Source organism: Glandiceps talaboti, chromosome 20, assembly GCF_964340395.1.
Source record: "Glandiceps talaboti chromosome 20, keGlaTala1.1, whole genome shotgun sequence".
NCBI classification, from domain to species: Eukaryota; Metazoa; Hemichordata; class Enteropneusta; family Spengelidae; genus Glandiceps; species Glandiceps talaboti.
The window spans coordinates 16,297,622-16,441,800 of NC_135568.1; the positions used below are offsets into that span (position 1 = coordinate 16,297,622).

General features: G+C 35.4%; 1 protein-coding gene across 3 annotated transcripts; it reads right to left on the reverse strand.

Annotated features, from left to right (window-relative positions):
* Positions 1-45,076: 45,076 nt before the first annotated feature.
* Positions 45,077-108,290, reverse strand: LOC144450798 (uncharacterized). Of its 3 annotated transcripts, none has more exons than XM_078141523.1 (53): positions 107,818-108,290; positions 91,033-91,179; positions 89,629-89,739; positions 88,592-88,846; positions 88,054-88,180; positions 86,950-87,169; positions 85,903-86,086; positions 85,150-85,349; positions 84,115-84,375; positions 82,375-82,583; positions 81,806-81,926; positions 80,891-81,076; positions 79,331-79,546; positions 77,938-78,212; positions 77,421-77,550; positions 76,711-76,929; positions 76,076-76,244; positions 75,128-75,408; positions 74,342-74,542; positions 73,455-73,590; positions 72,909-73,107; positions 72,097-72,312; positions 71,086-71,275; positions 70,327-70,529; positions 69,582-69,816; positions 68,623-68,829; positions 68,090-68,195; positions 67,323-67,439; positions 66,768-66,935; positions 66,139-66,287; positions 65,231-65,359; positions 64,660-64,798; positions 64,020-64,206; positions 63,005-63,216; positions 62,163-62,275; positions 61,530-61,649; positions 61,053-61,181; positions 60,429-60,656; positions 59,852-59,989; positions 59,206-59,383; positions 58,432-58,569; positions 57,544-57,687; positions 56,856-56,983; positions 56,216-56,363; positions 55,589-55,749; positions 54,341-54,584; positions 53,420-53,959; positions 52,552-52,761; positions 51,671-51,861; positions 50,582-50,687; positions 49,658-49,986; positions 48,450-48,651; positions 45,077-48,217 (listed from the first exon to the last, which is right to left on the reverse strand). In XM_078141523.1, exons 1-53 carry the CDS (start codon positions 108,152-108,154, stop codon positions 47,946-47,948), a joined length of 10,161 nt encoding a protein of 3,386 aa, XP_077997649.1. In that variant the 5' UTR covers positions 108,155-108,290; the 3' UTR covers positions 45,077-47,945. The 3 variants fall into 3 exon arrangements, with proteins under 3 accessions (XP_077997649.1, XP_077997650.1, XP_077997651.1); XM_078141524.1 differs by lacking the exon at positions 107,818-108,290 and adding an exon at positions 104,324-104,759; XM_078141525.1 differs by lacking the exons at positions 86,950-87,169; positions 88,054-88,180; positions 88,592-88,846; ... (1 more) ...; positions 91,033-91,179; positions 107,818-108,290 and adding an exon at positions 86,798-86,840.
* Positions 108,291-144,179: the final 35,889 nt, after the last annotated feature.

Below are 144,179 nucleotides of genomic sequence, written 5' to 3' on the forward strand. Positions count from 1 at the left end.
GAAATGAGAAATAGAGAAATTTAACATTGTAACATCAGATAGTAGGGAAGAAATGAGAAATAGAGAAATTTAACATTGTAACATCAGACAGTAGGGAAGAAATGAGAAATAGAGAAATTTAACATTGTAACATCAGACAGTAGGGAAGGAATGAGAAATAGAGAAATTTAACATTGTAACATCAGACAGTAGGGAAGAAATCAGAAATAGAGAAATTTAACATCGTAACATCAGACAGTAGGGAAGAAATCAGAAATAGAGAAATTTAATATCGTAACATCAGACAGTAGGGAAGAAATGAGAAATAGAGAAATTTAACATTGTAACATCAGACAGTAGGGAAGAAATGAGAAATAGAGAAATTTAACATTGTAACATCAGACAGTAGGGAAGAAATGAGAAATAGAGAAATTTAACATTGTAACATCAGACAATAGGGAAAAAATGAGAAATAGAGAAATTTAACATCGTAACATCAGACAGTAGGGAGGAAATGATAAATACAGAAATTTAACATCGTAACATCAAACAGTAGGGAGGAAATGAGAAATAGAGAAATTTAACATCGTAACATCAAACAGTAGGGAAGAAATGAGAAATAGAGAAATTTAACATCATAACATCAGACAGTAGGGAAGAAATGAAAAAAAGAGAAATTTAACATTGGAACATCAGATAGTAGGGAAGAAATGAGAAATAGAGAAATTTAACATCATAACATCAGACAGTAGGGAAGAAATGAGAAATATAGAAATTTAACATCATAACATCAGACAGTAGGGAAGAAATGAGAAATAGAGAAATTTAACATTGGAACATCAGATAGTAGGGAAGAAATAAGAAATAGAGAAATTTAACATCATAACATCAGACAGTAGGAAAGAAATGAGAAATAGAGAAATTTAACATTGGAACATCAGACAGTAGGGAAGAAATGAGAAATAGAGAAATTTAACATTGTAACATCAGACAGTAGAGAAGAAATGAGAAATAGAGAAATTTAACATTGTAACATCAGACAGTAGGGAAGAAATGAGAAATAGAGAAATTTAACATCGTAACATCAGACCGTAGGGAAAAAATGAGAAATAGAGAAATTTAACATCGTAACATCAGACAGTAGGGAGGAAATGATAAATAGAGAAATTTAACATCGTAACATCAAACAGTAGGGAAGAAATGAGAAATAGAGAAATTTAACATCATAACATCAGACTGTAGGGAAGAAATGAGAAATAGAGAAATTTAACATCATAACATCAGACAGTATGGAAGAAATGATCAATAGAGAAATTTAACATCGTAACATCAAACAGTAGGGAGGAAATGAGAAATAGAGAAATTTAATATCGTAACATCAAACAGTAGGGAAGAAATGAGAAATAGAGAAATTTAACATTGTAACATCAGACAGTAGGGAAGAAATGAGAAATAGAGAAATTTAACATCGTAACATCAAACAGTAGGGAGGAAATGAGAAATAGAGAAATTTAACATTGTAACATCAGACAGTAGGGAAGAAATGAGAAATAGAGAAATTTAACATCATAACATCAAACAGTTGGGAAGAAATGAGAAATAGAGAAATTTAACGTCATAACATCAGACAGTAGGGAAGAAATGAGAAACAGAGAAATTTAACATCATAACATCAGACAGTAGGGAAGAAATGAGAAATAGAGAAATTTAACATTGTAACATCAGACAGTAGGGAAGAAATGAGAAATAGAGAAATTTAACATCATAACATCAGATAGTAGGGAAGAAATGAGAAATAGAGAAATTTAACATTGTAACATCAGACAGTAGGGAAGAAATGAGAAATAGAGAAATTTAACATCATAACATCAGACAGTAGGGAAGAAATGAGAAATAGAGAAATTTAACATTGTAACATCAGATAGTAGGGAAGAAATGAGAAATAGAGAAATTTAACATCATAACATCAGACAGTAGGGAAGAAATGAGAAATAGAGAAATTTAACATCATAACAGCAGACAGTAGGGAAGAAATCAGAAATAGAGAAATTTAATATCGTAACATCAGACAGTAGAGAAGAAATGAGAAATAGAGAAATTTAACATCATAACAGCAGACAGTAGGGAAGAAATCAGAAATAGAGAAATTTAATATCGTAACATCAGACAGTAGAGAAGAAATGAGAAATAGAGAAATTTAACATCATAACATCAGACAGTAGAGAAGAAATGAGAAATGGAGAAATTTAACATTGTAACATCAGACAGTAGGGAAGAAATGAGAAATAGAGAAATTTAACATTGTAACATCAGATAGTAGGGAAGAAATGAGAAATAGAGAAATTTAACATTGTAACATCAGACAGTAGGGAAGAAATGAGAAATAGAGAAATTTAACATTGTAACATCAGACAGTAGGGAAGAAATCAGAAATAGAGAAATTTAACATTGTAACATCAGACAGTAGGGAAGAAATCAGAAATAGAGAAATTTAATATCGTAACATCAGACAGTAGGGAAGAAATGAGAAATAGAGAAATTTAACATTGTAACATCAGACAGTAGGGAAGAAATGAGAAATAGAGAAATTTAACATTGTAACATCAGACAGTAGGGAAGAAATGAGAAATAGAGAAATTTAACATTGTAACATCAGACAATAGGGAAAAAATGAGAAATAGAGAAATTTAACATTGTAACATCAGACAGTAGGGAAGAAATGAGAAATAGAGAAATTTAACATTGTAACATCAGACAGTAGGGAAGAAATGAGAAATAGAGAAATTTAACATTGTAACATCAGACAGTAGGGAAGAAATGAGAAATAGAGAAATTTAACATTGTAACATCAGACAGTAGGGAAGAAATGAGAAATAGAGAAATTTAACATCATAACATCAGACAGTAGGGAAGAAATGAGAAATAGAGAAATATAACATCATAACATTAGACAGTAGGGAAGAAATGAGAAATAGAGAAATTTAACATCATAACATCAGATAGTAGGGAAGAAATGAGAAATAGAGAAATTTAACATTGTAACATCAGATAGTAGGGAAGAAATGAGAAATAGAGAAATTTAACATTGTAACATCAGATAGTAGGGAAGAAATAAGAAGTAGAGAAATTTAACATCATAACATCAGACAGTAGGGAAGAAATGAGAAATAGAGAAATTTAACATCATAACATCAGACAGTAGGGAAGAAATGAGAAATAGAGAAATTTAACATTGTAACATCAGACAGTAGGGAAGAAATGAGAAATAGAGAAATTTAACATTGTAACATCAGACAGTAGGGAAGAAATGAGAAATAGAGAAATTTAACATTGTAACATCAGACAGTAGGGAAGAAATGAGAAATAGAGAAATTTAACATTGTAACATCAGACAGTAGGGAAGAAATGAGAAATAGAGAAATTTAACATCATAACATCAGAAAGTGGGGAGGAAATGAGAAATAGAGAAATTTAAAATTGGAACATCAGACAGTAGGGAAGAAATGAGAAATAGAGAAATTCAACATTGTAACATCAAACAGTAGGGAGGAAATGAGAAATAGAGAAATTTAACATCGTAACATCAAACAGTAGGGAAGAAATGAGAAATAGAGAAATTTAACATTGTAACATCAGACAGTAGGGAAGAAATGAGAAATAGAGAAATTTAACATCGTAACATCAAACAGTAGGGAGGAAATGAGAAATAGAGAAATTTTACATTGTAACATCAGACAGTAGGGAAGAAATGAGAAATAGAGAAATTTAACGTCATAACATCAGACAGTAGGGAAGAAATGAGAAATAGAGAAATTTAACATGGTAACATCAGACAGTAGGGAAGAAATGAGAAATAGAGAAATTTAACATGGTAACATCAGACAGTAGGGAAGAAATGAGAAATAGAGAAATTTAACATTGTAACATCAGACAGTAGGGAAGGAATGAGAAATAGAGAAATTTAACATTGTAACATCAGACAGTAGGGAAGAAATGAGAAATAGAGAAATTTAACATCGTAACATCAGACAGTAGGGAAGAAATGAGAAATAGAGAAATTTAACATTGTAACATCAGACAGTAGGGAAGAAATGAGAAATAGAGAAATTTAACATTGTAACCTCAGACAGTAGGGAAGAAATGAGAAATAGAGAAATTTAACATCATAACATCAGACAGTAGGGAAGAAATGAGAAATAGAGAAATTTAACATTGTAACATCAGATAGTAGGGAAGAAATGAGAAATAGAGAAATTTAACATCATAACATCAGACAGTAGGGAAGAAATGAGAAATAGAGAAATTTAACATCATAACATCAGACAGTAGAGAAGAAATGAGAAATAGAGAAATTTAACATTGTAACATTAGACAGTAGGAAGGAAATGATAAATAGAGAAATTTAACATTGTAACATCAGACAGTAGGGAAGAAATGAGAAATAGAGAAATTTAACATTGTAACATCAGACAGTAGGGAAGGAATGAGAAATATAGAAATTTAACATCATAACATCAGACAGTAGGGAAGAAATGAGAAATAGAGAAATTTAACATTGTAACATCAGACAGTAGGGAAGAAATTAGAAATAGAGAAATTTAACATCGTAACATCAGACAGTAGGGAAGAATGAGAAATAGAGAAATTTAACATAATAACATCAGACAGTAGGGAAGAAATGAGAAATAGAGAAATTTAACATCATAACATCAGACAGTAGGGAAGAAATGAGAAATAGAGAAATTTAACATCATAACATCAGATAGTAGGGAAGAAATGAGAAATAGAGAAATTTAACATCATAACATCAGACAGTAGGGAAGAAATGAGAAATAGAGAAATTTAACATCATAACATCAGACAGTAGGGAAGAAATGAGAAATAGAGAAATTTAACATCATAACATCAGACAGTAGGGAAGAAATGAGAAATAGAGAAATTTAACATTGTAACATCAGACAGTAGGGAAGAAATGAGAAATAGAGAAATTTAACATCGTAACATCAGACAGTAGGGAAGAAATGAGAAATAGAGAAATTTAACATTGTAACATTAGACAGTAGGGAAGAAATGAGAAATAGAGAAATTTAACATCATAACATCAGACAGTAGGGAAGAAATGAGAAATAGAGAAATTTAACATTGTAACATCAGACAGTAGGGAAGAAATGAGAAATAGAGAAATTTAACATTGTAACATCAGACAGTAGGGAAGAAATGAGAAATAGAGAAATTTAACATTGTAACATCAGACAGTAGGGAAGAAATGAGAAATAGAGAAATTTAACATTGTAACATTAGACAGTAGGGAAGAAATGAGAAATAGAGAAATTTAACATCATAACATCAGACAGTAGGGAAGAAATGAGAAATAGAGAAATTTAACATTGTAACATCAGACAGTAGGGAAGAAATGAGAAATAGAGAAATTTAACATTGTAACATCAGACAGTAGGGAAGAAATGAGAAATAGAGAAATTTAACATTGTAACATCAGACAGTAGGGAAGAAATGAGAAATAGAGAAATTTAACATCATAACATCAGAAAGTGGGGAGGAAATGAGAAATAGAGAAATTTAAAATTGGAACATCAGACAGTAGGGAAGAAATGAGAAATAGAGAAATTCAACATTGTAACATCAAACAGTAGGGAGGAAATGAGAAATAGAGAAATTTAACATCGTAATATCAAACAGTAGGGAAGAAATGAGAAATAGAGAAATTTAACATCGTAACATCAGACAGTAGGGAAGAAATGAGAAATAGAGAAATTTAACATTGTAACATTAGACAGTAGGGAAGAAATGAGAAATAGAGAAATTTAACATCATAACATCAGACAGTAGGGAAGAAATGAGAAATAGAGAAATTTAACATTGTAACATCAGACAGTAGGGAAGAAATGAGAAATAGAGAAATTTAACATTGTAACATCAGACAGTAGGGAAGAAATGAGAAATAGAGAAATTTAACATTGTAACATCAGACAGTAGGGAAGAAATGAGAAATAGAGAAATTTAACATTGTAACATTAGACAGTAGGGAAGAAATGAGAAATAGAGAAATTTAACATCATAACATCAGACAGTAGGGAAGAAATGAGAAATAGAGAAATTTAACATTGTAACATCAGACAGTAGGGAAGAAATGAGAAATAGAGAAATTTAACATTGTAACATCAGACAGTAGGGAAGAAATGAGAAATAGAGAAATTTAACATTGTAACATCAGACAGTAGGGAAGAAATGAGAAATAGAGAAATTTAACATCATAACATCAGACAGTAGGGAAGAAATGAGAAATAGAGAAATTTAACATTGTAACATCAGACAGTAGGGAAGAATGAGAAATAGAGAAATTTAACATCATAACATCAGACAGTAGGGAAGAAATGAGAAATAGAGAAATTTAACATCATAACATCAGACAGTAGGGAAGAAATGAGAAATAGAGAAATTTAACATCATAACATCAGACAGTAGGGAAGAAATGAGAAATAGAGAAATTTAACATCATAACATCAGACAGTAGGGAAGAAATGAGAAATAGAGAAATTTAACATTGTAACATCAGACAGTAGGGAAGAATGAGAAATAGAGAAATTTAACATTGTAACATCAGACAGTAGGGAAGAAATGAGAAATAGAGAAATTTAACATCATAACATCATATAGTAGGGAAGAAATGAGAAATAGAGAAATTTAACATTGTAACATCAGACAGTAGGGAAGAAATGAGAAATAGAGAAATTTAACATCATAACATCAGACAGTAGGGAAGAAATGAGAAATAGAGAAATTTAACATTGTAACATCAGACAGTAGGGAAGAATGAGAAATAGAGAAATTTAACATTGTAACATCAGATAGTAGGGAAGAAATGAGAAATAGAGAAATTTAACATCATAACATCAGATAGTAGGGAAGAAATGAGAAATAGAGAAATTTAACTTTGTAACATCAGGTAGTAGGGAAGAAATGAGAAATAGAGAAATTTAACATTGTAACATCAGACAGTAGGGAAGAAATAAGAAATAGAGAAATTTAACATCATAACATCAGAAAGTGGGGAGGAAATGAGAAATAGAGAAATTTAAAATTGGAACATCAGACAGTAGGGAAGAAATGAGAAATAGAGAAATTCAACATTGTAACATCAGACAGTAGGGAAGAAATGAGAAATAGAGAAATTTAACATTGTAACATCAGAAAGTAGGGAGGAAATGAGAAATAGAGAAATTTAACATTGTAACATCAGACAGTAGGGAAGAAATGAGAAATAGAGAAATTTAACATTGTAACATCAGACAGTAGAGAAGAAATGAGAAATAGAGAAATTTAACATCATAACATCAGACAGTAGGGAAGAAATGAGAAATAGAGAAATTTAACATCATAACATCAGAAAGTAGGGAGGAAATGAGAAATAGAGAAATTTAATATCATAACATCAGACAGTATGGAAGAAATGAGAAATAGAGAAATTTAACATCGTAACATCAGACAGTAGGGAAGAAATGAGAAATAGAGAAATTTAACATCGTAACATCAGACAGTAGGGAGGAAATGATAAATAGAGAAATTTAACATCGTAACATCAAACAGTAGGGAGGAAATGAGAAATAGAGAAATTTAACATCGTAACATCAAACAGTAGGGAAGAAATGAGAAATAGAGAAATTTAACATTGTAACATTAGACAGTAGGGAAGAAATGAGAAATAGAGAAATTTAACATCGTAACATCAAACAGTAGGGAGGAAATGAGAAATAGAGAAATTTTACATTGTAACATCAGACAGTAGGGAAGAAATGAGAAATAGAGAAATTTAACGTCATAACATCAGACAGTAGGGAAGAAATGAGAAATAGAGAAATTTAACATGGTAACATCAGACAGTAGGGAAGAAATGAGAAATAGAGAAATTTAACATGGTAACATCAGACAGTAGGGAAGAAATGAGAAATAGAGAAATTTAACATCATAACATCAGACAGTAGGGAAGAAATGAGAAATAGAGAAATTTAACATTGTAACATCAGATAGTAGGGAAGAAATGAGAAATAGAGAAATTTAACATTGTAACATCAGACAGTAGGGAAGAAATGAGAAATAGAGAAATTTAACATCATAACATCAGACAGTAGGGAAGAAATGAGAAATAGAGAAATTTAACATCGTAACATCAGATAGTAGGGAAGAAATGAGAAATAGAGAAATTTAACATCATAACATCAGACAGTAGGGAAGAAATGAGAAATAGAGAAATTTAACATCATAACATCAGACAGTAGGGAGGAAATGATAAATAGAGAAATTTAACATTGTAACATCAGACAGTAGGGAAGAAATGAGAAATAGAGAAATTTAACATTGTAACATCAGACAGTAGGGAAGGAATGAGAAATATAGAAATTTAACATCATAACATCAGACAGTAGGGAAGATATGAGAAATAGAGAAATTTAACATCGTAACATCAGACAGTAGGGAAGAAATTAGAAATAGAGAAATTTAACATCGTAACATCAGACAGTAGGGAAGAATGAGAAATAGAGAAATTTAACATCATAACATCAGACCGTAGGGAAGAAATGAGAAATAGAGAAATTTAACATCATAACATCAGACAGTAGGGAAGAAATGAGAAATAGAGAAATTTAACATCATAACATCAGACAGTAGGGAAGAAATGAGAAATAGAGAAATTTAACATCATAACATCAGACAGTAGGGAAGAAATGAGAAATAGAGAAATTTAACATCATAACATCAGACAGTAGGGAAGAAATGAGAAATAGAGAAATTTAACATTGTAACATCAGACAGAAGGGAAGAAATGAGAAATAGAGAAATTTAACATCGTAACATCAGACGGTAGGGAAGAAATGAGAAATAGAGAAATTTAACATTGTAACATTAGACAGTAGGGAAGAAATGAGAAATAGAGAAATTTAATATCATAACATCAGACAGTAGGGAAGAAATGAGAAATAGAGAAATTTAACATCGTAACATCAGACAGTAGGGAAGAAATGAGAAATAGAGAAATTTAACATTGTAACATCAGACAGTAGGGAAGAAATGAGAAATAGAGAAATTTAACATTGTAACATTAGACAGTAGGGAAGAAATGAGAAATGGAGAAATTTAACATTGTAACATCAGACAGTAGGGAAGAAATGAGAAATAGAGAAATTTAACATTGTAACATCAGATAGTAGGGAAGAAATGAGAAATAGAGAAATTTAACATTGTAACATCAGACAGTAGGGAAGAAATGAGAAATAGAGAAATTTAACATTGTAACATCAGACAGTAGGGAAGAAATGAAAAATAGAGAAATTTAATATCGTAACATCAGACAGTAGAGAAGAAATGAGAAATAGTGAAATTTAACATTGTAACATCAGACAGTAGGGAAGGAATGAGAAATAGAGAAATTTAACATTGTAACATCAGACAGTAGGGAAGAAATCAGAAATAGAGAAATTTAACATTGTAACATCAGACAGTAGGGAAGAAATCAGAAATAGAGAAATTTAATATCGTAACATCAGACAGTAGGGAAGAAATGAGAAATAGAGAAATTTAACATTGTAACATCAGACAGTAGGGAAGAAATGAGAAATAGAGAAATTTAACATTGTAACATCAGACAGTAGGGAAGAAATGAGAAATAGAGAAATTTAACATTGTAACATCAGACAATAGGGAAAAAATGAGAAATAGAGAAATTTAACATTGTAACATCAGACAGTAGGGAAGAAATGAGAAATAGAGAAATTTAACATTGTAACATCAGACAGTAGGGAAGAAATGAGAAATAGAGAAATTTAACATTGTAACATCAGACAGTAGGGAAGAAATGAGAAATAGAGAAATTTAACATTGTAACATCAGACAGTAGGGAAGAAATGAGAAATAGAGAAATTTAACATCATAACATCAGACAGTAGGGAAGAAATGAGAAATAGAGAAATATAACATCATAACATTAGACAGTAGGGAAGAAATGAGAAATAGAGAAATTTAACATCATAACATCAGATAGTAGGGAAGAAATGAGAAATAGAGAAATTTAACATTGTAACATCAGATAGTAGGGAAGAAATGAGAAATAGAGAAATTTAACATTGTAACATCAGATAGTAGGGAAGAAATAAGAAGTAGAGAAATTTAACATCATAACATCAGACAGTAGGGAAGAAATGAGAAATAGAGAAATTTAACATCATAACATCAGACAGTAGGGAAGAAATGAGAAATAGAGAAATTTAACATTGTAACATCAGACAGTAGGGAAGAAATGAGAAATAGAGAAATTTAACATTGTAACATCAGACAGTAGGGAAGAAATGAGAAATAGAGAAATTTAACATTGTAACATCAGACAGTAGGGAAGAAATGAGAAATAGAGAAATTTAACATTGTAACATCAGACAGTAGGGAAGAAATGAGAAATAGAGAAATTTAACATCATAACATCAGAAAGTGGGGAGGAAATGAGAAATAGAGAAATTTAAAATTGGAACATCAGACAGTAGGGAAGAAATGAGAAATAGAGAAATTCAACATTGTAACATCAAACAGTAGGGAGGAAATGAGAAATAGAGAAATTTAACATCGTAACATCAAACAGTAGGGAAGAAATGAAAAATAGAGAAATTTAACATTGTAACATCAGACAGTAGGGAAGAAATGAGAAATAGAGAAATTTAACATCGTAACATCAAACAGTAGGGAGGAAATGAGAAATAGAGAAATTTTACATTGTAACATCAGACAGTAGGGAAGAAATGAGAAATAGAGAAATTTAACGTCATAACATCAGACAGTAGGGAAGAAATGAGAAATAGAGAAATTTAACATGGTAACATCAGACAGTAGGGAAGAAATGAGAAATAGAGAAATTTAACATGGTAACATCAGACAGTAGGGAAGAAATGAGAAATAGAGAAATTTAACATTGTAACATCAGACAGTAGGGAAGGAATGAGAAATAGAGAAATTTAACATTGTAACATCAGACAGTAGGGAAGAAATGAGAAATAGAGAAATTTAACATCGTAACATCAGACAGTAGGGAAGAAATGAGAAATAGAGAAATTTAACATTGTAACATCAGACAGTAGGGAAGAAATGAGAAATAGAGAAATTTAACATTGTAACCTCAGACAGTAGGGAAGAAATGAGAAATAGAGAAATTTAACATCATAACATCAGACAGTAGGGAAGAAATGAGAAATAGAGAAATTTAACATTGTAACATCAGATAGTAGGGAAGAAATGAGAAATAGAGAAATTTAACATCATAACATCAGACAGTAGGGAAGAAATGAGAAATAGAGAAATTTAACATCATAACATCAGACAGTAGAGAAGAAATGAGAAATAGAGAAATTTAACATTGTAACATTAGACAGTAGGAAGGAAATGATAAATAGAGAAATTTAACATTGTAACATCAGACAGTAGGGAAGAAATGAGAAATAGAGAAATTTAACATTGTAACATCAGACAGTAGGGAAGGAATGAGAAATATAGAAATTTAACATCATAACATCAGACAGTAGGGAAGAAATGAGAAATAGAGAAATTTAACATTGTAACATCAGACAGTAGGGAAGAAATGAGAAATAGAGAAATTTAACATTGTAACATCAGACAGTAGGGAAGAAATGAGAAATAGAGAAATTTAACATTGTAACATCAGACAGTAGGGAAGAAATGAGAAATAGAGAAATTTAACATCATAACATCAGAAAGTGGGGAGGAAATGAGAAATAGAGAAATTTAAAATTGGAACATCAGACAGTAGGGAAGAAATGAGAAATAGAGAAATTCAACATTGTAACATCAAACAGTAGGGAGGAAATGAGAAATAGAGAAATTTAACATCGTAACATCAAACAGTAGGGAAGAAATGAGAAATAGAGAAATTTAACATCGTAACATCAGACAGTAGGGAAGAAATGAGAAATAGAGAAATTTAACATTGTAACATTAGACAGTAGGGAAGAAATGAGAAATAGAGAAATTTAACATCATAACATCAGACAGTAGGGAAGAAATGAGAAATAGAGAAATTTAACATTGTAACATCAGACAGTAGGGAAGAAATGAGAAATAGAGAAATTTAACATTGTAACATCAGACAGTAGGGAAGAAATGAGAAATAGAGAAATTTAACATTGTAACATCAGACAGTAGGGAAGAAATGAGAAATAGAGAAATTTAACATTGTAACATTAGACAGTAGGGAAGAAATGAGAAATAGAGAAATTTAACATCATAACATCAGACAGTAGGGAAGAAATGAGAAATAGAGAAATTTAACATTGTAACATCAGACAGTAGGGAAGAAATGAGAAATAGAGAAATTTAACATTGTAACATCAGACAGTAGGGAAGAAATGAGAAATAGAGAAATTTAACATTGTAACATCAGACAGTAGGGAAGAAATGAGAAATAGAGAAATTTAACATCATAACATCAGACAGTAGGGAAGAAATGAGAAATAGAGAAATTTAACATCATAACATCAGACAGTATGGAAGAAATGAGAAATAGAGAAATTTAACATCGTAACATCAGACAGTAGGGAAGAAATGAGAAATAGAGAAATTTAACATCGTAACATCAGACAGTAGGGAGGAAATGATAAATAGAGAAATTTAACATCGTAACATCAAACAGTAGGGAGGAAATGAGAAATAGAGAAATTTAACATCGTAACATCAAACAGTAGGGAAGAAATGAGAAATAGAGAAATTTAACATTGTAACATTAGACAGTAGGGAAGAAATGAGAAATAGAGAAATTTAACATCGTAACATCAAACAGTAGGGAGGAAATGAGAAATAGAGAAATTTTACATTGTAACATCAGACAGTAGGGAAGAAATGAGAAATAGAGAAATTTAACGTCATAACATCAGACAGTAGGGAAGAAATGAGAAATAGAGAAATTTAACATGGTAACATCAGACAGTAGGGAAGAAATGAGAAATAGAGAAATTTAACATGGTAACATCAGACAGTAGGGAAGAAATGAGAAATAGAGAAATTTAACATCATAACATTAGACAGTAGGGAAGAAATGAGAAATAGAGAAATTTAACATTGTAACATCAGATAGTAGGGAAGAAATGAGAAATAGAGAAATTTAACATTGTAACATCAGACAGTAGGGAAGAAATGAGAAATAGAGAAATTTAACATCATAACATCAGACAGTAGGGAAGAAATGAGAAATAGAGAAATTTAACATCGTAACATCAGATAGTAGGGAAGAAATGAGAAATAGAGAAATTTAACATCATAACATCAGACAGTAGGGAAGAAATGAGAAATAGAGAAATTTAACATCATAACATCAGACAGTAGGGAGGAAATGATAAATAGAGAAATTTAACATTGTAACATCAGACAGTAGGGAAGAAATGAGAAATAGAGAAATTTAACATTGTAACATCAGACAGTAGGGAAGGAATGAGAAATATAGAAATTTAACATCATAACATCAGACAGTAGGGAAGATATGAGAAATAGAGAAATTTAACATCGTAACATCAGACAGTAGGGAAGAAATTAGAAATAGAGAAATTTAACATCGTAACATCAGACAGTAGGGAAGAATGAGAAATAGAGAAATTTAACATCATAACATCAGACCGTAGGGAAGAAATGAGAAATAGAGAAATTTAACATCATAACATCAGACAGTAGGGAAGAAATGAGAAATAGAGAAATTTAACATCATAACATCAGACAGTAGGGAAGAAATGAGAAATAGAGAAATTTAACATCATAACATCAGACAGTAGGGAAGAAATGAGAAATAGAGAAATTTAACATCATAACATCAGACAGTAGGGAAGAAATGAGAAATAGAGAAATTTAACATCATAACATCAGACAGTAGGGAAGAAATGAGAAATAGAGAAATTTAACATTGTAACATCAGACAGAAGGGAAGAAATGAGAAATAGAGAAATTTAACATCGTAACATCAGACGGTAGGGAAGAAATGAGAAATAGAGAAATTTAACATTGTAACATTAGACAGTAGGGAAGAAATGAGAAATAGAGAAATTTAATATCATAACATCAGACAGTAGGGAAGAAATGAGAAATAGAGAAATTTAACATCGTAACATCAGACAGTAGGGAAGAAATGAGAAATAGAGAAATTTAACATTGTAACATCAGACAGTAGGGAAGAAATGAGAAATAGAGAAATTTAACATTGTAACATTAGACAGTAGGGAAGAAATGAGAAATAGAGAAATTTAACATCATAACATCAGACAGTAGGGAAGAAATGAGAAATAGAGAAATTTAACATTGTAACATCAGACAGTAGGGAAGAAATGAGAAATAGAGAAATTTAACATTGTAACATCAGACAGTAGGGAAGAAATGAGAAATAGAGAAATTTAACATTGTAACATCAGACAGTAGGGAAGAAATGAGAAATAGAGAAATTTAACATCATAACATTTGACAGTAGGGAAGAAATGAGAAATAGAGAAATTTAACATTGTAACATCAGACAGTAGGGAAGAATGAGAAATAGAGAAATTTAACATCATAACATCAGACAGTAGGGAGGAAATGAGAAATAGAGAAATTTAACATTGTAACATCAGACAGTAGGGAAGAAATGAGAAATAGAGAAATTTAACATCATAACATCAGACAGTAGGGAAGAAATGAGAAATAGAGAAATTTAACATCGTAACATCAGATAGTAGGGAAGAAATGAGAAATAGAGAAATTTAACATCATAACATCAGACAGTAGGGAAGAAATGAGAAATAGAGAAATTTAACATCATAACATCAGACAGTAGGGAGGAAATGATAAATAGAGAAATTTAACATTGTAACATCAGACAGTAGGGAAGAAATGAGAAATAGAGAAATTTAACATTGTAACATCAGACAGTAGGGAAGGAATGAGAAATATAGAAATTTAACATCATAACATCAGACAGTAGGGAAGATATGAGAAATAGAGAAATTTAACATCGTAACATCAGACAGTAGGGAAGAAATTAGAAATAGAGAAATTTAACATCGTAACATCAGACAGTAGGGAAGAATGAGAAATAGAGAAATTTAACATCATAACATCAGACCGTAGGGAAGAAATGAGAAATAGAGAAATTTAACATCATAACATCAGACAGTAGGGAAGAAATGAGAAATAGAGAAATTTAACATCATAACATCAGACAGTAGGGAAGAAATGAGAAATAGAGAAATTTAACATCATAACATCAGACAGTAGGGAAGAAATGAGAAATAGAGAAATTTAACATCATAACATCAGACAGTAGGGAAGAAATGAGAAATAGAGAAATTTAACATTGTAACATCAGACAGAAGGGAAGAAATGAGAAATAGAGAAATTTAACATCGTAACATCAGACGGTAGGGAAGAAATGAGAAATAGAGAAATTTAACATTGTAACATTAGACAGTAGGGAAGAAATGAGAAATAGAGAAATTTAATATCATAACATCAGACAGTAGGGAAGAAATGAGAAATAGAGAAATTTAACATCGTAACATCAGACAGTAGGGAAGAAATGAGAAATAGAGAAATTTAACATTGTAACATCAGACAGTAGGGAAGAAATGAGAAATAGAGAAATTTAACATTGTAACATTAGACAGTAGGGAAGAAATGAGAAATGGAGAAATTTAACATTGTAACATCAGACAGTAGGGAAGAAATGAGAAATAGAGAAATTTAACATTGTAACATCAGATAGTAGGGAAGAAATGAGAAATAGAGAAATTTAACATTGTAACATCAGACAGTAGGGAAGAAATGAGAAATAGAGAAATTTAACATTGTAACATCAGACAGTAGGGAAGAAATGAAAAATAGAGAAATTTAATATCGTAACATCAGACAGTAGAGAAGAAATGAGAAATAGTGAAATTTAACATTGTAACATCAGACAGTAGGGAAGGAATGAGAAATAGAGAAATTTAACATTGTAACATCAGACAGTAGGGAAGAAATCAGAAATAGAGAAATTTAACATTGTAACATCAGACAGTAGGGAAGAAATCAGAAATAGAGAAATTTAATATCGTAACATCAGACAGTAGGGAAGAAATGAGAAATAGAGAAATTTAACATTGTAACATCAGACAGTAGGGAAGAAATGAGAAATAGAGAAATTTAACATTGTAACATCAGACAGTAGGGAAGAAATGAGAAATAGAGAAATTTAACATTGTAACATCAGACAATAGGGAAAAAATGAGAAATAGAGAAATTTAACATTGTAACATCAGACAGTAGGGAAGAAATGAGAAATAGAGAAATTTAACATTGTAACATCAGACAGTAGGGAAGAAATGAGAAATAGAGAAATTTAACATTGTAACATCAGACAGTAGGGAAGAAATGAGAAATAGAGAAATTTAACATTGTAACATCAGACAGTAGGGAAGAAATGAGAAATAGAGAAATTTAACATCATAACATCAGACAGTAGGGAAGAAATGAGAAATAGAGAAATATAACATCATAACATTAGACAGTAGGGAAGAAATGAGAAATAGAGAAATTTAACATCATAACATCAGATAGTAGGGAAGAAATGAGAAATAGAGAAATTTAACATTGTAACATCAGATAGTAGGGAAGAAATGAGAAATAGAGAAATTTAACATTGTAACATCAGATAGTAGGGAAGAAATAAGAAGTAGAGAAATTTAACATCATAACATCAGACAGTAGGGAAGAAATGAGAAATAGAGAAATTTAACATCATAACATCAGACAGTAGGGAAGAAATGAGAAATAGAGAAATTTAACATTGTAACATCAGACAGTAGGGAAGAAATGAGAAATAGAGAAATTTAACATTGTAACATCAGACAGTAGGGAAGAAATGAGAAATAGAGAAATTTAACATTGTAACATCAGACAGTAGGGAAGAAATGAGAAATAGAGAAATTTAACATTGTAACATCAGACAGTAGGGAAGAAATGAGAAATAGAGAAATTTAACATCATAACATCAGAAAGTGGGGAGGAAATGAGAAATAGAGAAATTTAAAATTGGAACATCAGACAGTAGGGAAGAAATGAGAAATAGAGAAATTCAACATTGTAACATCAAACAGTAGGGAGGAAATGAGAAATAGAGAAATTTAACATCGTAACATCAAACAGTAGGGAAGAAATGAAAAATAGAGAAATTTAACATTGTAACATCAGACAGTAGGGAAGAAATGAGAAATAGAGAAATTTAACATCGTAACATCAAACAGTAGGGAGGAAATGAGAAATAGAGAAATTTTACATTGTAACATCAGACAGTAGGGAAGAAATGAGAAATAGAGAAATTTAACGTCATAACATCAGACAGTAGGGAAGAAATGAGAAATAGAGAAATTTAACATGGTAACATCAGACAGTAGGGAAGAAATGAGAAATAGAGAAATTTAACATGGTAACATCAGACAGTAGGGAAGAAATGAGAAATAGAGAAATTTAACATTGTAACATCAGACAGTAGGGAAGGAATGAGAAATAGAGAAATTTAACATTGTAACATCAGACAGTAGGGAAGAAATGAGAAATAGAGAAATTTAACATCGTAACATCAGACAGTAGGGAAGAAATGAGAAATAGAGAAATTTAACATTGTAACATCAGACAGTAGGGAAGAAATGAGAAATAGAGAAATTTAACATTGTAACCTCAGACAGTAGGGAAGAAATGAGAAATAGAGAAATTTAACATCATAACATCAGACAGTAGGGAAGAAATGAGAAATAGAGAAATTTAACATTGTAACATCAGATAGTAGGGAAGAAATGAGAAATAGAGAAATTTAACATCATAACATCAGACAGTAGGGAAGAAATGAGAAATAGAGAAATTTAACATCATAACATCAGACAGTAGAGAAGAAATGAGAAATAGAGAAATTTAACATTGTAACATTAGACAGTAGGAAGGAAATGATAAATAGAGAAATTTAACATTGTAACATCAGACAGTAGGGAAGAAATGAGAAATAGAGAAATTTAACATTGTAACATCAGACAGTAGGGAAGGAATGAGAAATATAGAAATTTAACATCATAACATCAGACAGTAGGGAAGAAATGAGAAATAGAGAAATTTAACATTGTAACATCAGACAGTAGGGAAGAAATGAGAAATAGAGAAATTTAACATTGTAACATCAGACAGTAGGGAAGAAATGAGAAATAGAGAAATTTAACATTGTAACATCAGACAGTAGGGAAGAAATGAGAAATAGAGAAATTTAACATCATAACATCAGAAAGTGGGGAGGAAATGAGAAATAGAGAAATTTAAAATTGGAACATCAGACAGTAGGGAAGAAATGAGAAATAGAGAAATTCAACATTGTAACATCAAACAGTAGGGAGGAAATGAGAAATAGAGAAATTTAACATCGTAACATCAAACAGTAGGGAAGAAATGAGAAATAGAGAAATTTAACATCGTAACATCAGACAGTAGGGAAGAAATGAGAAATAGAGAAATTTAACATTGTAACATTAGACAGTAGGGAAGAAATGAGAAATAGAGAAATTTAACATCATAACATCAGACAGTAGGGAAGAAATGAGAAATAGAGAAATTTAACATTGTAACATCAGACAGTAGGGAAGAAATGAGAAATAGAGAAATTTAACATTGTAACATCAGACAGTAGGGAAGAAATGAGAAATAGAGAAATTTAACATTGTAACATCAGACAGTAGGGAAGAAATGAGAAATAGAGAAATTTAACATTGTAACATTAGACAGTAGGGAAGAAATGAGAAATAGAGAAATTTAACATCATAACATCAGACAGTAGGGAAGAAATGAGAAATAGAGAAATTTAACATTGTAACATCAGACAGTAGGGAAGAAATGAGAAATAGAGAAATTTAACATTGTAACATCAGACAGTAGGGAAGAAATGAGAAATAGAGAAATTTAACATTGTAACATCAGACAGTAGGGAAGAAATGAGAAATAGAGAAATTTAACATCATAACATCAGACAGTAGGGAAGAAATGAGAAATAGAGAAATTTAACATCATAACATCAGACAGTATGGAAGAAATGAGAAATAGAGAAATTTAACATCGTAACATCAGACAGTAGGGAAGAAATGAGAAATAGAGAAATTTAACATCGTAACATCAGACAGTAGGGAGGAAATGATAAATAGAGAAATTTAACATCGTAACATCAAACAGTAGGGAGGAAATGAGAAATAGAGAAATTTAACATCGTAACATCAAACAGTAGGGAAGAAATGAGAAATAGAGAAATTTAACATTGTAACATTAGACAGTAGGGAAGAAATGAGAAATAGAGAAATTTAACATCGTAACATCAAACAGTAGGGAGGAAATGAGAAATAGAGAAATTTTACATTGTAACATCAGACAGTAGGGAAGAAATGAGAAATAGAGAAATTTAACGTCATAACATCAGACAGTAGGGAAGAAATGAGAAATAGAGAAATTTAACATGGTAACATCAGACAGTAGGGAAGAAATGAGAAATAGAGAAATTTAACATGGTAACATCAGACAGTAGGGAAGAAATGAGAAATAGAGAAATTTAACATCATAACATTAGACAGTAGGGAAGAAATGAGAAATAGAGAAATTTAACATTGTAACATCAGATAGTAGGGAAGAAATGAGAAATAGAGAAATTTAACATTGTAACATCAGACAGTAGGGAAGAAATGAGAAATAGAGAAATTTAACATCATAACATCAGACAGTAGGGAAGAAATGAGAAATAGAGAAATTTAACATCGTAACATCAGATAGTAGGGAAGAAATGAGAAATAGAGAAATTTAACATCATAACATCAGACAGTAGGGAAGAAATGAGAAATAGAGAAATTTAACATCATAACATCAGACAGTAGGGAGGAAATGATAAATAGAGAAATTTAACATTGTAACATCAGACAGTAGGGAAGAAATGAGAAATAGAGAAATTTAACATTGTAACATCAGACAGTAGGGAAGGAATGAGAAATATAGAAATTTAACATCATAACATCAGACAGTAGGGAAGATATGAGAAATAGAGAAATTTAACATCGTAACATCAGACAGTAGGGAAGAAATTAGAAATAGAGAAATTTAACATCGTAACATCAGACAGTAGGGAAGAATGAGAAATAGAGAAATTTAACATCATAACATCAGACCGTAGGGAAGAAATGAGAAATAGAGAAATTTAACATCATAACATCAGACAGTAGGGAAGAAATGAGAAATAGAGAAATTTAACATCATAACATCAGACAGTAGGGAAGAAATGAGAAATAGAGAAATTTAACATCATAACATCAGACAGTAGGGAAGAAATGAGAAATAGAGAAATTTAACATCATAACATCAGACAGTAGGGAAGAAATGAGAAATAGAGAAATTTAACATCATAACATCAGACAGTAGGGAAGAAATGAGAAATAGAGAAATTTAACATTGTAACATCAGACAGAAGGGAAGAAATGAGAAATAGAGAAATTTAACATCGTAACATCAGACGGTAGGGAAGAAATGAGAAATAGAGAAATTTAACATTGTAACATTAGACAGTAGGGAAGAAATGAGAAATAGAGAAATTTAATATCATAACATCAGACAGTAGGGAAGAAATGAGAAATAGAGAAATTTAACATCGTAACATCAGACAGTAGGGAAGAAATGAGAAATAGAGAAATTTAACATTGTAACATCAGACAGTAGGGAAGAAATGAGAAATAGAGAAATTTAACATTGTAACATTAGACAGTAGGGAAGAAATGAGAAATAGAGAAATTTAACATCATAACATCAGACAGTAGGGAAGAAATGAGAAATAGAGAAATTTAACATTGTAACATCAGACAGTAGGGAAGAAATGAGAAATAGAGAAATTTAACATTGTAACATCAGACAGTAGGGAAGAAATGAGAAATAGAGAAATTTAACATTGTAACATCAGACAGTAGGGAAGAAATGAGAAATAGAGAAATTTAACATCATAACATTTGACAGTAGGGAAGAAATGAGAAATAGAGAAATTTAACATTGTAACATCAGACAGTAGGGAAGAATGAGAAATAGAGAAATTTAACATCATAACATCAGACAGTAGGGAAGAAATGAGAAATAGAGAAATTTAACATCATAACATCAGACAGTAGGGAAGAAATGAGAAATAGAGAAATTTAACATTGTAACATCAGATAGTAGGGAAGAAATGAGAAATAGAGAAATTTAACATTGTAACATCAGACAGTAGGGAAGAATGAGAAATAGAGAAATTTAACATTGTAACATCAGACAGTAGGGAAGAAATGAGAAATAGAGAAATTTAACATCATAACATCAGATAGTAGGGAAGAAATGAGAAATAGAGAAATTTAACATCATAACATCAGACAGTAGGGAAGAAATGAGAAATAGAGAAATTTAACATGGTAACATCAGACAGTAGGGAAGAAATGAGAAATAGAGAAATTTAACATGGTAACATCAGACAGTAGGGAAGAAATGAGAAATAGAGAAATTTAACATCATAACATCAGACAGTAGGGAAGAAATGAGAAATAGAGAAATTTAACATTGTAACATCAGATAGTAGGGAAGAAATGAGAAATAGAGAAATTTAACATTGTAACATCAGACAGTAGGGAAGAAATGAGAAATAGAGAAATTTAACATCATAACATCAGAAAGTGGGGAGGAAATGAGAAATAGAGAAATTTAAAATTGGAACATCAGACAGTAGGGAAGAAATGAGAAATAGAGAAATTCAACATTGTAACATCAAACAGTAGGGAGGAAATGAGAAATAGAGAAATTTAACATCGTAACATCAAACAGTAGGGAAGAAATGAGAAATAGAGAAATTTAACATTGTAACATCAGACAGTAGGGAAGAAATGAGAAATAGAGAAATTTAACATCGTAACATCAAACAGTAGGGAGGAAATGAGAAATAGAGAAATTTTACATTGTAACATCAGACAGTAGGGAAGAAATGAGAAATAGAGAAATTTAACGTCATAACATCAGACAGTAGGGAAGAAATGAGAAATAGAGAAATTTAACATGGTAACATCAGACAGTAGGGAAGAAATGAGAAATAGAGAAATTTAACATGGTAACATCAGACAGTAGGGAAGAAATGAGAAATAGAGAAATTTAACATTGTAACATCAGACAGTAGGGAAGGAATGAGAAATAGAGAAATTTAACATTGTAACATCAGACAGTAGGGAAGAAATGAGAAATAGAGAAATTTAACATCGTAACATCAGACAGTAGGGAAGAAATGAGAAATAGAGAAATTTAACATTGTAACATCAGACAGTAGGGAAGAAATGAGAAATAGAGAAATTTAACATTGTAACCTCAGACAGTAGGGAAGAAATGAGAAATAGAGAAATTTAACATCATAACATCAGACAGTAGGGAAGAAATGAGAAATAGAGAAATTTAACATTGTAACATCAGATAGTAGGGAAGAAATGAGAAATAGAGAAATTTAACATCATAACATCAGACAGTAGGGAAGAAATGAGAAATAGAGAAATTTAACATCATAACATCAGACAGTAGAGAAGAAATGAGAAATAGAGAAATTTAACATCGTAACATCAAACAGTAGGGAAGAAATGAGAAATAGAGAAATTTAACATCATAACATCAGAAAGTGGGGAGGAAATGAGAAATAGAGAAATTTAAAATTGGAACATCAGACAGTAGGGAAGAAATGAGAAATAGAGAAATTCAACATTGTAACATCAAACAGTAGGGAGGAAATGAGAAATAGAGAAATTTAACATCGTAACATCAAACAGTAGGGAAGAAATGAGAAATAGAGAAATTTAACATTGTAACATCAGACAGTAGGGAAGAAATGAGAAATAGAGAAATTTAACATCGTAACATCAAACAGTAGGGAGGAAATGAGAAATAGAGAAATTTTACATTGTAACATCAGACAGTAGGGAAGAAATGAGAAATAGAGAAATTTAACGTCATAACATCAGACAGTAGGGAAGAAATGAGAAATAGAGAAATTTAACATGGTAACATCAGACAGTAGGGAAGAAATGAGAAATAGAGAAATTTAACATGGTAACATCAGACAGTAGGGAAGAAATGAGAAATAGAGAAATTTAACATTGTAACATCAGACAGTAGGGAAGGAATGAGAAATAGAGAAATTTAACATTGTAACATCAGACAGTAGGGAAGAAATGAGAAATAGAGAAATTTAACATCGTAACATCAGACAGTAGGGAAGAAATGAGAAATAGAGAAATTTAACATTGTAACATCAGACAGTAGGGAAGAAATGAGAAATAGAGAAATTTAACATTGTAACCTCAGACAGTAGGGAAGAAATGAGAAATAGAGAAATTTAACATCATAACATCAGACAGTAGGGAAGAAATGAGAAATAGAGAAATTTAACATTGTAAAAGCAGATAGTAGGGAAGAAATGAGAAATAGAGAAATTTAACATCATAACATCAGACAGTAGGGAAGAAATGAGAAATAGAGAAATTTAACATCATAACATCAGACAGTAGAGAAGAAATGAGAAATAGAGAAATTTAACATTGTAACATTAGACAGTAGGAAGGAAATGATAAATAGAGAAATTTAACATTGTAACATCAGACAGTAGGGAAGAAATGAGAAATAGAGAAATTTAACATTGTAACATCAGACAGTAGGGAAGAAATGAGAAATAGAGAAATTTAACATGGTAACATCAGACAGTAGGGAAGGAATGAGAAATATAGAAATTTAACATCATAACATCAGACAGTAGGGAAGAAATGAGAAATAGAGAAATTTAACATTGTAACATCAGACAGTAGGGAAGAAATTAGAAATAGAGAAATTTAACATCGTAACATCAGACAGTAGGGAAGAATGAGAAATAGAGAAATTTAACATAATAACATCAGACAGTAGGGAAGAAATGAGAAATAGAGAAATTTAACATCATAACATCAGACAGTAGGGAAGAAATGAGAAATAGAGAAATTTAACATCATAACATCAGATAGTAGGGAAGAAATGAGAAATAGAGAAATTTAACATCATAACATCAGACAGTAGGGAAGAAATGAGAAATAGAGAAATTTAACATCATAACATCAGACAGTAGGGAAGAAATGAGAAATAGAGAAATTTAACATTGTAACATCAGACAGTAGGGAAGAAATGAGAAATAGAGAAATTTAACATCGTAACATCAGACAGTAGGGAAGAAATGAGAAATAGAGAAATTTAACATTGTAACATTAGACAGTAGGGAAGAAATGAGAAATAGAGAAATTTAACATCATAACATCAGACAGTAGGGAAGAAATGAGAAATAGAGAAATTTAACATTGTAACATCAGACAGTAGGGAAGAAATGAGAAATAGAGAAATTTAACATTGTAACATCAGACAGTAGGGAAGAAATGAGAAATAGAGAAATTTAACATTGTAACATCAGACAGTAGGGAAGAAATGAGAAATAGAGAAATTTAACATTGTAACATTAGACAGTAGGGAAGAAATGAGAAATAGAGAAATTTAACATCATAACATCAGACAGTAGGGAAGAAATGAGAAATAGAGAAATTTAACATTGTAACATCAGACAGTAGGGAAGAAATGAGAAATAGAGAAATTTAACATTGTAACATCAGACAGTATGGAAGAAATGAGAAATAGAGAAATTTAACATTGTAACATCAGACAGTAGGGAAGAAATGAGAAATAGAGAAATTTAACATCATAACATCAGACAGTAGGGAAGAAATGAGAAATAGAGAAATTTAACATTGTAACATCAGACAGTAGGGAAGAATGAGAAATAGAGAAATTTAACATCATAACATCAGACAGTAGGGAAGAAATGAGAAATAGAGAAATTTAACATCATAACATCAGACAGTAGGGAAGAAATGAGAAATAGAGAAATTTAACATCATAACATCAGACAGTAGGGAAGAAATGAGAAATAGAGAAATTTAACATCATAACATCAGACAGTAGGGAAGAAATGAGAAATAGAGAAATTTAACATTGTAACATCAGACAGTAGGGAAGAATGAGAAATAGAGAAATTTAACATTGTAACATCAGACAGTAGGGAAGAAATGAGAAATAGAGAAATTTAACATCATAACATCAGATAGTAGGGAAGAAATGAGAAATAGAGAAATTTAACATTGTAACATCAGACAGTAGGGAAGAAATAAGAAATAGAGAAATTTAACATCATAACATCAGAAAGTGGGGAGGAAATGAGAAATAGAGAAATTTAAAATTGGAACATCAGACAGTAGGGAAGAAATGAGAAATAGAGAAATTCAACATTGTAACATCAGACAGTAGGGAAGAAATGAGAAATAGAGAAATTTAACATTGTAACATCAGAAAGTAGGGAGGAAATGAGAAATAGAGAAATTTAACATTGTAACATCAGACAGTAGGGAAGAAATGAGAAATAGAGAAATTTAACATTGTAACATCAGACAGTAGAGAAGAAATGAGAAATAGAGAAATTTAACATCATAACATCAGACAGTAGGGAAGAAATGAGAAATAGAGAAATTTAACATCATAACATCAGAAAGTAGGGAGGAAATGAGAAATAGAGAAATTTAATATCATAACATCAGACAGTATGGAAGAAATGAGAAATAGAGAAATTTAACATTGTAACATCAAACAGTAGGGAGGAAATGATAAATAGAGAAATTTAACATCGTAACATCAAACAGTAGGGAGGAAATGAGAAATAGAGAAATTTAACATCGTAACATCAAACAGTAGGGAAGAAATGAGAAATAGAGAAATTTAACATTGTAACATCAGACAGTAGGGAAGAAATGAGAAATAGAGAAATTTAACATCGTAACATCAAACAGTAGGGAGGAAATGAGAAATAGAGAAATTTTACATTGTAACATCAGACAGTAGGGAAGAAATGAGAAATAGAGAAATTTAACGTCATAACATCAGACAGTAGGGAAGAAATGAGAAATAGAGAAATTTAACATGGTAACATCAGACAGTAGGGAAGAAATGAGAAATAGAGAAATTTAACATGGTAACATCAGATAGTAGGGAAGAAATGAGAAATAGAGAAATTTAACATCATAACATCAGACAGTAGGGAAGAAATGAGAAATAGAGAAATTTAACATTGTAACATCAGATAGTAGGGAAGAAATGAGAAATAGAGAAATTTAACATTGTAACATCAGACAGTAGGGAAGAAATGAGAAATAGAGAAATTTAACATCATAACATCAGACAGTAGGGAAGAAATGAGAAATAGAGAAATTTAACATCGTAACATCAGATAGTAGGGAAGAAATGAGAAATAGAGAAATTTAACATCATAACATCAGACAGTAGGGAAGAAATGAGAAATAGAGAAATTTAACATCATAACATCAGACAGTAGGGAGGAAATGATAAATAGAGAAATTTAACATTGTAACATCAGACAGTAGGGAGGAAATGAGAAATAGAGAAATTTAACATTGTAACATCAGACAGTAGAGAAGAAATGAGAAATAGAGAAATTTAACATCATAACATCAGACAGTAGGGAAGGAATGAGAAATATAGAAATTTAACATCATAACATCAGACAGTAGGGAAGATATGAGAAATAGAGAAATTTAACATCGTAACATCAGACAGTAGGGAAGAAATTAGAAATAGAGAAATTTAACATCGTAACATCAGACAGTAGGGAAGAATGAGAAATAGAGAAATTTAACATCATAACATCAGACAGTAGGGAAGAAATGAGAAATAGAGAAATTTAACATCATAACATCAGACAGTAGGGAAGAAATGAGAAATAGAGAAATTTAACATCATAACATCAGACAGTAGGGAAGAAATGAGAAATAGAGAAATTTAACATCATAACATCAGACAGTAGGGAAGAAATGAGAAATAGAGAAATTTAACATCATAACATCAGACAGTAGGGAAGAAATGAGAAATAGAGAAATTTAACATTGTAACATCAGACAGTAGGGAAGAAATGAGAAATAGAGAAATTTAACATCGTAACATCAGACGGTAGGGAAGAAATGAGAAATAGAGAAATTTAACATTGTAACATTAGACAGTAGGGAAGAAATGAGAAATAGAGAAATTTAATATCATAACATCAGACAGTAGGGAAGAAATGAGAAATAGAGAAATTTAACATCGTAACATCAGACAGTAGGGAAGAAATGAGAAATAGAGAAATTTAACATTGTAACATCAGACAGTAGGGAAGAAATGAGAAATAGAGAAATTTAACATTGTAACATTAGACAGTAGGGAAGAAATGAGAAATAGAGAAATTTAACATCATAACATCAGACAGTAGGGAAGAAATGAGAAATAGAGAAATTTAACATTGTAACATCAGACAGTAGGGAAGAAATGAGAAATAGAGAAATTTAACATTGTAACATCAGACAGTAGGGAAGAATGAGAAATAGAGAAATTTAACATCATAACATCAGACAGTAGGGAAGAAATGAGAAATAGAGAAATTTAACATCATAACATCAGACAGTAGGGAAGAAATGAGAAATAGAGAAATTTAACATCATAACATCAGACAGTAGGGAAGAAATGAGAAATAGAGAAATTTAACATTGTAACATCAGACAGTAGGGAAGAAATGAGAAATAGAGAAATTTAACATCATAACATCAGATAGTAGGGAAGAAATGAGAAATAGAGAAATTTAACGTCATAACATCAGACAGTAGGGAAGAAATGAGAAATAGAGAAATTTAACATGGTAACATCAGACAGTAGGGAAGAAATGAGAAATAGAGAAATTTAACATGGTAACATCAGACAGTAGGGAAGAAATGAGAAATAGAGAAATTTAACATCATAACATCAGACAGTAGGGAAGAAATGAGAAATAGAGAAATTTAACATTGTAACATCAGATAGTAGGGAAGAAATGAGAAATAGAGAAATTTAACATTGTAACATCAGACAGTAGGGAAGAAATGAGAAATAGAGAAATTTAACATCATAACATCAGACAGTAGGGAAGAAATGAGAAATAGAGAAATTTAACATCGTAACATCAGATAGTAGGGAAGAAATGAGAAATAGAGAAATTTAACATCATAACATCAGACAGTAGGGAAGAAATGAGAAATAGAGAAATTTAACATCATAACATCAGACAGTAGGGAGGAAATGATAAATAGAGAAATTTAACATTGTAACATCAGACAGTAGGGAAGAAATGAGAAATAGAGAAATTTAACATTGTAACATCAGACAGTAGGGAAGGAATGAGAAATATAGAAATTTAACATCATAACATCAGACAGTAGGGAAGATATGAGAAATAGAGAAATTTAACATCGTAACATCAGACAGTAGGGAAGAAATTAGAAATAGAGAAATTTAACATCGTAACATCAGACAGTAGGGAAGAATGAGAAATAGAGAAATTTAACATCATAACATCAGACAGTAGGGAAGAAATGAGAAATAGAGAAATTTAACATCATAACATCAGACAGTAGGGAAGAAATGAGAAATAGAGAAATTTAACATCATAACATCAGACAGTAGGGAAGAAATGAGAAATAGAGAAATTTAACATCATAACATCAGACAGTAGGGAAGAAATGAGAAATAGAGAAATTTAACATCATAACATCAGACAGTAGGGAAGAAATGAGAAATAGAGAAATTTAACATTGTAACATCAGACAGTAGGGAAGAAATGAGAAATAGAGAAATTTAACATCGTAACATCAGACGGTAGGGAAGAAATGAGAAATAGAGAAATTTAACATTGTAACATTAGACAGTAGGGAAGAAATGAGAAATAGAGAAATTTAATATCATAACATCAGACAGTAGGGAAGAAATGAGAAATAGAGAAATTTAACATCGTAACATCAGACAGTAGGGAAGAAATGAGAAATAGAGAAATTTAACATTGTAACATCAGACAGTAGGGAAGAAATGAGAAATAGAGAAATTTAACATTGTAACATTAGACAGTAGGGAAGAAATGAGAAATAGAGAAATTTAACATCATAACATCAGACAGTAGGGAAGAAATGAGAAATAGAGAAATTTAACATTGTAACATCAGACAGTAGGGAAGAAATGAGAAATAGAGAAATTTAACATTGTAACATCAGACAGTAGGGAAGAAATGAGAAATAGAGAAATTTAACATTGTAACATCAGACAGTAGGGAAGAAATGAGAAATAGAGAAATTTAACATCATAACATCAGACAGTAGGGAAGAAATGAGAAATAGAGAAATTTAACATTGTAACATCAGACAGTAGGGAAGAATGAGAAATAGAGAAATTTAACATCATAACATCAGACAGTAGGGAAGAAATGAGAAATAGAGAAATTTAACATCATAACATCAGACAGTAGGGAAGAAATGAGAAATAGAGAAATTTAACATTGTAACATCAGATAGTAGGGAAGAAATGAGAAATAGAGAAATTTAACATTGTAACATCAGACAGTAGGGAAGAATGAGAAATAGAGAAATTTAACATTGTAACATCAGACAGTAGGGAAGAAATGAGAAATAGAGAAATTTAACATCATAACATCAGATAGTAGGGAAGAAATGAGAAATAGAGAAATTTAACATTGTAACATCAGAGTGTTGGGAAGAAATGAAAAACAGTGAAAAGAAATGAAAAATATAACATCGTAACATCAGAGAGTAGAGAAGAAATGAAAATAAAGGGAAAAAATTCACATCACAACATCAAACGATTTCGAAGATAGGAGAAAAAACTGTGAAATAAAAAAATAGTAAAATATAAAATAAGGACAAATGACGTACGACCAGACGGCTGCACAACACAGGACAACGACCTCTGCACACACCCCCCTCTTTTCCTCTCTTTTCTATTGACCCATCCCGCCCAGTCCCTTTCAGTCCCGTCCCCTCCCTCCCCTGTTATGTTATATTTGTTGTATTTATGTTTGTTATCTCTCGTCGTTTATATACACACTAAAACACATATACCTCATGCATACTGGACAAACAAACATAAAACAAAATGCAAATAACTTATATTACATTCGATGCGATACAAAAAACATATTACATTCGATACGATACAACATTGAATATGACATGCGATGCGGTACAATACATCTAAGTTTTACATCAGATACGAAACAAATATTTCATTCATGCAAACATTACAAGCACAAACCGTTCCATTTTTGTCTTCTTTGTTTGTTTGTTTTGTTTGTCTCGCTTTGTTCGTCTTCATGTGCCCCGTCCCCTCCCGCCCCGGGCCCGCCCTCGCCAATTAAAGTTAGTGTCCCCGCCCCGCTATCCTCTTTTTCCTACCTTTTACACACACCAAAACATATATAACATCCGATGCGATACAACTCAACATATATGGCACGCTATGTGATACACACATGAATACATAAAACATCACTCATGCCCACATTCTCTAAAACATATATTACATACGATGTGAAACTGATAAACATATATCGCATTCGATGTGGAACATGAAAACATATATTGCACTCGATGTGGTACACACATAAATACATCTACGACAGACATGACAGGTGACATGACCAACAGACAAACGACATTCAAAAAAATCGCAAAAAACAACAAAAAACAACAAAAAACAAAAAATAATAAAAAACAAAAAAAAATATAAAAAAAACAAAAAACAAAAAACAAAAAAACAAAACCGAAAACAGGATAGGCTAATGCAAAGACGCTAACACTGTAACAGTCGACTGTTTTGGGTTTTGTTTAATAACTACATGTTCAATGGGGGGGGGGGGGGTGAGCGGGAGAGGGAACAAACAACAAAAACAACCTTGAATAAACAGGCTAAGCAGAGAAAATAAAAGTCTGGTTTGTGGATTAGGAAATATTAAAAGAGAAAAAAAAACAATGGACAAAAACGGGGGTGAAGCAAAGAACATAAAAAGGTTGTTTAAAAGTGGACATGACACGACGCAACGCGACAAGACGATTTGCACTCACTTCTTTCCTATTGTCCCCAGGGTCCGCCACGTCCCTCCCTCGGGTGGGGGTATGATGTATAGGGATGTCCTTTGTTTGTTTGTTTGGGTTTGGGATATTCGTTGTGTTTTGTGTCATTTTCTTTCTTCCTTCGTTCCTTTCTTCCTTCCTGCCTTCCTTTCTTCCTACCTTTCTTCCTTCCTACCTTTCTTCTTTCCTACCTTTCTTTCTTCCTACCTTTCTTTCTTCCTACCTTTCTTCCTTCCTACCTTCCTTTCTTCCTACCTTTCTTTCTTCCTACCTTTCTTCCTTCCTTCCTACCTTTCTTTCTTCCTACCTTTCTTCCTTCCTACCTTTCTTTCTTTCTACCTTTCTTCCTTCCTGCCTTCCTTCCTACCTTTCTTCCTTCCTACCTTTCTTCCTTCCTTCCTTCCTTCCATCTTTCTTCCTATTTTCTTTCTTTTGTTTTTTGTATATGTTTGTTAGTTCGTGATTTGTGTGTATGTGTGGGCCCGCCTTGGTTATGATAAATCCGCCCCTTTTATTTTGTCCCCGCCCCTTCTTTTGCATACATTAAAACATACATCACATTCAAAGCGATACAAGTAAACAAATATCCCACTCGATGCGATACAGACGTGCACTTACAAAACAGACAACACACCTCACATGACAGCCTGGGGAAAACCAACAGACGGAACGGGCAGACGTCTAAACAGAAAAATGGTAGTGCAATAAAAACATCGTTGGCGCTGGATACTCGGATAAAAACATAGGGAATGGCATGCCTTTCCCCAGAGGGATAAATGCACATTAACACCAGAGGGCGTGCTGCAGCTGCAGTGAAAAGAGGAAGCATCAGCTATCTGCAAATTACATCACAGACAACGGCTGTGAATACACACATTTGTTCGATGTCAATTCGCCGTGAACGTGTACGAAAACCGCTCAACATCTCACTGCTATACTGCATGGTAACACTTTGTGGTACATTCGATGTGTGGCCAACTATGTGAACTTCACGGATAGCTCGCTGCTATTACACCTTATTAAGATCTCCGGCAGTCAAAACTACGTGCTATGTCGACATAGCCTAGCATATATGTTGGTGTTAACATTGTAACATCAGACAGTAGGGAAGAAATGAAAATAAAGGGAAAAATTCACATCACAACATCAAACGGTAGCAAAGATATGAGAAATGTGAAATAAAAAAATAGTAAAATATAAAATAAGGACAAAGGACATATGACAAGACAGCTGCACAACACAGGACAACGACCTTTGCACACACACCCTATTTTCCTCTCTTTTCTATTGACCTTATCCCGCCCAGTCCCTTTCAGTCCCGTCCCCTCCCTCCCCTGTTATGTTATATTTGTTGTATATATGTTTGTTATCTCTCGTCGTTTATATACACACTAAAACGCATATACCTCATGCATACTGGACAAACAAGCATAAAACAAAATGCGAAAAACTTACATTACATTCGATGCAATACAAAAAACATATTACATTCAATGCGATACAACATTGAATATAACATGCGATGCGGTACAATACATCTAAGTTATACATCAGATACGAAACAAATATTTCATTCATGCAAACATTACAAGCACAAACAGTTCTATTTCTGTCTTCTTTGTTTGTTTGTTTATTTGTCTTGCTTTGTTCGTCTTCATGTGCCCCATCCCCTCCCGCCCCGGGCCCGCCCTCGCCAAATAAAGTTAGTGTCCCCGCCCGCTATCCTCTTTTTCCTACCTTTTACACACACCAAAACATATATAACATCCGATGCGATACAACTCAACATATATGGCACTCTAAGTGATACACACATGAATACATAAAACATCACTCATGCCCACATTCTCTAAAACATATATTACATACGATGTGAAACTGATAAACATATATCGCATTCGATGTGGAACATGGAAACATATATTGCACTTGATGTGGTACACACATAAAAACATGTACGACAGACATGACAGCTGACATGACCAACAGACAAAAGACATTCAAAAAAATCGCAAAAAAACCAAAAAAAAAAACGAAAACAGGATAGGCTAATGCAAAGACGCTAACAGTCGACTATTTTGGGTTTTGTTTAATAACTACAATGGGGGAGGGGTGAGGAGGGAGGGGAGACAAATAACAAAAACAACCTTGAATAAACAGGCTAAGCAGAGGAACTAAATGTTTGGTTTGTGGATTAGAAAATATTAAAAGAGAAAAAACAATGGACAAAAACGGGGGTGAAGCAAAGAACTTAAAAAGGTTGTTTAAAAATGGACATGACACGACGTGACGTGACAAGACGATTTGCACTCACTTCTGTCCTATTGTCCCCAGGGTCCGCCACGTCCCACCCTCGGGTGGGGGTATGATGTATAGGGGTGTCCTTTGTTGTTTTTGGGTTATTCATTGTGTTTTATGTTATTTTCTTCCTACCTTTCTTTCTTCCTACCTTTCTTTCTTCCTACCTCCCTTCCTTCCTACCTTCCTACCTTTCTTCCTACCTTTCTTCCTTCCTACCTTTCTTCCTTCCTACCTTCCTTCCTTCCTACCTTCCTTCCTTCCTACCTTCCTTTCTTCCTTTCTTCCTACCTTTCTTCCTTCCTACCTTTCTTTCTTCCTACCTTTCTTTCTTCCTACCTTTCTTCCTTCCTACCTTTCTTTCTTTCTACCTTCCTTCCTTCCTACCTTCCTTCATTCTTCCTATTTTCTCTCTTTTGTTTTTGTATATATGTGTTTTTGTTTGTTTGTTCGTTCATGATTTGTGTGTACGTGTGGGCCCGCCTTGGTTATGATAAATCCGCCGATTTTATTTTGTCCCCGCCTCTTCTTTTGCATACATTAAAACATATATCACATTCAAAGCGATACAAGTAAACAAATATCCCACTCGATGCGATACAGACGTGCACTTACAAAACAGACAACACACCTCACATGACAGCCTGGGGAAAACCAACAGACGGAACGGGCAGACATCTAAACAGAAAAATGGTAGTGCAATAAAAACATCGTTGGCGCTGGACGCTTTGATCAACTTATAAGGAAGGGCATGCATTTACCCACAGGAATAGATGTGCGGTAACACCAGAGGGCGTGCTGCAGTGAAAAGGGAAACATCAGCGCAGATATATCTGCATTACATCACAGACAACAGCTGTGAATCGTGACACACAAGTACAAAACCGGCTCGGAATTCTTGTTCGACGTTAGTTCGCCGTGAACGTGTACTGAAACTGAAACATCGTTTGGATGCTAAGCAGTGTAACAAACTCTTGTCGATTTATTCTGGAGGTATTAAATCTAAATATTCCATATTATTTAAATAAATGATCAGACATTTGAGTATTTAAGACAGATAGGACAGTCATGCATACGATCGAGACTACATGTCTAAGCGAATAACGAACAGCTAATGTCTACTTTTATCTTTTAAACCTTCAACATCTAAACAGCTATACTGCATCATGGTAACAGCGCATTTTTTGTGCGAGATGCAAACTAGACGACAGTGTAGTTCCATGTTTGGCTGACTATGTGAACTTCACTGATGGCCCGACGTTATTAAGATCTTCGACAGTTGAAACTACGTACATGTACTATGCTACGTTATTGGATTATTATCAAATATAAACGTGAACTTCTTTTAATAACGACGAATATTTACTTTAAAATATAGCAAGACCATAAAATCAAATGAGAAATACTGATGTGATGGTTCATATATATACAGCATGGGTGGCCTCTCGATGAGTGGGAAGGGGTGGGGCTGTTGGATAAGATCTGAGACACCTTATAGCCTCATTTTGGCGCTACCCAGTCCTACGCCGGGAGTGAGTTGCTGTATTGTAAAGTAAAGCGTGGAAAAATCGGACAACCCCACTACAGAGGTCAATACATGTACTATGAGTAAGCCAGACCATCTTGGCCGCCACCGATTACTTGAGATACTGACCATTTCAATTGGGGTCACTAGGCGGCGATAGTAATATTATTTAACATGTACATGACAAAAAAATAGAATTGAAATCCACCAATTTCATGTAAAATAACATCAAAAGAAACATGATTGAAAGGACAAACTCTGACTTTTACGCATATCAAATAAGCGGCTTTATTGAACACATACACCAACTGAGATAACATGGCAAAGTGTTTGAAAATGGTGCGAAAAGATCTAGAAATTGAAGGGGAAAGGAGACTAACACTCACATGTAGATTTTGACGTATCTTATCATTACTTATCATCAAGTAATTAATTGATTATCAAAAGACGAAAAGAGAAGTACAGAAACAAGCCGGTTCCTTTTAACCAATGTTAACTTACAAAGATATGAAAGACGAACGGTAGTGTCGTACACTCTTGGCATCAGTGAGGGCGCTACTCTACTTTTAAACTACGCTCTCCAAGTCAGAAACCTCACAGTATCAGATGAACATTCCAGATTGCATGATAACAAAATCAGTGTTTCGGTGGGACGTCACCTTATTTCATGTATCAAAAAACTGGTGTTATGATGTGTTTAATTTAAACTGGGCATACGCCCACTTAAAATAGAAACAGGTAGATTTTGTGGGCTTGAAGTCAAAGACAGGAAATGTGACTTTTGCCAAAATTCAGCAACGGATAAAGTACACTTTATGTTTTATTGTAATGTATGCAGAGATCTAAGGAAAGCATTACTGGAGAAAATAATAACTTTAACGCCAAATTTTAGTCATATGGACATATACGATAAACTACAACATTTAATGATAAAATTTCACATTATTAAACACTGCAAACATTTTCCACAAGGCCTTTAACCGTAAGAAAACCTTTATTGACAATTAAGACGTATATGATATCTGATGTCTGATGAACGCATTGAGCGTGAAACTCGGAGTTACAACTAAGCACCTCAAGTTCCAACCAACCTACTTTGATTATGATATCTATTTATGTATTTAATTTGATAGTCTTTGTGTCCTATAAACAAGAGGGTTGGATGTGGCTCTTTCTCTAAATTGTGTTTAAGTACTGTATAATTTGTTAAGTCCACATAGAACACCTTAACACAATAACATATAATATAATTATAACATAACATCAGTAAAATGAAGAACAACAGTTTTGAGACCGTCAATCAACAACGTAAGTATAATTTATGCTCTGGTTTCATGAAATAGTAATATAACATCACTGTGCACCGTCATTGTTATAATACTAGTATTAATTAAAATACCCCAAGGAAGATTGTTGTCATACGATGTCGTCACTTTAATACTAGTACATACACTGCCGACAGTCGTTCTTGCTTTTTGCTACGTTTTATCTAAAAAGTCGTTGCCTCACTCCGATCCGGAGCAATACTATAACCACGTATTGATCAGCGAGTGCCGGAGTCAGCACTCACAGTTCATGCCTTCGGCAATCGCAGTTCCTATACGCATTAGTATCCAGTGCTACTGTCTAGTACTGAGCGAGGCGACAACTTTGATTTAGATGAAACGTAGCAAAAAAGGCACGAACGACTGTCGACAGTCTAATTAGTGCTATACATTTTCATATATGTAATACGTGTGTTCGTCGATGTACAGTCAAAAATAAAACCGATATTTCAACTATTGACTATGCAAATGAGATAAAATAGATCCTAAAGTAAAACCAATTCCTGATGAAAATAAGCAAATAAATGCATTTGTTTGAATGCACATATGCGTCTTTCCAGTGAACGTACATCTTTTGAACAATTTTTGTTGATATTTCATTATTGCTTGACCATCGCAATTTCTAAGGTATCAAATAACTATGCAAATTAGTTGCTCACTTATCAAATAACTATACAAATTAGTTGCCCACCTATCAAATAACTAAGCAAACTAGGCATTTTCACTGCAAACAAGTAAACAACACATGTACATTTCGTATGTAAACATTATCGATCTTGATGTATCAAAGGTATCTGGTATTTTAAACGTTTCTACTGGATAATAATACACTTCTGTGACACATTTTAAAAACAAATTCATTAATGTTTGCCATTTTAAACTGATATGCGACCAGGAAAAGTAAGATTTGCCAACTGTCGTCATGCTTCTGCAACGTACACAGTTACCCAGATTTGTGTCAGCTGCCTCCAAACACAGACAACTAGTTGTCTGTGCTCCAAACCAGACATGAACGTCACCACAATTGATAGTGATTATAAAATAAAGGATAAAAATATTGAAACTGCTCTACTAGACAAATAAGTGTACCTTCCAGATCTCCACAGCCTCACAATGGATGGTAAGGCATGCAGAAGTTATTTTCACTTGTGATTCAGTTTATTCTCCTGTATTTTCGCTCGATATTGCTTGTAAAAATATGGTGGCAGAATAAACCTGATCACAAGTAAAAATAACTTCTGTATGCCCTACCATATTCCATCGCGAAACCGTGGTATTCTATCATTGTACACAGTCAAGTAAATTGCACAACAGAGGTCATCCATTTATTGTAAGTCATTGGGTTTCAGTTTGCCATTTGTTCAAGGAAGCAAAATGTGGTGCATGTGCCCTTATAAAAGAGAAAGTAAAAAAAAAAAAAAAAAAAAAAAATTAATTTAAAAATTAAATAAATATAAGCATGGAATGTCTAGTACCACCCTGTTGGCACCAGCAGATCCTCACTGGAATGGCTAGTGCCACCACCCATGATACCTTATTATAATACCAAATGCAAACTAATTATTTCATTTTTCGTGCAGCACACAACCTCTCAAAAAGTCTCCATAGTGGCAGCCATTCGGTCAGGCATGTACATGTACCAATGTCATGCATACGCACAGCAACGCTGACACTGGTGACACCACCACTACAGAGACTTTTTGGAGTGGTTGTGCGCTGCATGAGAAATTAAATCATATAGCCTTCCATTTGGTGTTTTTAGGTAAAATGGTAGCATTTGAAGAGTTCTGTGTGATTTATTTGTTGGGAGATGTTCAGTGATGAGAAATATCGTGGCTAGGGGTATCTTGGGGGTGGCACTAACTGTTTCAGTGAAGAATGGCTAGTGCCCATGGTGGCAGTAGTCTCTCCAGACTCGGCCTAATAAGCAACCAAATATGACGTTGTTGAAACTCATGGGGTTATGATTATCACTGTACTGTAAAGGCATTGATGATGCCAGCATAGACTAAGTCAGTTACCAGCACAAGTACCCAAGGTATAACTCGCAGGTTTTTGGGTCAGATCTGTCGTGCAGGTTGATGATGCATGTGCAGAGTATAGTCAAATTTGTTGTAAGTCACAGGGTTTCGGTTAGCCCTGTTCAGGCATTGACGACCCTGTGTAGACTGAGTCCGTAGCAAGTAACCAAGGTATAACTCGCGGATTTTGGGTCAGATCCGTCATGTAAAATGACGGCGGATTTTGGGTCAGATCCGTCATGCAGGTTGACGATGCATGTGCAGAGTATAGTCAAATTTGTTGTAAGTCACAGGGTTTCGGTTAGCCCTGTTCAGGCATGACGACCCTGTGTAGACTGAGTCCGTAGCAAGTAACCAAGGTATAACTCGCGGATTTTGGCTCAGATCCGTCATGTAAAATGACGGCGGATTTTGGGTCAGATCCGTCATGCAGGTTGACGATGCATGTGCAGAGTATAGTCAAATTTGTTGTAAGTCACAGGGTTTCGGTTAGCCCTGTTCAGGCATGACGACCCTGTGTAGACTGAGTCCGTAGCAAGTAACCAAGGTATAACTCGCGGATTTTGGCTCAGATCCGTCATGTAAAATGACGGCGGATTTTGGGTCAGATCCGTCATGCAGGTTGACGATGCATGTGCAGAGTATAGTCAAAGTTGTTGTAAGTCACAGGGTTTCGGTTAGCCCTGTTCAGGCATGACAACCCTGTGTAGACTGAGTCCGTAGCAAGTAACCAAGGTATAACTCGCGGATTTTGGCTCAGATCCGTCATGTAAAATGACGGCGGATTTTGGGTCAGATCCGTCATGCAGGTTGACGATGCATGTGCAGAGTATAGTCAAAGTTGTTGTAAGTCACAGGGTTTCGGTTAGCCCTGTTCAGGCATGACGACCCTGTGTAGACTGAGTCCGTAGCAAGTAACCAAGGTATAACTCGCGGGTTTTGGGTCAGATCCGTCATGTAAAATGACGGCGGATTTTGGGTCAGATCCGTCATGCAGGTTGACGATGCATGTGCAGAGTATAGTCAAATTTGTTGTAAGTCACAGGGTTTCGGTTAGCCCTGTTCAGGCATGACGACCCTGCGTAGACTGAGTCCGTAGCAAGTAACCAAGGTATAACTCGCGGATTTTGGGTCAGATCCGTCATGTATAATGACGGCGGATTTTGGGTCAGATCCGTCATGCAGGTTGACGATGCATGTGCAGAGTATAGTCAAATTTGTTGTAAGTCACAGGGTTTCGGTTAGCCCTGTTCAGGCATTGACGACCCTGCGTAGACTGAGTCAAGTTGGTTCAAGGCCAGCTGCTTAACTTATGCGTACCTCACTGATGTTATTCTTTGAATTCCCACTCTCATTTGACTCTTGCACTGGCGACGTGAGCACGCGCAGAGTTAGTCTCATTACCTAGGTTGTTCATTGTTGGCTTATACAGAGTTACCTTTTTCCAGCATCTGCATCTGAACGTAACTACCATCAACATATCAGACTTAATCAAACAACCCTTTTTTACAGCCCAAGTTAAAACAACCTTACTCAGGATCACCAACATCATCAATCAATCATCCAGATCATATTCAAGCTTTCAATTTTTTTTTTCAATTTTTTTTTTTTAATTTTTTTTTTTTTTTTTTTGCCATTGCTTGTTTTTTTTTTTTTTTTTCATTTTTTTTCATTTTTTTTTTCATCCAACATCTGAACCATCTTCTCACATTGTAATTCATATCAAGACAATATTTCATAATTCTTCTGCAACGTTATCAAAAGTCAATCTTTCATCAAACAATTCTCAGAAAATTCAATTCAACATAATCATTTTTTTCCACACAATTTTTTTTCTTTTTTTTGAGTGAGTGAGTGAGTGTGTGTGTGTGTGTGTGTGTGTGTGTGTGTGTGTTTGTTTTGTGACTGTGTTTCTATGTAATGTATTGTGTAATATTGTAAATATTGTAAACAAAACAAATTGTGTATTTTTATGTTGTGTGATGTTTGTGTTGTGTTGTGTTGTGTTGTGTTGTGTTGTGTCATGTCGTGTTGTGTTGTAACATGTTTTGTAATGTGATGTGTTGTGTTGTGTTTTTGTTGATGCAGTACCCTTTACCATAATTGCAATTCCACTTATTCCAACCTCAGAGCTGGTGGATTTTTGGTAATCAAACCATAAATATGAGTGAGCTATTTGCATAATCAATTAGGCTGTATATCATAAAACACTTGTTGATGTAACTTTTGCTTTTTAATGAGTAATTTGCATAATTACTGATTTTTGCTATATATCTTAAAAGTGCATACTTTATATTCAGTTAAATTTGGTACACAAGTCAAACAAAGCTAATCACCTATGTTAAGTTGCATTCCGACAATAATTGCATGTAGGAACGAATATCTTAAGACTTTTGCCCTTACTAAGGTATTTTTAAATCTGGTTATCATTAATCTAAAATCCCCTTATACACATTTCAAAATTTTCACTTTATGTTTTCACATTTTTCAATTAATTCACAGAATCCCCTTGTACACATTTCACAATTTGCATTTTACATTTTCACATTTTCCAATTAATTCACAGAATCCACTTGTACACATTTCACAATTTGCATTTTACGTTTTCACATTTTCCAATTAATTCACAGAATCCTTTCCAATTAATTCACAGAATCCACTTAATATACACATTTCACAATTTGCATTTTACGTTTTCACATTCAATTAATTCACAGAGAACATTTCATAATTTTCACTTTATGCTTTCACATTTTCCAATTAATTCACAGAATCCACTTATACACATTTCACAATTTGCATTTTACGTTTTTCACACTTTTCAATTAATTCACAGAATAGTATTTTATTTACAAGACGTGACATTCCATTAAGTTATACTGTCATTTTTATATCCAGACAATCTGTGTTTATTCTGTCATTTTATATCTCGACAGTTATGTGAACTATTTTTGTAAGAAACACCAGAATTAAATGTAACCATTATAAATTTACATCAACATGTGTGATTGTGCTTTTTTTCTTTATTTTAATTAACACAACTCCTTGATTTGCGGCGAAGAAATGTTATTATTTTCGATAAATTTTGATTGGCTGAAGGTAACAATTGAAGTGGCCATATGGATGAGAATTGGGCATATATTTTGGATTTTTAATTCATAAAACAATTTTATCATGACTTCATACTTAAAAAGTCAATGTGAAACAACATAATGTCAACTTCTTGTTTGTAATTCAATAAATTGTAAAATATCACTAAATGTGTAAAAATGTTTGTATTGTACGTACAATAACAAACTTTTTACACATATTTTAGACTTTCGCAATGTATTGAGTTACAAACACAGACGTAGTGAATGTTGTTTCACATTGATTTTGCAAGTAGGAAGCCATCATGGTAAAATTGTTTTGCAAATTAAAAACCCCAATTGAATACCAAATCCTCATCCATATGGCCACTTTAAGAAGACATGGCAGGTGATCAATGAACTATTGAACAATTCAGTGAACAAGCTATCAATGCAGACTTATTCCCAAGACACCCAACAACAGTCCTCTGACAGAAAGTTCCAATGTTGTGAACGAATTCAGTGACTTTTTCACAAACGTCAGTCCAAACCTTTGAATCCAATATTACATCAGCTATCAATTTCACATCTTGACAGTAACTATCCTTCTTCTTCCATCCAGTCACTCAACAAGATATTTTGAATAAAATAAAAGCTTTGGATCCATGTAAAGCTGGTGGTCATGACAAAATTCACCTGAAATTAGTCATAGAAGATACACTTTATTTCGTCTTTAAGCACACATTATTCACTGCATGAGCCAAGAAATATTCCCAGACACTTGTACCAACCCTCCCCTACCCCCAGCTGAGATATGCTAAACTGCTTTCTCCCACTGTCAACTGTCCTGATTGGTCACTGATAACCTTCCTTACCCATTCCCACTTAAAAAAACACTCCAATTGTATGACCAACATCTCTATCCCCACCAACATTGGAAGTTTATTATATGCCTTGAAGTGTATGTATGTATGTATGCATGTATGTATGCATGTATGTATGTATGTGTGTGTGTGTGTGACACGCACACATTTAAGCATACATGCATGTACATATTAAATAATTGTACACCATGTGGGCGTTATATTTCGACTGACAGTTACAAATGAGGCTCTTAACCAATCAGGATCAATCAGAAAGAACCATGAAGACTGGTATATCGAAAATCAAAACACAGACGATGAGTGTATGAACTTCTTCCTGGGAAGAATATATCGACACCATGGACTAAGTAGCTGGAGTACAGGACAAATGCCATCCAGGCAATACACGCCTTCTGCGGTCGGCATGTATTTACCCAAACAGCATTTATTACATATTATATTATAGCATTACCAATTCCAGTGAATTTTGTGACGTCATCGCTGTACATTATTACTGATAATGTACTCCGTTATTGGGCATCGCGGCCCCGGAACGAGCATAACAATACAAGCTTACGTACATACATGTGTCGCTATGATTAGTATTCAGCTTCCGGGCCGAACATGGCAGACGATGTTCAGCGCTGTGTATATTATACGTTGTTTTGCGTTTCTCGGTCTACAAATTCACTGGAATTGGCAATACTATAAAATAATAACAATAATGTATGCCCTCCCAGTCCATAATGGACTCAAGCAAACTTTGCACTCCATAATGGGCTCGGCTGTCGCCTCGCCCATTATGTCGTTCAAAGTTTGCTTTCGTCCATTATGGGCTGGGAGGGTGTACATTATTGTTTAAATATACATTCATTCATGCATTCTGATACACACACACACATACATACATACATACATACATACATACATACATACACACACACATACATACATACATACACACATACATTCATCCATGCATTCTGATACACACACATACATACATACATATATACATAATACATACATACATACATACATACATACATACATACATACATACACATATATACATACATGCATACACACATATACATACATACATACATACATACATATACATACATACATACATACATACATACATACAGACAGACATACTGACAAACAAAGCCTGCTCTAAGAGACACTCTTCCATAATGATATCGCGGTACAATAATAATAATAATAATACAAACACACAAATATTAGCATTGTTATAATATGATTTATCATATCAAGATATTTCCGAGTACAAAATGTTGAATACAAATATACAAAATCTTTTACAACTCAAGTCATTGGAAAATTTTACAAAATGTTTGTTACTTGACAAGTACTCTTCAGGTTGGAAGACACATTTACAGCCAATTTCAAAACTGTGTGTCTAAAATGTGAGTTTATCTTGGTTTATACAATATTGGTTGACAAAGCCAGCACTTCACACATCAACTCATTAGACACTTCTTCTTTTTAAACTTTGCATGTGTATCTTTTCACTAAATATTTTCCTAATATCAGGGAATTTTTACAGTTTCTTAAGTAGTGTTTATTTGAATGTTTTTTTTCCCTGTCAGTTGTACAGCGCATTATGATTATTATTTAATGTAATGCATTCGATAAGAATGCGCTTTTTAAGAAATAAAGATTGAACTCATTAAAAATGAAGGCAGAATATATTCAAATAATTGTGATACACTGTTACTATATGACCCACTGTAGTAGACGACATGTATGTTAAGTTCAACACATAACATGCACTATACATTTCCCTACACTTCCATGACTTCTACGTTTACAATGTGTTTTGTTGTCAAGAGTAAAGAATCAACGTGTCTGCAGTGTTGTCCGTATCTAGCAATGTTGCATGAACCAACGAAAAAATACATTTTGTGTCACACTGTTCTGGCAAGGTAAGTTGAAATTGGCTCTAGTTTTCTTTACGATTGAAAGATTACTGAATAAATTTTTGCTCTTAGGCTAAGAAATTAGGAATTGGAGAATGTATGGTCATCACATTGATGGCTTTTAGCAAATACATGAGGAAGGCATTCGACATATACGTAATTCAAATAGGTGAATTGTTTTGTCATTTTAAAAATATAATAACAAGCTGCCAAGATATAGCTAACATGATGCTGGCTTGGTGTTTCACTTGTGGGGCAATACGTTTTTGATACAAAGATAGACATATTTCAACTCTAGACTAACAGTAACAGAGACATAATAAACACAGTAGGAGCCTTTGCTCAATCACATTGAACACTGATAAGAATTGATATTCTTTCACAGTGCAGTAAAAACAGGCTTCTAATGAAAATGTTACACATAGACTTGATGTTTTAATGGCTGCAATTGTTTATTTTCAAACTGATAATCAACATTTCAACTTGACTACTTCTACATCTCCACTGTGCATGGTACCTAATATGTAATTAATTCCTTTGCATTAGAAGTTGTCTGCGGGTGTGTAATAAATGTCATGTTACAGATGCACATGAGTGAAGCACCAAGCCTACATCATTGTAGCTGTAACTTATTTCTGCCTCCTTTCCCCACAATTATATCCATTTGATAAATTATCTAAAAATGTTGGTATTTTGGGTCACTGAGTCTTAATTTCATATCTGCATGTAGTCATTATTGCTATTGCCACGATTTGGGACAGAGACATATTTGACTAGTTGCCATGACAACTAATGTTTGCCTCTCTCCCTCAATTGCATATGTGGTTCAGAAGTTTAAAAAAGGTTTAGCTGCCATATATGTGAAATATTGCATTTATTTTTATGTTCATTTTGATCTGTCCATTAAATCAGTTTGTTTTTTGTTTTTTTGGGGCTATAATTTACACTAAGATGTAAAAACTATCAGATCCAACAAGTACTGGTAGGTATAAAAGACAGTTAACTTGAAACAGAGTGGCACCTGACTACAAATTTCTTTTCCTTATGTGAAAAAAAAAGAAAAAAAAGTTTGTTTCCGATAAAGTAGCCTTTGGAAATAGGGTAGGTAGGTCATTATTTTATTTTACTTCGTTGTTTTACCTTTACTTTTTAATTGTTTTTTTTTTTTTGAAAAATATTACTTTGAACCAAAAACAGACAAAATGTCGGTAAGAATACCCCTTCTGACATCGTTGTTGATATATGTACAGATATCTGTAGGGAAAGAAAACAGAAGATGACAAAGAATTTCTGAACTTTTTGTTTTAAATGTGTAAACAAGTGTTTAGTATTGGTGGCATAAACTGGGGTCAGTCGGGTTACTATCGGAAACACACATTTTTTTAAAATCTTATTTTGCCTTTATATACATTTATTTTTTGGTTTAAAAAATCTTACTAACATTGCTTCATTACTTCTGGTGTGAAAAAACCCACAATTTATACTAACATTGTTACATTGTTACTTTAGTCATCTGGCTTCACAATTTTTTTTGCCAACATTGTTACATTTTCTTTGTGTGACTAGGACCTTCAACTGACTCACAAAAAATGTAGCAACTACACTAGAAGTATTGTTAAGCTTGAGAGTAAAATGTAGCAATGTTAGATTTTTATAGAATCAGGCTACAATCTATTTCAAGTTCAACTAGTTTCTTACTTAACTGTAATACGTACAGATCTTGGAGAGAAAACACTCTGTTACGTAACAGTACTGTAGTCACCACTTGCATCTCCTCCAGTTCCAAATATATATATATAAGAATTTAGTATGTATGATTACTGTAATGTATTACAGGTAAAATGTAACATATATTCTATGTACCTTAAAATATTGGGATGCCAGACTTTGTTTTAGTTTCTCATCATAACGATGGGTCAGTTAAAAAAGTATTATTTTAAAAAAATGTAAGTGTGTACATGGATGACTTAGAAATGACAAAAGTTGGAAGATAAAATTGAACCATTTCTTTTACATAAAAAGGCCTATATACACATTTGTGGGTTGCCATCTTACATTAGTGATGTTGTCATTTTTTCTAAACCTGTCATTAAGGGCATCGATGTTTCAAAATTCCTTCTGAGATCACATAAATATAGGGGTTGCTTTGGTCATTCAAAACATAAACATAGAAACAGCAACCCTTAGTACAATAATCTGTAACCTTATTATTGAAAAAAAAGTTGTTCTTAGTAATAGACAAGAAAAATCGTCAAAATGCAACATTTTGTTTGAATGTGTAATTTGGAGAAAAAATCTGTGTGTGATATAAAATACATTGTGCTGCCTAATTGAATCTTTCTAGTCACTCTGGTTTGGTAGTAAATTTCACAGATAAATCCAATATGACAAATTTCGGGCAAACATCCTTTTTGTGAAATAAATTCAAAATAAGTTGTTCATTCTGGAATAATAATAAAGTAAATTAAATTTTTAAGAATTTGTATAAAATCCAAGAAAAATCTTCACAGGCATATTCAATTTGCATAAAATCCAAGATCTGTATAAAATCCAAGAAAAATCGTCACAGCCATATTCAATTTGTATAAAATCCAAGAAAAAAATTGTCATAGCCATATTCAATGCACATATAGTATAATGTACATGATTATGTAAATTACTGAGTCTTGGATTTAAAGGAATGCTAAAAGCTTTCAATACTATCATTTTGGCAAGTGTGAAGATATGTCACTCTGGAATAAGTCTATCAACACATGTCAGTTCCTTGATTATCTTTTAAAAATCAATTTACAAGCCTCTTGGTGAGAAAATTCAGACTCAGAGTGATAAACATAGTATTTAATATTTACATTGATGACTTGCCAGGTTATCATAGAGACGGTTATCATAGAGACGGTTATCATAGACGATGTACAACATGCTTTCCTTATCTCTATACTTACTTTGACTGGAAGGGAACCCTGGTAAGGTGAGTGGGGAACTCAGGTAGGTTTTATCTACTTGCCACCCTTAACTAACAAACTAGTGGGGAACCCTGGTGAAGTGACTGGGGAACTCAGGTAGGTTTCATCTACTTGCCATCCTTAACTAACAAACTGGTAGGGAACCCTGGTGAAGTGACTGGGGAACTCAGGTAGGTTTTATCTACTTGCCATCCTTATAGAACAGTGAGTGGTAGGGAACCTTGGACAAATGACTGGGGAACTCAGGTACACATAGATTTTACTTACTTATTACCCTTAACAAAAACACTGGAGTAAACCCTGGTAAAGTGACTGGGCAAGTCAGGTAGATTTTACCTACACTGTACTTATCACCCTTCACAAAAACACTGATGGGTAACCCTGGTAAAGTGACTACGTAACTAGTACTCAGGTAGATTTTACCTAATTTTACCATCCTCAACAAAATACCATTTGTTTAGTCAGGGTTCACCATCAAATTTATGGTACAAAGTTTGACAACCTTTGCAATTTCAGATAGTTTCAATCCTCTGTCACTAGAGTTCCAAAATGTTACCAAAACATTATTAAATTGTCACCCTTACTTTCATTCAGATGTTGAAACCAAAACTATCCAATACTTGCTCATTCTAACCCTGCAAAAATTTCACTACTTCTATTTTCATTTAGTTTATTTTGTTAGAAAATCCAATCTCCTATGCATGCTCCAGGCGGCATAAGTTATATTGTAAATATATGAATTCTTGAATAACTGCATAGTGTAAATTTGACGGTCAGGTGGAATTTTAGTTCAAAGTCAATGTTACAAAACAAAGTAACTAACTTCAACCAGAGTTTCTTTAATTGGTTGTATATGAAACAATATAGTTTGCTGTATTGTATAACCCTGCTTGGTTTATTGCAGTAATGGCGACGTGATGTTCCTTGGTGTGGTCAATTCCTATCAATTCCAACTCTTCTTTGTCAGTTTCTGTCCATTTCATGACATCGCTACCACCCTGAACAGTTCCCATGGTAACTTCATAAATGAGAGAGGAATTACTTTGGAAGACTCCGTCCCAATGTAATACAAGTTTCCAGAGTTCAGGCCAGCTGCTTACAATATCAGTACCTAGAATATACAGTAAAATTTAGGAAACAATTTAATTTTATGGATGAAAAAGAAACCTGCAAATGTCGTTTGGCTCGATAAAATTCTTACTAACACTACATTTTATCATCAGGCTCACTGCAAATCTTACCAACAGTGTTGCATTTTATCTTATTACTTGACAAATATCTCTGGAGGTAAGATTTTTGTTGAGCCAGATTACGGTGTAGAAGCCATGCAATAAAATCCTTACCCATAGTAATGGGGTTCTCCGTTTCAATGGTAATATTTGCCACTGCAGTGTCGCTATGGAAACCACCAAAATTGACAGCCCGAAGATAGACTTGGTAAACTTGGTAGGACATCAAATGAAGACCCTTGAATACTGTAAATAATTGACCATTGTGTCCAACATCATACCAATCTGTCTGTATGTCTTCACCGTGCACTGAAAACTGTTCAATATATAAAACATAAAATATATTAGAAAGGAATACTCTCAGGCTGGTATCAACATTGAGTATTACTGAACATTTACTTACTTGCCCAGCTCTGCATGCTGTCATTCCATATTACATACACATGTATGCATGCACGCATGTACATTCGTACATACGTACGTACGTATGCACACACACACACACACACACACACACACACACACACACACACACACACATGCATATACACACATTATCACAAGTCTTATGCATAATTAGATGTAATTCCCCTATATTTGTCTTTGTTCAGCCAAGGAAAATATGAGTGACCTAAGGGGTCTTTGTCACTACAAGTCACTAGATTCGTAGTGACAACCCTTAGGTCACAAGTATTCTCTGGCTGAATGAAGAAAAATATAGGGGAATTACATATTAATTATACCAGCATCAAAAATATCAAAGACAATTCGGGGAAAGCAAAGGCAATTATGAACGTTTTGACTCATATTTCCAACACGGCAGAACCAATGACATAGACACGTGTTGTCATGACGTACGTAGAACAGCTAGGGCAATAATTCCATATTTTTTGTTTAACTTGGATCGTGCATGGTATAATGTACTGGTAAACCTTTGCTAAAGTTGCACAAGCTGAGTTTAGAAGTGTTTTACTGATTAAAAAAGTGAAAATATTCAGAATATAAACACCTCTATTGTGGAAGCGTGGTTTCCCCAGACTGTCGTCTGGGTGGTCTCTTAGAAGAGCCCCCAGTGGTGAGAGTCTGGGTAACCGAGACTAGGATTTTCTTGGCAAGTTATATAGTGATACATAATAAGTTAGATCTGATTCATTGAATCATTTACAATTAATATTCTTACCAGGTTTGAGTTCAGTCAATTTCAAGTAATGAGTATGCTTCTGAATCAGTGTTACTAAGTAGAATATTGCGAATTACATTGTAAATATGCAGCAAAAACTATGTCCCTAAAATACAAACTCAGCTTGTGTTCCTTTAATTACCTGGTAGTGCTTGATTCCTGTTATGTCCTGAAATCCTTGCCAGGCAATATTGATAAGGTTTGTCTGTGGCTGATGTGACCCTTGAGTAGGGTAGTGTGTCATCGAACTGGTTGTCAGGGTAACAACAGCATGACTAGCATCTGGCTGCTCTGTTACTATGGTGACACCATCATCCGTAATTTGAGTTTGCAGGCCCGCATAGTTGTAACATTTGACCATTGTATACAGTGTAACACCATGTGATACGATGGATGACAAATCGGTCGCAGAGCTGAGCAGGGAGTCAGTTCTCGTGAATGTCATCACTTCTGATGAGCCCGGACTCTCGCCTATTAAAAAAAACCATGACTGCTGATGAGTATTGCTCAGAGAAATAATGACAATTAATCACAATTAAAGGAAATGTATAGTTATACTGTAGTAGTAGTAGTAGTAGTAGTAGTAGTAGTTTATTACAATGAAATTCACATAACCAGGGTGAAAGGAATAGACACTACTGTGCATTTCAAGATACATGTAGAATGAAATTCACATGACCAGGGTGAAAGGAATATAGACACAACTGTGATTTTCAAGATGCATGTACAATGAAATTCACATGACCAGTGTGAAAAGAATAGACACTACTTTGATTTTTAAGATAAACTCAATTGATAAGACCCCTGTATATATTAAACAATTATACACTTTGGAAAGTTCAATTCAAACAATCAACACCAAGTGTGGTATCTGATAACAGGAGGTCATAAAATATATATCTTGTGTTCAAAATCAGTCGAAGGTTCAATCCATTGTATTGTAACACTGTCTATTAAAAATAGTGTGCTTAGTAACAGTCAGTCTAGATATTGGCATCTTGTATTTTATGATATACCTCCTGTTATCAGTCACTTATCTGTCTGTCACTTATCAAGTTACACTTACCAATTGCCCACATACAGTAATCCATACCACTGTCAGGGTCAGTCACCTGCCAGCTTACACTTATCATTCCGTCACTCTTGTACTTACTCTCTTCATCTGTGTTTACCTGTTTATCAAGTCAAAAAGAGAAGATAAGGTCGAGCAGACTTTACAGATTATAATTATCTGACACTTCAAACACTGAACAGGAATGATTTTTATTTTTCATTTTTACCAAATCATTTGTACTGAACATGTGGTATTTTGTTATAGGGAAGGAGGTAGAATGTGAGTTCTTCAGGTGATACAGAGGCGTATATCAAAAGGTAACAACACAAGATTTGGAAATCTACATTGAATGTTACCAGATTGTCTCCTCTGTTACCATGGTATCTACACCCAAGTAAAAACACTGAATCAGATATACACTACATGAAAAGTAGCTGGTATCAGTATTACAGTGGCAACTGAGGTATTGGCTTACTAAGGTAGATATAAACTACTTCTGTTGTTCTATATAGGAACTTACACAAGTGGGTGATATTAGAGGTACCTTTGTTGTGTGGATAATCAAGATAATGTCAATACTGGAAGTCCCAAAAGATATGCTGCAAGATCATGGAAGTCATTAGAAATGACACCCTACTGAGAGTATAATTAGACCTAGAAAAAATATGGTTTCGTTGCGGTTACCTGACCCCACCTAGTTTTTCATTGCTGACCAATTTTTTTAAATTTTTTTTTTACATATTTGAGAAAAAATTAATAACATCGCAAAATGGTGAAGTCTTGCAAGACATAGTTGATGCAAAAACTGACAGCAACTTAAAAAGACAACATGTTCTTCCAATCTGTAATGGCTGTACATCTGATGGAAGGAAAACCAATAACACAGAGACCATATGGAAAACAACAGAAAACATAACTACCTGAACTAGACACGTTTGAAAAAAAAATCAACCTACCCCACCTATAAGTGTAATCACAAACACAATCATTTTGTTAGGCCTTAAACCAATGTCCATTCAATGTCTCATTTCAACATATCACAATTGTTGTAGATTTAGAAACTTGATGGCCATGCACTGTCATACATTTATTAAATCTCACCTTTATACAGCAAAGTTTAGGAGGTGTTAGATCTACCAGTATTGGATCAGAGTATATCACTGTACTTAAGTCAGCTGTATTCCTTCCAACGACTGTAATATGAACTTTTGACCCCGATGCCAAGTTTAAGTCATTGTTGTCACCATATGTGTTTTTACCCACAGATGTAAAACCTTGCAGTTGAGTACCACCTACAATATGAGTAAGTAATTATCAATTTTAATATTCATTACTTGTATGTAATCCTTGTGATATCAGGCATCATAGAACATTCAACGGAATTGGAAGGAAATGATAGGAACTGAAATGTTACATGTTAGTTGTGCCGGATATGTAAAACATCAGTTGCCATGGAAACGTTACACCTTAGTTGTACAAGAAATGCTACATATAAGGTGTCAAGAAATGTTACATGTAAGGGACAATCATACAATGTTATACAAGCTCAAATAAGTGAACGTCGCTTGTTTAAGGGGGAGAGGGTTTGTCGTCAATGCAATTCCTGAACTTCATTTTCACACTTGTAATCAAATTTCGAAAATTTTCACACCTTCAATGATAAAACTTTCTGTATTTACTAGTGAGAATCTGAGATGTTGATAAGTTGATAAAAATTGATTTCTGATGTAAGATACAGTGCTGGGTTTATGGTAGTATTTTGACGTGTTTACCATAATCTCTGTAAACAGTCCAAGGATATCGGTAATTCAATTTTTCCAGAGCTTGTTAGAAATTTAAGAACTCTGAAGGACTTTCTTAGAGTATACAAATCCTATGATCTCTACTGTAGATAAACTTAGTGGGGTTCAAATAATGTTTCCTTTGTTTCTCTAACACAAGGTTTGACCACAGAGTATCAGATATATTTGCTATTGTCTTACCTGCTACAGTACCAATAGCCCACATGTACTCCTTCATAGTACTTTCTAGATCCACCATATTCCAACTAGCGTGTACAGAGTTCCACTCATGAAGTACCTGGGTTTCTACATGGACGGCACTGCTGTATTGATTGTAAGGTGTAGGAATGGACGGTGGTTGTCTGGCACCAATACCGACATGACGTACAGCAATGTTATCAATAGCTATACCTGTCAACCAATCAATGTGAGGCAAGAATTATTAATACTGGTTTACAGAATTTGTGTAGCACAAAAAATCTTAAAGTTAAAAAGGTGCTGGTCATATATTCTGAAATTTCAAAGATAAATACAATTTATTCAAAACTTCAAAAAACCTGCTCATAGTGAAAAACTAGTCAAAGATTCAAGCCACTTTTATAATGAATTACTGCAGAAAGATAAACAGAATATCAAAAATTTTGGGCAAATATTCTTTTTTGTGTAATAAATTCTAAATACTTGAAATACAAAATGTTCATTCTGGAATAAAGGTGATATAGTAAGAGATTATGCTGCCCTAAAATCCAAAGATACATGTATATTGATGAGAGGAATACAAGTCACACCATGTAGGTATTCAATGACGAATACAGTATCATACATTTCAGACAGAGACCTATGCTTGTGGAATATCAAACTTTCAGTTTTATTTTTTTTTTTGCGAACTCAATTTTGCCACATTTTTACAATTTCTGATTTTTGTGTAAAATATTTCTACTCAACTCAAATAGCTTACAAACTCAGCCTTTGCCACTTCACTCTTTTACTACTAAATTTTGACATTGACTGAAAATTTGTGAAATTACAAATTGTAACTTTAGACTTAGAGTAGACTTGAAATACTTACCATTATTCCTTCCAACAGAGCCCAGTACAATTGCTGATTGGACTTCAGATGCTGTGAAGTAATAAACATAACGATGCCAACTGATAGCCTCTGTATTCCCATCGCCATAGTGACCTGCTCTCTGGTATAAACTAAACACATGGTGAATTCCTGGACCTTGGATGAAGCCTTCTTGAGATCCAATGGGGTTATGTGATTGATAGATATGGCTACAGTAAAACGTGACTTGGTATTTCTCTCCAACCACTGTAGTCAAGTCCTGGGTGATATCTCCATATACTTGGATAAAGGCGTTCCCATCCTGTCCAGTAGAGGTAACGATGTCGGCAATGCCATTAACTTGCCAGTTGTCAGGAGTTTTTGAATCTGTAACAAGTGTCCAGTCTTCAAATGATGGATTCTGTACTAAATTGTCACCAAACACAAATCTTTCCTCCACTACAGGTGGCGTTGTATCCATGGTGATTCCATTAGAAATGGCTGCCTCTGATTGTAATCCTGCAGCATCTACACCGATTACTTTAGAGAAATACTTTTGACCTAGCAAGAATGAACAATACAGATTTACTTCAAAAAACCTAAATTCCCAGTGAATGCAAGTTTTTGTTGTGTTTTTGAATTGGTACTAATAACACTTCTGGAGTAAATTTGACAATTCCGGTACAATGTGTAAAATGTAAACTTAGAACATTTAAAGTTAACCATCGAAGGCTCATGAACACTTTGTTCATACTTATGAAAATAAAATACTTTTTAGTCAAATATTTTTGTAATTTTTTTGTAATTTTCTTTCAGAAAAATTGACAGATAAAATATACTGTATATGAGAAGAGCAATACATCTAAATTGTACACCAAAGTACAACTTTTGGTGTGCCATTCAACAGTATATTAAGTATATAATTTTTTATTTTATACTCACCATTGTGAAGGGGTGTATTCAGAGATTTGGAAGCCGACAGTCGGAGTCCAACATTTTCACATGGTAGAACATCTTCAGCACCTGACGTACTACCAATGCACCACATGTAATGATCTATTGATGACTGTAGATCTGAGAAGCCATGCCAGGAAGATGACACCATGTCTGTCATGTTCTGATAGTTAGCATCGTGTAGTCCTAAACCATCATATACTATACCTTTGGTTGGGTCAATGGTATCTACCTATTAATGCAAATACACACAATGATGATCAGTTAGTTTGTTAACATTCCAGAGTTCAGAAAGGGTCAGAAGTTAGTGGTTGCTGTGTTTGCCAGGCCTGGTTGAATCTAGGACAGCCTGTAGACTGACTGGGAAAGCCTTGATAGTTCCACAGCAACATCATCTGAAGTGTGCAACATAGCCCTGTCATGTAGTTCCATCCCTGAATGGATCTCTGTAGAAATAGGGGATTGTGTTTATACATGTGTATTTGTCAGCATAATAAGAAAATTGCTGACAGAAATTACAAGCACAATTTAGTATTTTTAAAAAAACCAAAACAAAACATACATATAATCGTTTGTTTTAATGAATTTTATGAATTCCTTTCTAATTTGTTTCTGCTCTCATAAATGCTGGAAAGAGTCGGTGGCATTGAAGAATAATTTATAGAACAGTATAGCCATGAGTAATGGACAGAAAAGTAATCAGTCTGAGATCAGATCTGTAGTCACTGTGTATGCAGCCAATCAGATTTTGTAGTACTGACAGTAAACAGCCAATCAGAACTGTGACAGTAATTACTGCCCATATCAAAACCAATTGGTCCAATAGAAGTTTAGAACCCAGTAGTTAAATTATATCAGGTGACCAATACCAAGTTTGTAATATGATATACAATTGAAGACTTCACACCATAGATAAAGGGAACCTGTTACAAACAGGGAAAGTAAACAACTGAATTGGATTAATACTTGGTGCAGTATGTTGGAACAGCAGAGACTTGTAAGTTGTATTACACTCTATTATCTGACAAGAACAGTTTTATGGCCACTTTGAATAGTAGCTCATGTTCACAAACAAATTTCCAGTTCCCCTGGCATTTCATGTACACATCAAGAGGCCATAAAACTGTTCTGTTCCAACATGCTGAGCCAAGTATTATTAATCCAATTTATTTGTTTACTTTCCTGCTTGTAACAGGTTCTGTTCATCCATGGTCTGATGTCAGTAGTTATGCTTACCATGAAACCATCAGATACAGCTGTGCTATACAGACCAGCTAAGTTATAGGCCCTCACATTGGAATAATACCTAGTACCTGACTGTAGCTGTAAACCGCTTAATTGTACGCTGAACTCAGAGTTTGTTTTATGTGTCAAACTGTAGGCTGAGATATCTTCACCTGTAAATACAGTATCATAAATTACTTTAATTACTAAAGTGGTCATATTGATGAATTTTTAGAAAATTGGCTATTTATCTGGGGGTTTAATTGTACAACTCAGACTACATTTTTATACTGGCAAAAACAATGTGAAAGAACATATATCAAGTCCTTGTTTGTAAATCAATAAAGTGCAAAACATGAAAAATGTATAAAATATTTGTTACTGTAGGTACAATAACAAATTTATTGAGTATCAAAGTGTATCCTTCAAAAATCTACCTATCCCACTTATTCTAAAATTGATTGTAATTGGAACCACACAATTTTTTTTTTGATTTTAGGCCTAAGCTTATGTGACATTTACTTTTTGTGTGTTTATATTTTTTCATCGTATATGGGCTGAAGGCCTGTATATGCAATAAACATATTGTCATTATATTACTGACTATAATCAGAGAATACTAATATCTATGAAGTATACCTGCAGGCTGTGTACTCAAAGACACTGCAAAGTAGTCAATATCGCTATGGTCATCTCTAAAGACAAATTTCCATGACACACCAATAGAACTTGTTGATGTTGTAAAGTCCGTGTCCACTAATTTTAAAATGTCTATTACATCCTTGACCTGTATAAAAACAATGAAATAGTTACGTAATTATGTTAATATGTTATTTTAATAAACATAAAATATTGCAACTCATACAGTTAGGAAATTATTGCAAATAATCCAACAGTTTTACCATCATCTCATAATAGTTATCAGTGGTGGTGTACTTATTTACATATCACATGACATGGCATAATGACACTGTTACATCAGTATTAATAGCACAGTCTTCTTATTACACTGCAATGTTCTTATGAAAGCTGTCATTGGTTTGACTTAGATAGCATAAATACTTTATTGATAGAGTATGCGCCAGGCCTTGAGTAAATAACATACCACACACATAATGTCACTGCCATGGAATACATAAAGTTACTTTCCTTGACTTTGGTGTTTATAGGTAATGAACACATACCCTGGCCATGGAATACTTTTAAACTGGCTTTCCTAGACTTTGATGTCTGTAGATAATGAACACATACCCTGGCCATGGAATAGTTTTAAACTTACCTTTCTAGACTTTGATATCTCAGGTGGTGAGTAGTCAGTCATGATGCCATCTGATTGGTAGATAGCAAACTTGACATCATTATACCATGCCTTGACATAGAATACATACTCTACCAGTGGTTCTAAGACTGTACAGACACACAATAAATATAGTTAGGAAATAAATATAATTTTAATACAGAGAACAAAATTAAAGATTAATATGGTGCAAGCATATACGTGTACAGTCATGTACAGTTAGAGGATTCTTGAAAAACCATATATGGACACAATGGTGCAGAAAGTGACAGACAGACAGACACACACAGGCTGACAGACAGACAGACAGACAGACAGACAGACAGGCAGGCAGGCAGGCAGAGACAAACTGAAAGACAAACTGACAAATATAAATAAACTGATATACAGACAGACAGGCAGGCAGACAGAGACAAACAAACAGAAACACAGATAAACTGAAAAACAAACTGACAGGTAGATAAACATACTGAAAGATAAACAGATGGATTAACAAACTTACAAACAGATAAACTGACATATATAAATAAAATAAACTGACAGACAGACAATTACAAACAAACAAACAAACAAACAAAGAGAAGATTACAAACATCTAACAGACAAATCTAATCCTTTGAATGACATAATTTGAACTCAGTAATGAACTTTTCAAGTAAGTCAAACTAACCTTTCTGTCTTTCCAAAGTGAGTACAGCATTGGTATTAAGTCCTACATCATGCCATATGGTATCAAATGCTAGGTCAAAGAGTCCAGCTCCTGGTGTTGCATCTTTCTCTCCAGCACTCCATTCATATCGCACTACACCAACTCCTACATGGACAAGAAATAATTATATATAATTACAAGTGTACTAACCATACATCAAGCATTTAGTTAAGTTGGAATTGTTTCTGAATCAACAGTTTACTTTTTGATAGACAACGAGGTTATACTTGTCTGATTCTACATTTATACATTGTAAACTGAACACTTCAACTTCTTGGTAACATCTATTACAAGTTTCAACTACTTGTGAATGATGACAATTCACTTCTAACCTAGTCTGTATTCAGACACAGATTATATTTTGTCATATTCCTAAAAAACCTTCTGAAATATATTTTATTTAAATATAGTTAGGAAATAAATATAATTTTAATACAGTGAAAAAATTAAAAGATTCGTATATTGATATAGTGCAAGCATATAGTCATGTGCAGTTAGTTGAAAACCATACATGTACACAATGACGCAGAAAATGACACACAGACAGACAGACACAATTGTGTGCAAATACATACAATCTAATAGTCAGCATGGGTTAGAACAGTCGTCTTGACTTCATGAAATGTCCAATGCACACCATGTTATGTTTAATTCTATTAATTTCAGCGACAATAGTATATTAAAGATAAATTACAAAACAAGTCAAGATGGCAGTTGACAGTCTCCTTCTAACAATGTAAAACAAGATATCAGCAACTATACATGTACATTGACAGTGTAATTTGTAAATGTGTCCTGTAGATCTTGCATTCCATGATGTAACCATAGCACATTGAAAGTGTCTCTTACCTGAAGTTGTTGTTTTCTTCCATGAAGCAGCCATAGCACATTGTGATGGTGTGTAGTCAATATCTTTAGGGCTTACATCAGTTAATTGTTGGTAATTGACCATATCAAACACTTCAACCTGTCGATATGCTGCATTATCTGTATGACAACATGATTACAAACACAGGTAAGACTATTACTAAAACCTCATCTGTCTAGAATTGATTTTGAATATTAATCTGGTACATCACATAGTCTCATGATACTGATTCTATCTACTTCTCTATTTTGAGACCACCCATGTGAAGCGATTTATGGCTCTTTTTCGAAGATTGTCCAAGCTATTAAACAAACTATCAAGATCAGTGTGCCTGATCACAAGGTTTCATGTTGAGATAGACACCGTAAAGATAACACACAAACATCACTTACACAGTGTGTCAACTCTTAATTTTGTTAATGATATAAACAGTATCACCATGCATACTATTACAATTACAATAGACATGAGGTATAATTTCTTGAAGTTCAAACAAAATCCATGGTCAGCAGCCAACTGAACAGTTTCCTTCATGCAGAATGACTTTTCAACTTCAAGCTTTCATATAAAATACAAATTTTCCGTGTACATTGACCAGGAAAGTGACTCACGCATGTAGCAAAACTGAAGTTATGATTTTATGATCTCACATGCTCAGGTGGCAAAAATAAGAAGTTAATATTTCATGACTCACATAGGTGGTAAAAAGAATATAACTTTTATGACTAACTTAAGGGGATCAATTGGTTACTGACCTTTGACATCCTGGCAACCACCTGGTGCATCATGACAGAGATGGTTTTGTGGTCCACAAGTACAATGACCTTGACAAGACTGAGATGAACATCGTCGTAGTAACGACAGAATACCACTCACTGAATTAGACTGTACCACTTCAAAGGTGTCATGGGCAGTATAGCTTCTAAGACCAACCTGTAATAATATCAATAACATGGGTTACTAAACACATTGCACTTTATTAACATTCAACACTATCAATTGGTTTGAAAACTGTTACTGGTACTTTGAAAGTTGTAACATTCAAATGGTCAAACACAACGTTCAAACTACCAATCACAATTTTCTGAAATACCAACTGCAACATTCAAACCACTAATCACAATGTTCAAACTATCAACTGCAACGTTCAAATTACCAGTTACAACATTACAAGCCACCATTCAAAACATTCAAATCACCTGGGTCTAATCAATTGTGATTGGTCATTTGATTGTTGTAATTGGTATTTCTGAATGTTGCAATTATCATATCGCTAGTTTTGATGGTAATTTGCATATTATGTTGGTGGTGGTTTGACTTTTGATCGGTGGTCCCAAGGTAACGTCTAATACAGATCACTTATGCAAAGTTTATGGGTGTTAATGTTACGACATTACTTACTCCATTGACAGCCCAGATACTAATGTACAGATGTTCACCAGGTGTAAGATCTCTGGATATGTTAATAACTCCTGTCTGTACAACACCCTCATCTTCATGTGAACTACCATCTTGATAGGTTATTGTTATTGGTCCAGTCTGTACAACAGTATAAGATAAACATTTGATAATTATAATTGAAATTTGTATCTTTAAGTTAAAAAATGGCAAGCAATGAGAGGAGAAAACAGCGACAGATGAGAGAGGGAGAGATTGAGATTGAGAGAGAGAGAGAGAGAGAGAGAGAGAGAGAGAGAGAGAGAGAGAGAGAGAGAGAGAGAGAGAGAGAGAGAGAGAGAGAGAGAGAGAGAGAGAGAGAGAGAGAGAGAGAGAGAGAGAGAGAGAGAGAGAGAGAGAGAGAGAGAGAAAGGACACACAACTGACAGACAGACAGACACACAATACATACATACATACATACATACATACATACATACATACATACATACATACATACATACATGGTACATACATACATACATACATACATACATACATACATACATACAAAGACAGACAAGTCATTATGACAACTTACAGGGGTTAATTCCATTCCACCATAACTGGTTCCTATGGTAACATGGTAGTGTGCAATAAGGGAATGAATATCAGCAAATCCTAACCATGCCAGTTTGACATGTGCTGGTGTAGTTCCTTGTCTCTGATTATAAACCATCCAATCACTGACAGTGTGGTGACGTGTCAGATCAGCTGCATGCTCTGTATCAACAGCAAACATACCAACAGTAGGTGGAGTCGAATCAACCTGGTATCAACCAATCAAATGATAGAGTTAGAACTAAGATGATAAATGAAATGGCAACAAATCTTTACTGGTGAACGCCAAATATCATGATGTGTATCAAGCCAGGTTGAAATATATGGCAATGTGCTATGTACTACTAGCCTATAACAGAATAGCTACTGTTCACACTTCTGGTCTATCAAACAGAATGTAAATTCATGTTTAGACTGATTTGATGGGCTAAGATAAATCACAATATTCAAAATGCATACATTGGTTCTAGATGGACAGTTACAAATCCTGTTCACATTGAGGAAAATCTACTATTGTATCTGAAATTGGATCTCATTGAAAACACCTAGTGGCAAATTATCACATCTTTTTAGCCAATCACTAAATTGTATTAAATCAACTTACCTTTACACCTGGACTAGTGGCAGATGTACAAAGTTTTGCACCATTACAACCAATCACTTGAACATAGTAGGTATCACCATCATGTAGAGCCAAGTCAGTGAATGTATATTCATTATCATCACCACTCAACTGAATTACAACAAGTAAAGTTATCATTTAATTTATCACCTATAATATTAGACAGTATGTGTATGTTGACTGTGAAACGTTTGGCATCCATTATATCATGGATTAAACCAGTTCCATCTTTCATTTCACAAAATAATCTTTGCACCACTGACGCAGATATGCGATTTAAAAAAAATTCTGGTCCATGTACATTTGTATATGAAACACAATGTTTTTTAAGACTTCATTGTCTTGTGGTAATACTCATATATTCAAACATCACTTTTCCACAACTTGACAAAAGACCTTTGTCATTTGACCTGGTGCAAAAAAAGTCTGCAGAGTGTGCATCCTCCAAGTAATGTTTACCTTGACAGGTTCAATATCCAGTTCTGCCTGATGGTGTGTAAATATTGAAATCTTCTGATGAATGACATGACTTTGTGAATCATCAAATCTCCATTTTACTTTCAGCAGTGTTCTCCATACCTACATGTATAAATTTTTAATGTTAGTATCTATACTATTAGCTGTTTTACTTTCACAGTGTTCTCCATCGTGTACAATGGTATAAAAATGAATGTATCATTTGTTAGTTTATCTTCTTCACTTACATTGAAAATTAACGTCACACATCCATGACTTAGGATGAATTTCAAAAATGACAGTGAGACCAAGATTCATGTCGTTGATAGTTCGTATTCATTCTACAGACACCTGACTAGCAAACTCATTCTAGACGATTTCCACACAAAAAATATACAATGGCGAAGAAGTACTCTTTCCATAAACTCATTCACACACTAACTGCTTGGAAAGTAGTCACACACAGAAACTCATACACTCTCAAAAAAAACCCACAACACTACAGTACCCCATACACCTATACCTATACTTACCAAGTTACCACCTGTCTGCATTAGCCTTACTCCGGAACTACATTCATCCCACCTCACAAACACAGACACACAGAAACACACACAATATCATTTCCACACTTACCTGAGTGTTGTCAACCAATGATCCTAGAGTTGCATCAACAGCTGGTTGAGATGAAATGACTGGTTCAGTATTATCAACAATAAATCCATTGGAAGTCTGTTCAACATACAAACCTAATATAGTAGACAATAAGTGTGAAAATTAAAAGTTTATTATAATTATATTTTCAGGTTTAAAGTAGACAATGTGACAGAATCCTATGACATGAGTGCAAGTGTGGGGTATTTGCATGAGTGCTGCAATGCAGTGTCTGCAGCAATACTTTCACAAGCGTAGCAATTAGTACCCACACTAGCACTCATGCAATATGGGGTTCTGTTATTATTACATATGTTTATCCAAAACAACAAATTTCAGTCAAAATGACTCTATGCGATCATGCGTCCGTATTTGCATATCATTTGCATGCAGGTATGCAATAATGTTTTTGGTATTGCACTACTCTGCAAATACCACTACAGTGTTGCAGTCAGCGTTTTGAAAGAGTGGGACATAGTGTCCCGAGACTTTCATTTTTCTGGGTTATCATAATTTTTTGGGGGACATTATCAAAAAAGCACCAATGGCATTGTAACACAACTGTTAAGTTTTAAAAATATTTACCCACATGCTGATGCATGCGGGTATGATTATGCAGTTGCCTATCTATTGTTATCTAGCGAATAAATGTGATCATTTGGCTGTTGCTATAAGTGTGGCCTCTTTTAATAGGTCACCAATATTTTCCTTGGCTGAACGATGGTCTGGATATATGTGTACACTATTGACATTGAATCATGTTGACATTCTATTTGTCTAAATGACAGCTTTAATTATTGATCAGAAATGAATCCAACACTTACCAGCTTTGTTATAGGCTCTGACAGTGATATAGACTGGTGTATCAAGTGCTAGAGGTTGGGATAACTGTGATATGAAAACTTTCTGTGTAAGATGTACTTTAGTAGATTGTACAATGTCATCACCACCAGATGTTGTTCCTGCTCTCCATTCATAATATGATAATGAGGAGTGTGGGTCATGGAAATCATACCAGTGTGCACCAATTATAGTTCTAGAATTGATGAATATGCAAATTATGTACTAAATATGTAAATTATGTTATCAATATCCAACAAACATATTCAGAAATCATACCAGTGTGCACCAATTATAGTTCTAGAAATGATGAATATGCAAATTATGTACTAAATATGTAAATTATGCTATCAATATCCAACAAACATATTTAGAAATCATACCAGTGTGCGCCACATAGTTTTAGTAGAAATGATTGAATATACAAATTATGTACTAAATATGTAAATTATATCAATATACAAAATTAATTTTTCGAAACCATACCATGCAGTGTGCACCAATTACAGTTCTAGCAATGAATATGCAAATTAGGTACTAAATATGTTAATTATGATATCAATATGGAAAATTTATTTTTAGAAATCATACTAGTGTGCATCAATTACAGTTCTAGCAAAATAAAAAAATGAATAATTATGTATATTTTGTAAAATAAGTTTTTTATCAAATAATTTTTATGCAAACTGACTTTTGAAATCATATGAACTGATATCCATTCGTGCACAGTTCTACAAGAAATAATGTATATGCAAATTATGTAATGAATATTTAAATTCAGTTAAATATGTTGATATCAATGTAAATGATGTCCTTAATATGCAAACAATCAATTGATAGGAACTTCAAGGAAATTTGGAAAGATCAACATATTCTATATGTTGGAGAAAAATCTGTACTAAGAAACACTAGACCTTTGTAGAATCTGGGCAAACTTACAAAGTATTACAGCATACTTTAGTACATGTATATTTCAATTGATAAACAGTTAATCTTTACCTAGATGATTGGTATTGGATGTCTACATCACCAACTCCATCATATACTAATCCAGCTACTGGTGGTGAGTTATCTACCATAATACCATCAGATGTCACAGTTGTACACAGATCAGCAGCATTACAGCAAGTCACCGTCCAATAATATACTACACCTGGTTGTAGCTTGATATCAGAACGTGTTATTTCTAAACAGAATGTACAAAATCTGTTAGTTATTTTCATGAACCCCCCCCCCCCAAAAAAAAAAAAAAAAAAAAAAAAAAAATTAGTGATTAGTTTCTAGTAAATGTGAGGATTTAATGTCATGTCAATAGTGCAAACATTTCCAGACTTCCTTCCATTTTCAAAAATGTCAATCGTGCTGTAGGACTGGTTTACTGAAGTGGGACTGAATGACAGTTCTTTACCTCCAGGAAAACCCAGATGTGAACATCCTGCCCAGGTCAAACACAGGTGGTGAAAGTAGCTAACTGTCTGTTAAAGTGTTATACATCGTTAATCTCTCCCTTAAGTCACAATATACCTCTATGTTAAATGTATTTTAGATTTCCTGTGAAATAAATCTTGATATTCAACATGTATCTGTACCATGTATCTGTTTTAACATGCAGTATTTTCAGGTTTACAATCACACCTACCTGTATGAAGGCCAACATTTAGTGTTTCCATGGTATCATCACATCCACTACATGTCCCAATACTGTATGTATAACTGATAATATCTGTATGGGGATCATGAAAACCTTCCCATCTAGCACTTAAACTAGATGCATCACTCTATATATACAAATAAAGAAAGTAATCATGTTTTTTTTTTTATTTAAACCAAATGTAATGTTATAATGTTAATATTCCATCTAACTGAGTTATAAGTCTTATAAACGACAAGTTTAGATCAAGAGTCCAATAACATTCCTGTCATCAAGAATGAAACTTGAGGCATATTAACTATTGATTCAAAACTTTTGATAGTGAAACATTCCATTTACATTTTAGAACTAATGACACCAGAAAGTCTGTTCAATGCTTTTTGTAATCTTTCAACACACAAATCAAACAGAGGTGATGAGAGTAGATATAATTTATGTCTGTTATACACCAGTCCTGTAATCTCTCCCATCAGTCACAATATGCCGATATGCAAAATATACATTTCCTATAAAATCAAGATTGAGATTCCTAAAGGTTGTACAATTAATGCATATCTACCTGATAGTCTAGGTCAACATAGTCATTTGATGGTTTGCCATCATAGACATAGCCTGGTATTGGTGGTGAGCTATCTACAATAGTAGCCCAGGATGATGCCAGTGTTGATAAACCAGCACCATTGTATGCCTACATTGAGAAAATGAAAATAGACCAGTAAGAAACGTGATTCTGGTAATTGAAGCTTCTGTTTACTGAGATAGACACAAACTAAATCTATTGTTCTTCAATATGGTAGATTACACAAGTTGGTGATGGTGGTTGCTCCGTTATGCTATTTTAATCACACTGTGATCAAGATAGTGTAAACATTGGAAGTACTAAAACAGTACACTGCAAGTTTATGGAACTAGCTTACAGAGAGCCAACCTACTGAGACTATAGTTACACCAATGTCCATTCAATAGCTTATCACTGTTGTATCAATACGGAGTGACAATTATTTTAGTTTGTGTCTATCTTAGTACACCAAAGCCTAAATTACCAGTCTTTAGAGTAATATTATTTGCAAAGAATCAAAATCATAGTAAAATCATTTCATAATAATTATTATTAAAATTGTTTCATTTCTCAGAACTGTTATAAAGTTCTTCATACATTCTATGATTGAAGTGACTCTAAAGTGTTTGATTTCACCATATGAAACATTTCACTTGAAATGAATAATATTTAATTAATAATTAATAATATAAGAATCTGTATTTATCAGGATACAGTCCTTGGTCAAATTGACATCTAGGTCATGTCAAACTGGGGCACTAATTCTCTATTTTATGTCAAGTGTTTTGAATCTAGTCTAGCTTTGAATGAAAGTTGACTAACTGGTTACAAAAACAAATATTTGAATTATTTATCAAAGGGAAATAACAAGACAATATTTCTTATTCTGAGTTGAATGACGTACTTACCTTCACTGTCACAAAATAGAAATGGCCCTCAATGAGACCAAGATCTGTACTTGGATCAGACACAGCTTCTTCTGAGTTGGTGGCTGTGAATGACATCACATCTGCAAAACCAGGCTTTGAACCAACAGCCCATTCATAGTGAGATATGCCTATAATAACATTCATAGAACATCATTATTTCAACTATACCGTCAGAGGGTAGAGTAAGATAAATAACAACAACAAATACACTGTCAATAAATAGTTCTGTTTATAATATAACATTTCTAAATTAAATAATTAATATCAATACTCAGAACCAAGTATGAAGTTAGGGGTGCCTGGCACTCTAGTAGTCTTTTACTCTCTAAGCCTATCAAGTTAAGGGTACCACTTGCCATGTACTGTACTCAGATCACGTTAAGGGTACCACTTACCACCCAATCTATCAAGTTAAGGGTGCCACTTACCACACTCTAATCCTATCAAGTTAGGGGTACCACTTACCACTCAATGTATCAAGTTAAGGGTACCACTAACCTCTAATTCTATCACATCAAGGGTACCAATAACCATTATTTTATCAAGTTATGGGTACCACTCACCACTCTACATGTACACCTACAAATACCACTATCAATACCACTTACCACTCTCTAAGTCTGTGAACAATCCTTGCCATTCAGCACTGATGGATTTTGTGGATAGATGGAAATTCCCACCAACATCAATTTTGATGTCTGACTTCATTGGAGGTGTAGTATCTATGGTAACGCCAGCAGATACAGCTTCCGTTGTAAAACCTACATTATCAGTAGCTGCAAATAAAACAATGAAAGTTAATACCATGTCTACAGTTGTGAAAATCTTTGAAATATACCAGTTACTATGTGTATATTAAGAGTAAAAAATTACAGTTAATTTAAACATAGGCAATTACAAGAAGTTGAAGTTGAAGTTATGGATTGGTATCTTTATGAGAGTGGATTATTTCATCCACATTCTAAAATTTACCAAATGTTACAATTCCCCATGTAGTTTTTACCTTGCATTCTGCTCACTCACTCACTCACTCGATCACTCACTCACTCACTCACACATTCAGAGATAGCCATCCCTACAGAGCGACACACCGTGCTCAGTGATCAAAAGGTATAGTATTAAATGGTAAATACTAATAGATCTGATATCAATATCTGAAATACCTTTGACTGTAATAAAGTACGTAATGCCATCTTGTAAATTTAGACCATGGGCTACAGCACGGTTTGTGATTCCAACGTTTACATAATCCTGGACATCCACACCATTGGGTGAAGTACCTGTAACATACAACAAATAAATACAGTTGTAATCATTGTGATAGTAAATGATAATAACACTATAGTGAATGCCTATGGCAATCTATCCAATGGCTATGGCCATAATGATATATTGAATGACAATCTAATAAACAATATAATAGCACACAGCCATAACGATATATTGAATGACAATCTAATAAACGATATAATAGCACATGGCCATAATGATATACTGACTGATTAAAACAATAATGAATGTTTATGACAGTATATCAAATGGTCATAGCAATGTTAATAGTGAATGGCCATTATTTCTACCAAATAGTGGTAAGAATTATAACTGTTACAGTGAATGGCCATAATGATATGACCAGCAATAAAGTTTGGAGATTGGAAGTCTCAGTCAAACTTGATGAATATAATACGTGCTAAATATTTACATCAGTTGCTATGTAACATATAAACAAATTCCTGGGCCTATGGAAAGAACAGTAAGTATCTTCAAATAAAAGTGTATTGGCTCTTGCTGCAGCTAAGCTAATGCTGTTATTATAAAAATACATTGCATTAGACTAAATACAAAATGTGTGTTGAACAACACCTAGAAGAAGAAAGACTAAGAATTATCATCCGTTGCAATCCATATATATCAAGTGTGTATACCTTACCTATTGCATATTCATAGTATTTGATACCAGAATGGTGAGTAGTGACTCCATCATCTTCGACATCAATAAATGACTCCCAATGTACTGTCAATTCTGACTTGGACGTCTGTCAATAAACACACAATTTTGGTTACATTAAAGTTGTGCAAGCTGACTTTATACGGTTTTGGAAGTAATATTTTGATGCATGTTCAAAAGGTATCCACAGTATTCAACTGGAACAGTTGTTACAATCCATTTAGTCCATTTAGAATTGCAACTGAAAGGGTTGTTGTGTGCTGTGACAGTCCAAAGTTGTCATGCTGTCCCAAGTAGCTGTTATTAATGAATTGCAAAGTCACATACATAGTTACATAATTACATAGTCACATAACTACATAGTTACATAGTTACAGAATTACATAGTTACAGAATTACATTCTGACAGTTAGGCCCTCCTGGGCCTCTGACATCAGACTGAATAGATTACAGGTTGGGCACACACAATATATAATCTTAATATGAAATATCAGTGTCTGATATTATTAACATACCTGATAGTACTGTTTGTTCCAGCCAATCCAGACTTGGCCAGCTATAGGAGGTGTGTGATCCACAGTTATACCGTCAGAACAACTGGACAATTCTGGTAGAAGTTGTTCAGTATGTTCATACACTTTTCTGGTCACATTGGAATAAATGCAAATGTAGTAGCGTTGGCCATGGACGAGTTGTAAATTATCAATATTAACATAATTGTCCTGAAATCAATAAATGTATGTAGTAAATAGAGAATCAGTTGGAGGTTATTGTATCACTGCATGTTATCAAGACTTCAACAACTAAGTTTCATATGTACCAGACATTGCTTACACTGGTATGCTTGCACGCTAGACAGTGGTATTTGCACTGCAGTGCACTACCTAAAACATGATTGCATACCTACATACTCATGACATGCAAATGAGGGTGTGATCATTTTACAGAAGCATGTGATCACAATGTCTTTTTTATGAGAAATTTACTGTTTTGGATAAACACATGTAATAATAACAGAACCCAGTGTTTCATTGGCCCAGTTATATTATTTCACTGCATTGTATGACAGATTGTTAATTGTTAGATTGCTTTCAGAAATAACTGAATTTGTGGGTTATCATTGAAGAAAACAGGTAATTGGTGGATTATTATCGGTGATAATAAGAGATTTATAACTTTTTGATAAGACAAAAAAAGAATTTGAAGGTTGTTCTCATAGATAAGAAAGAATTTATCAGCCAGACAACTGGTGAATTAGTAAGTTGTTTTCAGAGACAACTGATAAGAGAGCATTATCAGAGACAGAAGAGAAATGAAATATCATTATGATAATAGATAACACAGAATCGTAAATTATTATCAAATCTAAAACTTAAGATGATAAATTATTATCCAAGGTACTGGTGGCTTCATATCGTACATTAGGAATGTCATTGAATTATCTAACAAAAGTCTACAATAAAATATCCCTTACCTCAGTCTGTCCACATGCCATAACTTGCGGAGAGTTACAATCATAGTCTTCATATTCTAATACATTATTATGTTGTTTCCAATAACCCCAACGTTGTATACTATCATCAGATACTAATTTCCATTTATATGTATCGTATCTCAAAGTTGGCCATACTGCTGATAATTTATGTTTCCCGGGTGTGTACTCAGCATCTGGGGTTGTCCATTTGGCATTCAGTTCTAACTTTACATCACTGAAAACAATAGTTAGATCAGAAATTAGTTTATTTATATTACAATAAAATGCATAGTCTAGAGATTACAGCTGTTGTGGGTTTGAATCTGAAGATATCTTTATGCCATCTTAACTCAATGAGAAATCATGAACTGAAAGTTGTTTATGCAAATGAGTAAACCCTTAGCTGTTAGAATGACATAAACAATCACATTTGCAATTACCCTCAGTACATGAAAAACAATTTTATGGATGCATTGCTGTTTATAAATAAAATAATTATACAAAAAATAATAAAAATAGCAAAAACAGTGTATAAATGCATCCTGATAAAACAAATATACCATATTTGGACATTATGTAATTGCCTATTGTTGCTATAGCTACCGACACTGTCAATGACAATATGTGGTATAAGTGTACAGTTATAGATACACTTACCTCGCATCTGCATTGCCGTTGCTAAAGCTACCAACACTATCAATGACAACATTTGGTATAAAAAGTGCAGTTACAGATATACACTTACCTTACATCAGTATCGTCGTTGCTATAGCTACCAACGCTATCAATGACAATATTTGGTATAATAAGTACTGGGTTATACTGTGTGCAATCATAGATGTCTTCATACACAGTTGTAAACAGACCAGCTTTGTTGTAACCACGTAAACCAACTTGTATGCATGACGTAAACTCTAACTCCTGGTCTAAAGTGACTATGGAAGTCAACTAGGGAAGGAGAATAACAAAAAATAGGATTAACATCAAATAACGTCAACTTTATCTTTTTACAGTCATGTCATGAAATAGTGTTTAACACTCAACAAAACCTTAAAAAAAAAAATTTTTGCATCATTTGATTGTCACTTTGTGAAACTTACATCATTTAGAGTAATTTCAATAATAAAAGTTTGTACCACAATATACTGAAAATTTGACACCCTTCTTGTGGACATCAAAATTATATCAGTGATACTTTATACAACCATCATGTTGTATTATCTATCAAAATAATTATTTATAATGACCTATGCTTTACATTTGCACTACAAAGTGAAAACCTTGACAAACTTGTGCCACATGACAATTGTGTGGAATCTTCTGGAATTTAACATTACATCACATTTACATGATTTCTTCCAAACTTGAAGAATCCACCAAGAAGTTGGCAAACTATGTTGAAAGGTATATTGCAACTGAATATACATCTGCATATCAATGGCTTTTTAAAATTATCATTGAATGTATGTGATTTATACCAAGAAAATATTTAACATGGACCTACCTGGTTATCAAGAATGGAGGGACTGTCTATGCGTTGCCATGGAATCAGTGCATTACCATGGTGATTATCTGATGTTTTTACTGTCAGTGTCCATTCATAGTAGTCCATACTATCTGTGTCATCATCATCATAACTGACTGGTACATCGTCAGTAAAGGCATTCCACGAAAATTCTATTTCCTTTGAACCACTAAAAATTGACAATACATACAGTACATATGAGCTGTACACATAGACATTTAGTGGTTGTGTTCAATTCTGGAAGTGACTCTAAATAGACAGAGTGTGTTATATTGGGTTGTCTTCGATATTCCATTCAATTTATATTACAACTGCCGACATTGAAGCATTGATGAATGGAACTTGTTACTAACGGGAAAGTAAACAACTGAATTGGATTAATAACACTTGGCACAGCATGTTGGAACAGCAGAGACTTGTATTACACACCATGATTTGATAAGAACAGTTTTATGGCCTCTTTATGTGTATATGAAATACCAGGGGAACTTATAATTTGTTTGTGAACATGAAATGTGAAGAGGCCATAAATTTGTTGTTATCAAATGATTGAATGTAATACAAGTCTCTGTACTTTCAATACATTATTATCCAATTCATTTTTTTACTTTCATTGTTTGTAACAGGTTCTATTCGTCAATGCTTTGATGTCGGCAGTTGTATCTATTCAACACATTCAGTAGTGTGAGGACTTAGCTCTTGGATGGGTTATTCCCAAAATGTCAGGTGTTTTCAACTTTATCAGACTGAGGCAAAACAGAGACTCAGTGGGTGAAAACACAATATTAACACCAATATATATAAGGAAAGTGAAACAGAGTATAACAAGTTACATCTACTGTACTATCTGATATAATAGTATATGACACACAAAACATGGTGAACACAGTCAAACATCTACTTTAACTGTACATTTTTTCACTTTCCCTTTATTACCAGAATATATCTAAGTATGTGTCTGTTTCTACAAAATGTTAAAAGTGTACTCACTTGAAATAACTAATTGTTGATATTCCATCAGACAATGGTGGATTGGGGTGTACTGTGAAACCATCACTAGATACAGGCTGAAAGCAACCAGCTGGGTGACAGAACTTTACAGTGGAGCGATATTGTTCCCCAGCTTGTAGATGTACGGATGTCAGAGTTGTATCAGCCATTCCAATATCACTGAAGTCTTCAATGAAATCCCATACAGTGAATGAACTAAAGAAAGACATCTTAATGTTAGACCACACACATTTATGAACAGATTTGTACACAAGTTACTGTTATATTCAGATATCTCGCTAACTAGTATTTTTTCAATTTAAACGCAAAACTGATAATTTACTTATATAATAAATTAACAAAGATAGGTAAAACAATTATTAAAGGTGAGGCAATGTACCGATATGCTATCAACTGCAATGTATGTATCGCAGAAAGATTTCAAAAGTTACAGAGAGTAAGCAGTCAGTTTGAACTTTTATAAATGTTAGCAGCTTATAGTTGCAAGGCTGCATAATAAATTTAGTCTTAAAATCTAAGTGGTCTTCTGTGCAATAATAAGACGTTTTTTCGTCTCACGGCAGATCTCGCGAGATCCCGTGTGAGCCATTGTATCCATAGCAACAACATGAGCGAGGTCAAGCTGAAAGTAACGCTTAGAGGCACTATTGCTAAAACATCATTGCCCATGGCCAAGATAAAAGCTTGATCATGCACGATCACATGTTTGACAACCGTTGTTGCTAGGCATATTTGTATATTTCGCGAGATCTACAACAAGATGTACAATCCCTTATTTGATGAGTTCTCACCTATTAATATGTTCTTGTCTTTGTAAACTCCACAGTACATGTGTTATATATGGTTGTATATCATCTGAAATAATCCAATGAGCTGCTACACTTGATGTAGATACTTGGTAGTCAATGTCCAGCTGACAAACATGGCGTCCATCGTTACTATGGTGATCACTGTCACCTAGACTTTCCTGTTCACTTGGCAAACTGCCAACTAAACAAAACAAAATATGAACTCTTTAGCTTCATATGTGCACTAACATGTAGATAAAGTTGCAATGGAAAGAATACTAATTAAAAGCATATATTTAAACAAATCTGATTTGGAGTGACTGACTGTTTAGTTATGCAGTTGCTTTGAAAGATTTCTGTGATAATCTTTTTTAAATTTAAAATGTGTTAGTTGAAACGATACCGAAGAAAATGTTTCGTGGACTGAAAAAAAGAAACTGATGTGGAGAGTGTATCATGGAATCACTGCTTGTAATCCCTTTTGCTAAGTTTTGTTCAATGTTCAATACAACTTAAGTCAAAAAGCAGTCCAGAGTGGAAAACACCTACCTGTGTCTGTACATCCTAAACCATCATATACATAAGCTGTTGTCAAGACATCATTATCAGCTAACACAACCACACCATCAGAACTGACAGTTACACTACCAGCTTCATTGACTGCCCTCACAGTCACATAGTATTTCTAATATTACAGAATGAAGGAACAAATGGCATATGAATTCACACTGACTGTTTAGTTTGATATGTGTGATTATAGTAATTGCATGAAATTCTACGTGAACTAGAGCAACTATTGGTAACATCGTATCAAAGAATATACAGCAGAAACAGGATTGATATTATGGGATGTGATGTCTTTGACACATTAAATACAGTAAATGTCATAATTTAACCCAAGTTACCAGCACCACATACACAGCAGGATCCTGCACCTTATCACACCTAGAGTAAGAGATGATAAGCATTGCTTCTGTTTTACTGTGCAGTAGACTGTGTTTTGCTAATTTAGGTCTGGGAACCCCTGGTAACAGAGGAGGGAAATCCAGTAAAATTGGCAAAAGCTTTTCATACCATTTACCATAACTTTGGCGGGAACCCTGGTAAAATGACTGGTGAACTAGGGTAGATTTTACTTGCTAACCACACTTAGCATAAACACTGTAGAAACTGTCTTATGTTGATTCCTTACACATTGGACTTGCTAATTTTAATAACTTTGTGGTGTCTCATATCATCATAATTTGTTCTGAGTTTGTAGTTGCAGACATCTGTATAAAAAAATGTCATGTACAGAAAGGCATGCAAACCATGTATGTTTCAGCTGTGTGAAAATAACTTCCCCATCAACTTTCTAATTATGTTACATATAACTACAATTTACAAACCATAATCTCTTCCAGTGTCCACATAAATTATTCTACAGAGTACTTTACCTTGAATACTTCAAGTTGTAGACCATCAAAACTATGTGAACTTTGACCTCCATCTACAGTAGTGAATGCCACTACATCATCACCACCTGGTGAAGTACCAATACTGACATAGTACTGGACATCTAAATATGCATGTTGAAACCCTGACCACCTGGCATGTAGTGTGGATGTGGAGGTTTGAAAGTCAATGTCAATGGGTTCCTATAAAGTAAAATCATAACATTAATATTTTATAGATCGACACACACAGTAATAACTTGTTAGGTTTTAAGGATGACGTTTCCATTATGAGTGTATAAAAATGTTTGTGTGTGTGTGTGTGTGTGTGTGTAATGTAGTACTCGTACTGCATAACTGATAAAAGATGATGTTATTATACAAGTCAACACACCAAACCATCAAGTGGTGCTTTTTACGAGATAAAACTATGGCAATTTGGGGCAGCCAGGAAATTTTGATAAAGGACTTATTTTCGCTTATTTTGCTGTAAAACAAAAATTAATGTAAAAATACGTAGCGACTAAATGCATCTTGGACAGCGTACATAAACAGTGCACCAGACTTAGTTGATTTGTAAACATTTAGTCTTTGAGAACTAGTTTCCAAACTATGAAATCGCAAAATATTCATGTGGCAAAAATATTTAGGGTTGCAGTATTCCGTCAAGAAGATCACATTGCCATACAGTATATTGTTATAATGGCTACATGTCAGATTATGTAAAACAAAATATTCAGATTCTCTTTCAAACAAAACAGAAATCATTCGCTAACTCAATGAACATACCCCAAATACTATGTCCTCTCCATGTGGTTGAATGTCATACACCACGCCTCTAGATGGCGCTTCAACAATATGCCTGTAAGGTTCTGATTGGGCAATACTGGACAATCCAGCAGTGTTTTCAACCCTGATGAATATGTAATAGGTATGATCGCCATGGAGATGCCAGTCAAGAAGGCTTGTTGGTATGGCAACACATGTTGGTGGTGTGGTACTCTGACAAACAGTGTTATCTTCTTGGATATTGGTAAAACTTAGTATGTTAGCTTCAGCTGGACTTGAACCTGTACAAAATGAGATCAATGATAACATTTGTAAAAACTGGGTAACAACAAAATACATTGTTTGGGTCAGTCTATCAAATAAGCTATCATCAAGATCTTAGGTCTTCTAGTGAAATAAGAATTTCACAGAATGCAATGGGTGACCACTCCCCCCCCCCCCCCCCCCCCCTTCCGCCTCCTCCAGAATGACACACAAACACAGAGATGAATGACAGGTTCAGTAACATGTGAAATACGGTAAATATTTAGCAATTCACACCATGGTGAATATATTGTTCATGGTTCCACAAATCAATAGGACAACAGTGAAGTATGGTAGTTAAAATCTATCTAGACTTATCATCAAATCCACTTCAGAATTATGAATAAATGTATGGAAATTAGTGTGAGCTAATTTGATAGTATTTCCTTGATCACTCAAATTTGTTCAGCGCCAAAATGGCACAGTGAACAGGAATAGATAATTTGATATGAAGGATAGAAAGCTCTAGATGTGTCTTTGTGTCCTTGTTAAAAATGATCAAAAGTTGATATTGAATGTAGTTTAAGTTGTATGCCGTTCCATAAGAGGAGAGTTGCTCAAGAGCACATACTGGTATAATACGCAACTTATCTTAGTTTATGTAAAAACTACAAAAATTTGATAGAAATATTTGTTAAGACTTACCGACAGCATACTGGTAGTTAGTTAGTGGTTCAGCATCTTCATCATCATAGAAATCATCTGACTGCCATGTACCAACTAAATAATCAATGTCATTGTGAGACTCTAAGTCCACTCTGATTTGACCACTGAATTTAGGTGGAGTCACTTCAACAAAGAATGGACCAATCACCTATCATATAAAATATGACAATAATACAATGAGACTATAAATCTACTATGATTGGATGACTGAATGTGGGCGGGGTAATTGCAACAAAGAATGGACCAATCACCTGCCATATAAAATTAGACCCACAACACTATGACTTCAAAATACAAACTGCAGTATAATATAAAAGGTATTTGAATTATGTCTGAATTCACTTAATGCTTAACAGTAGTGTGATATGATTTTACAAAAATGCAGAAAATAACGTGGGAATACAATGGAAATGATTATTGGAAAACGTGAAGAAACATTATGGACCATTTAATAAAGTTTATGAAAACCATTTATCATAACAATAATTGGATTTTGTGTAGTTTACACCTCAGACCACTAAAAATTCATTAGTGGTCTGAGTTTACACTAAATTCACACATTCAAACAAAATTAACTATTTTAAAAAATTCAACTTTCATTTTGTTTGTATTACCTTTGTTGTTGACAGTTGTGCTCTGTTGATAGCCTTGACAATGATATAGAATTCTAGACCTTCCACTAGGTTGGGATGGTATGTCAGCCATTCTTGATGTGAGTTGGTGGTTGTCATAGCAACAATATCTGGATCCAAACTAGATGGAGTACTACTCAGTCCAATTTCATAATCATAAATACCACTTTCTACATCATCACCTTTCCAACTCAGTGAAAACTAGGAAAAATAAATCAAATTTCAAACAATTACTGTCTTGGAGATAACATTGTGAGTACAATGTACTGTACTGTATATGTTATTAGATCAAAGACCTATGTTTGGAAAATGTTTTCGGTACTATCTGGAAATTTCCTACAGATAAACTTTTATGATACTGAATCAGAAATGAAACTAATTTTGGGGCGAGATCAATAGTTCAATGCAGGATAAAAAACTTAATTCTTTTAGTTTTAGTCGAGGACTCAGACCCCCCCCCCCCCCTCCCCACCACTAACTGAAAGAATTGCTAAAGTTTTGTTATCCTGCCTTGAACTACTGATCTCACCCCTTACCACCTTTGTGGTTCTGAAGATCAACTTTCCATAGAAAAGACTTGAGAAGAGTTTGTAGTAAAAGATTCTGTTACAAAAAAAAGACTAGTGGACTGGACATGTCATGTCATGAAATTATTAATAATAATTAATACTTATGATTTTAATATTACTAACATGATGTTCTTTAGTGTAGTAGGCAACATCTGATACAGGGCCATATTGTAGACAATCATCATTGGTGTACACTGCTGTAGAATCCAAAGTTGGCCAAAGTTCAATATCATCTTCTAACTCTGCTACATCACTGGACATGAAAAGAAAGTACATATTATAATTATTAATTGTAATATTACACAACCCTGTTCATCATACAGATTTTGATATATACTGCAAATATCACATGTACTGTAACAGAATTCTCAACACGGTTTACTTGATCAGAATGCCATTTTTATATAAGTGATATATGATATACGATATATGTTAATATACAAGTCAAGTTTGTATCATACAGAAAGCAGCTGCTATCAGCAATAGTTCAGTCTGGTTTAAGGAAGTGACTAGTTGCCTAGTAACTGTTTCCATGGTCATCATCAGGATTATTTGTTCTCAATTTTTGGTTGTTGTCATGATTATTGTATCACGTAATAAAATTCAATTCAATTCAAAGTTCAATAACCTCTATATCTACCTGCAATCCTGTGTAACATTCACCACTAGGTGGCGGTATCTGTTCTCATCCACCATCCATACATCACCATCATCATCTTTCATTACACCAGGTTTCACCTTAACATCATCAATATTGATATCCATGACAACTGGCGGTGTTGTATCTATGGTGATACCATCTGAACAAACTGGTTTTGATGGTTGTAAAGCCCTATTATAGGCAACCACTGTACAATGATATGTAGCAGTTCTAGGAGCTATCCAGCTTACTGAGGTTGACGTCGTATTCACAGCCTGAAAACGTAAATGAATTTCTTTTTCACTCTGGCTTCATGTTACAGTGCTTCCAATCAAAGTATGATCGATAAACTACTGCAACATATCGATACGTTACCAAAGTAGGTCTGTGTCTTTTGCACAGCATTTAGTAGGGTCAGATCAAAGATGTGCTGCAATTGTGTGCATCATTACTGACAACCTCAATTTAACAAATTTCAAATTTGATGCCTCTTGCATGTACAATTACCGATGTTTGTTGTCTAATACATCACTCTGAACATCTAGCCATGATGATATCTACCAATAGATGGGGTATATTTGCAATTATGAATAATTGCACGACAGTTTGGGCGGCATTATTCAAAGTAAACTGTTATTCAACTTTGCCGACGAGTAGGTAATGTTGTGACTACTACAGCTAAATCTACGTCAGTACATCAGGACAAGTTCAGTAATGTATCAATATGTTGCAGTACTTCATCGGACATACTTCGATTGGAAGCAATGTAAACATAAAATATATTGCAACAACTTGTAGTCACAATGTTATTGGGAATAGAAATAATCTAAATGAATGTTTTTAGACTCTGGGTTTATGTTAGGTATTAGACCTTGCTGCAGGTAAAAGCCAGGTTATTGAGAATACTCCAAAATTTCTAAAATTCTGCAAACATCATGTCAGCATAAACAGGAGTGTATTAATTTAGGTCATGAAAATGATCTATTAGTCAGAGGATAAGTAATGGAAGAATGGTTTGTGGAGAAATACTGCAAATGATCTATTAGTCAGTGGATAAGTAATGGATGAATGGTTTGTGGAGAAATACTGCAAATGGTGTATTAGTCAGAGGATAAGTAATGGAAGAATGGTTTGTGGAGAAATACTGCAAATGGTGTATTAGTCAGTGGATAAGTAATGGATGAATGGTTTGTGGAGAAATACTGCGAACGGTTTACTAGTCAGAGGTTAGAGGTCATGAAAATGGTCTGAGGAGAAATATTGCAAATGGTCTATTAGTCAGAGGTTAGGTCAGGAAAATGATCTGAGAGGTACTGCAAATGGTCTATTAAACAGGGGGTTAGGTCATGAAAATAGTCTATTGGCCATTTCTACACAATGACCTTATACTCACAGGTTGCATTGTGGGTAAATTGAACACATCGTCATTATCACCATCCATACAGGTTTCACTAAAAACATACGCATAGAACATAACACCACTCTCTCTGTCAAAAAATCCATCCCAGGATGCAAAGATTTCAGAGTCCTGCTGGTAGTCAAGATCAGTTTCACCTGACCTACTATCATGAACACTGCCCTCATGAGGTGGACTTGTGTCTACAGTCACCTGAGAAAAAAAATAACATATTGAATTGTTACATTGCCAATATATAATAACAGTAAACTGTAAAATGCTAGTATAGACATAATATATTCTTTCCTTGTTTATATGTGAAATATTTTTAAAATCTGTCTCATATTTACTTGAGATGATTTGTCAAAGTTAACTTAATCTTGGGAGATTATAATCACATAGAAAAACAGATCTCACAGATTTATTGTATGAAGAACTACAGTAATTGCTTGTATGACAATCAGAGAGTCAGAACTTTAAGACAAGGGGTATTTGATCAAACAGTCTTACTTTAGCTAAATATGTATGCAACTAAGGTATCTCATAATCAGTTCAAATTTCAAAATTTCTTCAGTTAACCTGAACATGAAATAGTGATGTCATCTTCTAATTTTTGCTTTTTGACCTTTAATCAAATCTGTATATGGCATTAAACCACTGCATACACACACAACTGGGGCGCATTCGGTAGTCAAAACGTTTTGTCATTGTTTGGCCAGGGCGCCCTGGCCCTGCGCTGAACTGTATTTTGCATGTTGCGCATGAAAAACAAAAGATGGCGGCACATTCAAACAGAAGATTGTCGCATTTTGTGTACATTGAGCACTCATCACTGAAAAGATGACGGGCATATTTAAATCACACCTTTGCAGTACTGTTAGGATGCTAGAATGCCTAAAAAAGGCCTGTTATTTATGCATACACTATTTTTACACTAAAGAAGTGATCTTTGACCTGTGACCTGACCCCAAGTTTATCTTGCATAGCTCAATGTACATCAAATCGACCGTACCATTATCCGGACGGGTATTTGTATTTCTAAATACCGTTGCCAATTGTAAATGACCAATTCCATGAACTTTTTTGCAGTGCTGAATCAAAACTAATGTGCACTAAGTAATCCTACACTAAAACTCAAGTTCGCTGACGAAGTGAGAATTCATGGCCATCTTGGCTTTTGGCGAGTCACCTCACTCTTCCGCCTTCCTTCGTCCCGAGTCACTCGCGAAAAACTATGACAATTAGTCGTCCGGGAACAAAACGTTTTGAAACGTCCGCGGGTGCTTTGTCTACCGAACGCGCCCATGTACTGCCACCTGGTTATCAACTATAGCAAGTGAATACTGCCACCTAGTGGTCAACAGTAATGAGTGAATACTGCCACCTAGTGGTCAACTGTAGAAAATGAATACTGCCATCTAGTGGTTAACAGTAGCAAGTCAATACTGCCACCAAGTGATCAACTGTAGAAAATGAATACCGCCATCTAGCGGTCAACAGTAGCAAGTGAATACTGCCATCTAGTGGTCAGTATAAAGTATAGTGAATTTTCTGTACCTGAAATTCTTTCACTGTTTGTAACATGGCATTATTTGTGACAGTGATGGTGTACACATAGTCGCTGTCATGGCTACCAATAGATATATTCAGTTTACTGGCATCAAGTTCAATGGCATAGTCTCTATCATAGCATTCATAGTCTTTGGGTATACAGCCACAGTTTGGAGGACTACATTCACCTTGCTGTGAAAAATATGAACAACACAGAAATGACAGTGGTACATATTATTAATATCATGAAACCTGAAATAAGACATTACCAGGCTCAACAAAACTCTTACAGTGTTACATTTATCATTTGACTCCACAAAACTCTCACCAACACAGAGATATTTGCCAAGCAAGATGATACAATGTAGAAATGTTAGTTAGATGACATTTTGTTTTACCAGGTTTCAAGATTTTAATTGTATATGGTTCAAAAAATAATGTTACATTGTTTGTAACCACAAATAATCCATTCATATTTATCCACAATTTCTTTCAGCCTCCTTCGCAATTTAAATTTTATTCTTTGATCAGAACAAATCATGTTCATACTCAGAATAATTTAGCAAAGTTTGTATTCTTTGCTTTCCGTTTTCGTCAATGTATGATACACTAATTTTAGGTTTTATTTACTATTATTATGTGGATTTGTATGTGCTATTGCTGTGTGTCACAACAAACCTCTACATTCACAGTTTTTGTATATATTAATTTCTGTATGTTAGGCCAGTGGCCACGGTACTACTATGAATAAAGTACATTATTATTATACAAAATACACTATTGAAATATGGGGCTTCGGGCTCAGCATGAGACAAACCCAACCTGTTAACACCTGCACACTTTTGTTGTATGAAATCAAGTCAGCCATACAGTCCTACGATTTTCTCAAAGTCAATATACATATATCAAAAGAAGTCCTACCTGTGGTTTTCTGACAGCAAGCTGACCTTCACCATGAACTATAGAACGATCTGCCATATCAGCTAGTCTCCAGTGAATATTGTGTAGACCACTATGGTCATCATATGCATCAAATACAACTCTACATGATGAAAAGAAACAATATATATTCAGTATGGGTGAAAGGAAATAATAAATACTTGTATGTTCAGTATTTCTGTGACATGTTTTCTGAATTAATCTACAACGTTGCTGACCTCATGACATATCAAAATGCCGAAAGCTAGAGTTCTTAAAAATCTTTTTGGGATGACTTTTGAGGCAGTAATATATCTCAGAACGAGACTCATAAATCTTCCCAATGACAGAAATATACTGGTTGAAACAGAGAATTTTTAAACAAAGTTCTGAAAAAGTAGCAGGCAAAATGTTACGGAGTAGCTGGGTGTTTTAGCCAGCTACTGAACCCTTCCGTGTATGTACATGAATGCTTCAACAAGTTATTCCTTATAATGGAATTGAAATTGTACAGATGGATATTCAGATCTAGACTGTGGTCCTATCACTCAGCTCTGACATCATTAGCCTACCTCATATCAAATAGATCGATGGAGTGATGAACAGCAAGACTGGTTAGTCCATGTCTCATCAGGGAGATACCATGTATTTCAGGGGGTGTTGAATCTACATGTACCAAAACTTCTTCCATGTTTGTATTGCCCATCACATCTGTAGCCTTCACCCAGACACGAATGGAATCACCATCATTACGAGGTATATCGAAAGTTTGTTCTTCAACCTATGCAATAAATAGGAGAAAGGGTTTGAAATTTGGTAAAACTTGCTGACACACAGCTGTTAATTCCAGATAGAAATAACAGTACAATGGGTGTCTTGACTTGATAGGTTTCACAGTACATGTATCGGTATATGTGTCACACACATAATTAGAATTCATTGACTTGGTAATCCAACAGAAACTTGTGCATAATTTTTGGCATGTACATTTACCATACACAAAGCACCACTGAGTTTGATTGTAAATTAAAACCCATTCTGGTCATGATCAGATGCGTGTGCATCAGATCAGAACATTGTTTTCTTAGTGGTGGACAATTAAAATAGGCTTTAAAATAATAACATTTGAATATCTTCCCTGGGGACTAGAAAATCAAGAATTGTACTTTGTCTCCTACTAGGACCTGGTAGGATAGATGTTGTGATATGAGCGCTTTAATCCTATGTGTTTTTAAAGGCTGCAATGGACTGTATGCTCCTCCAGGGAGTTGAGGAAGTATAAAGGACCCTTGTGCCGATATAGATCTGTGCCAGGAATAATAATTGTAAAGCACTTTGAGCAGAGAGGGAAAGTGCTCCAAAAAACCAACATTATTATTATATTATCATTATTTCTACCCCTGGACATGGATGACAGTCACAGGTATGATAAAAAGACTAGGTAAAAGGTGGATAAAGTTGACTTTTTGAATGAAATGTGTGTGACAGCTGAGCCCTCATCCTACCCCCACCACCAAACTTGTAGAATACTGACCATGATTTCTAATGAATCTGTATTCTTTTAATTGCGAATGTGTTGACGATTTCACCAAGATGGCAAACATAGCTATAAGTAACTGTCTAAACATACAACATATTGTATTATTATTTTATAACATATTTTTTTTCATGCGTGAGTGTCTAGTTTAGGTTTTCCATTGTTTTCCAAATGGTCTCTGTGTTGTTTATTTCTTCCTATCAGATGTACAGCCATTACAGATTGGAAGAACAGTTTTATATTGTCTTTTTAAGTTGATGTCAGTTTCCGCATCCACTATTTTATTATTTTTTTCTCAAATATGTAAAAAAAGAAGTTTAGGATCAGCAGTGAAAGCTAGGTGGGGTCGGGTAACCTGAACCAAACAGTTATTTTTTTAGGCCTAACCAAAATGTCGATTCTGCCAAATGATCTTCAGTCTTGCAAGTCAAGTGAAGACAACGTTAAAAGGGTGAATACATATTTTGCAGACACTAGTCATTCAGTCATATGGCTTTCCATGGTTGCAGACATCTGCCATACAATCTTAGAATCTATATTCAGGCTTTCAAACTCTAATCATGCCACAGCCATTATCTTTTTCAAGAACTTGACCTGAAGAGGTGAAAGGGTAGCATTTCCAGTTCCGTATACATGGCGGTCACAAATCTGGAATTGCCGTAATTCCGTTTCTGTGACCATCATGTATACGGAACCAGAAACACAATCCTTTCATGCAGTGGTTAATGGTTACATTTCACACTAACCACTCTTTCAGTAGTACAGTTATACTAACCATGATATCTGTGACGTCCTGCCAGTTTCCTGGTGGAGATGTGATATTACGTCCACCCTGATGATCAACTGCATAGTCTGTTTCAAATCTAACAATACCATTAATGTTTGGTATTGCTTCACGTGACCTTGTTATAGGTGGTTGACCTGTGACCTCCTCATAATCAGCTGTTAATGGTGGTGAGTGGTCTTCAATGGCGTTGAGAAGTTTATGTTGTCTGTGAAATTCATTGTAGAAATGACCTGGCCAACGTAGAAACACCTGTCACAAAGAAAAGTCATTGTTAGCTATGTCAATCAACTCATACTGTATCTAACTTTCAAAGGATGTGTAGAAACGTATGCCAAGAACTTCAAATTTAATAAGTTCTGCATTCAAGAGGAGAAGCGCTAATTAATATGCATTATGTATAAGAGGCTGCCCTAAGACTTTGATTTTCACATAGGACCACTAAAAAACCCACAAAATCAAGAATGTGTACTAGGCAAACAATGTGATACCTACATGCTACTTTTAAATATTATTCAAAAGATTTTTCTTTCTTCAACTGTGGAAAAATACGAGTGACAAAAGATGCCTTGTCACGAGTCAAAAATGAAAATAGCAACAAAATCTTTATGTTAAGAGTATTATTACTTTTCCTGAATGAAGAAAGAATTATTCATTCTAAATCTGTGTAAAATGAGATCAAAGTGAAGGTTTCATTGGTTTTATATAATACAATATTAAATGTCTATTATACTTGTCTTTTATGTTATCCTTTGTTGACATCTTGGAAAAAAGTTGCCAGATGTGTAGTAAAAGTTAATACAAAGAATAACCTTGATGCGAAATAAGATAAATAGAACCAATCTCCTAAATCATATTTTAATCAAATTGATTCACTCTATAGTTTCTTTCAAGTGTTTTTCATTCCACATTTAACAATGCGTGTTTGCATCACTTTTCCTGTAAGGAAAGCTTTCCAAAACGCTTTCATTTGGATCAACAGCATCCATCTAATAACTTCAGATTTTAATGTTGACTGTGAATTACCTGGGGTCCAGTGCGTATATCATCTTGTACATCAGTTTGCCAAACAAGGCTGGTATTCGTTGCTGCTGACTCTACCCACAATGGATAATTTCCAGTTGGATCAATTTCTACTTCATTAACATCATCAAAAATCAGGAAACGTCTTGCACGTATGTGGTTCCCAGCAACATCATCGACCGTCAATAAGACACAATAATCACCTGTAGTTTGGTAAGAATTAGAAGTTTGAAACTAAAAGTAGGGTCAAGGGATGTTAGGAAATGTATTTGATATATTTATTATTCATGAAATTATCAAGAATTGCAGAAGAATTTTACTTTAAAAACTCAATTTCAATTCTTGATACATCATCTGTAGATTTCACAGAACCACTTCAATCAGATGTTTTACACTACTTTTAAGTTTTAATTCTATATATTTCACAAAATTGTTTAAGATCGTATTTTTTTATATCAGGAATTATCAAGATTGCACAAGACTTCAATCTATATTTGATTTACCAGGAAGTCTAAAGTCTTAAACTCATTTTCAATTCTTGTGTTTTATTTCCACTAACCATCATTCCTTCACAGAACTTTTCACTTTATCTATTTCACTATTGTTTAATGATTGTATTTACTTGACGTCAAGTCTAGTCACACATAAGAACAGACCAACTGCTCAAAAGGTATGTTTTCCTCCCACAGACAGTTGTCTAAAAATCCTTGTCCTCCCCAAGAACTACTCTTTAGACCTAGAACCATACTCACTTACCTGGCTCAGTTAATGTGATAACAAACTCTGATTCCGTAGCAGTAACTGTTCCCTTTGCAATAGCTGGTTCGGATCTGTATCCTAACTCCTCATTATATGGTTGCATCTTATACACTTCATATTCATATCTTAGTATCCCTGACAACGTATCTGACCATCCAGACCATCTCACTGTTATGTCTCCCTAAGTAGATAGAAAAAATGCAATCTTACGGTTATGTCTCCCGAAGTAGATAGAAAGAACGCAATCTTACAGTTATGTCGCCCTAACTAGATAGGAAGAAAGCAATAGAAAGCAATTTTATGGTTATGTCTCCCTAAGCAGACAGAAAGAATTCAATCTTATGGTTACTAGTATGTCTCCCTAAGTAGATAGAAACTTTATCTTATGTCTCCCTAAGAGGCCTTAGAGAAAAGAAATCCATCTCACTGTGATGTCTCCCTAAGTAGATAGAATTATTCTCACTGCTATGTCTCCCTAAGTAGATAGAAAGAATTAATCTCACTGTTATGTCTCCCTAAGTAGATAAAATAAAATCCTATGCATGGGTCAACAAAGCAACCACTTCCATTCTCATTTTGTCTAAGGGTGTTGTTCTATATCACACCTCAAACATTGGTGGCGCTCTTTACATTCCTTCACCACTACAACAGTTGGGTCTGCCATGAGGTGATTTATCATGAAGCTTAATGTTTAATTTTGATGAAATATTTTTCTTTATTTTTTTAACTTGAAATATTTCTATGACAATGAAAGATTTCAGTAATTCAATGTGTGATTTACAATGGTGGTGAAGATCTATTTTGAACCTGACTTACATTTTTAATTATTGGTGGTCCCCTATCAATCATTTGATCTGAACATCCACCAGTTACTGAGCAATGTACAACTTACATTTTTAGTTATTGGTGGTCCCCTATCTATCATTTGATCTGAACATTCACAAGTTACTGAGCAATGTACAACTTACATTTTTAGTTATTGGTGGTCCCCTATCTATCATTTGATCTGAACATTCACAAGTTACTGAGCAATGTACAACTTACATTTTTAGTTATTGGTGGTCCCCTATCAATCATTTGATCTGAGCATCCACCAGTTACTGAGCAATGTACAGGTGTTTCATAATCCAACGTGAAGTGTGCAGTATGAGATACTTCCATTCCAGTATAGTAATGTTTAGGGTCAATGGTGACTCCAGATGCATCATCATGATTTTCAATTGTGACGTATCCACCATTCAAAGCTTTGGAGGTCACGTAAAACCTGTAAACAATAGCAAATATTATGAAAATAAGAAAAACTTTATGCCATGAACATTCAGTGTTTTTCCTAAGATTGGGGAACCCCGATAGCAGAAAGGGAGAAAGAGGTCAAATTGGCAGTGTTTCCCTCCATAGATTTGATAGGTTTGATACTTATGTATTTTTCTTCATTCAGCCAAGGAAGATATGAGTGACTGAAGGAGCTTCGTCACTATGAATCGCTGGACTCATATCGACAAAACCCTTAGGTCACAAGTATTTTACAGCTGAATGAAGACAAATATTGGGTAATAACACAATAATACCAACCCATTAATATACTAATGAAATTGGGAAAAGTAATGACATCAGTGATGTAGACATGCATTGTGATGACATAAACGCGTGTCGTTGTGACATAGAATGACCAGAGTATACATTCCATATTTTTTGTTCAACTTGGCTGGTGCATGGTATAATTGCCATTGTACCATGGTAACAAACTGGTAGGAGATTGGTATTTTGTCTCTCGCTATATGATGTCAGACTGTTACTGTGGACATTGATACTTGACTTAAACACAAAATATAACCCATACATTGTAAAACCAAAGTACTATATAAAGCATTTCTGTATGTACCACAATCACTTATAGCATCTATATCAAGGTGTAAAAGTATACTGTTACATTTCCTAATTGACCACATCAGAAAGGCCACATGCTAGGCTTGGAAATAATTAAAACCAATTGAAACAGTATACTTTTACACTTGATATGAATGCTATAAACAAGTGTAGCACAAAGATAAAGTGCTTTACTTCAGTGTTACTCCTTGTGTAAACGTAGAACTTTATTATACTTGACTCATCGCAATCATGGTAAATCAGCTTATGGATTATAATTACCTGTCCCCATGTTGGAAAGTGACTGAGAAATCATCATGTACTTCACAATCATACACAGCTTGGTGTGGATTATCTTGACTATATCCAAGGGAACATGCAACATTACCACTGTCAATTGTGGATCCACCTGTAAGTCAGCAAACAAAGTGACAAAAGTGCATATATTATGTCTTCAATCATTGACATGTTCCTTATTTCTGTTGATTAACCAATCATAAATGAGGTCCTGAGATGAAATTTCAAATTCAAACAAAGCCATCTAAAAAGTCATTAATATCATGTCTTTGTTAATCAAGTACAGGATTCTGTCTAATGATCAATTAGTGTTTATTGGGACAGCTAAATGGAGTCTAAATATGCTAGACTTGTCAGCTCAGTACACACATCACTCTAACAGCTGAGGGTATACTCATTTGCATGAACAACTTTTGGTCATGATTTCTTATTAAGCTTGATAGGGTGGCGAGAGATCTGAGATTTGAAGTCATGGATAGCCTATAGACTATAGAAGAAAATACAAGTAGTGTGGTGTACTGACCTCTATTGACTGACCAATCAAAGGATGCCGATACAACTCCTACTTTGAAATCATCGATGTACGGGTGTCGTGGATAAGTTGCAGCATTAGGACCATAGTACTGAGTTTCCCAGTCAACCAATATTCTGTCTGGTACAAGGTTGGTAAAGACAGTTTCTAAAGCTGTCTCCGAACCGCAGCCTGCTTCTACTCTATCATCGCCGGCTGTACGGATCAACTTAGCCAGGCAGTAGAGCATTGAGGGCTTAGTTGTCACTGAAAATTGTAGTAGTACATTAGAATGAATATACAAGAGAGATAAAAAATAATTTTCAAGAGAGATGACATTAGTCAATATTGAAGACATCTATCACCATGGTAACATATACATGTCTATTACCACAAAGTGTACCATATAAATAGAACAACTCAAAACGCAAACCATCCAAGTCCGTTGGTACAATTTACAACTGACAGATACCTGTACATTGCATACATCTCTCTTACCTAAATCCCAGAGATGATACAATAACAAGTTCCCATGCATTGGTGATATACACCACTGCCTTCAATGGTAGCCATTTTTTCCCTATCACATGTTCACTACTTCTTTGAAATGCATATTTACAAAATGTAACATAAAACATTCATAGTGTTGACAATAATTAATTTATAAATAGTACACTGACTCAATTCTGCAAAATATTCTTTAAAATTACAATTATATACAATTCCACCAAATAAAGCTAGTACAGTGTTTATATACAAAGTTAGTAGTTGGTATGTCAACCAGGGTCCAGTGTTCCTTTACTTAGCGACCAAAAAATTGTTCTACTGATATAGAAATTTCACTAAACAGTAACAGTAATTCCTGTTTGTATTGTTAATGAACAAATCAAATGTTTACCATTAGTATTTGAATGATATGGTTTTATGACAAAATCCAATGTGGCCCCCAATGAATTCAGCGTTGTTTCAGAAAGTTGAACCAGAACTAGTGGTCAATTTTTTCATGACAATGCTGCATAGGACCTTAATCATTACAATAAATCACTTACTTTGCATACAGTTGTCACCACTAAATCCAGGTGCACAAGAACAGGATGATGGCAACCCAGGGCAGAGTCCTGGGTAACAGTATTTACTATCTGATCGCCAGGAACATCTCTCTATTTAAAGATAAAATAGTTGAGAAATGAAATTTGCATCTTATATTTAAAACTTGTAACTTGTATTTTGGACTCTGATGCAGAAAATAAATGCATTTTCATAAAAACAGGTTTTTGAGAGTTATTACATGATTTTATAGCACATCAAATTAATTGCACACATTTCTTGAGAAATACTGGTTTGAAATTTGTTTTCCATTCAATGGAGGTCCTTTCCATGGACAGGCATTGTCTTCTGTAAGTCAGCAGACAAAAAGATTAGCATAACATAAATATTCATGACTCCTCAATGTTTATTACAAATACCTTCAATTAAAACAATCATCATAAATTACCAATATTTATCCAGAGGCTCTTAATTTCAAAAAGAAGAAGAGAGCTCTGCTCAGAAACTACATACAATCTGACCTGCAAATCTTGGGGATGACCTCACAACAGCTGTTGCATTATGATTGACCTCTTGTGACAAACTGATTTGCATTGAGCTTTGATTGCCATATTTTAAACACAAATGTTCAAGGAATCAAATAATTTACTCATAAGATTTTATTTAAACTTGTCAACAAATCAATATGGATTACATCATTATAATGTCATGAAAATCATATTTTCTTATAGTGTTGAATCAATGTCAAACCTACTACATTTTGTCCACTAAATAAACAAAGATATATATATTCACTAAAAATTGGTAAATTACTTATGAAATAATATTTTATCTGTAAGTGTTACTTAGTGGTCAATATTATCAGTAGATAGTGTAGTGACAAAGTTAAAATTGAGCTAGTTGTAACTGGAGTATCATTTTTCAAACACAACCACAATATATTCACTGAAAATTGTTAAAACACCAATAATTAGAGATTGTACATGTTAACCAGTGGTTGATATAATCTATAGATATAAGTAATACAGAAACTGGTTGAAACCATGACTGCTGTCGGGGGTGTTGATTTGTGGGTGCATACCCAAAAATCAGTTTGATTTCATATTATCATGTATAAACTATAAAAAAAATGTATGTTTACCCACAAGTGATGCAATGTTGTTCAGAGGGTATGATATTACAGGTAGTTTATTGCACCTAACAAAACATTGTTTAAACAAAAACCATTCCAGTTACAGCCAGTGCAGCTGTAAAAGTAAATATGTCTATAAATCATACTCATATTAGGACATAATCCTTGATTTTGTTGGCTATACCAGAATATTCTAATTATCCTATGTTACGATACAAAGACAGCAACTGTGGATAAAATACTGTAAATAAATGTAATTATATGGACTACTTACGTTCACATACTCTGTTAGGATATCCACCAGAGTCAAGGAGTTCATATGCTTTGAGGTCTGCACCACGGTCGTAGTTACATCGATGACAGGCATGGTTGCTAGCTGATGTACAGTGTAACTGTTGACAATTTGGTATAATTGTACACGCTGTTTAATAGAAAATATACATATCAGTTTCTATGATAGCTATGGTTAGTAGCTGATGTACAGTGCAACTCAACTGTACGAGTGACTAAATTATACCAAATTGTTAACAATTATTGTTGACAATTTGGTATAATTCAGTTGTACAAGAAAGTATAAAAGGCTATACCATGGATGTATTATCATGGATACCATGCTACATTCCAGGCTACCCAAGACCTGTGACCATAAACCTAAAACAAAAATTCTTTTGAACTACATTGTACGATGATCACAATTTGAAATACACACACTCTTTATGCAGCTGTAAAAAGTTAGATTTTCAGTCCATTTTTTTCATCTAGTACAATCATACTCTTGGATTTTAACAAGTTCATGGGATACATGCTTGGTAGCCATTTAAGATTCATCAAGTGAGAAATATTCATCATGAAATAATCGAATCCATATTTGTCTGAGCTGTCATTTAATATACAAGTACACGAGCCCTAAAACTAGGCTATCTGGCTTGGCAATGTCATTTAGTCAGTATGTACATATAGAGTCAGATAGCCAAGCCTCTTGGCTATGTTTCTGTCTAAGCATAGACATTGGAGACAGTCTATGGTCTAAACAACAGTGAACTGTACTATATCAATGACGAGTCATAACAATGGGAACTACATGTACATGTACCATCATGATAACACATTTGACTACTATTTCTTATAAGGCCTAAAAAACATAAAATTGTTTGGTTCTGGTTATCTGACCCCACCTAGATTTTCACTGCTGACCTATACTTTTTTTGTACATATTCAAGAGGCAAAAATAATAAAAAATTGAAGAAAAAAAATTTGAAGTCTCGCAAGTATTACTACTGATCTTCGCACACAGCTGATAGACCAAGTAATAACGCTCGAATCACTCTCATATCTCGTATCCGACTCAACTTCTGTATGTACGTACCAGGATCACACTTGAACTTTAAAGGGAATTAGCTCAGACTACACACAGTGTTTAAAGATCTACACTGGAAATCAAGGCAAACACCCAGCATAGTGCCTCGTTCATTGACTTCCCGCGAAGCCAAGTCCTCTTGCCAAAATCTGAAGTGCCTGTCCCAAGTGTACTTTATTGTGACGTCCTTAAAGTCTAAATTTACATAACGCATGGCCAATGGCCAAATAATTAATGCAATCCATATAACACTTCTGGGGCGTTATCATGCCCTAAAAGTATTCTCAAAAGATTGATGAATGATCACTATGAATCCTAGATATTTATGAAATGCAGACTGTCGTCTCATGTATTCGAGTATGCTTGGAATCCTGTGTGGTCTGAATCCAATATCCTTGAGACAGTCTTTTAACCTTTCAGTCAAACTAGGCCATGCGATGTTGTTAAAATATTAAGTTTACTGAAAATATGAATATGTCATCTGTGACACAAGCACTTATAGTGGAATGTGAAAATCTGTAAGAGTACATCTGATGGGAAGAAATCAATAACAGAAACCATTTGGAAAACAACAGAAAACAGAACTACCTGAATTAGACACTCACATATGAAACTGAGAAATTAAAGAAAATAATCTACCTAACCCCATCGATTCTAAAATTGTGCATAATTGGAAACACACAATTTTTTTTTTACTAGGCCTTCATAATCAGGTGTCAGACGGGAGTTACTTGTTAAGTAGCATTAAGCATTAGCAATTGTCGAAAAAATATAAAGGGGAGGGGAGGGGGTCTAGTATGGTCGATCATACTCTATTGTTTACAAACAGGAAGAAAAACACACGGACCTGCAAAACACTGAAACAATGCTTATTTTTTTCACACATTATAATGCGTTTTACTTGAAACAGTGACGTTGGAGAAATATCCAACTTTTTATGGTTGAAATATCGCAATCCAAGTGTTTTATTAGTACGTCAAAAGGTGTATTCTTTGATCCACAATACACTTCAAATCACAACTGTGGTGAATGTATATTGTAAGATTGCTGTAATATTCTGATCGTTATCGTCGCAATACATGTCTGAAGTCAAAATCAAGTCGAAAGTGAGGGCAGTGACGAGCGGGGCTTGTAAATTGTATGCTCTGATGTCCCTTCGGACAGACAATCTAGCTATGACAAGTGTCCTTCCTGACTCCATCTCACTCTTTCAGCTATTATTAAACGTCGCACTCTCTTTGCTCATAACACACTGACTTTGTTCAACTTTTCAACTTGTGCCTTTCTCATCATAGTTCTCTTGTAACAAGGAAGTGTCACTCACAAATGATACTTCCAGGTTGAAGTCTCACTAATACATCCATGCATAATGTAAATTGTACACAACTTCACAAGATCTGTCGATCGACACTTCATCATGCGTGACTTCGCCTTCAAGGCTTTCTACACTGTCTACCGCTTTAAATTCTTCGCCGATGGCAAAAAAATGTAACAACAGCCTGAACAACATTTAAATACATCGCACTATTCCAATATTTCGTTGACAAGTTGTATTTCTTACCTGACGTACTTGTACATTCGCGCTTGGCGAAAAATCACCACAGCCTCACTTTGAACTTTAGTAAAGTGCGCCCTCTTGAGATATTATTAACTTTTTTCTTGCTATCCATCGTTCTGGGATTTGCACTCAAACGTTTTGCAACGAAATTCGAACGAAAATGTTTTTTTTTGTGTTTGTTTGTTTGTTTGTTTGTTTGTTTGTTTGTTGGTTTGTTTGTTGGTTTTTTGTTTGGTTGGTTGGTTTTTTTTAAAGAGAAAAGAAATAACGCTACAATTAATGTAGATAACCAGCTATGAGTAATTTCGGTTAGTGCCCTTGGCATCGGGGATGAACTTGGCATCGGGGATGAAATGGTACTAAAAAGTAAATTTTTCATTACCTTGTTAGCAAAAACGAAGTGATTTGTATTGGCTCAGAGATACAATGTTGGTTGTCGTCAGAGAAATTAATTGCAACTTATTGAAAACATTGACTGTCGACAAGTGTGTGACAACGCACACCGCACTGAAAACTGGCCGGTTATAAAGCCTATTGGGAACACGGAAATGAAACGCAACAAAGAGTCTTTCATTCCCCTCTCTGGTATAACTTCTGAATCAACAGGTTCTAACAGAACTCGATTTAACTTTATATAAACTCACAACTTTGCTTATTTTCCGAAGACTATAACAATATCGATATCGCTAAAATCACATATCAGTAAACAGTCAATGACGGGACAATCTATGAAGCATCCATAACTACAATTTGTTTCTGTCTGTCTGTCTGTCTGTCTGTCTGTCTGTCTGTCTGTCTGTCTGTCTGTCTGTCTGTCTGTCCCTGTGTGCGTATGTATGTATGTATGTATGTATGTATGTATGTATGTATGTATGTATGTATGTATGTATGTATGTATGTATGTATGTATGTATGTATGTATGTATGTATGTATGTATGTATGGGTTATTTGAAAGACAAACAAAAACAAACAAAATACCGACGTACAAACTGAGATTGAACGATAAGCTTGGTATTTATCGTCGATAACAGGAGAATTTATGATTCAAAACATAAATAGAATAAAGAGTTGGGAAAGAGAGATCAATCTACCAAAACGTAAAAACACGAGAAAGTACTCGTGAAAACTGATCTTATTTATGTTAGTTAGTTTGTCGTATGACAAATTCACAGTGTCTGTATCACCACTAGTCATAATTATTGTACGAGTGTCAGTCTATTCTGTTGTATTTCTCCATGGTTACCATGAAATGGCCTTATTCAAGGTCTGAATACACACACCGCTATATGACGTAGTGTGTTGTATTATTGACTTCATGAAAGGGGTAGACTATGCTATAAGTACCGCTGTCCAAGATACTTGTCTAGCCGGTATACGTGTTAACGCCTCACCGAGACAAAGACAAAACTACATGTCCTTTAAGAGAGAGTAACACCGAGAGTAACACCGAGGCATGCGGCAAGTCTGGGCTAGAACATTGTCAGACACGGCATCCGTACCACTTGAAAGTTAGCGGGTGCACTATTTACAAACATGCATTTTTACACGTATTTGTATGTACTAAAATGACTATATAAAATGATGCAGTCACCAAATACATTATATCCCGATTGAGAAAACAAGTAAATATAATTTATACAAGTTATAAACATCCAAGAAAATAAATAAATAAATGAGGATTTTAATACTAAGTTTGGGTCCAACAACGTTGTTTATCATATGTATCTTTCTTAATATCCATGGTAATACGTATTACAACGATGGATATGATTGGGGTGACGGAAAAAGACATTGAAATCGGCCTATTTACAACCCGCGTACTTATATTTCGCCAAATTCTAATCACCTAAAAATCACACTCTTTTCAAACCTGGGACTTTCACTAGGAACAAAGTTTCGTGACGGGTTTAGTTGACTTTCTCTGTTTACCGTATTATAAATTGTTATCAGTATGTTCATGTTTATCTGCTACTTAGGGTAGTTGAAAATGATAGTAAACATGCTATAGTATAGAGTCGAGCCATCAAGCCAAGGACCACGCGCCACCACGCCTGGGTGCGGACGTTTCGCGGTTGAGTCTACTGTCGAAAATATTGACATACCTGTCATTTCAAATTTCACGAGGTCATGCAGAGGTCACACAAAGGTATTCAAGGACGCGCCAGCTTATCACGTAACTGCCCCTATTCCCTAATTACATATACGCCTACAGTCTGATTTTTTTCACCTAGTACAACGTGTGACGTCATCACATAACAAACGAAAACACACCCTATATTTACCGAAATGTGTTTTATTAAACAAATTGTGTTGTGATAAATCACTCGTTAGCATACATTGTGTAAATTACTACGTTTGAATCGTTAACGCACCACGATAAATACACATTTTATAGTTACAAACGGTCAACAAAGAGACCGTCGGTGATCCGTGAAAATTGAAGTCATTGGTGATACACATATGTGCTTATTACTATTATTATAGCTGGTCCATCATGCAGAGACTATAAATCTCAGATCGATGGTTTGCCACACCAGCAACGAATGCAAATACAATGTAAAAACCTGGCGTGTACGTGAAGTTCTAAATGTGACCCCTCACCTTCACACGACGTTATGATAAGCTTCGCGACCTGGCGGGGTTTCTGACCATCCCTCTTCTCAGAGAGTTTTCCGAGTCGTAGCCTACCTGTCAACAGACTTGATGACTCGACTAACGCTATGACACAATTTCCGCTATTCCCTAACTGATATTTGGATTTTTTGATTTTCGAGATTGGTGTCAGTCTAACATTCGTTGCAAAAAAATTATCGCCTCAAGTTGTCTGGTGAGATCGAAGAACAAATCAACTGTAAACGAGTTTCTTTTTAACAATTGGGACGAGAAGGAAGCTGAGAGAAGGTGACGTAATAATTAACTAAAAATAGCGTCAATGGTGCTGTAACACAACTGTACAGTTTTTGAAAATTATTATCCATATGCTGATTCATGCTGATTCACTGACGAAGGACTTTTTGAGATATAGAGTTTTTGACGAAAATTCACATTTTTACACATAATTTGCTTATTGCTGATGGGAGCATTACATGCTTAATACTTCTTCATCTATACACCCCAAGACTATGATAAATCCCCACCCTGGTGGTTTTTGCATTTAAGTCGTTCACCCCCCCCCCCCCACACATACATACATATATGTATACACACTGACAGACATCGCACCATGACATAACCACAACTGAACATTAGTGTCCAGTTGTGCTAAAAACAATGTATTGTTAAATGCACTAAAAAATTAAAAGTAGTACTATTCCAGCAGACGGCATAATTATACGGCTCAACAATTGCAAAAATAATTATGGTGTTCCGTAATTATCCCGTGTATAAGATGGACTACTAGTGTGACAAGTAACTGAGAGCTGAGTAACATGTTCAAACTACACGGTACAGGCTAACAATACATCATAGTGATATATTGATTACATGCAGTGTACTTCCCGGAACTACAATAATAAGTTCCGGCTCAAATAAAAATAAATTAGAAAACCGGTCACTTCTATTTCCTGACGTCACGTTTCCAACTAACATAAGACCACGTGATTAAATCGGACATTGTATAACTCCTCAGAATGACTCACGAATTAGTACTAGGATTTTACGGGTATATGATCCACCATGCCATGACACACCCGGTATTGCCCAAAGTATCAGACGCTAGACATGTTCTCGTAAAATCGTTAGGCAGTATTTACATGTAAATTGCCATTGTCTTCTTCCTATGTAACATACTAGTAGTCTGGATGCCAACTGTGGTGAGTGGAAGTTTAATGGTCACGATATTGTATAGGAACTAGACTATTGTAACCATGGTTACAGCTTGTATTCATTACCAACATACATGGTAATATTTCATTTATTATCTGTTGCCTATGGCCACAAAATAAAACTGTCCAATAAATCAAACTGACAATAATCTTATTATATTCTCACAAAATAAAGTTCCCACTTTTTTATTGACTTTCGCTTTCGTGTCCGTTAATAGCGAGTAAATTTCTTAAAACACGATTGCGTGCAGCACCTTCTTCAAGTACATGCGTATGAGTCAACTGTCCATGCTGTGTTTCTACGTATACTACGCGAAGACTTTCACATCGATCATCATGTCAGTATGGTCTGCACATAATTGCTAGCTAGTAAACTGAACAAGAAAAATGTATACACTACCACCCCGTTAGCTGACAGTAAACATGCTGTGAAATGGTGGCCTGGGGCATCTGGGTCTCTATTAGACCGTGAGTCATGCCACACACACACGGACCACTACATATTATGTACTTGGTCACCACGTACACCACACCACACAATACAGGTTTACTGTGAGAGTCTATGATATGACAAATAACTTTAAAGGGACAAGAAAGTTAGCATCGATGTTATAATTCTATTCATAAGGTTGATTGTGAGTCACAGAGGTCGCAAAGATCACGTTCCATTGTGATTTTCAATACAGACATGTCGTAGTAGATGTCTTCTGACCCCTATACTAGGCATTAGAATGACTATGATATATGGTTTATTTTGTATAAATTCAATGTACATGTAATGTTATTTCCATATGTATGCCATCGTATATGTATGTATGTATGCGTGTATGTATGTATGTATGTATGTATGTATGTATGTATGTATGTATGTATGTATGTATGTATGTATGTATGTATGTGTGTGTGTGTGTATGTATGTATGTACGTACGTACGTACGTATGTGTATGTGTGTGTGTGTGTGTGTGTGTGTGTGTGTGTGTGTGTATGTGTGTCAAGACTGTATCCATTATGACAAAAAACCTGTGATTTGTTTTGCGTGGTTTTTTTTTTACGAAAACCAGGCGAATATGATAAATTGACATGTGGTGTTTGGCGACTCGCCATCTGTCTGCTGGCTGTCCAGTTTAACTGTATATGAGAGAATTTCAGGTTGCTATTGGTAGTGCGTGCTTTTTACATGTACATTTTTTGTAATTACATTTTAAGCGTCAAAACTTGAAACTCTTCTTAAACTCTCATCCGAGTCCAATTTCCAATGTGATTACAATTTATGTGAAAAACATGTGTCTGGCAGAGCTGTAGAAAAAAGTTGGTCCAGCAGAACACATGAAATATTTCACGCAATGTTAATTATGGCCGCATACTGGCCATAGCTCCGCATAGGTACAAGTCAAGCTACAACAATGGGGTAGAAAGAACCATGCATAGCTCTTTACAATACCGTTATATGATAGTTTGCAATATTCATTCTCGTAGTGGTTCGATTGTCACGGTCTGGCCCAAATGATCGTGAGAAAAAAATACCCAACTCAATGCTTTGTAGGTCAAGTGTGGAATTCAATACCCTATCACCAGAATCGATTGTTAAAAAAAACGTGTGACACGCACCCACAGCTTGGGTATGGTCTCGTGTATACGTTATTACGGTAACATGAGTAATTAATGTTTGTAAAAACCCGAGTTCACTACGCTTCAAGGGTATGTTCGATATGCTCAAAGATCTAATGTATGTAATTGGGTTGTCCGGCCCTTGATTTACTCTAACGAAATTGTGTGTTAGGGAAAACTGTACATTTGATTTTAGAAAACCTCTGGATGAAGAGGAAGTAGATTTTCAATGTCAAAACTTTCTGTGTTCCATTACAACATTCTCGCACAACAGAGCTGTTATAATTTTTCTGTGACACCCTAACCTCTTGGACGGTGCCGGTAAAAGAGGCTGTGGTTTACGATGTGTTACAAAAGTGTTACAAATCTAAAGTGGAGATAACTGCCGACATCGTATGTGTAGTCTGGTTCCAATACGAATTGGAACATCACGACCACCTCCACATGAGAAATTCGTGGTAACTCGTATTGTTGTATAGGAACTAGACTACCGAGATTGTCATTTTTTTTGTAATCGCAATGGGAAGTGTGTTGGTGTATGTAGGGATTGCCATGGTTACCGTTGCTGAATAAAGCCGCTATGATAACAATCAAACATACGTGGATATATGTCCCCATGGCTATTTAGCCGATTAGAGTGAGCAAATCCGCATCATGACTATGTTTATCTTCGGACGACAGCGATCAACTCTCAACTTCCGATTCACAGCTCACTATTTTGTAGAAATAAAACCTGTTACTTCGAGTATCACGATTATGTGTAGGGTAAACCACGGAAGTACATTCATAGTAAAACTAAGAAGGGAAATTTAAAAGACGTAAAAAAAACGTGGCTTATTGGGCTTTGCTCCTCCTCCCACCTGGTAGCCCATCTACGCCTCTAGCTCGAGAAGGGTGTCGAACATGAAGTGGTCTGTATAGTCTGTGTGGGGACGTTGTATAAATCCACCTGCGATGGTCTAGAGCAGCTCTGGTCTAGAGAGTGACCCGAGGGTATGACCGCCCGTATGTACGAATTAACTATTAAAACGAAATAAATGTCATAACATCGTATAGTAATGTGTATAACATGGTTTCCATTTCTATCGTTATTTCCATCGTTGATATTTGATAGTCTGCATCAAATATCATGACCACAGTGCACTGTTATTAGGGATACGTTTACTAATAAACTCATTATCGAGACACCACCCAGAGACAGAAATACAACACGCGACAACACTACAAGGTTATCCCACGACATTGTTCTACTTGGGGACGGAGTACGGCACTCGATCCTGGTGAAGGAAAAAGACGTTGTCAGACCGACTTACTCCGCCTGCAAGCAGGACTACTCATGACATAGCCTTGTTGTACAGACAAACCTAGTTCAAACAAATAAAACAATACAAATCTGTATATTCCCTCATTTGTCAAAAAATATCTAGTACACACTTGACATCTTCCGGATTAAATTTCGTATAAGTATGTCGACGTCCTCACTCTCCGTACTACGACTAAAGTAATCTAACTTACGTTTATCACAGCATGTATCCCACCATTCATCATCACAACTACATGATGTCGACAATGGTGAACCGTGACCGTGACATCCAGGAACGTTACACCGCTGAGTTTCACTTAGCCCATAGGGACAAGATCCCCCACAACTTGCTCCAGAAGTAACATATCGTGTTCTTGTCTGTGTTCCATCATTCCCGCACGGGGCTGAACACGCCGACCAACTCGACCAACCACTCACAACACAATTCCGAGGACTACATGCACGTCTTCGCCGACGTCTACGCCATGCATCAGAATCCGATAGTAAACACAGTACAAAAGTTAACACCAGCAGCTTTTTAACCATCATACTTCCACAAGCAGTCGAATATACCATGTATACATCTCGATAATTCTCCCGGATAATACTCCAAATGGGTAACGGTGAACACTACGGATTGACATAAACGAAAGATAGCAAACGCTGGCTCTCAGAGTATTTAACTGAGTTCTGGGTATGATCACAGACAAGTCTGTGGTATTATGATAGATTCGCACATATAAATCTTACTCCACAAGCAAGGAAGTAGTGAACTGTAATGCGCATGCGTCAGAAGTTTCGTGTCAGGAAGATAGTTCAATAAGGAAGTAGACATGTAAAATTAAAACTAATACACAAATCAGAACATGTATTGATATTTCATATACCCTTTCGCATATACTATATACATGGCAATGTCGCACACAAGCTCAATTAATTCGTTTAGAACAACCACCTTCCCTCCCCCTAAACGAACGTTCAAAAGTGAGCCAACGACACATTTACATATGATGTAAATCGTGATCAAAATTGTAGCAGTCACAACACTACCATCGATATAATGTAAAGATGACGAGGAAGGAGATTTCCAATTTCAAAACTTTGTGTTACATTACAACATTCTCGCAAAACAGAGATGTTATTTCTTCTGTGACACCCTAACCTCTTGGACATTGCCGTAAAAGAGGCTGTGGTTTACGATGTGTTACAAATGTGTTACAAATCTAATGCCATATAAAGTGGAGATAACTGCCGACATTGTACCTGTAGTTTAGTTCCAAAACGAATTAGAATATCACGACCACCTCCACATGAGATAATCGTGCTAACTCGCATCGTACAGGAACTAGACCACCGGGATTGTCATTTTGTAATCGCGATGAGAAGTGTGTTGGTGTATATATGTCAGGATTGCCATGGTTACCGTTGCTGAATAAAGCTGCTATAGTAATCAAACGTACGTGGATATATATCTCCATGGCTAATAGTCGACAGCCATCAACTCTCAACTTCCGATTCACAGCTCACGATTCGTAGAAATAAAACACGTTATCTCGAGTATCACGATATTGATGTGTAGAGTAAAACCACGGAAGTACTTCCATGGTAAAACTAAGAAGGGAAATTTAAAACATATAAAGAACATTAGCTTATTGGCATTTTCTCCTCCTCCACCTGGTAGCCCATCTACGCCTCTAGCTCGAGAGGGGTGTCGAACATAAAGTGTGTGTGGGGACATTGTATAAATCCACCTGCGGAGGTCTAGAGAGTGGTCTGAGGGTATGAACGGCTGTTTGTACGAATGAAATGTTAAATAAAACGCAAGAAATGTCATAACATCGTATAGTAATAATGTGTATTTTATGGTTTCAATTTCTATCGATATTTCTTTCGTTGATATTTAATAGTCTGTATCAAATATCATGACCACAGTTCACCCGAGTGTTATTAGGGATATACGTTTACTAATACACTCAGTATCGAGGAACAATCGAGAAACAACGATACAACACGCGACAACACTACAAGGTTATCCCACGACATTGTTCTGCTTGGGGACATAGTACGGCACTAAATCCTGGTGAAGGAAAAAGACGTTGTCAGACCGACTTAGGGGTAGACCATTCGATATCCTGGGGAGGGCTTGGAAGATTGGTGGAGAGTCATTATTTTTTTCCTACCTGCTTGCCTGAGAATTATTTTTTTTTCTCCTTCGCCTATGCTGGCAACTTTTTTTTCTTTGCTTCTTTGAGATATCCGGATTTTTTTTACGTCTATGTTGAACACCTACATTTGTTGCCACAATTTTCTGTTTGGTTTTCGCACACGGTAATAGAGAGAGTAAAAAGATGCTGTTCTATCACACAGATTATATCTAGAAAACTACATATTTCATACATGTTTGATTTTCAATTAAATAAACATCGTTGACAGTTGTTATGCCATGGTATGGTGACACACTGAAAATACAAATCGGAAACTTGATTGGCGAGCTCAAACATTCAGATAGACCGGTCAGTTTCTCCAGCTTGGGGATGGGGGGGGGGGGGGTGTCAGTGTTTTTTTCCATTGGGCCGACAAAAAGTCACTGAGCCCCCTGAATAAAGTTTCATAGCATCTGACAGTAAGCTGTAGAGGGAAGAGCTTTGAGACTGGGATATGTCCACCTCTTGTGTGAGTGTGTGCCACGGTGTGTGTGTGTGGGGGGGGGGGGTCCTAGGGGGTCTCCCCTAGAAGCTTTTCAAGTTTTTTCCCACCAATTTTGGTGAATCTTATTGTTGGTTTAACGAATGAGTGGCCTCTGGGGTGATGATGATATATATTGCCAAGCATCGAAAAGCTAAAGTAAATATAACTTTTTAAATATTAAGTTTTCCATGTTATAAAAGTGGACCTGTAACATTGGTATAGGGGCATTGATATTACATGTATAGTAAAGTTACTGATGTGTTAGAGCACTTTAGGAGGTCATATCTAGTGTACAATAGAAACTTGAATTTGAGTTGTGGTGTCGATACATGTAGTGTCTGAAATAGGAAGTATATTCATCCCTTTTGACAAATTCATACTGAAGAGACTAGAACAATTTAGATTAAGTTCTTTTATAAACTATCCAATAGTATGAAGTTTACCATTACAAAACTTTCAAGTTCACTTTTGCCCCAAAGTGTAAGACAAGTGAAGCACTGATTGTGAAACAGCCAAACACTTACATGGCATGTTATGTAACTAGTGTGGTAGCTATGTAATACATGTATTATACGTATAATTTTTATGTATAGTTATGTTTGAACCCTTACATGAAGTAATATTTAAACCATTTAAGAAAGAAACAGAGACAAGAACAAATATATATATGTACCACAGGCTAACGAAACCGACTGGTCCCTGACATGTGTTTGAAACTGTTTGTCATGATTTGACAAGTGTCCTGGTTGTAGATGTACGAGCAAGTTGAACAGTATACTCGAACCTGTGCATCATTTCCCTGCCAAGACATTTTTTTTGTAGCAGCAGTGGTCCATCTTTTTTTTCCATCACCCACTCATATCCGGAATTTTTTTTCAAGCAAATCCATTTGCCATCTTTCCCCCCCCCCCCCGAAATCTTCCAAGCCCCCCCCCCAGGATATCAAATGGTCCACCCCTTACTCCGCCTGCAAGCAGGACTACTCATGACATTGCCTTGTTGTACAGACAGACCGTTCTGATTCAACAGATACCGTAATTTAAGATTCATATTTACTTGTCAGTTTGTATGCAAGCTAACCCAGGTCAAACAAATAATACAATACAAATATGTATATTCTCTCATTTGTCAAATACTCTAGTACACACTTGACATCTTCTAGATTAAATTTCGTGTATGTCGACGTCCTTACTCTCCATGCTATGACTAAAGTAACCTAACTTACGCTTATCACAGCATGTATCCCACCATTCATCAACACAACTACACGATGTCGACAATGGTGAGCCGTGACCGTGACATCCTGGAACGTTACACGACTGGCTTTCACTTAGCCCATAGGGACAAGATCCCCCACAACTTGCTCCAGAAGTAACATATCGTGTTCTTGTCTGTGTTCCAGCATTCCCACACGGGGCTGTACACGCCGACCAACCCGACCAGCCACTCACAGCACAATTCCGAGGACTACACGAACGTCTTCGCCGACGCAATGTATGAGAATCCGATAGTAAACACAGTACAAAAGTTAACACCAACAATGTTTTATACGTCATACTTCATCCAAAAAGGAGTCGAATATACATCTAGATAATTCTCCCGGATAATACTCCAAATGGGTAACGGTGAACACTACGGATTGTCATAAACGAAAGACAGCAAACGCTGGCTCTCAGAGTATTTGACTGAGTTCTGGGTACGGTCACAGACAAGTACTTGTCTGTGGTATTATATGATACATGTAGATTCGCACGTATAAATCTTACTCCACAAGTAAGGAAGTAGTTAACTGTAATGCGCATGCGTCAGAAGTTGCTTGTCAGGGTAGATAGTTGTATGGTTCAATACGCGGAAGTACACATGTAAAATTAAAACTAATACACAAATCAGAACATGTATTGATATTTCATATTCCCTTTTTGCATATACTATATACATGGCATGTACCCGTTTATACGTTATATTTATATCACATTGTGTTAAGTAACTAATATATCCACTCCCTGTACTCGTACCACGTAAGAATAAACGTAACACGAAACAGCGCCAAATTTGTATTTTATCCACACACTTTGAATTAAGAATACTAAGTTTTGTTTGTCTGTTCTGAACAAAAATGATAGATATTTGGTACGACAAAGGTCTTGAGTGTCATGCCTCAAGCACTGAATAATTTTCAGATGTTTACGACAAGAACTTCAAGGTCAATTTAACAACGTTAACGTGTACTAAGGGAAGGTCGCACAATGTCGCACGAGCTCCATTAATTCGTTTAGAACAACCCCCCCCCCCCCTTAAACGAACGTACACAAGTGCGCATGCGCCAACATACATTTACATAAGTTTTACATATGATGTAAATCGTGATGAAAATTGTAACCGTCACAAAACTACCATCGATATAATGTAAAGATGAAGAGGAAGGAGATTTTCAAAACTTTCTGTCTTACAACATTCTCGCAAAACCGTCAGACATCTTACATGTATTTCTTCTATGGCACCCTAACCCCTTGGTGCCGTAAAAGAGGCTGTGGTTTACGATGTGTTACAAAAGTGTTACAAATCTAAAGTGGAGATAACTGCTGACATCGTACGTGTAGTCTAGTTCCAATACGAATTAGAATATCACGACCACCTCCACATGAGATAATCGTGGTAACTCGTATCGTATAGGAACTAAACTACCGGGATTGTCATTTTGTAATCGCGATGGGAAGTGTGTTAGTGTATATAGGGATTGCCATGGTTACCGTTGCTGAATAAAGCCGATATAGTAATCAAAAGTACGTGTATATATATCCACATGGCTACTAGCCGATTAGAGCACAGGGGACCCAGGAACCGTGTGACAAACAAAACAAAACAAAACAAACAAACAAACAAACAAACAAACAAACAAACAAACAAACAAACAAACAAACAAACAAATAAATAAACCATCAAATAAATGACAAATGAACAAGCAAACGAACAACAAGTATAGGGACAAATAAAATAATTAAATAAACCAGCAAATAAACAGATACTCATGGGGGTATACTCGATATGTTTTTTTTCTATACCCCTCACTATAATTTTTTTATTTATTTGTTTGTTTGTTTGTTTGTTTGGTTGGTTTGTCACACGGTTCCTGGGTCCCCTGTGATTAGAGTGAGAAAATCCGAGTCATGAATATGTTTATCATCGGACGACAGAGATCAACTCTCAACTTCCGATTCACAGCCCACGATTCGTAGAAATAAAACCCGCTATCTCTAGTATCACGATATTGATATGTAGAGTAAAACCACGGAAGTACTTTCATGGTAAAAATAAGAAGGGAAATTGAAAACACGTAAAGAACATTCGCTTATTGGCCTTTCATCCTCCTCCTGGTAGCCCATCTAAGCCCTCTGGCTCGAGAGTAGTCCTGCTTGCATGCGGAGTAATCCGGGACTCGATTCTGACAATTGTCCCTCCTACCTCCGTCATGCAAAGAGCCAGCCGTGAAATACGGACTTACAAAACTAAGGAATAAAATCGCTCAGTGGTCAAATATTAGCAATAAATCTATGATTTAGTCGGTTTACCTCATTTTGACTGCAAAAGTCCTATAGCGGATGACCAAAACTATCAAAATCGGAACTTTTTCAAGTTCTACCGTAGATTTAATCACAATTATTCATCTCACTCAAGGATATCAAATATCGCGGTGTTAACGAGGGTTATTTGAATGTTGCAATTCGAACTTGAAAAGGTCCGATTTCGACGCTTTTTTGTGATCTGAGCAGGGAATACTACCGTCAGGGGAATGGAAATGGCGTAGATATTCGATCGATTGCTAATATTTGATCATTGGGTAGGCAATTCTCTTGCAATTGGCACACATACATTTTGCTTGTGGAGTCGTAATAGGCCGACTCTATTGCTCTTTGCATGACAGTGTTTAGAGTCAAGTCAGTAATATAGACTCGTGCACCGTCATGTAAGCAGGACTAGCTCGAGAGGGGTGTCGAACATGAAGTGGTATGTATACTCTTTGTGGGGACGTTGTATAAATCCACCTGCGATATGGTCTAGAGTAGCTCTGGTCTAGAGAGTGACCCAAGGGTATGACTGGCTGTATATACGAATTCACAATTAAAACGAAAAAAACATCATAACATCGACTTGTATAAGTTGTAATGTGTATAACATGGTTTCAATTTCTGGCGTTATTTCCTTCGGCTGATATTTAATAGTCTGCATCAAATACAAATTCTGTCATGACCACAGTTCACTATTAAAAGTGTTATTGGGGATACGTTTAGTACAGGCTGTAAATACACTCGTTATCGAGGAACAATCGGAGAAACAACAATACAACACGCGACAACACTACAAGGTTATCCCACGACATTGTTCTGCTTGGGGACGGAGAACGGCACTCGATCCTGGAGAAGGAAAAAAGACATTGTCAGAATCGAGTCCCGACTTACTCCGCCTGCAAGCAGGACTACTCATGACATAGCCTTGTTGTACATACAAACCGTTCTGATTCAACAGATACCGTAATTTAAGATTCATATTTACTTGTCAGTTTGTATGCAAGGTAACCCAGGTCAAACAAATAATACAATACAAATATGTATATTCCCTCATTTGTCAAATACTCTAGTACACACTTGACATCTTCTAGATTAAATTCCGTATCAAGTATGTCCTTACTCTCCATGCTACGACTAAAGTAATCTAACTTACGTTTATCACAGCATGTATCCCACCATTCATCAACACAACTACACGATGTCGACAATGGTGAGCCGTGACCGTGACATCCAGGAACGTTACACGACTGGCTTTCACTTAGCCCATAGGGACAAGATCCACCACAACTTGCTCCAGAAGTAACATATCGTGTTCTTGTCTGTGTTCCATCATTCCCACACGGGGCTGAACACGCCGACCAACTCGACCAACCACTCACAACACAATTCCGAGGACTACATGCACGTCTTCGCCGACGTCTACGCCATGCACCAGAATCCGATAGTAAACACAGTACAAAAGTTAACACCAGCAGTTTTTTAACCATCATACTTCCACAAGCAGTCGAATATACATCTAGATAATTCTCCCGGATAATACTCCAAATGGGTAACGGTGAACACTACGGATTGACGTGAACGGAAGACAGCGCTCTCAGAGTATTTGAGAGAGTACTGTGTATGATAGAATTACCACACGTATTTAAATGTTACTCCACAAGCAAGGAAGTACTGAACTGTAATGAGCATGCGTCAGGAGTTGTGCGTCAGGTAGTTCAATAAGGAAGTAGACATGTAAATTAAAACTAATACACAAATCAGAATATGTATTGATATTTCATAATCCCCTTTTTGCATATACTATATACATGGCATGTACCCGTTTAGACGTTGTGTTTATATCACAATCTGTTATGTAACTAGTATATCCACTCCCTGTACTCGTACCACGTAAGAATAAACGTAACACAAAACAGCGCCAAATTTGTATTTTATCCGCACACTTTGAAAGTTTTGTGTGTCTGTTCTGAACAAAAATGATAGATATTTGGTACGACAAAGGTCTTGAGTGTCATGCCTCAAGCACTGAATAATATTCAGTTGTTTACCTCTGTTGTTTACGACGGGAACTTCAAGGTCATTTAGCAACGTATACACTAAGGGAAGGTCGCACAATGTCACACAAGCTCAATTAATTTCGTTTAGAACACACACACACACACACACACACACACACATACCCCTCACCCACTAACTGAACGAAGTTCGTTTACTTAGCGTGTGTAACATTGTGCGAGCGTCCCTGTAATCATAGACAGTACTACTGTCTATGCTGTAATATAGCGAATACAGGTCACAGGCATGCATCATTGAAATAAATATTATTATATTTAGTATCAAATGGAATTCCATCGGACAATGGCAAGGCTTTAGTTTGTATGTATACACAAAGAAGTACTAAGAATGCAATACGTTTCCCCTGAACTCTATGAATAGTCGCATTCCTATTGGATTACATGGTAAATAACCCTTTGTATTGAATTGGAGCGTGGAGTAGAAGTCAGACCTAACAATACACATGTATTCTAGGGCAACAGTTACGTTTACTGCACCGACCACTATACAGCTAGTCCATCCGTACAGCCTCAAGTCACCCGAATCAGCCGATCCCAATGATCTCTTTATCATGTTTATAAATGATGAGATGGTGCACGTGTTCATTACCATTATACAGAGCCCTTGTTATTATGGTATTAAACTTTGACCACAGGAGTTATGTGACAATTAATCAACGCAGAGACGAGGTAGAGTATATGTCACCCTGTGATTGTAGAGTATGACGTGATTTAGAGAGTGTCGCGAAGGTCTTAACCCCAGAGATTTGGCTATCTAGCTTGAACGGTGTCCATTCACCAGCATACTTAGTATACTGTACGATTCAGATAGTTTAGTATCAAGGCTAGGGAGCGGACGTCGTATTTGTTCATGCTTGTACACTTCTGCCATGATTTAATGTATCGTTTCTTCTAAGCTGTTGCTAGCACGGATTCATTTCACTTTCAAAATGAAACAAACTGGTGTGAGTTTCTGAGTAATTACAGTCCAATGTACGTATAGATTGAATTTGTGAAGCGTGTACCCGATTCTTAATGACTTACTGTATCGTTTTTCTTGTGAAACGTGATGGAACATTCCGTTAAAGGCAAAATTGAATTTATCTTAAACGACCATAGTAGGCCTTCTAATTTGTTATCACTGTGAAAGTTTTTAAATAAAATATTTAAACATACAAATTTAGTTTTTGATAAATTGCCCATAAGGATACACTGAATAAGATATCGCTAACGTTTCATGAGAAATCAGATATAATTCCTGTGGTAAGGTTTATATTCAATCGAGCATATTGAAAACGAAAGAAGAGAACAACTCAACGTTTGAGTGCGTCTTCCCTTGTGTACGTGTGGCACCGGGTACTACCAAACATCGTAACTTAAAAACAGTGAAACGTGAATCTCGTAATACAGTTTGCAAACGTTTTCTGGTACAAAAGGCTAAGCTTGTGAAACATACGGAGGCTTAATAAGGACACAGGAGTAGTTTTTTTTAAAACCATGTGATTATTTTTTTTTTACCATGGGAGTAGTCAAGTTTTATTTCATGGGAGTAGTTTTTTTTACCATGTGAGTAATTTCTTTTACCATGGGGAGTAGTTTTTTTTAGTTTTACCACGGGGAGTAGTTTGTTACCACGTGGGTAGTTTTTATTTCATGGGAGTATTTTTCTTTTTTTACCATGGGAGTAGTTTTTCTAAAACTATATATAAAAAAAACCTACTCCCATGGTAAAAAAAACCCCCCCAAAACTACTCTACAACATTATTTTGAAAAAACTACTCCGGTGTCCTCATTAAGCCATGAAATATAAACTACTCACATGGTAAAAAACTACTCACGTGGTTTTAAAAAAACTACTCACATGGTAACAAAAACTACTCATGTGTCCTCATTAAGCCATGAAATAAAAACTACTCCTATGAAATAAATACTTCTCGCATGCATGGTAAACAAAACTACTCACATGGTAAACAAAACTACTCACATGGTAACAAAAACTACTCACATGGATTAAAAAAACTACTCCTGTGTCCTTATTAAGCCTCTGCAGAAACAGGCATCGGTAAAGAATGAGGAAATAGATGGAAAAACATATTTGTTAGTGGTCGATTTTGTAGTGTCGTGACAGGTTTAACACATCGGACAGACAGACAGACAGACAGACAGGCAGACAGACAGACAGACAATTCCAAAACTAGTACTCTCCAGGACAGTTGTTGTTGTTGTTGTTGTTGTTGTTGTTGTTGTTGTTGTTGTTGTTGATTAGCAGATAGATTGGCGAATTCATTTTGTGGGCGAGGCGCGCATACTACTCTGGGATTGCAACATCCTCACACACAGCAATCAAATATGTTGTATATACAATTTTATAGTAACAAATTTAATGCCAACAGTGTAGTTGAACACAACATAGTAGGATATTGTCAATATGTTTGTTTGTTGTTAATAATCACTGACGTTGAGTGGATTTTTGTGAAGCAAAGTACAGCTATGTATAAACAAAAATCGTATTTGTATCGATTTGTCACGAATTATATGACAAGCTTATCAACATGTCAACACTTCAACCCCGCCCCCCCCCCCTCCCCCGTCATGTTTTCGTTTGGATGTTGACTTTACTCCACGGTTTGACACGTCTCTGTCGACATTTGAAAAAAGTTTCTAAAGATATCTTGCCAGTATGTAGGAACGAATGTTTTATGTTCCAGATTACATACTTATATCACATTCGGAGTGATCAAATATCAATGCTCGTTTGGCTAAAATTTTATGGATGAACGATAAAAATGACAAACGACCACAAATGAATGGACATATCAGGTTCAATTCGCCCAGTAAAATTACCTCGTTAAAAACTACGTTACGGGGAGACCTAACTAATAACTTTGAAATTTTCATCTTAAAAAATAATATAATGCTGTAATTTTATTTGTCGCGGAAATTATGGTATAAGTTCATATTTATTCATACAATATGTAAATGATGGATGGATGGATGGATGGATGGATGGATGGATGGACGGACGTAAGATGCATTGATATATTGACCAAAATGTTGTATCTCGGAATTAGTTTAACTTTGGAATATAGACTAATAACAGTTGAATCATTTTTAGACATGGAGCCCATATCGAAGGCGGTCTTCAATGTTAATGGACAAATATTAAGTCTTATAATCGGTGACAGGTTATAGTCGATATAATTGAATAATAAGTCAGTGTATGACGTGTGAGCTATTTTTAGTGTATGATCAAATTATTTCCTTGTTTACGAGCTTTAAGATATAAAGCTACAATACAGATATAAGATAACGGTACAATTCGTCCAGCGATCACGTTGTACTATGTGATGATGGCAAGTTGAATTACAATCTCAGTCTGAGTTAATTTCCGATTTTGGCCCAAGTCGATTCAGAGAGTAAATAGTCCGGGACGGCTTAGAAGCTATGATTTCAACAATGTCCCTTACTCGAACTTAAAAAAAGATGCCATGCTATATACAGGTCATTGACTCGTGACGTAATTTACAGGTTTAATGAATAATTTGTGTAAGTAATTATTTTCGGTAGTTTGGCTACAACTCACAGTATGTAAAATGCAAATTTCAAATTATATACAATTTAGTATATCAACTGATGATAATAAAGCGTAAGCCTTTGATATAGTTTGTTGATATAACTTTTACTTGTAATTGTATTCAATCATTTGTTCATTTTATGACTTTTATGAATGGGGTTATATCTTAAGAATGCACACTTATTAGAGTTATTGGATATATATATATATATATATATATATATATATATATATATATATATATATATATATATATATATATATATATATAAATATAGTCCCGACGGGATAAAGTCCCTCGCTTCTCTCGGCTTCGCCGCTCGGGCTCACTTCGTGCACCTTACAAAGCTGAAGGACGATACTGAGTCACAAGTCTGGCAGCGAGACTATACAATGAGTGGCAATTTCCATACCAATTCTAAACAACACCCCTTTCTAACATAACCCGTCTAGTTCTATTCCCAACAGATTTATCTGCATAAAATTATTCAAAGTTGATACCAACAACTTATTAAAATACAAAATCAACACAATCAAATACTAGAATTAGTACAATGTGTTTTCAATTTATAGGAACTGTGAAGAGTTCACACTGCCTGTGTCAAACTTTGGTTTAAAGTATTCATTTCATTATCCGACACACAGTCACTTGTAAGCTAATATTCTATTCAGAGATGATGTTATTAGGTATTTACGAATACTGTCGGTCCTTATTTTGTATTATAACCATCCTTGAATAGAATATTAGCTCACAAGTGACTGTGGTCCGACGTGATATCAATGCTACACATTTGACCCCCTTTAGGAAGGAGGCAGGGGTATTCTAAAGAAAAAAATTTCGGCTTTGTGGTGTGTTGTCAAAGTAGTTACTATAGATCTTGTTCCAGTTTAATCAGCGGCTATTCATAATAGTACTGGTATGCGCTACATCATGTCTGAAACTATAAAAAGGTTTCACCATTGTCCCACTCACTACATCTAAGCTCAACCTAGCCTAGGAAAAGTAGAAGGTTTTTGATGACTAATATAGACACCGTAAATCGCCGTGCGTCCTGCGTTTTCCCGAGTTTGGCGAATTCTATCGGGTCGACCTTTCTATTAAACACGTAAAAGTGAGGTAACTATGACAACCATCCCTAATCAGTTTATTACACTGAAAAATTGCACAAACAGAGGTATATTATGATGCCAAGACCCCAGGAAAATATAACTTCACCGACCGTAAAACCTTACTAGTATTTGAAAGCTATGGTGTAATATTCCATCCTATGGACTTGGCTCACTAAATCTGTACTGGCTCCATATATAATGGTTCAAAAGGGTCTAAACTTTTGCAAATGGCATTGTCAAGAAATATAGTCAAGTCTCAAGGCCGATGTTCTGAAGACAACATTTTTTCTGTCAATAAATAAAACCACAGCTATTTCCTTATTATGATTGTGTTTTGTGTTTGTCTAAAGACCCTCGAAGACATACTTGAAAACCGGAAAGTCAGTCGTCAGGGACTATGTTTCGCTTTATGCTTGCTGTATCAGCGGGAAAGATTTAGAGGAAAGAAGGAACTGTAAGATAACTGTAATAACTCGTTGTAATAGCGTATCATGAAACCACGGTGTTTGGAAGACATGTCAGAAATATTATAATACAGATGACTGGACTTGAAATTTGACAAAATTAAGTACATGTGTAATATGTTTCAAAATGAAACTTTCAATGCAATGTTGCTTATACTACTTACATTTATCACAACAAGTATCCCACCAGTCATCAACACAGCTACAGGATGATGTTAAAGGAGAACCGTGACCATGGCAACCAGGATTATTACAACCACTACGTGAATCAGTCAGGGAATATGAACAAGAACCACCACAACACTCTGTCGTTGTTTTATATCGTGTTCGAGTCTGTCTACCACTTGTACCACACGGTACAGAACAGGAGGACCACTGAGTCCAGGTACTGACTACACAATTCCTTGGTGACGGTGGAGGGGGGCTTCGACGACGACGACGACGACCCCACCAACTCGCATCACTCTCAGAAACCATCATATTTAAGACAATGACGAGAGTAATAAAACAATAAAACTTCATTTTTGCTGGTCGACGTATGGTATCAGATGAAAAGTTGGAACGTTCTGTCTGGGTGTACACGGAAATAACCTTTACAATATAGCTTCTGAAGTATGCTGTGTTTATATATGAACGCTTTAATAGATGAAAGGTACTTTGTAATATGACCCCGAGGACTGACCCAGACAAGAAGGGATCTATACCATACAACATTGTGACAACGATACTCCTAGTCGATATAATAGGATCGTTAAGAAAACATCAGTGCCTTGCTCTAAAGCTACCAGGTAAACTAATATGATGTCTCACACTCACTCACTCACTCACTCACTCACTCACTCACCCACCCACCCACCCACCCACCCACCCAACCACCCACAAACCCACCCACCCACCCACCCACCCACTCACTCACTCACTCACTCACTCACTCACTCACTCACTCACTCACTCACTCACTCACTCACTCACTCACTCACTCACTCACTCACTCACTCACTCACTCACTCACTCACTCACTCACTCACTCACTCACTCACTCACTCACTCACTCACTCACCCACTCACTCACTCACTCACTCTGTTTGTAAGAAAGCCAGGTGTCTGATAAATTCGTTACGCAGTGTTGGTATTGGACCTTACGGTCTCAATCCAATCGTCAGTACAGAAGTTTGGAGACGCATGTGTCTTCCTGCAGCCTTTCATACTTGTGAACTTTGGACTCCCAATGAAACTGAACTTCTAATGCTTGAACGCTGTCAGAGATATGCTGCCAAAACCATTCAAGGTTTTCCCTCCAAAACTCCGACGGATCTAGCTCTAAGCGCAGTAGGTTTGATACCAATTGAGGCATACATTGACAATTGTAAATTGCGTTTTTTTGGAACTCTATGTAACTGTGATAATTTCTCAGTCAGAAAACATGTATTCTTACAACGACTTTTTGAATTTAAGTTTTCATCTGTAAAGAAACGTTTAGGCTTTATACCTGATATTATGAATATCCTTTTAAAATACGGATTACTTTGTTTCTTAGACGAATTCTGTGCAACTGGTTATTTTCCGCCTAAATCCATTTGGAAAATGATTGTAAAAGATGCTATATATGAGAAAGAGTGCAATCTTTGGAGAGATAGACTTGCAACTAGAGATGAACTACAGCTCTTCTCTCAGTTACATAAACATATATTGCCGTTTCATTTATATTCCTACTCACGCAAATTCCCTAAATACAAGTCAACTGTCTACAAAATCATGAAAGTTCTTGCCACTCCATGCAATATAAAATGCTCCAAATGTGAAGACGTTGCTGATAACCTTCTCATTCATCTAACAACGTCATGTCGCCATACTTCCACTGCTAGAGACTATTTCTGGACAAGTCTCTTCAATGAACTCAATGTAGACTTTTCTGTGGCTTTATTCAACCTAGATGAGTTTGATTTCATTGTCAAAATTTTAGGAGATGTCTTTTGCAACGACAATCTCCTCGTTAACACAGAACTACTTCAAGATATTATCTTAAAGTTTATGCATATGTGCCTGGACATTTAGAAACGAACCCTACGCCATGTTTATTTGAAACATGAATATTGCAATTAGTTTTCTGTAATTATTTATACTTTTCTTCTCTGATCTGATTTGATAGTTTTTTGCTTTATTGTTGTGTAACTCTTCTCTTTTTTGAGGAGGAATAAAGGAACAACAACAACAACAACAACAACAACAACTCACTCACTCACTCACTCACTCACTCACTCACTCACTCACTCACTCACTCACTCACGTGAGTCATAAATGAATATTGTGCAAAGGTTGTTGCATCCAAATTGATGTTAACTGTGCTTGTTGACGTAGTTTTTAAACATTCATGAGTAATTTGCATAATTAATGATTTTCAGTCATTATACCAAAGTTTCATTAGCACATTTTATGACTTTTATAAATTAGGCTATATCTTAAGAATGCACATTTTAGAGTGTTCCTGAATACGTCCCCTGTCACAAATCTTGCATTCTGATTGGTTGAGAGCACTGCAAGCAGATATGGAGGAATTCACTGACAACCGTATTTTCCGCTTGATTTACGTGATTACTGTAATCCCCTTTGTAAAGAAACCTTTCATACAACTTGACGCAGAAACCCAGGTATAACCAGCATTTTGAGAGCCAACTTTAAGTTTATTGTACACCGTACAAAACGTGATCGTTGTATACATTGTAACACGGAACGTTTTTGAATTGAATGTTTTGTGTCACAGGGAAATTGCCCAAAAAATTGTGCTATTTTGAGAACTTCGGTCGCTTTACTGTCCCCTGGATTAGAACTAGAGACATTAACCGACTTATCCTCATTCTAGATCAGTTCCAGAACATAGATCAAAATACAACAAGTTTAACTGTCTACCTCGCCATGTTGATGACAAAATCCATCATAATAAACCATTACTTTCCAGTTTGGTGCTGCAGTAGTAGTGTAAGATTTTAAGATGAGATGTTTTGTGCAGTGAATCACGACATATAATTTATTATTGTCACTGAAAGTTTTTCAAATATATAAACATACAAATTTAGCTTTTTGATAGCATGTCCATAAGGACATTATACATACTGAATAAGAAATACCTAACGCTAACATTTCATAAGAAATCAGATATTTACTGTGGTAAGATATTATTTCTTGTGGTAAGTGATTGATTCAACTTCTCATATTGAAAACGAAGGAAAAGAACAACCAAACGTTTGAGTGCGCCACCACTTAGTACGCCGACTTGGAAATCGAATTTTATGGTTCTTTTTCGAGGAGTGGAGGTGTGTATGCTGTAATGGGGTGAGGATGGGTTGAGAGATTTCATTCGGCTAGTTTCTAAAATGGTCACAGACTATGGAGGACTGTCGACGTTGGAATACTTCCCTACTATTACAAATAAACCGTGACCAGTGATCAACGTAAATTATTGACCATGCAAGGGAATATGTACAATGTTGTTGTAATAGTTAGGGTTTCTGTTATCTTGTTGTTATTGTTATTGTTATTGCTGTTGGTTTGTTGTTGTTGTTGTTGTTGTTGTTGTTGTTGTTGTTTTGACGGCTGCAGTTATTGACTCTATTGTGGTGGTTGAGACTTATACCACCGTACCATTCATAAATATAGTCCCGACGGGCTAAAGTCTCTCACTTTTATCAGCTTCGCCGCTAGGGGCGCACTTCGTGCACCTCACAAAGCTAAAGGACATCCCCAATAGCCACAAGTCTGGCAGCGAGACTGTATAATGAGTGGCAACTTCCATACCAATTCTAAACAACACCCCTTTTCTAACATTACCCGTCTAGTTCTATTCCCAACTGATTTATCTGCATACAATTATTCAAAATTGATACGAACAACTTATGAAAATACAAAATTAACACAATCTAATACTAGAATTGGTACAATAAAGTGCTTTCGATCCAATTTATAGTAACTGTGAAGAGTTCACACTGCCTACAATGTAGTATATGTAAACTTTGCAATTGGTTTCAAGCATTCATTTCATTATCCGACACAAAGTCACTTGTAAGCTAATATTCTATTCTTGGATGGCCATATCACAAAATAATGACGTTATTAGGTATTTACGAATACGGACGGTCCTTATTTTGTACCATCCTTGAATAGAATATTAGCTCACAAGTGACTGTGGTCCGACGTGATATCAATGCTACACCTTTGACCCCCACAACTTTAGGAAAGGGGGTGGGGGTATTCTAAAGAAAATAATTTCGGCTTTGTGGTATGTTGTCAACGTAATTACTATTAATCAGCGGCTATTCATAATAGTAACTGGTAATGTGCTACATCATGTCTGAAAGGATATAAAGGTTTCACCATTGTCCCACCCACTACAGCTAAGCTCAAGCTAGCCTTGAAACAAGTAGAAGGTTTTTGATGACGAGTTTGGCGAATCCTATGGGGTCGACCTTTCTATTAAACATGTGAAAGTGAGGTAACTATGACAACCATCCCTAATTAGTTCATTACACTGAAAAATTGCACAAACAGAGGCATATTGTGATGTCAAGACCCCTGGAAAATATAACTTCACCGACCCTAAAACCTTACTAGTATTTGAAAGCTATGGTGTAATATCCATCCTATGGACTTACTAAATGTGTACTGTCTCCATATATAATGGTTGAAAAGGGCCTAAACTTTTACAAATGGCATTGTCAAGAAATATAGTCAAGTCTCAAGGCCGATGTTCTGAAGACAACATTTTTTCTGTCAATAAATAAAACCACAGCTATTTCCTTATTATGATTGTGTTTTGTGTTTGTCAAAGACCCTCGAAGACATACTTGAAAACCGGAAAGTCAGTCGTCAGGGACTATGTTTCGCTTTATGCTTGCTGTATTAGCGGGAAAAGATTTAGAGGAAAGAAGGAACTGTAAGATAACTGTAATAACTCGTTGTAATAGCGTATCATGAAACCACGGTGTTTGGAAGACATGCCGGAAATATTATACAGATCGATGACTGGACTTGAAATTTGACAAAATTAAGTACATGTGTAATATGTTTCAAAATGAAACTTTCAATGCAATGTTGCTTATACTACTTACATTTATCACAACAAGTATCCCACCAGTCATCAACACAGCTACAGGATGATGTTAAAGGAGAACCGTGACCATAGCAACCAGGATTATTACAACCACTACGTGCATCAGTCAGGGAATATGAACAAGAACCACCACAACACTCTGTCGTTGTTTTATATCGTGTTCGAGTCTGTCTACCACTTGTACCACACGGTACAGAACAGGAGGACCACTGAGTCCAGGTACTGACTACGCAATTCCTTGGTGACGGTGGAGGGGGGCTTCGACGACGACGACGACGACCCCACCAACTCGCATCACTCTCAGAAACCATCATATTTAAGACAATGACGAGAGTAATAAAACAATAAAACTTCATTTTTGCTGGTCGACGTATGGTATCAGATGAAAAGTTGGAACGTTCTGTCTGGGTGTACACGGAAATAACCTTTACAATATAGCTTCTGCAGTGTGCTGTGTTTATATATGAAAGCTTTAACAGATGAAAGGTACTTTGTAATATGACCCCGAGGACTGACCTAGACAAGTGGAAGTGGTCTACATCATTGTGACAACGATACTCCTAGTCGATATAATAGGATCGTTAAGAAAACTTCATTGCATTGCTCTAAAGCTATCAGGTAAACTAATATGATGTCTCACACTCACTCACTCACTCACTCACTCACTCACTCACTCACTCACTCACTCACTCACTCACTCACTCACTCACTCACTCACTCACTCACTCACTCACTCACTCACTCACTCACTCACCCACCCACCCACCCACCCACCCACCCACCCACCCACACTATCCGAGGCGAAACCCAGGCGTTCGAAGCAAACTCCAAATCTCAACTGAAACTATTAAACCAACAAGTTAAGGTGATTCAAACTGATCTAGGAAGTCAATCTACTCTGCATGACCATATTTCATCCAAACTGAAAGGTTTAGACAAGAAGATAAATAAACGCGTTTCTAGTCAACCAGCTGATGATGTACTTAATTTGAGTGACACCACCAAGTCACCACCTAACCAGTCGACCTCAGTTCCAGCTGCTGATCTACAAACACATCCGATTCCTCAACCTTACAGCAAAGAGAACCAAATTGCCTCTACTCCAAATAATGCCATTGAATCAAATTCACATGTGATATCAGTGTCTTCGGGTGAAAACCCCGCTTCTGCACGTCCGAATGATAGTAAATCTCGTGACTCACAAATATCGTCTACTCCATCCCAGAGTACAAATAAACTATCATACGCATCATGCCTTGCAAGCCATATTGCTGTAAATCCACAGTGTACTTCAAGTTCCGTCCCTGATTCCGTCAATAGACACTCGCCAAATCTGATCGCGGAACCGATTTCAAAATCAAAAACGCAACGCGACATTTTCAACCCGTCATCCGACGCTTCAAACTCTAAAACACCCGCTGTTCTACATGAAACAAATCAAAATCTGCCTACCCCAAACTCTTCCCGTATTCACTCGGACTTCGAATTTGAAGGAGTTAATCAAAGACAACGAACTCAGAGAATGTATATAGGAGGCATTAAGGTAGGCACCACTCGTGATCAAATCGAGAGACACTTGTCTAAAAACAATATACATGCCACAATGATACGAATTATTGCTAGTAAACGAAAGGGAGCTGTAGCGGCTAAAATCAATGTACCGTCGCGCTTTGTAAGCCAACTTCTCGCCGAATGTTTTTGGCCACCAAACGTTTCCTGTAGAGTGTGGTTAGGGGAACATAGATTTTCGGAGCAAATGAAATTAAGAAATGCTCAACACGAACGCCAAGAGCACATGACTGTCAATGAAGATGACTAAAAAGCAATTTCGTGCTTTTTTGTTGCTTTTAATTACAACTTTAATGACTTCTTCTACACCCGACAATGAGAAAAATCTACGACTTGGCTGTTGGAATGTATGTGGAGTGATGTCCACAGTACCGTACTTAACCAAGCTCCTTCCGGAAATTGATATTCTTGCAATTACAGAACACTGGCTTTTTCCACACTCAATGCATTTTCTGAACTCTATCGACTTGAACTTTACATCGTTTGGCGTCTATGATAGAGCTTTGGAGATAAATCCTGCCGATTTCTCCTTACGTGGCCAAGGGGGTGTGGCATTCTTAATCAGGAAGTCTCTCACATCGACTATTGATTATCTCGATTTCGATGATGACCGTGTTATCGGACTCAAAATCAATTACATGCATAGAAATTATGAAACTAAATGCATCTTTGTTTTTGCAGTATATTTGCCACCTGTTAATTATACTGTTGACTCTTACACTGAATATATTAACTTCTTAGAAGATCTTCATTCAACTTATTCACCTATGGGTGATGTCATCATTCTCGGTGATTTTAACGCTAACCTATTCGGGCCTCGTCACCATGGAACCCCAGTCTCGACTAGAGAAAGGGCAATCGGACAATTTATACATTCTTGTGATCTAATTCCGGCAAATTTGCTGAACTTATGCACAGGCCCAATCGAAACTTTCAGTGCCTACAGCGGACAAAGTAAGTCAACTTTAGATTCGATTCTGATCCCACGTCACCTCGTTTTTACGCTAAAATCGTGTAAAGTCTTATATGACTCTGCCTTGAACCTTTCAGATCACTATCCAGTTATTTGTGACTTGAATCTCGAAATCTCACACACTCGGACCTCTTTACCACAGAAATCTCGCTTAAAGTGGTCGAAGCTTGACATTAACTCAATAAAAGAGTCGTACACTAGATCGTTGTCAGATAAATTAAAGACAATTTCACTAGAAAATGAAATACTCTCATGCCCGGCTGATATAGATCAATATACAAGCACACTCATAAAGATTCTCCGTGATACGGCATCTGAAACCATCCCTTCTTCCAAATTCAAACCGTTTCTAAAACCCTACTGGAAAGATGTTCGGTCTCTTCATAAGAAATCTTTAGCACTTCGGAATAAGTGGATCTCGGCCGGTAGGCCAAGAGGATTACAACACGAGTCTTTTCGCAACTATAAAGAAGCAAAACGCAATTTCAGAAAAGAACTGAGACAACGACAACGTAAAGCAGAATGTGAAAAATTTGATTTCATTGAAAACGCTATCGAACTTGACCAATCTCTATTCTGGCGGAATGTAAATATTCGTAGAAAAAATACGTGTAACAGCTTTCCTGTCCTAAAAACAGACGGCGAAACAATTTCCAATCATACTTGTGTTGTCAACACTTTTGCGGACTACTTCAAACAACTCTATGAACCACTAGAAGACAATTCATTTGTAAGTTCGTTCAGAGTCCAAATCGACGAAGAACTTGACAACCTCTCAGCTTCTAGCCACGATAACACTGAAACAATTCTGTCTCGACCACTCTCTATAGAAGATATATCACGTGCTATAGGAAAACTGAAACGTGGAAAAGCAGGAGGGCCAGACTCCATCACATACGAACACATTATTTTCGGAGGCCCCTTTCTTATGGACGCATTAGTTAATTTATTTAATGCATTGATTAATGTTGAATACATTCCTTCATCATTCAAATCTGCATACCTTGTTCCAATTTTCAAGGGTGGTAACAAAAATCGTTTTGATCCCGCAAACTACAGGGGCATCACACTGCTACCGACTCTGCAAAAACTCTTTGAAATGTGCATTTCGCATCGCCTACAACCTTGGCTCTGTGACAAAAATTTACCACATCCCCTACAAGCCGGCTATCAATCTGGTCAGAGTAATATCACCACAGCATTCTGCATTCAAGAGACAATTCTTCATCACGTTGAAAGAGGTAGCAAGGTATTTATGTGCAGTCTTGACCTTCAAAAAGCTTTTGACTCGATTTGGTGGAATGGTTTATTTCACAAACTGTACACTTTGGGCATCAACGCAAAACTTTGGAGATTATTGAAAAACATGTTTCACGGACAAAAATGTCAAATCGCCATAGACACGTATACGTCTGAGGAATATCGACTATTTCAAGGTGTACGACAAGGAAGTATCCTTTCTACAACTCTATTCCTAATTTATGCAAATGACCTCCTCGTTGAACTCGAGAACAATAGATTCGGATGTTACATCGATTCGCTATTTCTTGGTGCGCCTGCGTTAGCAGATGACATCTCAATATTAGCACCAACTCGCTCTACATGTCAAAAAATGTTGAACATTGTATGCAATTACTGCTCGACATGGAGACTGAAGCTCTCAGCCACAAAATGTAGATTACTCGTTTTCGGTGAAACAACACGAGAACGTGAACGCTCGCGCCAACATCGAAACTTGTCTCTGAACAACTGTCCTCTCACTGAAGTAGATTCAATTACAATCGTCGGCATGCAATTTACAAATAATTTATCGTCGATGGAACGTACACTCTCTGTTTGTAAGAAAGCCAGGTGTCTGATAAATTCGTTACGCAGTGTTGGTATTGGACCTTACGGTCTCAATCCAATCGTCAGTACAGAAGTCTGGAAACGCATGTGTCTTCCTGCAGCCTTTCATACTTGTGAACTTTGGACTCCCAATGAAACTGAACTTCTAATGCTTGAACGTTGTCAGAGATATGCTGCCAAAACCATTCAAGGTTTTCCCTCCAAAACTCCGACTGATTTAGCTCTAAGCGCAGTAGGTTTGATACCAATTGAGGCATACATTGACAATTGTAAATTGCGTTTTTTTGGAACTCTATGTAACTGTGATAATTTCTCAGTAAGAAAACATGTATTCTTACAACGACTTTTTGAATTTAAGTTTTCATCTGTAAAGAAACGCTTAGGCTTTATACCTGATATTATGAACATTCTTTTGAAATACGGATTACTTTGCTTCTTAGACGAGTTCTGTGCAACTGGTTATTTTCCGCCTAAATTCCTTTGGAAAATTATTGTAAAAGATGCTATATATGAGAAAGAGTGCAATCTTTGGAGAGATAGAATTGCAACTAGAGATGAACTACAGCTCTTCTCTCAGTTACATAAACATATATTGCCGTTTCATTTATATTCCTACTCACGCAAATTCCCTAAATACAAGTCAACTGTTTACAAAATCATGAAAGTTCTTGCCACTCCATGCAATATAAAATGCTCCAAATGTGAAGACGTTGCTGATAACCTTCTCATTCATCTAACAACGTCATGTCGCCAAACTTCCACTGCTAGAGACTATTTCTGGACAAGTCTCTTCAATGAACTCAATGTAGACTTTTCTGTGGCTTTATTCAACCTAGATGAGTTTGATTTCATTGTCAGAATTTTAGGAGATGTCTTTTGCAACGACAATCTCCTCATTAACACAGAACTACTTCAAGATATCATCTTAAAGTTTATGCATATGTGCCTGGACATTTAGAAACGAACCCTACGCCATGTTTATTTGAAACATGAATATTGCAATTAGTTTTCTGTAATTATTTATACTTTTCCTCTTTGATCTGATTTGATAGTTTTTTGCTTTATTGTTGTGTAACTCTTCTCTTTTTTGAGGAGGAATAAAGGAACAACAACAACAACAACTCACTCACTCACTCACTCACTCACTCACTCACTCACTCACTCACTCACTCACTCACTCACTCACTCACTCACCCACCCACCCACCCACCCACCCACCCACCCACCCACCCACCCACCCACTCACTCACTCACTCACTCACTCACTCACTCACTCACTCACTCACTCACTCACTCACGTGAGTCATAAATGAATATTATGCAAAGGTTGTTGCATCGATATCCAAATTGATGTTAACTGTGCACGTGTCCTGTAAAGCTTGTTGTCGCAGTTTTTAAACATTCACAAATAGTTTGCATAATTAATAATTTTCAGTCATTATACCAAAATGTCATCATTAGCACATTTTATGAATTTTATAAATTAGGTTATATCTTAAGAATGAACATTTTAGAGTGTTCCTGAATACGTCTCCTGTCACAAATCTTGCATTCTGATCGGTTGAGAGCACTGTAAGCAGATATGGAGGAATTCACTGACAACCGTATTTTCCGCTTGATTTACGTGATTACTAATGATCTCCTTGTAAACAAACCTTTCATACAACTTGACGCAGAAACCCAGCTATAACCAACATTTTGAGTGCCAACTTTAAGTTTATTGTACACCGTACAAAATGTGATCGTTGTATACATTGTAACACGGAACGTTTTTGAATTGAATGTTTTGTGTCACAGGGAAATTGCCCCAAAAATTGTGCTATTTTGAGAACTTTGGTCGCTTTACTGTCCCCTGGACTAGAACTAGTGACATTGACCGACTTATCCTCATTCTAGATCAGTTCCAGAACATAGATCAAAATACAACAAGTTTAACTGTCTACCTCGCCATGTTGATCACAAAATCCATCATAATAAACCATTACTTTCCAGTTTGGTGCTGTAGTAGTAGTGTAATATTTTAAGATGAGATGTTTTGTGCAGTGAATCACGACATATAATTTATTGTCACTGTGAAAGTTTTTCAAATATATAAACATACAAATATAGCTTTTTGATAGCATGTCCATAAGGACATTATAGATACTGAATAAGAAATATCTAACGCTAACATTCCACGAGAAATCAGATATTTACTGTGGTAAGATATTATTTCTTGTGGTAAGAGATTGAGTCAACTTCTCATATTGAAAACGAAGGAAAAGAACAACCAAACGTTTGAGTGCGCCACCGCTTAGTACGTCGACTTGGAAATCGAATTTTATGGTTCTTTTTCGAGGAGTGGAGGTGTGTATGTTGGAATGGGGTGAGGATGGGTTGAGAGATTTCATTCGGCTATTTCCTAAAGTGGTCACAGACCGTGGAGGAATGTCGACATTGGAATACTTTCCTACTATTACCCATAAACTGTGACCAGTTGTCCGACGATGTAAATTATTGACCACGCAAGGGAATATGTACAATGTTGTTGTAATTGTTAGGGTTTCTGTTATCTTGTTGTTGTTTTTGTTGCTGCTGTTGCTGCCTCTGTTGTTGTTGTTGTTGTTGTTGTTGTTGTTGTTGTTGCTGCTGCTGCTGTTGCTGCTTCTGTTGTTGTTGTTGTTGTTGTTGTTGTTGTTGTTTTGACGGCTGCAGTTATTGACTCTATTGTGGTGGTTGAGACTTATACCACCGTACCGTTCATCAATTCTGGTCACAGCTATGAGAACACTGCACTATATTGTTGTTGTGTAGTGATGGATATAATCTGCCGCAGGACGTAAGTCGATCGACTCGAGAATAACACAACAAACTTACTGATGCTAAGAGGATCGAAGTCGAGATGACATCTTGTCAAGAATTGTCAACTCATGAGAGATACAAAACATTACTATATAAGAGATGCAAGTACGCAAATAGGCGCAGAACTCACAGCTACACAAAAGTGTATACGTATATACCTTTACATGACAGTCGTCTCATTGAAAGTTAGTTATTACCTTAGTTTAGAAGAATTTAAAATGAAACCTCTCAAAGCTATAGGTAAAGCTTTGTGAAGTAATATTCATAAAACATGTTAAATACACCACATATTACCGAGCGAGATGGACCACAGGGTACCGAACGAGATAAACCACAGGGTGCCGAACGAGAATGACCACAGGGTGCTGAACGAGAATGACCACAGAGTACCGAACGAGATGGACCACAGTCTACAGAGTACCGAACGAGATGAACCACAGAGTACCGAACGAGATGATCACATACCAGTTACTGACGACTTCACAAGTTCTAGATGAGCAACGTTGTCGACGCTAGAGACACCAGAAAAACATGATATACATGGATTTGATGAAGACGATAATGGTTAAATGATAACACTTTATTTTGGTACATACACGATATATCAAAGTTAATGATAGGACAGTCAAACTGGTAGTACCACCTAATACGGGAAGCAGTGTATGTACTTTATAGTGGTGTTATGACACAAATGCAAGTAACCCGATGTGTACACCTCACTGTGCATGTGACAAGTCATTATAACGACACAGTTTCAAACATTACTCCATTTGCAGCTAGTGCAGCCTTAAAAGCAAATTATCATCACGTAGAAAGAATAACGCACAGGCGTGCCAATAAACATATATATAATATAACATTATTTCCTGAAAGACGTCCTTGAAAACCCGGAAATATCTCGTGAGGGACTCTATGTTTCGCTTTATGGATGCAGCATATGTATTATCCGAGAAAGATTTTTAAAGAGATATTTTAAGTAATGTCATAACTGTAACATAACTGTAACATAACTGTAACAGAGTAAATCTCGGTGTTTGAAGGACATGTCAGAGACTAGACTTGAAATTTGATGAAATCAAACAACATATTTCAAACTCACACATTCCATGAAATGAAATGTATACTATATAGCTACTATACTTACGTTTATCACAACAAGTATCCCACCATTCATCAACACAGACGCAGGATGATGTTAAAGGAGAACCGTGACCATGGCAACCAGGATTATTACAACCACTACGTGAATCAGTCAGGGAATATGGACAAGAACCACCACAACACTCTGTCGTTGTTTTATATCGTGTTCGTGTCTGACTACCGCTTGTACCACACGGTACAGAACAGGAGGACCACTGAGTCCAGGTACTGACTGCGCAGTTAACTGGGTTACGACGACGACGTCTCCGTCTCCAGAAGATGCCATCACTCTCGAAAATCATGATATTTATGACGACAACAACGACAATAAAACGATAGAATTTCATTTTTGATATTTGTTAGTTTTGTGGCCGTGGATAGAGTGTTCTGTCAGGTTACACACGGAATGTTTTCATGGTATGTTTAATTTGAATAATGACTGTCCATGTCGTCCACTCAGAAAGACTTTAGTCAAATAGGGCCCTTTAAATATATGGTGTGGGGGTTGGGGTCAACTACACACTGTAGTATAGAGCATACTTATACATATAATGGAACTTGAGCACACCGTCCCGTTAAAAGAATTGCAAGTTTTATCACGGCTTTCACGTTTTTCAACGTCAGATGGGACACGCGTCTTCACTTGTGTGGCGGTAGTACTAAACATCATAATTAAAACAGCGCTTAAACACGAATCTCATAATGCCGATAGCAAACGTCTTTTGGTACAAATGCTGACATCGGAGTGGGGAAATAGATATAGAAATATCTTTGTTAGTGGTTGAATTTGTAGTGTCGTAGCAGGTTTAAGTCCTGAGCAAAACTTTCCTTCGATATGTTAGTTTGACTTGCCACGATATGGAGGCACAAGCTAGGTCAACCGCTGTTAATCAGAGTGGTCGCTACATATTTTTTTTACTGGATGTCTTGTGAATGGTTTCAATTTGTTCGAGGCACAGATTTTAGGGTCCGTACCGCCAAATACAAATGTATTACTTTTTACCATGGTATGCGTACAGTTACACACACACACACACACACACACACACACACACACACACACACACACACACACACACGTTTACCAATATAGATGATTCAGTACACCTCAGGGTGTACAGTAAGTAATCGTATCTAACAACAGTTTCAAACATTGAAGTCGCAGCTAGTGCAGCTTCAACAAAAATATCATCACGTAAATAGCATACTATACATGCCAATAAACACCCATAGGGTATGTATAACATTACATCATTTTAACTCGTACACAATGAGTGGGACTTTCCCTGCTGAAGTTCCAAACAAAAACCCCTTTCTAACATTTACCCGCGGCCCGACGTCCGAATAACAAACAGATTTATGTTATCAAGTTATCTGTAAATACTAATCCCAACAACTTATTAAAATGCAAAATCACTGAAATTAAATACTACATTTGGTGCAATAAAATGTTTTCTAATTACAGGAACTGTGAACAGTTTACATTGCCAGGACGATGTCAAACTTTGATGAAAGCATTCAACATTTCATAGTCCGATGTGATATCAATGCAATACTGTTATATTTGTGACCAGAATTTTGGGGGAAAGGAAGGGGCAGGTAAATACCTGAACAAAAAAATATTTCTCCGTTATGGTTTCTTTATCGTCGTAGTTGCCATGGATCTAGTTCCTTTTATAAATCTGAAGTTTTTTTATAATGGTTGTGGTATGAGCTACTGTCTGAACGTACAAAATATTTCACCATTGTCCAACGAACTATGTAAGCTACAGATAACGAGCTATTAAACCGTGTTGACGAACATAGGAACATCGCCGTACGTACGTAGTGCACTTGTCCGAAGATAGGGCGGTTTTGTGACAAGTCCTACCGGGTCCATCCAATTAAACTGGGGGATAAATGTAATACCCATCCCTCATTTGTTTATCCCACTGAAAAAAAATGCACAATCATGGCGATAACGTGACGTCATGACCCCTTGAAAAAATATAACTATCGACTCTACCTTTTGGAAATGTAAGTGGTAGATATCCTATCTGTCCCACGACCTACTCTGGCAAATGGCATATGCTTTGTCAAGAAATTAAAGATAGCCAAGTGTCTTGGCTAGTGGTCAGAAAACAACATCTTTTATGCAAATTTAAATTCAGCTATTTCCTTCTTATGATTGTTGCGTGTTTGCCATAGTCGATAATCTTGAAGACATCCTTGAAAACCCGGATGTATCTTTAGTGGGACCGCGTTCGCATATTAATGGTTGTTGTATTAACAGAGAAAGAGGTTTCGAGATAGATTTTGAGTAATGTCAGAAATGTAATCAGCGTGCGAAATTAAGGTCGGTCCTAGACCAACAAATTTCTGTAAGGACTGACAGTTTTGAAGAGATATCGTAACTTGTTGGCCCTTACGACCGATTGAAATGTGAAGTTAATGAATAACCTGTTTTACATTATAGCCCTGGACAGGCTAGTGTGTGGAGTCGTTGTGTAAACTAGTCAGACTTCATACATAATTTGATTGTAGACATAGATTTCAGCCATGAAACTTGACTTGATGTTTTCAAAACAACAGGACTCACTTCCTATTAAGTCATGTTTCAGAGATAAGGTGGTCCACAGTCAGCTATATTTCAGCAAATAGTTATTCTTATTTAATCATTGAAAGTACATTGTAACTACCGGGTATCAACTGAATGGTCTTTAGTATGTTTATGATAAGGATGCAATGGGGGTGCTTAGTCTAAACATGATAGCCATATTAAACTTAGCATCATATTATGCAACCTGATCTGCACACTTCAAAGTCCGGGGCTGTACTTGTTAATTTTGGTATAGGAAGACACCTGGAGGTACTAAATTGTGATATTGTCCTCGTTGTCAGGCGTCATATAATTTCTTTTACAGTGACACACACGAATTCAATGCAATGTTATACCACTTACGTTTATCACAACAAGTATCCCACCAGATATCAACACAGCTACAGGATGATGTTAAAGGAGAACCGTGACCATGGCAACCAGGATTATTACAACCACGTGAATCAGAAAGTGAATAAGAACAAGAACCACCGCAACACTCGGTCGTTGTTTTATGTCGTGTTCGTGTCTGACTACCACTTGTACCACACGGTACAGAACAGGAGGACCACTGAGTCCAGGTACTGACTACACAATTCCTTGGTGACGGTGGAGGGGGGCTTCGACGACGACGACGACGACTCCAGAAGATACCATCACTCTCGAAAATCATAATATTGATGACGACAACAACGACAATAAAACGATAAAACTCCATTCTGTTCGGTCGATATGTGTTATGCGATTAACCGTAACAGTTGATAATTATCATAGTTATGGCAGTTATAGGGTTTTTCCGTCAGGTTACACACGGAAGTAGTCTGTATATACATAACAATATATGTGTGTGATGCAATGTGCGATTTGATTGGTTAACAAGCTTTTATACATTTTCCAATGTTGGCACTGTAATGAGGGGTAATGTGGTAACTTTCACACCATTACATCATAATTTGTTCTGTATACATAGCTATTGCAATGTTGTCAATATTTGAAGAGAACGACTATCACGATTTTCATGCTCTCCCCTCTTTGCACCCCTATTTTTCATTTCCCTCCCCATTTTCTCCTCAACCCTCACCCGCCCTAAAGTAGACCCCCCCATGTAAGGTCGAAACGTGGGTAATAAAGTTTTAACGTGGACTTGTTATTTTTTTAAAATCAAACCTTTATGTACATATTCTCACAAGTCCATCTCCATATTAGCTCATCATTGTGGTTGGACTGGCTGCAGTTCTCACAACAAACTCGTCAAAGACCCTACAAAATGACACACACACACACATACACACACACACACACACACGCACGGACGCACGCACACACACACACACACACACACACAGGATAGTATGTCCATAGTTGATTAAGAGACACCTGTTACAATGTGACAAATATATTTTCATTGTAATTTGATACTGGAAAGACTTTCAAGTTGTGAAGAGCGTATATCGATTGCACATGAAGGATGCTTTGAAACTCAGACCACTTGATTTGCCTTAATAAGTAGGTTTATGTATTCCGTATTTGGAGGCCATCGGCCCAAAGATACAATAGACAATTATTACAGTACTATAAAGGCAATGAAACTGTTGAATAACGTTAACACGGGCAACTTCTTTTCATAGTTTCCGACCACTTGAATACCACTGTAATTAAGACTTGGCGGAACTCGCTGTAAGTTCCGGGTCTCTGCTGGACGAATTGAATCCTTTATATTGTATCGATAGGGGAGTATTTTCAAATATAAGTCAAATGTCATATACTTTTTTGTTGTACAGATCTAGTTCCGTGGTTGAAGGTACACACTCAGTCTAGTCAGCGCTCTCTGTAGACTGTCGACAGTCGCTCGCGCTTTTTTCCCCTCCGTTTTATCTAAACTCCGATCCGGCGCAACACTACTATAATACTGATATCGAGGCTAGGTGACACTGAGGCATTCGGCCCTCGATATCAATGTGCGATTATAGTAGTATTGCGCCGGATCAGAGTGTGGCGACACCGTCCTTAAGTTTAGATAAAACGTAGGAAAAAGGCGCGAGCGACTGTCGACAGTCTACGCTGTCTGTAGATGGGCGGAACTCGTACAGTCCCGTTTCTTTACTTTATACATTATTTAACATTTAGTACGTACGCGAGTACGTAGACATGTGTGAAACTGCATGCGGTTTTACATTCCCCACCAGTACAAACAAGTCAAAGGGCAACCTCAATACAGGTTTTTACCTCTGGTTTTTCCTGGCCGGCGAAAAGGCAAGTTTTTTTTTCTTTTCCACATCCGAATGGAATGTTACCGATAGTTGCAAACTTACTATAAGATCATATAAGCTTAGTCTGTCTTTACGGTAAACTTGGTTCATCAAAACTTAAACAAACAATTCAAACATTATTTGACCAATCAGCTATCCCTTATTTACAAACATTCTCTGGAGTATAGATCAAAGTGTTTGATTTGTTGATTGATTGATTGATTTATTATGTATGTAATTATTTAATTATTTATTTATTTATTTATTTATTTGTTTGTTTGTTTGTTTGTTTGTTTGTTTGTTTGTTTGGTTTGTGGGTGTTTGTTTGCTTGCTGTTTTTGATTTTTGTTTTTTAATTTTTGTTGTTGTTTTGGGAGTGTTAATAACTTATCTGTTGTTTCCACTGTGCTATCCTGAGAGTTGCTGTCGTTTTACTGTCCCCTGGACTAGAACTAGTGACATTGACCGACTTATCCTCATTCTGAATAAGTTCCAGAACATAGATCAAAATATAACAAGTTTAACTGTCTACCTCGCCATGTTGACATTGGTCACATTACTTTCTCTTTTGGTGTTGTGGTAGTAGTGTAAGTTTTTAAGATGAAATATTTTGTGCAGTGAATTACGACCAATGAAATATAATTTGTTGCCACTGTGAATTTTTTTCAAATATATAACCATGCAAATTTAGCTTTTTTATAGAATGCCCATAAGGATACGCCGAATAAGATATATCCAACGTTAACATTTCATGAGAAATCATATATTTTCTGTACTAAGATTTTGATTCAACTTCATATATTGAAAAAATGAAATTTAAGAACAACTAAACGTTTGAGGGCGCCGTCACTTGTGTGGTTGGGGCACCAAAGAATACATGTACATGTACAGTGACATACACATTGTTTGAACTCGAACCTCGTAACACCGTGGCATGTGCAAATGTTGTTGTTGGTTTTTTTTTAAAGATAAAATAAAATATACTGGCACAGCTATTGGAAAGAGGAAATATATGTAAGAATATATTTGTCCACAAGAACACGATAAATACACTACGCTCTTCGACCGAAATTCGTTTCGGGATAAAATGGTTGGGACTTGAAAATCAAATTCGTGTGGGTCGCTTTCGAGGAGCCGGGACGGTGTGTATGCTGGGATGGGATGGGGTGAGGGTGGATTGAGAATTTCAAAGTGGCCACAGACTATGGCAACATCGACATTGGAATACTTCCTTATATATTATCTATATACCGTGACCAGTAGACAAGTAGTCGTATTCTCGCATACCAGATCACATATTTATGCTGACGCAACGCATGCGCAATAGGAAGGCAGGTACATTTTGAAGTAATGATGGGCGAACAGTTAGAGTGGCCGGCTTGGAACCTACAGGTTGCGGGTTCGAGCCCCGTCGCTGCCGTTTGTTTCTGAATGGATAAAATCTTTGGGCAAGATTTGAACCACAATTATACCTTATTTAGTCAACCCAGCGGTATAATTAGGGATCTGGTAGGATAGAGGTTGCTATGTGAGTACTTTAATCCTATGCGCTTATAGAGGCTGTAATGGATTTTATGTCCCCAGGGATCCGGAGTTGATAAAGTAAAAAGGCCGTTGTGCCACTAGATCCGTGCCAGGGGTAATAATTGCAAAGTGGTTTGAGCACAGAGTGGGATAAAGATAAAAACCAAAGTAAAACATTATTTTTATTGAACGGTGGCGTAAAGAGGTCTGTGATTTACCGTGACGATAAACAGTCGATGTAAATTATTGATGTTGGTGTCATAGGTTGTGTTCCTGTTACCTTGTTCTTGTTATTTTATGTTTGACGGCGTTAGTTATTGATCGTTGTAGATAACATCGTGCTTAACTTGTTGAGACTTGAATTGTGTCAGCGCTGAGCAATTCTTAACACAGCTAAAAACACTGCACTATATTGTTAGTCTCTAGTGATGGATATCATGCCACAGGATTTAAATCGATCGACTCGAATAACACAACAAAAAGCATTTTTTTACAAGCGAAAACAATACAGCATGAAGTTTCGAACATCTACAACACCATTTTCTCATTAGCATAGAGTATGTAAGATCCCAAATACAGGAGAAGTGAGATCATAACTGAGACTCATACTAGATTACTTATTCAATTCACTTACTACTGGTTATGTTGTCCAGTATATTGCTGGTAACATGATATCCTTGAAAATAAATACATTCTAATAACAAGGAAATGTAACATTGTGATCTGTTGACAAATTTTTACTTGCAGTTTACAGTCACTCAATGTGGATACTAAATATTCCAGGGGAGATGTAAAATCTAATTTTCCTCATAACTTTGCACCGTGTCAGTACTATAGAAGTCCTGGCTACTAGATCATCATCAAACAAATCTGTGTTTATAACTTTGTTTATCAGTCATTCACATAATATATATTCTCCGAGAATCTGATTAATATTGTGTTCACCTTGGAATATATTTCTTTCTTGGTAGTTTATGGTGTAAAACAATAGCAAGAGAAAAGGGGGTTTCACATGTAGCCTGGTAACATGTATTACACAGGTATCAGAGAAGAAGTGAACCACAAACACTGAAAAGTAATTTTTGATAAGACATGTAGTTCGTACTATAGCTATGCCAAGTAACAGTTCAATAGTTTGTACATGTATGGTAAATCAACACATTAGGGGTGAGATCAGTAGGTAAAAAACTAATTCTTATAGTAAGGCCTCAGAACCCCTTCCCCATCCCCTTCTAACTAAATTGGTAAAATTGTTGCACACAGCACAATCAATTTCAAATCAATATGTAGTATTATGTAGTGCTATGAATACAAAGCCAGTATGTAGCGAGGAAAAATAGCTCTTTTATTGGCACAATAAATGTATTTTAGTGCCATGCATAACAATTTTTCCCATTTTTCAATCTGACATTTTTAGAATTGTTTGTATTGGAGTACAAAATAGATTTCATTATAAAAGACCTCCTCTCACCCCACCCCACACTACAAGATGACACAATGCAACTCATGGCATGCAATAGCGAGAAGTCATTTCTAACAAATAACTGTTGCTTAAAGGTGGCCATGGTGCAGTGTTGTGACGCCATACTGTATGTATTGGATGTATCAAGAGACAGAGTTTATGTTATATTTGAATGTATATTTATAGCTATTTGTTTATGGTTTATTCTATGCACATACATTTTTTTTGTTTAATAGCTCACACAGCGCCCGTAAGCGGCAGCATAGCGGCTCAATGATTAGTATGAATGTGTGTCCTATATACTATGTGGTGGTTTTTTGGTGGTTTTACCCAAGGATGCATGGCTGTACAATGACTACGTATATGCCTTCTATGTACGAAGTGCAATCTCCACGCTGAGAGCACTATTTATGATATCATCGTGAGGCAGCCACTCATAAATGAATCTACCCAGCTGTGCGAGCTTAGGGGCTTTGGCCTAGTTGTGATATTAAATGTATGGACCTTTAAGTACAGGAGCGTGGCTCATGATTTTGTTTAGTTGAAAACAAGGTGACCCCCCCCCTTTATTCACTTCATAAAAATGATGACCCCCCCCTTCTTTGAGTCCCAAATTAAGGTGACCCCCCTCTGATTTGGCCCCCCGCCGTAAAAACTGATCGCTCCCTAAGTGAGACCATGTTTGAGACTGCTTTTGAGACTCTTAAGAGACTGTAATTGCAAGCAAACCTGAGATCGTCTTTGAGACGAGTAAATGGTGCAATGGTTGAATGAACACGTGTAATAGCTACGCGAACTCATCCGAAGTACCGTCGATACCCGATCTCACGCGATCATAGAATTCGGGACGATTTTGAAAATATTTTGTGAGGTACACTCGTGATATCGTACACCATAAAATTTAAAGGTAAGGTATCGCACCCTATAGTTACAGCTAGCGCAAGCATTAGCTACCACCGTAACGGACGAAAGCGACCAGCGAAGAGATCGCATTTATATACGATGCCAACCTTCGGTTTAAAATATCCATTTCATTGTCCGACGTGATATCAATGCTGCACTTTGGACCATGCGTTTGGAAAAAACAAAAACAATGTCGTCTTTGTGGTTTGTTTATCGTCGTAGTTGCCATGGAGTTTGTTCCTTGTTAAATCAATGGTTGTTTATAATGGTAGAGGAAAGCGCTACAGTCTGAACACAGATAAAAGAAGTAACCAGTCTCATGACCATGCAATGCACTGACCGACCCATTTCAAAGACGTATAGTTTAATAGCTATCCTATTTATTTCACAACATGCTAGAACAAATGGCATTGTCAAGACTGAAGAGAGATAGCAAAGTCTCTTGGCTAGCGGTCAGAAAACAGCACTTTAAAAATCAACTTAAGCTATTTCCTTATTATGATTGTTTGCTGTTTGTCAAAGATCCTCGAAGACCTCCTCGAAAAATGGTAGTCTCTCTAGAGATAGACACATATTTCTGTAAGGACCGACAGTGTGCTGAGTTGTCGCAACTTGTTGGTCAAAGACCGATTGAAATGTGAAGTTAAACCTGTTGTTATGTTATTTGTTAATTTTAGTAAAAGCGAGACAACTCTTGTACATGCGCTAAATTGTCATATTGCAGGCTTTGTTATTCAAAGCATTAAGTCTTAGTGTTTGGAAGACATGATGTCAAATGTACGTATTGTACAAGTAACATATATGTTTCAAAATGACACTTCCAATTTTAAATCAATGTTGAAATTATACTACTTACGTTTATCACAAACTGAATCCCACCATTCATCAACACAGACACAGGATAATGCTACGCAAGTACCGTGATCAGAGCAACGGTTAATAATGGAACACCACCATGAACCACCACTCTCAGAAATCATGATATTTACGACAGCAAAGACAATAGAATGATAAAACTCCATCTTGATAAGTCGATATGTCGTATCAGATAAACAGTTGTTACTTTAGTGGCTGTGGATAGTGTTCTGCCAGGTTGCACACGGTATTAGTCTGTACATACATATATATAGGCACGTCCAGCAACTGTGGTGTGCTGTGGTTTACATAATCATAATACACGCGATTTGATTGGTTAACAATTTTTGATATAGGTGAATTGCAACATATCCCACATGCTGGTCCTGTAATGTGGTAACTTCCACAACAGTATGTCGTGTTGTATTCTGTATAGTGAGCTATTTTAATATTTTCATGCTATAAATATGGTAAGTTGAACAATAACTGTACATGTGTCGTTCACTCTGACATGTAGTCTAAGGGTGTCGTCATTGTTTACGCCTTGAGGAATTGGAGGAATCTCGGGTTTCATTAAAAAATGTAAAGTTCCGGGAGGGGGGGGGGGGTGTCAAAAACTCAGGGAGGAAGAGGAGGCTACTCAACACATACTAAAGCATAGAACATGTACAATTAACAAATGCTTTCCTTTGTGACTTTCACTGCAAATTTGAAAATTAGAAGGTGGAGGGGTAGGACTTTGGATCTAAGCCAATTTTGCTGCAATGTGATGTGAAGGTCAAACAGCTTAAAGTGACTCGCTGGCCGGGAATCTTCAGGTTGCAGTCGGTTCTTTTCAAACATTTATTCTGACTGAAGCCCTTGGGCTAGATTTGAACAACGACAGTGCCCCAATTAACCAAACAGTATATAATTTGGCACCTGGTAGGATATAAGAGGATGCTATATGTGTATGCACTTACAAAGACTGCAATGGATTATGATTTAGATGATACCCCTGCGTTCATGAAATTATATTGAGCAGTGGTGCTGTTATACTGGGTTCCATGCAGCGACCTTGAACATTGAAAATAACTTCCGGGTAATAACTACAGTACTACGCATGCCAAGAAACATGAGAAAACATGCATTGTTTTCGTGAATACAAAATCCCTGGACTTTCTCTTCGGAATCCTACTGAAACCCTCATTTATAGACAATATGGTTTGGTCTATTTATACATCTCTTTAGTCAAGGTGTACAGACGTTTGATCATTATTTATTATCAAAGAGGTCAGTAATCTTTGGGACAGGGTTGGATATTCTCGACGTCGTGTTTAATAATTGGCAGTGGTTCAACTCTATGGAACCTTTGCTATGTTCACTGTGTCTCTGTGATTAATTGAAACATGGCCTAAATGCGCACAGCAAAAACAAACAAACAAACAAAAACTAGCAATGATACAACAAAAAAGAAACAGTTATCAAATTGATCAAATTGACTAAAGACACCATATGTCGATAGTCTTAATCAATCATAGCTATTTTTTAAAACATTAAAATAATTTACTACTTTTATTAAAGCCATGTCCCTGGCTATAAAGTAAACACAATTTGACATTTGATGGACTAACCCCAATCAGTTTTGACATAGTGGTTCAAAAGTTAGAGTGGACTGTACCTAGGTGTTGGGGGGGGGGGGAATAGGCGAGTTCTAGTGTTGTTAATTATAAATGAAAGTTGGATGGTAAAGGTACGTGGTTATATACTATGAACCACCAAAACATTGTGTAGTGACGTGCACTAGTACTGTAAGATTTCCTAAGAAGATTTTTTTCCTCTAACGAAGATACATTTGACCGATTCCGTAATCTATCCTAAAGCTCGTTCAGTAAATTAAGTGCACGACACACTATGCATATAACCTATTTAATACTTTGTGTGGAAATTTAAATTCATCCATAGACCACGTGTGGTTGATATATCTTGTCTCATATCCAATATAATTTTCATTTTCATGCGTTCAGTATCTTTTTAGCATCAACGGGATTTTAATTTAATGTGTATGATTTTAGATTAGGACTGTCATTAACGATATACAGTAAGAGTAGTTACTACCAAACCAGAAAGACTAGATAATTTCAATTTCAAACTAAATATAGGAATCTGTATTCCTACACCAGATTTTAATCAGATTGATGCAACGGTTTTGCCAGCAGCCAGCTGCTTCCCACTCAAATCTACTAGGCTGATTTTATTAAAATAATTTTTGGGATGAATTAAAAAAAGGGTAAAGGGTCTGGTTGACCGTGTTTGTTTAAAAAACATCACTTATATTGATTTTTTCTATACATTAAAACAGTGTTAAAAGGCCGGTATTTGCTTAAGTTGTCACTAGAGGGCGATATACAAGGGGAAATCTTTTCTTGACTCGCGCACATGCCGGTACGCCTTCAGATTGATTCATTAACTGTAAGATACAGTCGTTGGTGGCGCTATTTTTAGATCCCGGCTAATCGTTGAGGTTGGGTCATTTAATAATGGACAGTTGTCACTTGGATGTATTGGCTTTTTAAGTTGCCATGACTCCAAAAAATGTAAAGTTCTCGTTAAAATCAAAACATACAAAATTTACATTGCACTGTGCTTTGTTGTTGACAACGTATTTGAAATTTGAAGTTTGCATTCTTAAGATATTGCCGAATTACCGGAAATAATCATTTATACAAATACCTCATGACTTAAAGTACATCATATATATCTGACACGTCTGAGGGCGCTGTGACAACCAATACTTGCTTGTAAATCAAAACCATGCACCTCTCTAAGAGAGTGTTGTCTTCCCGTCTGTACTAATTTGCTCAATAGCACATTTTTTAGACAACACAAATTTGAGCTACTACTAGCTAGGCAAATAGTTTTAACCCTGGCTCTTATCAGTTGATGGTTAGTTGAGTGTATATTTTGATTATTTGAGTGTAAAAAAAGTACCCTTGCCTTGTCACACCATAGATTAATGAGAGCACATGGTCTTAATGTATATGATGTTAGAATTTCGCTGACGTCGACGATATCATTATCACCGATGACGTCATCGTTTATTTACATCCAATCACATAGAAGATATTATGACGTCATTGGTTAATAATAGAAATGCTGACACTTTCTTTAAGGAAGAGTTTGGACGATAAAGGCCAGAAGAAGGAAAGAAGGAAAAAAATAACACTTTCGTTCGGAGAGGTAACTGGCAAACCTTAAATATATGTCTGTAGAGCTCGTGCTTGTGTGATCCGTTATAACACCAAGTTTGTATGTATAGTGTAGTTGAACATTCCCTTCAGTATAAGACGTAAAGAGAGTAGCGACAAAGGTGTGGAGCAACGGGAGACAACACAGTAATTCATTGATCGAGTTGACTGTCATGATGTCACGTGTACATGTCGAGTGGTTATTCAAAGGGCGATGGTTCAAGTTGCACAATCAGTCTAGTCACCTCTCTCCGTAGACGGACGTAACTCGTACAGTATCCGATCTAGTTGTTTTTTTATTCTGTACATTATTTTACTTAATTAATTTTAGTACGTCTAGATTTATGTAAAACCGACTGAGGTCCGATATTCTTCACCCGGTACAAGTCGCAAGGTTTCGAGACAAAATATTTCACCTCAATATTTTTCAGGTCTTTTACCTCTTTCTTTTCACATTCTAATGGAATCATGAAATGTCGATAATTGCGAGCTTGTCACTTTACTGTAAGCACATTAGCTTAGTCTGTCGTAGTAAACTTGTGTTGTCGTTACCATGGTAACAGTCTGTATTATAGTTCGGAACACTTTTACATTAGTACTTCCTTGTAAATGAACCTTGATTGTAATGTAATAAACGCCACTCCGTCCATGTAGCACCTGACTTTCCACCTCAATTGGCTTCAGTGTGAGTTTGTACGTTATAGTATAGTATAGGTGAGACGATTGTTCTCTGTTTTATGTGTTAATATTGTAGTCTTTTACTGGCGTTACGGTAATATAATATTAAGAAGAAAGAAAAGAAACGTACATGTACATGTATATCAACTTGAAGGTTTGGTTCGTACTTAGTGAGATTAGTCTCCCCAAGGCATAGTGGTTCGCATAACGATGGTTGTTGTATCAGCGTAAACAGTTAAAACTAGAACAAAGTTGCTAATTTTTCAAATAACAAAAACGTATAAATGTATTAAAAGTGACATCAGAATTGACATCACATGTACAAGTATTTATCTGAATGGTTATCTGAATCAAATTGGTGTAAACGTACGTTTAGTTTGATTACAGAGACATGCTGAAGAAGATGTGGTCACGTGATGATGGAACAGCAAGGAAATTTGCTTTACTCGAATGCTTGAAATATGTTTCAAATCAAATCACACACATACACACACACACACATATACATACATACATACATACATACATACATACATACATACATACATACATACATACAAACAAACACATACATACATACATACATACATACATACATACATACATACATACATACATACATACATACATACATACAAACAAACACATACACACACTGAATCTATACACACATGGAATTGCCTTGAACGAGAACTTTAAGAACAAAAAATTATAGTTGAGTATAAATTAAGGACATCGATGAAGAGTTGACAGACTACTTACGTTTATCACAACAAGTATCCCACCATTCATCAACACAGCTACAAGATGACGTTAAAGGAGAACCGTGACCATGGCAACCAGGATTATTACAACCGTAGCGATAATCAGTAAGTGAATAAGGACAAGAACCACCACAACACTCTGTCGTTGTTTTATATCGTGTTCGTGTCTGTCTACCATTTGTACCACACGGTACAGAACAGGAGGACCACTGAGTCCAGGTACTGACTACACAATTCCTTGGTGGCGGTGGTGGAGGGGGGCTTCGACGACGACTACTCCATAAAAATCCATCACTTTCAGAAACCATAATATTGATAACGACAACGGCGACAAGAAAATGATAGTACTTCATTTTGACAAGTCGATATATGATAGTTAACCGTATCAAATAAACTTTAGTTGGTGTGTTCTGCAAGCTTACACACAGATAGGACCCTTTTTTGATATATGACACTTGTGTGACAGGCACTTTGTTCAAACTTTAATTTCGGCTCTTTTGGTTAGACCATAAACGGAATTGGGTCTGTCATGCTGGTGTAACGTTCTAGTTAATTGAGAATATAAATCACAAACAATGAACAATGACTATATATTGTTTATGAATTGCAAACACGCACGTGTTCTGTACATCTTGGTAGTATACAGCCATATCACCAACCTCTCCGATCCCCATCCATTTCCTGTCGCGAATTCGTTCAACCCGATCTCTACTCGACAAACAACTTGAGATACACACTTACACGTAAACCACAAATAGAAAAAAAAGTCTCTAGAATTATACATGTAGAATTTCTGGATTTCTCAACATAGACCATGTCCCGGTGTATCAGAAAGCATGACAAACCTCCTGCATTTTATATAAACATATTTTTAGTACTTAGTAAGATTATCTTTGACGATATCGACAATTGTAATTGATGTAAAGGTCAGATAGTATTATCATCTATCACAGAATATTACCAAACGTTCACTAATCAAAACAAGCGATTATCATGATAAAAGTAATAAAATAAGGCTAGAAAATAATACGAATAACAAGAGTTCTTCTACGCCTTTCTATACCACGTGGTCAGCCCTAGGACTCAACGAGACAACTATCATACTGCGAAGGATTTTGTTTCACCTTTAGTATCTTTTAAAAAAGGAACGCGGAAACTAGATGATATTTGTTACTCGTTCATACAAAGTTGTGCCTGAGGGCTTCATACCTACCCCCGATTGACTATAAATCGCCTTTTCGACACTATTTTGTAGTAGTTTCGTCTAGAAAGAACCAATTTTAATGTGAACCATTTAAATAAAATGGCATACTTGATCAAACAATTGCATCATTATTAATTGATTAATTTATGTCTGTCTGTCTGTCTGTCTGTCTGTCTGTCTGTCTGTCTGTCTGTCTGTCTGTCTGTCTGTTTTCATTTGTTTGGTATTATATTTGAATTCTAAATAAACAGCCTGTAAACACCATGTCCACCACGTCTTCTGACACTGTGAGTGAATATATCGCTTGGGTCTTGTACAAATGATAGAGTTATCACACTCATGCGGAAGAAGGTTGACAAAGAGACAAAAATATACGATAACAGCTTCGTCATCAAAATCACAGACAAGTAAAAACGCACGTGCGGTTTATGGAAAGACATTGATTTCCCTTCTGTTTACATGACTTTCTGACGAAAATAGGTGACAAACTCTGTATATATAACACCAGTGTGACAGGCGTTTTGTTCACTTGTCCCAGATGATTGATTGCTGTTCTGTTTTCAGGTCTTTTCTGACGAGAAAAGTTGACAAACTCGAATCGACTGTCTTTGTGTAGTTGCCTAGTCTTTAAGTTACGACATTTGTGCCACGCTATCAGCTACCACTCGTGACGGTTTTGATTCCTGACATGGCTGAATGAAAGGAAGTACGGTATATCTATACTTTGCCCTCTGATAATCCGCTGTAAGTATTATATATGTTTACTGCCACCACTTCTAAATAACTGAGTATGGTATTAGGATGTGTTCATACAGGCAAATTATGCATGTCTCAGATTCAGGTATCCAGAATACAATGTCAAATAATACTGTCACTGCCGAATTCATTCCAAAATTACAAATAAATCGAAACTTTGTATTGTACCAAAATACTTGGATAAATCATGGCAGTATACCATCATGGTTTTCAACCCGAGTCCTCGGGTCTTCTGTAGCAGGGATACCAAGTCACGTGTTGTTTACGCATCATACTATCATTACAAGATTAGTTAGGTTTTTGTCGAATACTGCGACTTGACCGTAATACTTTTGTCGCAAAGTGGGGGCATATTTTATAGTAGAATTATTGGCCGAGGCTGGCAACGATATCAGGTTGGCCGGCCAGACTTGATGATAAGATATAGAGGTCGGAAACATGTTTACTTGCATATAATTTCAATTAAGAAGTAAATTAGCATATTATGTTTCGACAGATGGCTGGAAAGTAGATAAACATATTGATTGAATTTGCACATACTATGAAGGACACCTGGTGGTAATTATGATCATCCAATCGTGTGTGGCAATAGAGTTGTGTTGACATTGTCATTGGTGTGGACAATATTGTTTGACAGT

Coding starts and splice junctions, on each gene's coding strand:
- LOC144450798 (XM_078141523.1), bottom strand. CDS start 108,154: ATGATGGTTAAAAAACTGCTGGTGTTAACTTTTGTACTGTGTTTACTA. Junction 62,276..63,004: donor CAGAGCCTATAACAAAGCTG/GTAAGTGTTGGA, acceptor CTACTATATTAG/GTTTGTATGTTGAACAGACT. Junction 61,650..62,162: donor CATTGGTTGACAACACTCAG/GTAAGTGTGGAA, acceptor TTATACATGTAG/GTATGGAGAACACTGCTGAA.